The 120,514-nt window shown below is 41.6% G+C and overlaps 3 protein-coding genes across 7 annotated transcripts in view; 1 reads left to right on the top strand and 2 right to left on the bottom strand.

Annotated features, from left to right (window-relative positions):
- Window positions 1–735: 735 nt before the first annotated feature.
- On the bottom strand, window positions 736–6,887 carry Taz (tafazzin, phospholipid-lysophospholipid transacylase). 2 transcript variants are annotated; one of them, XM_076908491.1, is made up of 5 exons: window positions 6,609–6,886; window positions 3,679–3,807; window positions 2,357–2,600; window positions 1,973–2,227; window positions 736–1,517 (listed from the first exon to the last, which is right to left on the bottom strand). In XM_076908491.1, the coding sequence occupies exons 1-5, from the start codon at window positions 6,721–6,723 to the stop codon at window positions 1,478–1,480; spliced, it is 783 nt and encodes a 260-aa protein (XP_076764606.1). In that variant the 5' UTR covers window positions 6,724–6,886; the 3' UTR covers window positions 736–1,477. The 2 variants fall into 2 exon arrangements, with proteins under 2 accessions (XP_076764606.1, XP_076764607.1); XM_076908492.1 differs by lacking the exon at window positions 3,679–3,807 and having other exon boundaries at window positions 6,609–6,887.
- Window positions 6,888–9,083: 2,196 nt separating this feature from the next.
- LOC143431424 (uncharacterized) lies at window positions 9,084–114,521 on the top strand. Of its 4 annotated transcripts, XM_076908133.1 has the most exons (8): window positions 9,084–9,206; window positions 12,791–12,916; window positions 103,502–103,805; window positions 105,987–106,523; window positions 108,362–108,678; window positions 108,873–109,196; window positions 112,332–112,777; window positions 114,162–114,515. In XM_076908133.1, the coding sequence occupies exons 2-8, from the start codon at window positions 12,792–12,794 to the stop codon at window positions 114,410–114,412; spliced, it is 2,304 nt and encodes a 767-aa protein (XP_076764248.1). In that variant the 5' UTR covers window positions 9,084–9,206; window position 12,791; the 3' UTR covers window positions 114,413–114,515. The 4 variants fall into 4 exon arrangements, with proteins under 4 accessions (XP_076764248.1, XP_076764247.1, XP_076764249.1 ...); XM_076908132.1 differs by lacking the exon at window positions 9,084–9,206 and having other exon boundaries at window positions 12,755–12,916; XM_076908134.1 differs by lacking the exons at window positions 9,084–9,206; window positions 12,791–12,916 and adding an exon at window positions 69,984–70,109 and having other exon boundaries at window positions 114,162–114,516.
- Window positions 114,522–118,558: 4,037 nt separating this feature from the next.
- Window positions 118,559–120,514, bottom strand: part of LOC143431639 (uncharacterized) — a 3,804-nt gene continuing 1,848 nt past the window's right edge. Inside the window, exon 1 of the mRNA XM_076908541.1 lies at window positions 118,559–120,514. This exon is cut by the window's right edge and continues 1,848 nt beyond it. Coding sequence (XP_076764656.1) covers window positions 118,559–120,514 — 1,956 coding nt within the window.

The raw sequence follows: 120,514 nt of genomic DNA, 5'->3' as shown, positions 1-120,514 counted from the left end.
ATATATATATATATATATATAATATAATGTATAAGATCTATCTGTGAATAACGTATGAAAATGATGTAATATAATCAGATTTTTCAGATAAAATGCTATCTCTTCGTAGAGTAATATAAATATTTGTTTGTTGATAAATGTCGGAACCTGATCGAAACAAATTCTATATTTATTGAGAAGGTAATATAACATAATAATTTGGGATTCTCGTACGTATTAAGAAATATACCTACCACATTTAACTAACCATTGTTTTACGAAAAATATTAATTTGATTTTTAGTTGTTGCGTAAAAATTGTAACGATAATACGCATATTCCGTCGAACAGTATGTTATACCATGGAAAATAATTTATTGAACGAGACTTATATGATGTAAAACGAAGGTGTCACGTTACAATTTGAGTATTGAATCGTACCGAATATAACAGATTGTAGAAAGGTTTCCTTTTTGAAAGATATTTTACTACTCGCTAATGAAAATTTAATAAATACAAAATATGCATATCTTTGCAAGTATTTTTATCATTTAAAGTGTCTTTAATACTACTAAAGTAAATTCTTACAATATCAAAAATATATGTACGTGTATGCGTGTAAGCTGTCTAATTGTACGATGATTAATCATAAGCATTGGCAACTTCGTGTTGTTATGCTCGATGGTTAAGCGTTTTAAAGTTTATATATATACACATATAAATTGGGTCTGAAACAAATCCAACTTAGTCTCAGCTGTTCTATTCAAATCATTTTTCTATCCTCTTTTTTTTTTTCCTTTTACTATATTCATATATTCAAATTATGTAAAGTCATACAAAAGTTTCGATTGTAATATTTGTAGAGGTGTTCGATTATTCATACAAAGATTGCGTTAGGCTTGTCAGTAATGCAAAATCGCAAATTATAAAGCTCTATGTATGTAAAAAGTAGTCGACGCGTGGAAATAAACGGTGGCACGCAGTACAAGTGGCACAGAGTTTCATTCTTGCTTCTCGCGAGCTTTTGTAATTTGCGGTTATCTTAAAATTTCTTCTATAAACAATCGGTGCGTGTCGTAATATTCGTAACACGTTACAACGACGACATACGAGATATTCTGCGTGTGTTTAGTGGGCATGTATATATACATTGCTATGTACGCGATGGTGTAACCGTCAAACGCATATGGCATTCTTAGCACGATTTGGTTTCGAATTAAAATCCACCCTCAAAAAAGTGTCATGGGCATTGCATTTTAATCATCTTCCTATTTATATAGAAAGAAAAAAAGAAAACAAAAACAAAGGAATTGCCCGATACGTGCGTCAGATTACACAATTGCATTATATTTTACTAATACATTGTTCGTAGCTGAACATTCTTCGTTGAAAACTGAGCACGCGTATCACCTATTGTTACATTAAAATTAATATTTTATTTTTTTTGGTAAATTAAAGCTAATCGGGGCGGCAAGATGGATGCCCCCCGTTCGCGACCATCATGAGTATTTATGAAGCTCTTCCGTAACCGCCTTCAGTCTGGAAAAAGGCATAATTGAAGGCTCGTTAAAATATAGCTCTCTATATCATTTCTTAAGTAGAACTAGATAGAAATATTATTTTCTTTAACGATGCACTTTGTTAGACAATTTTACTATTACCGGGAACAATAATAATCTTGGAAAGATAAGTACATAATTGTTTGCGAATCTTAACATATATCACTCATTTGCTACAACAATTTCCAGAAAGAAAGTGAAAAGTTCTAAATCGTATTAATTATGGTAATTTAGTGGCGGAAATTTTTCAGAACTTAATAAATATAGGGATTTGAGATATCTCGTTGGTACAGCAAACGAATCTATGACCATGTGCGACCTATGTTACGACCTATGCCACATAAATGGAAGATTGATAGCCAATGTTGCCTATTGGTAGTCAGTGCGGTGAATGTATTAAGATTCGTAGAAAAAATATACGTCACCTAGGTTTACCTTAGAAGTTCTTCTTGAATACGATCCGTGATCACTTTCCTCGCCTCCATCTCGCTCGCATTCGATGCACGCAACTCTTGCACTGTTTCGCTAAAATCTATCGGCTCGCCATAGTTCATGGTGACCTTTTTGCAGAACCGTAACAAATACGGCGGCTCGTTCGGGAGAATTTGGTCCATGCCAAGGTGATAGATCGGAATCACTACAGGCGTGACGGGCGATTCCATTATTAATCTACCGACGCCCCACTTTAATCTGTAATAGACGGATAGGAGGGATAATTTGATGAAAAATTGCACTCGCATATCACAAGATAACCAAAAGGTACGAGTTAAGTAAAGATAACAAAAGAAAAATGTAATCGAACATGAAATAAACGTGAACCTTATATTCTCTTTAAACATGTTTACTTTCCCCTCGGGGAAGACGTGAACCCAGTCGCCGGCGGCCAGCTTTTCGATGCTGAAATCCATCGCCTCCTGATAAACGCCAGCGCCTCTGATCACGGGAATGCATTTGCCCAGCATAAAGAAGTACGAATGCCAGGAGTTCGTGAAACAAATATCTTGGGCGGCTAGCGACCATCTTCTCTTACGTCGTCTAAAGAGATGCCTCAGGTCCAGGGTCGCTAAATGAGTTCAGAGATTTTTCTGTCTTAAATTCTTTCATTCGGTCGCTTATTGACCGTCATTCTGAGGAAGAAAAGATTATATATATTTCAGGAAAAGGGGAATGCGCATGTAATGTTTATGCATAGATGAGTGTCTATGTTTTAAATATTAACGGTTAAACCGGAAGAAAGCGGAATAAATTAATTTTAATGGATGTGCATGAATATGGAATTGGAGTTTTTGCATGCATTGTTCGCATCCTGTATCTCATCTGAAAAAAAGGCAATAACGATCAAAGTTGTCGGGTGGTAAGCATTCCATTGTAATTATCATGTCCTTCGCCATAGTAATTTTATAATATATTCAAACGCTAGTGAGTGTTGAGTGACAAAGTAGTAGTTTAAATAAATTCAATAAATTCGATAAAAAATAATACAGAGAAAGAATTCGCGAATCCTGTCATTATCATCAACGAAATGCGATAATTCATCAAAGTATTCACATCTACATTTGCAACTTTTAACAAAAAGAATGTCTTCAAACTTTATCAGCAAATCATCGCCGACTATGATACTGTCGCCGACTTGAACTATATTCCAAGTGGAAATCATTATGTAAAACATATGTCTATTGAGCGTAAATCGATGACAAATGATTTGTACCATTGTGCCATTAGTTCCTAATTTTGCATACCGAATTCTGACGCTTCCGTCTCAACTTCCCTCTAACGTAAACAACCTTTTATTATACGGAATTCCGTTCGCACGTGAATTGATATTCGCTCGTTAAGAATTGCAAATGTAGCTGCTCGAGCGCGTTTAAAAAAATAAATTAAAAAATAAAGCAATTAAATTTAATAAAGGCAATTAAAAGATAAAGAATAATGTTTACGTCGAGCGTCCTCGCAATTTCCTGAACGATGCATTGTGAATTGATACGTGTGTACAAGAAAGAAATGTTTGTTAATAAAGCGAGAAACAATGGAAGCAACAGATCGGATTGATGGAGTAGTGTCATTTGTACAGCGATCGAAGAAACGTCCACAGATCAATCAGTTCGTGGAACCGTTAAAAACCAGATCAAAAGGAAACTTACCCCATATGCCGGGATCGTCGAAGCAACTGTGATGATTCGACACGGTGATGAGCGGGATATTTTTCGGCCGGTTGTCTAACGCTCGATTGATGATATGTTTGTTGTACACCGTCGCTCTGTTCAGCCATTCTTAAGCAACACGAACAGAAAAGAAAAAGATGAACAGTTTTACACTTCTCTCGAGAACAATATTTGTTTTGATATCATTACGATTGATAGGAGGACTGATTGAGCAATGAGACTGCGTGAAGTTGCAGAAAACGATTCTCGTGAAATAATTGATATGATCGTTTCGAAGATTTGATGAATCCGATGAATGAATATTTTTTTTTTATTTTTTTTTTTTTTGGAAGAGGGGATGGCGAATTAATATCCAGTGTTTAAGCGAGACTAAGCCAGACCTCTGTACAAGATTACTCGAGATGGTAAATATTTATTTCAAAGAAGGTATACTGCGTCGATACGGAAGACTTCGATCTCTATTGTGAGAAACGAACATTGAAGATACTGTTTTTCACAATGGTGCTTCTTAAGCTCACCGTTAGCCTTTGATACTAATATCCGTCTATTCTCCTAACCTTCGCTTCAATTATCTGCAACCAATCATTTTTTTTCACGTTTTTCTGCGTTAACAATTTTCGATTCATACTCTAACCTTAAAAACAATTATATCAATTATTTAACAAGAATCGCACCTACAGCATACAGACATTGAACAAAGAATATATATATAATAAAATAACGAATATGTGAATAGTAAAAATATAAAGTATATATAAAATAAAATAAAATTAAGCAAGCAAAGTCGAATGATATGATAAACAAATCAACGATTCCGAATGATATGATAAACAAATCAACAAAGATATTCGACTTCAAAGAATATAGTGAAATAAATAGCTCAATAAAAGAATAACAGTGAAAAAGATAAGGAGGAACTAATGACAATTGTATATACATTACACACGGTAAAGTAAACAAAACGAATAGAAATAGAAGGGCTGTGGAAAAACGAAGTGAATGGAATAGGATGCAGAGGGTAAAGGAAGGCGCGGTCGCGTATATCGCAGTGTTGGGCAAGAATTATATGTGAATAGTAAATATAATCTATTAAATCGATATCATGAATCAGCAATAAATTGATTTCATAACAGAAGTTATTTACTCTTTTGAATAACGAAGAAATTCGCCCTAACGCGACTTTGTCCTTTTTCACTCCCTACTAGTTTATACGATATGTTAATTAATTTATTATAACGAATGAAATATTAAAGGATAGTCGAATGAATTTCTATTCGAATAATGCCCAACACTGATACATACATGCCGCGCTGCGCGTCCAATCAATTGAGTGATGCACTTAATTTCCGAAGTTTATTATATCGTCGCTAAGTTAACACTGCACCGACTCCGTTGTAAATCAGTGGTACTCACTGAAAGGCCACCGAGGGCCAATGACTGATTTCCTGTGCCCTTCGTGGGGCGGTAACGCGAGCACGACCCTTCCTGAAATTAGAAACGCCAAGTCTCGCAAAAACAAAATAATAATCACGCGAGATCTAACTTCCGTTTCTGAGGCTCCACGCAATAATTCAGATTAATCAAGAGAGTTATCAAAAGTTTATAAAATCCACGAGGAACCAGATAGTACATGAATTATGTTAATGTAGTGACAGTTTAACACTTTTCTCACAGTGGATATTAATGGAAAAATAATGTACTGCATTCTTTTAACTAAATTGTATAATGATAGTGGCGGACATGGAAAAATGGCGAGCATATGTATGGGCACTTGAGCGCCATGCTTTTAATGGCGCCATGTGAAAATGAAATGTGCGTGGCCAGTGAAATGCGCAGAATAGAAATAAATGTATTACGTGCTAGGCGTTCTGCATCTGCTCTATTCAGTCCACTATGTTCATTTTTATGTAATAATTATTACATTTCCTAAATTATGTTAAAATATGTACATGCGTACGTGCACACGTATAGGGAGCGCGCCAAATTAAAAGATTGTCTCGCGAGCGTAGGAAAACGTGGTTAGGAGTGCCACAAGTACTAAAAACCAACAAAATTTAATAATCATCGCATCGCCGTGACACACGAAACGCATTCTCATACAAACAGTGGAAATTGAACGTTTCATATAAAAATTAATCGTAAGATGATATCGATGTTCAGTTTTAAACAACAACGTTTTTTGTCCACTAACGTATGACGATATTCATCTAATAACATTTGTACATCTAATTGATGGATCAAAGTAATATTCTCTATCTATTACGTCTTTTAACTAAGACAGTAAAACGATAATAGATTCATTCATAATCGTGAACTTGTTATTGCGCAAGAAAAGAAAAGGGAGAGGGAAATCATTTAATTGCACGTGCTAAGTATTCCGCAATTTGTTAATATACACTTTAAAATGCAATTAGTCTTGAACAATAAACAAATCGTCAATCTCTCTCAATTGTATTCCTATAAGTTAATTACGCAATTGTCAAGATATCATGGTAAATTACACACGAAGGTTATAAGTGATAACGTCGTTACATTACTTGTACGTTTATCACAGCGGTTATTTAAGATCGGTACGGTACATCTTGTTATTACATAAATCAGTAATGTTTTCTACGTCGCGTTACGACGTTTTCCCTGTTTAATTACAAACATCGATCTTACAATATACTTTACAATATACTTCATTATCCTTTCTGTTTTTTTTCTACGAATCACGAGGGTTAACTATAGAAGATACACGACGTATACCATGAGTCGGTATAATGCACTTAAAAATAATCTAATCCCGAATATACACGCAACAATTTTTACACATAGGCTCGAACGATCCTCAACGAACGAATGCATCGTCGCCGACGAATAAACAGTACTGACTTTATTTTAAAAAACCGCATCCTTTGCTCGCTTACCTATGATGATTTTTGAGAGAATCCCCACGGCTACGAAGGTTATACTACTCGCGATGTTCCAAAGTTTGCTCGGATTTCGAAGCTTCGGAAGGATCCATTTGATATCGTATACCATCGCGCTGCCTTCAGCTGCCTAGATCGAAGGAACGAATAACTGTGCGGCACTTTTTCCAGACGATTGGGAAGCGCCTTGCCCGCGAGAAATCGTCTACTCTTTCGTAACTCACGACAACCATCTTTTTGTGCCAACTTCACGCCATATTTCCCGATAACCGTCACGTGGTTAGCCGACCGCTGCCGAGTCGAGCCGGATATCGCCGACTATTCTATCATTTAATTTTAAATTATGCGCGGTTCGGACACTCGTTTACGATTTGACTAATAACGTGTAAACGTACCTTGTTATAGTTTTCAGTGATAACGCGCTATCCGTATATATATTCACGCATACGATTAGCATTTCCAATTACGGGCAGACATCGTTGTTCCGTATATTAAGTGTTAATTATAACCTACACTATGAATTTCAGTTTTAACATAAAACAATATTATTTTCAAATGATATTTAAACGGTATCGAGCAATTATTTCAAGTATAGCGGTACGCGATGTGTTCGTGAAATTTTTCTCGAGTCAAAAATAAAGCGAATGAACGTTAACCTTATAACGACAAGTAGAAGAACTGAAAAGGAAAAATTAAACTGCGAAACGTGGACTGTAAATGTACAATGTAACATTGTGTATACCTAACTGAAGTACGAATTTACGAAGAGCTTTGTTTCGCAGAATTCGAACGATGCGAATACCACAGTCTAACCAAGACACTTCGCCGTTCCGACGGTGCGAAGCAAATTTATGCGCACATTATTCTAAACGGTGGTAATGCGAGCTCGTTAGTAGAACTCGAAAATTGCGGGGGTCGCGTTATAATAATCACAGGCAAGCTCGTGGCCGGTGTAATAGTAAAATGCACGGGAGATCGCAGATAACCATTCCCGGAACGAATGGACGTACAATAAGACACAGATGTCCACGAAGTTGTGCCTCTGGCGGTGACGCTGCACTTGCGATGTCAGCCGAACACCTATCAGAAGCTGCTTCGAGAAAGAACGCCGAATGGTTATGAAGGGGAAGGGTGAAGAGGAGAAGGCGTACACAACGATCGAGTGTACATACATTAGTAGCTTCGGGTTAAGTTCGTGCCCAGAGAAAGAAAGGACGAAGGTACGGGAGCATCGAAGACGGTGAAAAAGAAGGGAAGAGATACAATGACGCGAGGCGAAGTTGTAGGCCGCCGAAGAGGGATGAGAGGAGAATGTCCGGTGGCATGTGGGAAGTGAGAGAGAGGGAGGGGGGGGGGGGGGGGGGGGGGGAGGTCTGACGCGAGCAAGGAAGCAACCAGTCGAAGACGTAAGAAGTGGGGGAAAAGGGCCTCATCTCAAGCCAGTCCGTTTCGAGTCTCTCGGCTGCGTGTTGCCGTGCCATCGTACATACGATATACCCTTTCGGTCTACAACTATAGAGAAGGTACCTCGAAGCATTATACCGAGGCGAATCGTGTACCATTCGAGAATCGACCGCAAAGTGTCCTCCTCGCGACGTACATAACTTCTTCTGTTCACTTGTTCTCAAGAGGAACGGACGTGATTCCTATGAACGGAACACGATCGGAACGGTCGTCATCGAACGGTGAACGCGCGATCCGTGAAAATGCGATCGATCCTATCGCTTGATAAGTTTACTTCGACGAGGTTTTCTTCTTTATCCTCGTCCACCTTCGTAACCTTGAGATGACAGTTCCAACAGCGGCGCATTAACGCTACTGTCGACAACGCGCTTGTCTTGCAGCGAACTTCCCGATCGTTGAACCGCGAAGTCGTGTGACGTCTGTTCGATGTGAGACAGGAGAAACTCGATAGTGATGGAGTAACAGAAGATAAAGAAAAGAAAAGATAAAAGAATGTATCGCAAGAAAATGCCAAGGATATCGGTGGGATCCAGGTAGAAAGAGATAGACAGACAGATAGATAGGTAGATAGATAGAAAGAGAAAAGGGAGCGAGCCGAGCGTTCAGCTTGACTCGAGTGCAGCGTACAGTGATGCCGTGAGGATGCCACCGTCGTTGGTCCTCTCGACACGATATAGGACGGCGCGACGTTACCCCGGTGATCTCCCGGGGCTCCATGACTCTGTGCGACGACGTTTCGCTGTTATTCGCGCGGTGCTGTGCAAGTGCAAGTGCAGGTGCAACTGTGAAGTGGTGCCAGTTCTACGACGGGAGAGTACGCGCGGGATATTACGCGGCGCGAGAAGAGATTCGCGTACGGCGATGCGGCAGCCCAGGAATCCTCGTATCCAGTGAATCGCGAGTAACGCATCCGAAGACAGATAGGTTGGCGTTCGCGTGTTCGCGCGTGTGCGTCGTTTGGTGTTTCGTGCTGAATATCGATATCCTTTCTTCGAGAACGGACAACGAAATATCCGCACGAGGAAAGGTGAATTCTTCCTACGACGAATCCTTGCCAGACGTCGAGCGTCCCGAGTTATTCCGAGCATCGTAGTTCTTAGCATCTCGGCAGCACCGGAGAGAAAGCAACAGGTACGTGTATAGAGTATATACGATCCGTAGAGTATCCGTACTCTCTCGGGTAGTTGCACGTTTATACGCATGCTCTTGATCGAAGATCTCGACGTGCATAAGGCGATCTACAGCGAGCGAGCAAACCGGTGACTCTGTGTGTACCGTGTCTTTCATCGCGGAAGAACTCCAGTTCAACCGAGTGAGGCGAGGTCGTCTTCCCGCATGCTGTATCCCCTGTGCGTACGAGTTATGTTACTCGATAATCTTTCTCTACCTTTGAATAATATCCTGTAAAATAATCGTGCCATTGTTTCCTGCAATAAATCTTACGTTTTCTGCGTGAGTGAGTTTGTTATGAATATAACGATCCGTATATCGTGTATCTATTTTATTCGTTAGCGATACAAGCTGATATTAATTGATTGAACAGCATATATCTGGTAAAGTGAACCAAATACGAAACAAAGTTACTTTGATCGTTCCGCGACTTTCGAGCCTGCACTCGTTAACGGATATTTACGTCCCCGTTCGCCTGCCTATCTCCTCGCATTTCGGAGGTTAATCGAATTCCTCTCGATATCCGTATCGAGTTAACGACAAACAAAGTCGTAAAAACCTTTGAAGAAGCGCCGTGTCGGTTCCGAATGCGACGAATTTCACCGAGATTCCATTTAAGATTGTGGATCCCATTGTCGGTCGCGTCGAAATTTTTCACGCAAAAACTAGGGCTCGTTCAGGGCCGCGATGGACCACCACCTCTTTCTGGAGAATGTTAATTGGTCGTTTCACGAATTATAAACCACCAAAGGGAGAGGATTCAACAACCAGTCGCTATCGCGTCCATTAACATACCTGTGTTCACCCTATAGTTGCACGCTAGCGACGCTTAACGCAAACGTCGCAAAAAGACACCAATTACAGCAACTTCCAGCCACTTCTTGTATACAGACAGTAAGCCAGATCATAGCCCACTTTCCTTATTTCTCGTGGTTCCGTTTAGGCCAGCTGTGTGGGGTAGCAATTACGGCAAGTTAAACTAATTATTGGAAGTTTACTTGGTCCTACTAATTCGTTAATGGAAATTGCTAATGTTCGCGAATACTGCCGACGCCACGAAATGGTTACTCGGAAGGTGGGCAGATACGTAATATCATATATAGGATGTAATCATAATGGTACCAACGAAATAAATCAGTACAAAGTGAATTGGATGTCGAAAGTGGTAAGATTCCGACTCGGAAGATCATCACGACGCGATGGTGTTCGAATATCGCGTAAAAAGATATTTATCTAAGTCTAAACAAGTGCAAATGAGTTTTTCGGAAGTATACACAGCAAAAAAGTTGTAAGATTTGCGAGGGGTATTGCTCCTAACGAAATGATGAAAATATAAATACATAGCCATATAAGAACTTTACCATAAAATCTATAATTTCTTAATTCTATTATGAAAGTTACCGGGCAAAGCTTAAAATATGCGTCAAACTAAATTGCTCGCTGTATGTGCAGTTTTCCCGTATACAGCTTCATTTAAAGTGCAACGCGTAGGTAATCACGCGGTTACGGTGATCAGACACGCACGATCGTGACATTTCCGTTTGCGGCTATGAAACGACTTGCTCTCACCCCTTAGAATATTTCGTCCTGCGAATTGCCTGAACTACTGTCGCTCAAAGCGGAATCTGTACTGTTCTAAAAGATTTTGGATTCCACGATTAAGGTTCGCAGGGCACACATAAAGATGGGAATATTAGTTGACGAAGAAGTATGGATCGTGCACCATTGAATCACTAATTGCGAGTAGCGATTTAGAATATTTACCGTGTGTTACTTAAATGTTATAAATATAGCGTGAAATATAGGTCACCCGTAAAGAAAATGATTCGCGAGATTGTGCGCGACGATACAAAACGGAGTCGTTTGAAGTAAACGAAAATAGGTATGATCTTATAGTTAGTCGTCCATCTAGTTCTTAGTGTATCGCGTTACGCGCAAGGTGGAATTGTATCGGTTAGCAAAGCACTGCTAAAGTACAGTGCACTCGGCTTAATCGTTTTACCGGCCTTCGCGACTTTACAGACTGTGGCACGTGACAGTCGCAAGACCAGGCGCGACCTTGTAGTTCCTGTCACGGTCCTTCATAAAAGTCTCCGCGCGGCTCAGCTTGCCTTATTGCCTTATTGCACGTTGGGGGTCATGTAATGACGCTGTGGTTAAATCTCCCGTTCTTTCTTTTCTCCCCGCCGACGCCAATTTCTGTATGCCTACCGTGCGCAGTTACGATCGACCTTCTACGTTATCCTCGTTCGGACACGATCGAATCTCTCTCAACGAATCGGTCCTTTTTTTATTTCGGAAGTTTCGTTTTCAGCTAATTTCATAATTCTGCTTCTCCTGTTTCCCTGGCAATTTTCAATATCATTTTACTGGCTGCGACCAAACGCTGAAAAGGAAAAAGGTGACGGACAATCGTGCTAAACGTTAGGATAACTTATCGACTTTCGTTTCTGGTGGTCTTGTTGCTTCCCCCTGCACACGCACAGCTGCGTCATTATTTTTGATCGCATCTCGCGGGGCGGAGTGGCGGATATTTATAATACCGATGGCGGAAAGGAAAAATTCGAGCAACATGACGATACCAGCGTTTAAGGATATACGGATAGGTTCGAAAAGGGGAACAGGATGATGAAACTGCCGGCGTCCTTCGCACGGTGCACAAAGATTTTCGTTGTAATAAAATTTCTCGATGTAAGGCGTATAATTACCTGGTGTCGGTTAATCGACGGGGATCGAACCGCGCTGGACGCATCGGTTATACGTTTAATTACCGGCTTCCATTATTAATTCGAGCAGGGTGTGATCGCTTGTGTTCTTCCTATTAGATGGCGCCTTTAATTAATTATTTTCGCGGTAGACCTTGTTACTTGCCGGCAGAAAATGGCGGGTTGGCGAGTCGTGTCGTGTCGTGGTCGGGCTAAAAACTGTACTGGCATAACGCGCGAAAGAGGGTTACGGGAAACAGGTACGACGAGATAAGATGGAGGGGAAACTGTTCTCAAATTTGACCAAGATTGATAACCAACGAGGTAACGAAAATTTCCCTGCGATCGTTTTAAACAGTATCGGTTAAGATAGAATGAAACTGGAGCCGCGCACGCGCATTTACGTGATATATATTTAAATAAATAAATAAATATATATATATACGTATTAATTTCACTGTTCGAACATATTAAACGAATCATTTGTCTGATTTAATAACGTATTGCCGGGTTCGATCACGGCAGAATGTTAATTTACGATTATTATTGTAATTTATGGTAATGGACGATATTAACTTTTTTCGGTGGTCACGGTACTCTGTAAATTAAGGGTCGCGAGAGCGATCCATTTGCATAAAGACGAAGAAAGCGGCAAGTCCTCATCAAGGATTAAATTTTGAGCAATAATGAAGCAGGAACTAGGTCCGATAAAAAGAAATTCATGATCGGCAAGCTCATCATTACACGATAAGAATCAGGACAATGAAAAATACCATAGGAGAGATGAACAATAAGACAAAATTGCGCGCGTACATACAAAACTGTTGACCCGTGTTACAGAATGCTGTCACCCGGTCAAGACGGCCACTCTAACAGTTACTCGCACGGTAATGTCGTCCTTCAAGGTGCACCCTGCAGTCAGTGTCGAGATTTGTGCCCCGCTGGATACGTGCCCCACTTTTGGCGGTGAGTAATCAGAAGCATTTTGCATACATTAACCGCTAGAGATCAGCGTTCCGCGGGAAGAACCGCTTTGCGATGTGCCGATCAGGAACAGACTTTAGTCGTTTCGGTTATTGCGTTCTCAACGAAAGCGCGTCTCGAGCCGTCTCCTTTTCTTTTATCCGCGGAAACGACGTAACGAGACGATCAATTTCCTACGATGTACTTTCAATGAAACTGAAAGCAACGACGCCCCGTTCGTTGTACCGTTTCTCAATGTTTTACCATCCGAGGTTGGGAGAGTTATCATTGCACGGCAACAAACCAAAACGATTATTGAAGAAATTACTGCTCACTGGTGTATACTTTTCTATCACCGGCTGAAGTAGATTGCAGTCGTAAAGGACGCACGCGATGCTTCTTTGATTTCCTCTAATCGGCGATACTTGTCAGAAAGGAAAAGTAGAATGCTACGAATGAGACCGGTGAAACCTGGCGAGCTTTGCCCTGATAAATAGTAGAAAAGGAGGCAGGCTATTTGGAGGAAGAAAATTATCTGAAGATGAAAGAACGAGAAGAGATGACGGAGATGCAAGATCTGCGCCGGTTTGGTCACGATCGAGCGATCGATAAAATGAAGAAACGCGTCGTTCCACCAGGATGACCAACCTTCGCACAGCCAATGTGTGAACTGGTCTGGTGACAATTCCGTTTGTGCTATTGACAACTTGTAATGTCGTTTCATTATAGGATGCCTTCTGATATAACTAAAACCTCTAACTAGGGATATCGCTGATAGAATGCCGTTCGAAGGAATACTTAATTGTCATGTTTGCTTCAATTACTTACAGATACTTAAAATTTTCGTACGCCGTCTTCTCAGAAAAGAGAGACTTTTAAACCCCCTTTGAGACTTGTACCAAAAATGTATACATATAATACTCTCGTTATCTAGATTTTCACATATGCGTCATACATGTATCTCATAAAATTATCGTGATAAAAGGTGCTGGAGGAAACTTAAGGAACTGGAAACGCAACGTGACTTTTCCACTCAAGAAACAGAATCACCAACAGCTCCCATAGCACGCATTTCATCTCAACCATCCGTAATCATTTCGTAGTGGAAAAAGTTTCCCACAATTTCACCCAATTATCTTTCGAAAACCTGCGTCCGTCCTCGTCTTCGTAGAATCGACAACGTAAGACGCATGAAACACGTTCAAATTGGTAGAACGTGTTGTGCAAATAACGTAGGGTCGACTCCCCTTGGGCGAATCAGTGACGGGGTGGCGCTAGTAGTATGTGGTGGTAAGTAGAAGGCGGTCGAGAGGCGGACGTCGGGGAAGCGTGTCCGTGGGCCCGTGGAGTTAGTAAGGGGAGATCGAAAGAGGGCAAAAGGAAGGTTTCTTCTCGGCTTCGGGTCGTAGGGTCGACTCGTCGGTCTCACGCGAGGCCTGCGTGCAACGAGACCGGCGGATGGGCCGTTCCAAGACGAATCGGCTGGCAACCGAGCTGACCGAACGGCGAAAGAACGAGAGAGTGTGTGCACCGCCAGTTCGCCAAACGATCAGACGCCGAGGGAAAGGGATGTATGTTGGTCTGTAATTAACATACCGAGGCCCCCTCGTGTAAAGTTGGTCCGACGGTTCGCAGGTTCACCGAGCACGATGATTCTTCTCTTGGAAACTTTCGTCCGGTCATTCGAATATACTCCAAGTGAATCGTTTCATCTGTAATGATGTTCATTCGAAGCCGTTCGATTTTTCAATACACTGGGATCGAAGTAGATAGTTATTGGGGTTGATTATGGTTAGGTTGCTGGTTGGTAGCGTCATTGAGGTTGGTGCACGCGACAAAAATGATTTCCTACTGAAGCGCGATAATTATTGTGACATCGATCAGACATTTTATTTCGCATCGTTATTGGAACCACCGTTTAACTGTGTTCAAACGCGTACGGTAATTCTGATGTTTATCACTTTAACAGTGATGCCGTCGAAGGTGTCGATTAATGCAGAATCGAGAGGTGTCGATTAATGCAGAATCGAAGAATTGAGAGAAAGTGCCGTCAGTATCTTCGTCCCTGCCAGTTAGAATGAATTCTAGAAGGTTGAAACACGATCGAGGCCGACTGGCTCTGAATAGTCGGGCATCGATCAAAGTCCAGTCGGAGCTGAAGGATTAAAGCTTTTCTCGCGCTCGATTCGTTCGCTGGAAAAGCTGTCAAAGTTACTTCTCCGCGACGTTTTTCATCGTGACACCCATTTCTCTCAACCTGTTCCCTCTCGTCTCGTATCTCGTTCTTATTCCGTGACACACGCTCTACAGACCGGAGATTTGGCAACAGCCTCTCCCCTGTGCCAAAGACGGATACCCTGGGATCCCCTTTTTTCGCGATGCTGCTTAACCGTTTCGCGGATTTTTAAGCTAGAGCCTTCAAGTCGAAGCTCGCGGTTAGTCATTAGCCGTGGATCATTAATCCCCTATCGAATTTATCAGGCAACTCGAGGCGCGCGGTGGTAAATCACGGCGTGGCGTTTTACGATGACCCCGAGCTAACGAGCAACCTCGTTCTGTCAATGGTTGTCTACGGAAAACGCGATCGATGTTTACAGGATGCGTAATCACGAAATCTCGTGTACCAGTCTCTGTACTGGTCAGATTATGTGTGCGTATATGTGTGTTCTAACATGTTGTAAAATTATACAACTATCACATCGCTTACATCTAATCTTTAACCCCTAGCCTGTAGTGGGTATGTAAGTTATACATGTTAAGAGATTACACCGTCATGCCTATATAAATTAAAGAAAAAATGTACTACAACACTACCATACAAGTAACTATACGCTATATATATAATATATAATTATAATTATATAAATATCTATCAAATCGTTTACATCTAATCTTTAATTCCCCAACCTGTAACCTGGGTACGTAAGTTATACACGTTAAGAAATTACACCGTCATACCTACAGAAATCGAAGAAAAAATATAGTACAACACTATTTATAATAACTGTAACTCGCATAGTAGCGGATAGCGTAATATTTTTCTTATGATGGATAAAACTAGCAACGTTATGCATATAACGTGGTTCTAACGTAGCTAAACGTTGGTTAGCATTAGCGATCCGCAACGGCGTCTCGATCATTAAAATCGTACCTACCGCAGGTTAAGTCGCGGCGCGAACAAGTGGTTTCTTATTGGTACTGACGGGGATCTCGGTCTAATCGAGAACCGTGTAGCCAATTTAACAGCCGAGCCGAACTTAACCTTTCAGCAGGAGCGCTAACGCGCTTCCAGCGTACGGAGAGTGTACCGCCGGGCACGTACAATGAAGATCCACGGCCGCGATATCCTGGCTGACTTTCTATTCCCATCTCGGTGTCCAATCGATACGTCCCGTGTATCCACCGGTTTCTACTTTATTAGAGCGTCGATTTAATTAACGTCCGGTTGGCGCGCGCTTGTAAATCATAAATAGACGGCGAGGCTGGGCGTCTCGTTAACTGTCCCCGCGCGCCGTTTATGGTTATTCTCGATGTAGCCGTAAAAAGAAGCGAACGACTTCACTTCGGGGTCAATCGATCCAACAGACTGGTTAAGAAGAGACAGTTCCACTCGTTCAAGTAGATCGAACAATTCCGTTAGACAGACGTTAGGTAGTAGCATTCGAAGCGTTACAGTTCTTACGATCAATTTCTCCAAAACTTAACGCCTGCAACGTAGCATCTGTAAACGCCATCGAAAACGATACTGTTGGGACAGCCGTCTTTGGCGTCACGGAGATCACCGTGTCTTATTGTTCGTCGCGAAAGACACTCGATCGTTCGCCGCCTCCGTTCGCGGCTATGATTAACATCATTCGCGGGCAGCCTCGGGAGGGGTGCTCGTTAGGATCGTTAAGGTTCTTACGTCCAGTACAAGGCAGCGCGTTGTCGCGTTTGACGGAACGTGTAATCAACAACGAGCACGATGGTTGGGTTATGGGTCCCTTCGTCAACGCGTCCCAATAGGTGTACACGGTATAACACGCGTGTACGCACAATACGTGCTATTCGTCGTCGTGGACAGGCGTCGCACTAAAATCCGATGAAATACGATTCATAGCTCGAAAAAGACGAGTAGACAGGAGAGAAGGAAATTACGCGGACCGCACCGCGGAGCTAAGGGTGTTTCGCTGTTCACCAGGTAGCCATTCTTGGTCGTCTCGAAATCGTAGAGCTTGATCATTCGTTTATCTGCCGTTTGGAGTTTTAATTTCGCTTCTCGGCTTATCGGTGCCGGTTCTCGGAACCTTGAAATTATATTCGATGGGACGATGTACCGTGTTGCCTCGGCGATTTATTTAAAAAAAGAGTAGCGACGCTTCTTGGTGGCCGGCGCCAACCGGAAGAGGGGGTGGGACGGTAGGTGGTTGCGATTAAGAGACGGAGAGTAGAACGTTCCGGTTCGTTCGTCAAAATGAAGGCTCTGTATCTCTCGCCCCTTGCTCGTTTGCTCGTTTTTCGTGTCCACCGTGTGCGAGCATCGAGCTAGCAGGGGAAGACGTACTCCGTGGAAGTCGCCCCGGCTTATCTGCGGTGAATCGGCTCGAGCATTTTTATCGGGCCCTTGAACGTTTTACTTCAAGAGATTACAGAGTCTCTTTGGATGTTGCTTTCCATGTTATGTTTATTGGAGAGAAGATTGCGGATGGGAAATAAAAAATTATCGAATATCCCCGTGTCCGCGTGTTTTTTGCTTCTGCTTTGGGGGAAGGATGATGGCGGTGATAGCGTGGTCGAGAGTGGGTTGAGCAAAAAATTCATGAGGCTATCGATTACGAGCGAGGAGCACAGAATTTCCAAAAATTCTTTATTATAACATTGAAATTTAAAGATCGCGTTAGATATACTTTCTTCAGGTATAAGAAAAAAGAAAGAAAGAAAAACAGCTCCAACGGTGAAAATCAATTTCAATTTTGGCCATAAAGACCATCGAACTGGTCTAACCCAAAACAGAATCGAGATAATTGTTCGTAAACGATTGTTGGTAAACGTCGCTGACGATGACAGACGCTTTTATGCGAGCTGGAAAAAGTATGCCCCTAAAAGTCCGACCGTGGGCAGAAAGGGGTTAGGAAGAGAAGAAGAATGTCGCCCCGCGTTGCAGGTTTCGTGCGCGTCCCAGCAAAAACTTGAAGACCTTTGGTTACTCTTGTCCAGGCCCCGTGGGCAACCCGTTCCTCCCGCTCGTCCAGGCCCAGCCTTTCTCTTTTCGGCGCATCTCCGAAAGCAGACCGTGTGGTTTCACTTGTCGTTGCATCGCTCTTCTCGCGGCTTCTTTCTCGGGTTTTATCCGTACGCGACCGCTGTCGCCGCTTCTTTCATCTGCCTTCCCGTTTTTTTCTCTTCCTTAAAGTCAAAAAGCGGTAGATCAAACGAGGTTGTTCGTACAAAACGATCGAATTTTATTCAGACGGTGGTGTTGAATTAAATTTATTCGCGTAATAGATTAGTTGGTAATTGAACTTTATCTAGGCAATAGATTAGGGTCATCGATGAAACTTTCGATCAAGCGTTTCGTCTACTGGGATAATCAGTTTTTCTTATCTTTATTTAATCTCGCAATCAATGCTTTGCAAATTAATGCAGATCAATTGAAGAATTTTATCAATTCAATTCAATTTTATTTTGCTCCATTTACAATGTTTTCCGTCCGATTTAACTCGATTACGATGATTTCGATTTAGTACGTTTCCATTTACAGTTCCCGTTCGATTCGATTTCCTTCTATTCTACCAAGAATAAATTCGGTTCGGGTACGCGCTCCTTCGATATTATTCAGTACGCTCGAATTCAGTTACGTTTTAGCGCACGTTTCCTCGTTAATTACCTCGGTTGCGATGTAAATCGGTATTATTAGAGATAATCAAGAAGAAACGCGATTTTCAACAGAGTTCGAGGCAAAGTTATGCAATTCTCGATGGTACGATGGGTACGGCATTTGCGCGGAATCATTTTTACGGCAAAGAATCCGTCCACTTTTTCTGATTCTTTCGGCCCACGTTTCTGTACTCCCCCCCCCCCCCCCCCCCCCCGCTCTGAGAGGCTGCGTCGTGTCCTGCCTTTTACGGTACACGTTACCCGGCTTCGAAACCCGCTAATTAGCCTTGCTCGCGTTCATCTCTGAACGTTTAATCGGTCCCGCTATATTCAGACTCCTGGCCGCTATTTTGGTGTACTTTAGATGAGGTTACAGTTCGAATTTGTGTCGTTGAAAAGTTCGCAGATAAGGCAAAAAGACCACTTATCGTTGCAACGCGAATATTAAAGGTAAAAACAGACAACGAGCAGGATTCTCGATCAACTGGTTTTTTAAATTTTCAAAAGTGTTGGAAAGGCTTTTCTAAATGACGAATACCGATTTATTTTCTACTATATTCTTTATTTCCACGCACTGGAAGTGACTATCACAAGTACTATCACATTTTATATGTATAAACAGACCTTAGAAATATATATGTGAAAAGAAATGCCATCTCTTCTCACTCGAGGATAAGAGATTAATTTCTGTGTTTGGTTTCCAATGAAAACCAACAAAATGTTTAAAGATTGCAAAAATTCGGCATTTTCTTACGGAGACATTTCATCTTTTGAAGTCCAAACTCGACAATAAAGACGAAGAAAAGATTCGACGCTTTAAATTTCTGAGATCTTTGCACAAAAGTTGTCAACAGTGACAAAGCGTTGAAAAATTCTCAACGAAAAACGATTATACTCTTCGACGCGATAATACTCAGAAGTATTACGTGAGACAGAGCAGGCTTAAAAGACACACTTTACAATGTGCAGGCGGTCCTCGATGTGGCCAATAAAATTCGGTATTATTAAATGTCAGACGCTTGTAAGGATGCCTGTAAACAGGATCGTAAAACCGAGTCTGGTAGCCTCCGTTGTGAAACGATCGCTCGCGTGTACGCGGTATATAATATTATAGTAAATATCCGAGATGAACGAGGTTTCATCATCGTCGCCCATTCAGAACTTTCTCGATCGGCCGACTTTTCGAAGCCGACGAAAAAGGAGGAGAGAGCGGTGGGACACTTGTGCTCGCGAGGTGTGAACGTGGGATCTACCAATGGTGGCGGTGTATACGGAGGGAACGCGTTGAATACGGCGAAGATTAACGGCACGTAACGTTCAACGCCTCCATTCGTCCCTTTTCCCTATGGAATCTTGATAGACACGCCGGTAGAATTAACCCTCCGAGCTGTTGCCTCGTATTCTCAGTCATCAGCCTGAGCGGCTGTTCCGCGTGTATGATTGGATACAGCCACTCAGGAGGACGTATTTGTTTTGCCGGTGTCGCTGGTGTCTGTCGAGGTAATTATACGAGGTGCATGTTTGTCTGCGACCAGCCGATCGATGATTTAACTGAATTTTAAAGCCAATTATCGTAGATTTGGATACGGTTTTCGGTTATGTGTTTGGGTTAGCCCTTTCTGGAGAATTGCAACGTAAGATTGAGTATATAATTCTTATACAAGTTCTGCTTGTATATCTAATAGGATATTGTTATTCTTCGAACTGTACGAATGATAATAATTACCTGAAGTTTCACAATGTTGAGTCTTAAAATCTTTTTCAACAGTCCATCATCATTATCATACAGATACCTAAAAGATAAATAAAACATGGGAAGGAACATCGAACCGTGGATGAAACTAGAACAAGATAGAGAAACGATACAGGTGAAACAGAGGGACGTATGGTTTTTCACGTGTAATCGTTAACGTAACGCCAAGCACGACAGTAACACGATGAAAATCCGGCTGTTGAGAAAAATCGTGCTATCCCCCGTGCTCTGACCAAGTTCGAGCGCGCTTGGAATGCGACAAAACCCGATTTCATGGCCTTTTTTCCGCGCCGTTACACGACCGATAATCGGCGAGAACGATTTCGTTGGAATCGCGGGCTTGTTGCCGGTCGGTCACGTACTGGCAACTCCTATAACCCTTTCTCTTGCCCCCCCTGACACTCTTGATTAGACGGTTTATTGAATACTTCGAGCGGTATTACTTTGGACGTGACCAGCCCTATGGTGTGGAAATTTGTCTATTTTTTTTTTAAATTGCGCACACTAGATGCGAAGAGTGAATTTACAGTTTGAGAAAATGTTGTACGGCTAGATTATACGTTGAATCAATTAAGTTTCTTTTCAAACAAAAAACCCTTCATCCTCCAGATGATCGAAATTTTAAGTAGGAACTTTCTCCCTGAGAAACAACGTTGACTTCAGTTGATTCAGTTCGGTGTAAGACATCGAATGATAAGCCATTCTGCGGCAGCACAAGACTCAATGAGTTTCATAAAGCTATTTTGTTAAATACATCACGTTTATCACGGTATCGTTTGATTTTCCCTTGTCCAATCGCGGAATACCACATTATACAACGTGGTTTAATGAAACGGAAGAGTCTCATCATTTATCAGATTTTACTTCACTGTCCCGTCATTTCTATCCCTGAAATTCTTTTTTCTACCCCAACGCGAAACATTTCTCGCGAGCGTTACCAACGTGACCGCAAAAAAGCGCTACCTCCGGGCCGCTTGACCACGTGATCATCGGGACGACGGTGGAGCCTTCCCAGAATCGTTAATCGCGTTTAATAGGCAGATTTACGGGTTTTTGTCCGACCATGGCGCGCGTTGTTTCGCACTCGACGCGTTGTTTACGCGACCACGTACCTACACGGTCGTTTGTCAACCGTTAAACACTGGTCACCCTCGCTCCTCTCCCATTTTCCACCCTCATAGGCCGCGGGCGATAGCAGGGCGCTCTTGATTAACGAGACACCTCGTATATATCCGATATACAACACCCCTCGTCCCTTCACCCCCCTCTTTGTCCATCGCCAGCGGGGGGTCGCATTGTTGCATTCGTGCTTTACTGCATATTGCACCAGTGCCACGATCGCTATGCTGCCCTCTGATGTATTCCCGTTACCGGTCGCTATATCTTGGAATACACCTGTCCTGTTTATTAAGAACAGTAGGGTGGATGGTACTGTTCCAATGACTGTCGGAGAGGCTAGAGCAATACCCGTTGATAAAGATTCTTTTGTTCGAGGAACTGAATCTTTCGAGGGATGGAAAATTATAAAAATAAACGTGGTATTTCAATTTTGACCTTAATTTATTTTGAAAAAAGTTCAGTGTTCTTATTTGTCTTGATTTGCTCTGATACGAATCACCCTGGCCTTGACCAGATGGCCTAGTATCATTTCCGGCTCGCTTCACTGTGCGTCGATTAATTGCGGTCCATTCTAGTCGCTTCAACGATCTGTTCCAACCGTGTGGGATCCACCTCAACCCTATGCGGTCCGCCTCAACACTCTGCGGTCCGTTCCAATCCTCTGCGATCAACTTCAACCCTCTGGGATCCTCTTTAGTCCGCTTCGATCCGCCTCAACCGACTCGAATTCGTTCCAATCAACTTCAATCCTCCTCCGTCCGCTCCAATCTGCTTTAGCTTTCCGCGATCCACTTCACTCTACTCGACTCTATTTCAGTCCCGCTTCGATCCGCTTCGATCCGCTTCGAACGTGGCGTCGTTCACTTTAGCCCTTTCCGATCTTTCTCTGCCCGTTTCGAACTCTCCTTCAACCAGATTCAAATCTGCTCTGTAATGCAACCTTTGTCGCGATTACACGATCGCAAAAAAATTCACGCTCTCATTGTGAACAGAGCCTTAAAATCTTCCTAACCTTTTGCGAGCTCTGCTAGTGATGCCTCAGGTTTGGAATTAACTCGAATCACCTCGAACGTAAATGCATACTGTCCCTGCGGACTCGTTGTTTTAATGCACCGTTTTAACCGGAAAATTGCCGATCGAATCAACAACGAACGATAAGCACGTTAAGTGCTCGTCCCAGAGAGGATATCGAAATTTCGATATTTTTCACATTTTCAGTCGACTTCGTTTTACATTCGTGTATACGATGGCTCGTATATATTATTCTACGTTGGTTTCGCTAATGTTATTGTCCAGTTTTAATTGGTAAAATACGTTTCGCAGCTAATTAAATTATGCGACCGATTCTGTTTTACGAAGATTAATAGTATTCTTTTCGGTCAGAATGCAAATTTCAAATATTATTGGTTCCCAACTATTTTTGGTTCGATTCGTTTCCTCTCGGTTCTCCACTAATCGATTCATTCCTTTTATTTCCGTTCAATTACACTTCTATTCGTTCTAAATCTGGTGCGTCCTGATCAGCTCACATTCAAATCTACTTAACTTCAACTGACAGTCGAGCAACAAAGCGGATACCCAAATTTGTACAAAACCCATTTATTATCTGCGCCTGAAGTTCTTTGAGCCAACCTATAAGAATGACTCTACGATAAACGCCGACCTCTTGACCTCTTTTGCCAATCTACCCAACATTTTCACTGCGCTCTTCTCACTCTTTCCTCGCGATCATCATCATTTCTGTGCGCTATACGTTATCCAGTACGCTAACCAGGCACGATGATTGCAATAGAGAAACAAGTCTGTGCACGTCCTAACGAAAGGAAGTCGAATTCACACGACGGATACGTGCACACACGCGGCCGAATGAACTCGCGTAAAAGCCTGAAGCGGGGTTATGGTATTGGTAGTGGGGAGAGGAGGTAATAAGGAGAACCCAGTGACGAGAGTCGACTCTTGGCCGCAGAGCAGTTAGAGTCCACGGCTAGAAGCGAGACAGCTAGGGTGGGAATCAAATGGGGCGAACCCTTGATTAGTTTGCTCGTCCACCCTGCTCGGAGCACCCCAGACCACTTCTACGCTTAATCCCGCATTATGAATATTTTCTCTTCGTCCCACAGATGGACATAACCGAGGGACTGTTCGACGAGGAAGAAGCGTAGTGCGTTTTTGACCAGTGGACGCGAAAGCTGAACAATATTCTTATTATATGTTGTGTCTTGGAACGAGTTTCATTACTGTTGCAGTCGATGGCGCTGGTGCGCCTTCTGCGCCCCAGAACCAACAGTTATGTTCGTTTGTACCGTATGCTTGATCGAAGTCGTAACTTGTTGAGGGTTCTGTATTAAAATATGTCGCACTGCTAAGATTTGGAGTGTGGTGAGTTGTCTTTCATCATACGACTGGATTGTTTTATGGACGCTGTAACTGGGAAATCTCGAAACACTTGCAATTGTCGGTGAAAATTCTAGTAAACCTCCTTGCCTCAGAATCTCTCGCCATTACGAATTCTATTCAATTTATAGGTATCATTGTGATTATAATAATTCTTGTTAAAACCATTCTAAACCATTTGTGTCAAAAATTGCTTTCGCTGCTTCAAATGTCCTTAAAGTCGATCAACTTTTACCGGCCTTAAGAGTTACGAACAAATCGAGGCTCTTTCGAGTCTTTCGCGTGTAGTCGGAAGGGTTTCCATTTAAAACCAGAGGAAGCCGCGGGCGTAAAGCGAGTTTGTCCGAGGAACGTGCCGCAGGAACGGGAGAGATCTGAGATCGTCTAAGATCCTCCGTTTCGGATGCCGGTGCGTCGCAAGAAAATCGCGCTGAAGAAAGATAGAGGAGAGAGTTGGTCCGGGTCGTTTTACGACTGAAAACCAACCTAACCCCACCTAGCCCCGGTATTGCTCCCTCTGTTCCTAGTGAGAATGAATCTCTTGCTGGGTAATTAGGCAGATTACTTTCCGGAGTTGTTCGGGTGCCGGTTTCTTACTCGGCTCTCGCCCACGGTGTATATTTCGACCGCTGGGGCGGAGGACAATTAAAGGAAGAAATTCTTTGGTCCACCGAACCTTTCGGTTGGGGTTGCGGAAGGGGAACCGCAGAAGAATAGGCTTCGAGCGTTGGTGTCGCGCGTTCCGCGTGCCCTCCGTGTCGAGTCGAGCGAAGGTGAAATTCACCGCAGGGCTAATCGAGCAAGAGGCGCGTTTCTAGCGGAAGTAATGCCGCACTTAAAGGGTCCTGGTTAGCGGGGGTGGGTATCCAGTTCGAGAAACGGTGTCATGATTACTGAAAATATCACGCGACGGTGGAAAGAGGACACCGTTTACGTCCTCGAAACGGAAGAACGCGACTGTACCCGAAGCGGTTGATAGTTAAGTGGTGGGGATAGCGTCTTATAGCGATGGGTGAGGGTAAGACGGTTGAAAAGAGGTGGAACATAGCGGACCAGTGAAGAACCTCGGGAGAATACGTAGTCGGTTGGGGCCAGGCAAGAATGTACCGTTTTTATTTACGAGCCGAGGAAGATCCAGGTCTCGACCGCGGCGGTCTCCTCCCGTTAATTAAATAATATTTTTCGGGAGAGAAGCCCACGGGAGCAGCGGCGTAAAGCTATGATAAGAGTCCGTGGCGGGGAAGAAACCGTACCGCGTTGAGGGGAAAAAAAAAACATGGCCCAGCTAAGAGCACTTATTGCAGTATTGAGATCGTAATTCAGAGTCGAGGCCCCGTCATAAACGTTCCCCATGGCCGGACTTCTGGCCACTTCGACCTTTCCTTTCCGCTCTTCCTTCCCCAGCCGCCGTTATTATATTTTTTCCTTCCCGTTTGTCCTCTCTCCCTTATTCGCCCCGTGTCTTTCGTCGAATGAAACATTGGTCATCCCTTGGCTTTAGGTGAGCGGAGGCGCAACGTCCCCGGAACGTTGTCGTTAACGGCTTCAGGCTGTGTGGACCGGTCATCTCATTTATGGATGACGCGAAAATTAAGACCGGCCGGTCGCGTTCTGATCAAGTCCCCGGGTGAGTCATAAGTGGGCTGGTTCGTTTAAAGAGAACAGGTTTATCACGATTGGGTAACCTGTGACTTTGGTCTCGTTAGAGGTTGAGGTTTCTACCGCTGACGCTTGTGAATGGACCGGAATTTTACTCCTACCTCTCTTACGTCAACGACATTTAGAACAGAAATTACAAAATCTCCTGAAAAACAGAGGTATATAATTTTTACTTTTCTAATCGGTACGAACTGCGCCGATTTCAAAATTTAAAATTAATCGGTGAGATGGAGGACAATTACGATAGATACTCATTGTTTGAATGAAATAAAAAAATTAGAGAAAGACGTGACCCGTTCTCAGTCTTAAGACACGTTATTTCGAACACTTTAAATCGTAGTCCGCGGAATTCCACAGAGCTTGTGGTCGTCCGGTGACCATTAAGCCTATAAGCATCGTCAGCTGAATCCGATCTGTTCGTTAGGTTATCTCAAGCCTACTTTAGGAGCGCGTGTAAGAACAGCGCCGAGTGCCGGGGGTAATCGAGAGCAGCGCGAGCAGACGGGGTATCTCCGACTGAGAACCAACCTTTATTGCTCGTGACTTTCGATAGCCTCCTCTTTCTTTCTCTTCTCCGGTGCGCTTAAGTTTCGTCCGGCCATAAACTGCAGCTTTCTGCGAGCGAGTAAATTTTATCTATATTGGTAGGCTGCGCGGGCACAGGTAGCCGGAACGGCGGAACGTTATCTTTCGGGTTTACCAGCAACCAAAAAATTACGAACCTCAGTTTTTTTAATGAATCTAAGGTTCGCTTGGTCCTTTTGCTGCAGGTTTCTAAATTGAAATTTTATCTGTCATAAATGATTCGTCGAACATGACTCATTGGATAGATAGCACCTCGTTGGGATTTATTTTGGGAGGACCTGTTTTGACAAGTATGAAACATTGTTCAATTTTCTTTAGATTTATTTGAACATTTGAAATTATACACGTAGACGAAATATTATATCGGAGGAATAGTATCGCTGTTACGCGTTATTTCTTTTTTGTAATATCTTTAAAAACCATTTGTCAATGTATGGCTTAACGATAGGAACAAAAACATGAAATATGTGCAGATTATAATATAACGTTCACGCTGATGTCTTGGATGTTGGGTGTTAAACATCTCACTGCGTCAGTAAGTATACGTGTAATAAATATATCATTACACGTCAACACTTTCAAAGTATTTCAAACGACCCAACGCATACCACTGTCCTACCCCAATCAAAATATCATTATACAAGAAACGTCACTGTTCCAAGCAACACTCTTCCTTTCACACGTACCTACTACTTGCTTACAACACCTCTGTTCATTTGCAATCCTGCGAATACTCTCAAAGAAGTAACTTATCCTAGCGTGATGCAAGACTAAGGTATTTTACATGATTTTATATTTCATTAGAAAATTCAATTTTCGCTAGTATATTCATGACTGTCTCTGTTTCTAATGTTTGTTTTTAAAGTGTAGGAAAATATGCCGGAACAAAATGGATATCCTTTATTTCATTCTGTAAGTCGAACTGTAAAGCCTGGAAATTACGGGCCAGGTAATATTGATTTAGAGTCAAAAGAGGATAATGTGAAAACATTCTTATTCTATTAGGTGCAGCTTATTGCATTCGATCAGCATATAATCCATACTTATGATTACTTGATGACAAATGAACAAAATAAAAAATGGTTATGTTGCAGAAAAGGATACACAATTTTTTAGTTTCGTCTTACGATCCTTACCTCGTTTTGTGTAATTATCACGTATCTACACTTCCGTTTCTATCTTTCATCGAACTTCGTGAGAAATGTAATTAACATTAAATAGCTGTCTTCTAAATATTCTCATGTATTTGAAATTTCCCGCTAAAATCAATAGCCTTAAGTCAACAGCTCAAGAATACATCGCAACGCACCTTGTCTATGTACCAATCACGAATTCGGATGAAGATGGTGTACTAATCTCGCTTATGACTGCTCATACTTCCTTTTTTACCTTTCTCCTCTGATTCTTCTCAACTACGCATTACTTACAGCTGCTATTTTCCCCTCCGTCTCTATTTTACTAGCGAGTTTTTCTTTTTCGAAGAGTTTCGTTGGGACGCGACGCCGCGTTCCTTTTTCTGGCATTTCGCTCGACAAATATCGCGGTCGTTGTCCCGTCGCGAGTCTAGGATACCCGGCGCCCGGCATCCGTCGGCGTCTGGCGTCTCGGCGCCTGCTATCCAGTGAACCCTCTCCTCCCACTGTGCTCGCCCTCTCTCTCTCTCTCTCTCTCTTTCTTCTGGTCCAATCAATGGAATAGACGAATTGGCAGGGATTCTATGCACACAAACGTACGATTCTTCATCCACGTAAATTCGAGGTAGTTGGACTGAATGGTGTAGTCGGTTTTTGTACCATTGAGTACCGTTTAGACGTTTCAGTGGATGGAGAAGTGAATACTTTTTTGTTAGCGTGGAATGGAGTGATTGATATTGCCACGATTTGATAACAGTAGGTTTGTTGATGGAATAAATTATTAGCGATAGATTTCGAACTGCGTGGCTAGGATGAATGGCCTGGTTTTTATGCCGTGTCACGAATGTTTTATTGATTCGGGCGTGGACTTTGGTTGGCTTCCTGCATGATATTTAATCTGTTTACGTTCTGCATTTGGTTTTCGTACTCGTGACTTTGACTTTTTTACACATGACCTCACCTGTTTACATAAAACTTGAGGTCTTCTTCGAGAAAATCAATTTCATTCACCATCCTACTCGTTCCTCGCTCATAACGTATCTGAAGGACATAGAACAAAACCACGCGTTTAACCAGCAAAACGGACACCCATTCACCACCACATCCTACCCTTCACATCAACTCCATTACACGTCTCAAATTCACGAAACCCTCACTCAGTCAGACTCTCAGAACGAAAACATTTAACCCCTTGAATTACCAGCGCGATAACAATGAAAGAGTGCTGTGCTAGTGGCTGAGCGGAGATGCACGCGATGCCAGGCTCTTCTCGTTCCCGTGAGAAAAGTTGCCTCTTATTACGATCGGGAGAAAAATCGCTACGCGACCGTCCGAGCCTCCACGCACGCCCACACTCTTGGTTACCTGTCGAAACAGATCGCTATTTAGATATTCCTCGCCCAGCCTACCCGTGAAGAAAAAAGCGGCGATCATCGACGCCGTGGCGTGCCTCATTCAGCCCCTGTAGTTCGATACGCGTCGCAAAGGGTGAACGGGACGGGACGGGACGGGACGAGATGGCCGATGCGTTTGTCTCCGTGGCCGTGCCGGCCATTCGGAATTTAAGGGCACACCGGCTGGCATCCGTAGGTAAGGGTTCGGCCAGTAAATTAATTACGGCTTAAAACATCGTTAGGATCCGCCGCAGCCGGTCTGGTGGGTTCGGTTATTAGCGCAGTACATCATACTCGTCGCTGTGGATCGACCCTCCCCCCGCTTGGTTACGCTTTGATTTTTCGCTGGTGGTTTCGCCGTCCGCTTTACTCGAATCTGTTGTTTTTACGACGTAACGTAGGCGAGATTGTGTACGTTGGATGGTGGATGCGAGTCGGTTAGGGGCCGTTTAGGGATGGATTGTTGGAATGGGCGGAAAGGAACTCTTAGGTGAGACGAAGCGAGAAAATGGATGGGAAATTTAAGTAACCGAGGGATTCTTGCGTGTACGTGCTACGGATGCTTTTGTAACGGTTCATTTCTTCTGTGTTGTGTCGAAGCTGTATTGAATGAACATTAGAAGTGATAATAATTTGGGAGATGTGTTCAAAGTTATTCGAAATTAGAGATATCGTTCTATAGTATAAATTAACGTGCATACGAGAACGGTGCAATGGATAAATGCATATTATAGTGAAAGTTGTCTCGTTTATTGAATCATGTTCAAGTATTATGAACAGATAAAATATTCCATAATGCAAAGAATGAGCTTTCAGACAAATTAATACAGGTATGAGAGGTTTGGTAGAACAGTTAACACTGTCCGGTTTCGGCAAATATTTCTATGAATTAGACTACAAGATTTACAGTTCTACGTTCCTTTTGTGGAATTACGTGATCCACGGTGAAGTATCTTGAGCGAGCACTACTTTTCCAGGATTTAGCAGGCTTTTTTCCTCCATCGAATGTGCCATTGCCAACTGTGTCTCCTCGTATAACCATGGATTACCTCTCTTTATCTCTTCTTCCCCTCTTCTGAATCCCATCCGTTTCTGCGTGTCGCGCATCCTACGAAATGTGCACACCCCGATGGTATTGTGCAATGGTCATTCCTTCTTGTATTGCATGCTTCCAAAATATGTATTTTTAGAAGTGTACTTTCGAAATTTTTATTATTTTGATCTTCCTCATTCGCGAAGAGTATTAACGTTTCACTGTTTCTGCATTAAAATGTGCTTCGAATTTTAAGGTATGTATATGAAAAAAGGTTTGAAATTAAAATAAAAGTCCCAAAGCTCCTCCTAATGTTTTAACTTTTCTATGATTTCTACATAATATCTTTTAGATATTTATCATGGTATATTGAAGAGCATTAATGTTTCACTGCTTTTATATTAAAAAATTCGAAGAATTTTAAGATGTGTATACCAATAGGATGTTAAAGAAAGGCTTGAAATTAAAATATCGTAATTCAAAGTCCCAAAATTCCTTCTATCGTCTTAATTTTTTTATGATTAGAATTCTATGATTAGATACATAATATCTTTAGTTATTTGTCATAGTATATTGTAGAATAGTGGAAACCACGGAGTATATAGAGAAAAATGGCGGCTCGGCGGTGATTAAGGTCCGCTTGATCGAGGATTAACGCAGGTCGGGCGATTTTTGATAGCCGCGTTCCATTCCCTCCCCGTGCTTGCTACACTATCTGAAATCCCACGAGTTTAAGCCGCCGCGGAATGAAAAAGATGAAACTCGAAACGCTCGGTAAGCTTGTTATAGGTTAGGGTTCCAACGAGTCCTTGTCGCCGTATTGGATCGACGTTTCCCGCGTCACTTGGAATACATCCTGATATTAAATTTAGGTTAGTGACACCATCTCTGGTGTCGCGATGTAACTGATATTTATCTTTTCTAACGGGTTTAGAATTCGAGATGTATGTGTATACGTAAGGAATAAATATATATATACTAATTAATCGTGTAAAATGACTTTTATATACGTAATATTTTAGATTACATATTATAGAAATTGTAGCATTTGTTAATCGATATGATAAAACTCGAGCATTGTCACGGTTACGAGTGGATAGAAAGCAAGAGTCGGCCGATCGATTTTACATTAAGATTCAGGGTCCACGCTTTTTGCTCGTTTCGTGGTTCGCGTTTCGGAATCCTTAATCGGGAAACGATGTCGTGGGTATGTAAAATCGGGACGTACATCGGGGAACAGGTCGTACGAGTAATCGCTGGGCAGAATGCATCGGTGTACCCGTGGTAAACGGGCCGGCTTTCACTTTAAGCTGGATTCACATTAAAACCCGTATGCCGCGTGAGAGCGCCGTATCTCTACGGCGTAGCTCACGTTTTATGGGAAACGCGAATCTCCGACGATTAATATCTAAAGAATCTCGTTTGCCCCCGGGGATTTTCGAGATTCGAAACATCCGATGTAATAAATCAACTAGCGCCGTATCTTACCCGTTATCGGTATTCGATCGTGTTCGAACGATTATTCACACGAGTAATGATATTCGAACAAAAATTTTATCGTTTCGAAACGAAGGATTGTAAGAATTTCAGAAATTTTTGTTGCTGTTGCGCTGTTACACATCGAAATACGAAATTTTGTTACATATTAAAGTATCGCGAATTAATCCTCGTTTTTTTTACGTTTCATTGTTATATATCTCTTTTCTTTTTCTTTCTTCTAACGCGAAGAAGTTGCACGGTGATTCAGTTAATATTTACAACAGCCCAAATATTCGTTGGACGATGCCTAAGAACTTGGTTGCACTCCTGCAGCCGAGAATCACGATAGCGATCGATCAGCGTTTCTCTCGTTCTGCTCCCGGCTACTCACCCTTCTATGCTTCCTCCCGTACGTGAAACCTATCGAATTTCATGTATATATGCCCTCCTAGGAATGTAGGCGGCGTAACATTATACGTCGGTCACGCACGAAGGATTCACGGGATGCTCGGTATTATATTCTGTGAAGGATTTCCACGATCGGTATTAGAAACGAAGTATGCTGGAAACGCGGCAATATACCCAATTGCCTAATTCGAAATTCGAAGACCGAGTGACTCCAGCGATTGCCACCAGATGTCTCTGAACTTCTAATTCTCGTTGGTGCTCGCTCCTGTCCTCTGTGCAACTTCTAAAGTCCTACATCCTAATTGTCTGGGGCAGGAATTGTTCACAGTGGTCTAGCTACGCTAATTGATCTAGAAAAGTGTTAAGATTCAAAGCTTGTGTAAGTTAATTTTCAGGCATCGATAAAAATTTGATGATTTTCTTATTGAACGCAGAGACGCAAAGTCCTCACGTAACGAGTATAAACATTTAGGATGTAAAATTATACATTTGGTTTTGTTACTTTGTTTATATTATGGGTCATCGATTTGTTATCTTGCAATTCTGTTTGCAGTTCTATCAAGTACTGTGCAATTATGTATCCCATTTATTCTCTTGTTCTCGTGCGTCTTTCCCTCTGTTCTCTAATCTCCTTACATATTAACAGAGCTGTATTCGGTGTGGTCTGCCCGTTCCGCAGAATTGCCTCGCGTCAAATGAGAAAACCCCGCACATTGCATTATCCTTCATCATCATTAAGAGTATGATTTTAATTTCGTACAAACGATCATATCAATAAAGCATTGTTATCTTTGTTCGAAATTCAACGAGCTATACTTTCCTTTTCCAAGACACGTTATCATCAAAGATCATATCGCGGTTATGATTTTTAAACAATTTCTCTCGAAAATATATGAGACAACAGACGTTGATATTACATTAACGAAGTAGAAAAATAGTTTTCCAAGGTATCGCGCGAGATGGTAGTCGTAGTAGGTGCAACATAGTGGCGCGAAATTATTGGGTGGCGCTGTAAGCGTTTATAGTGGCGGTCGTAAACCCCTGTGTACAATATTCTAAATAAAATTATCAGCCGATGTTAGGGAGGAAGAGTTCGCGGAACCGGTAGAGGCACGCCATATCAGTAAACAACTTGTATTACAAGTTTTATAATTTTATGAAACCGCTTCTACGTGCACCGCGTCGGCGATCAACCGTGCCCGCGACTATTCTGTAACAGCGAGGAACGCGTGCGATTCTCCTACAGGTAGATGTAGCCGATGTACCTGGACATCGAGTTTAATGTGGAAGTGGATTTTCATAATCTTATCTCAGCGCTACTCCAATCACGTCACTATCGTAATTCGCCACTTAAATTAATAACGCGAATGAGGTTGCCTGAAAATTCAACGAGGTGAAATAAAATGAGCGCTAGCGTGAGTTTGTTTCAACGAGGTACAATTTTTTTTAAACGCGTTCTCTCTTCTCTAAGCCCACTAGCTGATAGCTAGCTACCCCACTCTAAATTCCCACTTGTCACTCACCGTTCTCCCTTCAGAATTCACACCCCTCCGCGCGTAGCACGAGCTCGCATACATTCGCAGATGTTATTCGGTACCACCGGCGTACAGCCGCATTCCTGCGATCCTTATTTCTAAATAACACGGTCACATTTCGCCCTCGAAAAGCTTGTTCTCATAGTATCGTTATATTGCACAGGGTGAGGTTTGAATGGATGTCACGGAACTTATATAAAAGCTTATTCAGCCTTCCAGAAACGAAGAAAATGTTGCAATAAATACATATACACAATAATAATCGCTCCCTCTTTTGAACATATTTCTTTTTTTTTATCGAAACATTTTTTTCATTTGGCTAAATTATGGAAAACTGAAATCGATGTTAGTTTCTGGTTCTATGTGACTTTTAGATTTATTCGAATATCTAAAAATTGTTCGATTAAAATCTCGCTACCAAATTCAAGTTAAAAAATCGGATAAAATCTCTTTACTTCCACCCACCGTATTAAAAGAATACTGGGAAGCAAAGGGGGCCCCTGAAAGTAGTCGAATCACAAAGGACATTCGTTACAATGGCGAAAGTTTACGATCTGCCCCGTTCGTTTGAGATCTTTGAAGGAACGGGCCATGCCCTCCAATCGTCGCTGGTCCTCGAACTCGCGTTTCGATAGTCTACTACGGAACCCTCGCAGCTGCGAGCCCTGTCCCGTACGAGCCTCGTTTTTTACACAAAGTAATTTTTAGGGTGCCGACCGAACTGTGACCATCGGTAGAAGGGGCGCGAAGAGAGACGGGCGTGCCAAAGGAACTTTCCCCGAAGAAAGATCGGTACAGCTCCTCTCGCGTGGCCCACGAGCAGCCCTCGCGGCTACCTTGCCCTCTTCTCGTCCACCCCACGGGAGCGAAACTCGACCGGAATACCCTATTAGGAACGGTGCGCGATTTTTCGAGATAATGATCCTCGAACTTTTCCAATGGGTTCTCTGGTGAAGTATAGCCTTTTAAACCGCCGCGGATTACGGGAAAGTTTCATCGTCAAATATTTGAAGTCGCGGACCCGCGACGCTTTAATAAGCGTAGCGGTGTTTGATCGGCGGACGCTTACTTTTTACGCGAGCCACGGATTTAAGGCGACTCGGTAATGTAGGGTAACGAGATGGTGCGGATTAAGTAACGTGGGAACAGGGGGTGGTGTTGAGAAAATAGTTGGCTAATCGTTTGATCATTTGGAGTGAGACGAAGCGGACGAAGCGGTGTTCAAGGTCTGGAAACTTTTTGGGGTTGGTAGTTTCTGTGAACGATTCTTATTTGGAATTTTAAATAACTTTGCCAAGTTTCTTATCTTTAATACTTTAGTACTTACAATTTTTAAACTTGACTGTTTTAAATTTGACTGTTTTTTCAATACCGTTACTGAATCGAAAAAGGAATGACAAACCGCAGAATGTTTGAAAATCAATAAATAAATTAAGTGATATTGTCGATAGCATTTCTCGTCGCTTGAAGAACGAAAATGTAAATAAAGGATAGCGCGGACGATAATGATGATGAGCACAAATAATCTGCAACACGTGATCGCGGTAACGATAGAAGGAAAACGTTAGAAATGGAAAGTCGTTCATCCAGAAGAAATCCATCAGCCGCAATTATTTTATCGTTGACACATGCATCCTGCTGTATTAATCCTAGCTGCGCGATGGACATGACGTTTCTTGCGATCAGAAAGCGATTCATGACCGTAAAAGAAATACTTAATCCGTCCTGAACGGTTGTTATCATTTCTTCGCTTCTCGCGTCCCTGTTCGCTATACACCGACCGGTTTCCAGCAAGTTTTCTTTCACGCTGGAAAAATCACGCCGATCCACTTCTTGCTGTGCCTTCCAATTAAAATCAATTGGCCCACTGACGTGTCTTCCTATTCGACAATTTTTATTATCAAATCTTATTAGAAACTTTTACAAACTATCCAACTGCTATATTTATACACGATTGAAATTGTCGTAAAAATGTCGAAAGATAGTGTTTAATATTATATATTCTGTGTAACCGTTAACGACTCGTCAACAAACCGTTGACATCGTTGTCCTTAAGCGATCCGCTCGCGTCCAACCGAACTGTTTTTCAGTCGAAGAATAACAAAGGCAAACGCTCGCTTCGCTCACAGTCAGTAAGGGTCGAGTCGCCACGAAACAATCTAGAAACCTGTGAGTTCGTTAGGCTTGCACAACGAAGATCGCGAAAGGAGAGGATAAAGTTAGAGTTTTCCAAGGGACAAAGAAAAATCATTTAGTCGATTTATCCTCGTTTTTCTAATCAGATCGGTTCACCGCAATTAGACCGAGACGAAACGGATGGTAAATACCTTCTTCAAAGTTTTCAAATTGCTAGCAACATTTTTAGTATTCCCTTTAATTAATTACTAAATACTAATTTAAAATGATATACGCTAAACAAGCTTGAAAGAATAAATAAGCGATCGGGTGACGGTTTCATGGATACATATTTTCCGTGTTGCTCGCAGTAGCCATCGATTCTCAGAAATACTACGTCTTGTTTCCATATTCCTTCGGTATACTCCTGGGATCTGGTTTTTGTTCCGTTTCTTCCGTTTCGGTAACTTTCGGGCAAACGGGACTGGAAAGACCTCCGCGTAGCCGAAGGGTTGCTGTCCGATCCGTAGCGGCGAGTTTTCCACCGACCTTCCGGTTTTTCTTCTTTTTCCACGTGCCATGTCGTTTCCGCCCGTGAACACGTCCCGCAAATCTCATGTGAATACCATACATCATTCTGGGTAGAACAATAATTTATATTAGGAGTTCGGTAACTGGTGGTGCAACCAAAAAAAAAAAGTGATTCTACATGTCGAAAATATAGAATTTTTCATCTGAGACTTTGTTTTCGAGAAAATCAACTTTTAATTTTGATCACGTCTCATTAGAACGGATCTCATGGAACACGTAAATTATGAACATGTAATGAAATAGAATATTTGAAACAGAAATTGCTGAAAATGTTGGCTATCGTGTCGAAAACATAATTCTGCTCTTCTGTTTAATTATTTAATTAAATTTCTATCAACGCTTTCTAAGGTATTCGGTTGTTTTAATGTATGCAAGGCTACAATAATCTTTTCTTTCGATTGCTCGCAGCTTGTGATTTTTTCACAATTAATTTAATATGACTCCATAAGTAGAAATTAAGTGGAGTTAAGCTTAGGAGAGCGTGGTGGCCAAGTTATTGTTCCAGCACGGTCAATCCAACTTTGGTAAAGTTAGTTTAAAAAATCTCTCATAGCTAGGAAAATATTTCCATGATATTGGAAGTGTATATCGACATAACTTCAATCGAGATAATGATTTACAGTGAGATTAGCTATGTCGAGACGCGATCAAGTGCATCCGTACCTGGCGAAAATTCAAAGTCGATTTTCTCGAAAACAAAGCCTCAAATGAAAAATTGTTATTCTATATTTTCGACTTATTTTTTCATCTAGAATTCCCCCCCCCCCCCCCCCCAACCCACCCCTTCGATTGTACCACCAATTACCGAACACTCTGTATACCAACAAACATGTTTCTCTTCATTTCATCCTATTTTATTGTATCGTACTCATTACCGTATACACTGTGAGTTGAAGATAAAACGTACACAGTTCCTTTATTAAATACGGCAAGATTATTATTTAATTTTTAGAAAATTCGAATCAATCGTCAATTTTATATGCCCTTAAAAATGGATAACGTGCGATATACTATAATGATAAAATGAAATATAATTAATTGCCATGGATATTAAGTTAAACAAGCTGTAATCTTGTCCTGTTAACATCGTGGAAAAAATCGTTACGTCTCGGAGGCTGCTTTACATTGGCCAGCTCGGGTCCGGTTCGTGTTAGTTTCATTTAATCCGGTTTCGTTTTGTAAAAACCGTCGCACAAAGATGGAGGAGGCCAGATAAAAACTAGTTCCGGAGTTTATAAATATGCAAACGACAAGAAAGCCGTTCGACCGTCTGTTTTATGCCGTCGTAAGGAAGCGGAAAGTCGCTTGGCCCGTTGATAATTATTATTTCATTCAGAATAGTTGGGCCGCGCGCTGGAGAAAGGTGTTCCCTGTTCCTAGTCGCGTCTCGTATGGGTATATCATCGGGGGTAACGCGTCATCGGGAGATCCTTTATCGGCTTCGTCTCGCACGAGGACTATCTCGATCAGATTATTAACGAGTTACAAGTTTACGCATACGTGGAACTCGATCTGCATGTTATCGATACAAAGAAAAAGACGTTAGAAAACAAATGGAATTTTGCTTATAAATTAATTACAACAATATTACTGCCGTTCACGAGAAAAACTTTGCAAGTTTTTCCAACCGTTTTATTATTCGAAACAAAATTTGATTAACTGTTTCGCTATATTAATATTCATAACACTCATTAATCATTATGCAACCCTGATTTTTTTTTATTAGATATAGTATTTTTGACGGTCAAAGGAACAATTTTCATTGTATGGCTGTAATTATTTCTCCACCCTGTATAGCGGTCTGCAGAGCGAAGAGAAAATCTCGTATATCTTTGACTCGCCCGAGGCAGCACTCAGCCTTCGGGATAAGTTCGTTAGGCTGGCCCCGCTATCTTCTGCTCGAAGACACTCCCGGAGGACGGAGGGTCCTCCGGAACGTTCCAGTATTACCCTCACCTTGCCCTACGTGAGCTTCCTGCCCTCTCAGCTGTCTTCTAATTTCCACCGTTACGACGACCGTTCAATTTTCCCAATTTACGAGACCGTTTAACCGTTTTCCCTGAGTCGTTCCTCTTTTTATTTCCACGAAGAATGATGCACAATTAGCGATACCTATAGTGATAAATGATAGGCTTCCTTCAGAGTTTCCTCCATTGATAATTCCTCAAGGTTCTGTGTATTTGTGATTATTATTATTTTAGGCTGGTCCGTACATACATTCGCGTTATTTTATAAATAATATACCGCGTAGAATGTTATCAAATCATGAATATAAATTCAAATATATATAAATTTGAAAAATTCTTCAAACATCTGGGATGGTTTTTTTTTGTAAGTTGAATTTGCATGTAGCACGGAGTTCGCCATTTTGGTAGCGAATAAGAGGTAATAAAATATATCAAGTCACAATGCGAACTTGTTACTGATACTCCTAAGTAATAAGTACATACTATGTAAAAATGACGCTTTTGCAATTCTGCAAAAAGGGGCTCAATTATCTGAGTTAGTTTTCTAATTGGATTCTTTAAAGTGAACAGCAATGATAACGATAATGAATTCACAGGAGTTTCATACCGTGTAAGAAGTTTAAATACGTCAACCTGGACCTGTAAGACTCAATACTAATTGATTCGGAACTTACGAAATATGATACTGATATCTTCGAAGTCGTGAAACTCGATCCTAGTAATACAGGACTCGTGAAACTCGATATCGTGGATACCGGACGTTCAGAACCGATATTGAAGTCATGGAATTCAAGGTAGCCATTTTAGGACAGTGTGTGTTTGTATTAGCAATATTGGTCTTGTAACGTGTGATGTAGACATCGTTGAACTTAACGCGTGTAATTGTGGATTTATGCGAGTCTGGGTAATATTAGCGAGAGCTCCGCGTGAAATGTTCGATTTTCTCAATCTGCGTTACGCGGATAGTGTTCGATAGTGGTCTCAAGTGATTAACTGATACACTTTCACGTAGAATACTGAAGCATTTTTAAAGACAAATTTCGATTCAATACCACGTAACTGCATGATAGACACTTCATTAATCAGTTATCTCGTTCTTGATTTTCGTTTTATCCGACAGAGCAGTTAGAATTGCCCCGTAAAATATCTTTCGCTGATAATCGAACAGCCACTCTATACACATAAAATTACCCGACTACCTGGATCCTCGGTAGCCACCTAACCAGTTCCAGAATAAACCTATCCTCGTCGTCTAATTTCCCACCAATCTCGCCCACTTTATCAATCAGCCAAAATCAATCACCATTAAAGTAATCTACACTTTCCTCCTTTCACCCACCGGATCCAGCAGTTTCCTCGACAGCGAATGAAAAAACGTTAATCAGCGTTACTGGAAAAATTCCAGTCTCGCCTAAATTGACCGCACGTCAAATTGGTATCGCACGGCTGTCCCGGATGATAGGAACGAGCGGTTATTCGCGCGACGACGACGACGACGACGTCGACTACGACGATGATGATGATGATGATGATGATGATGATGATTGATGCGCCGCGCTCGATCCGTTTTCGGATTATTCGCGTTTTAGCAGCGCCGGGCTCTTTCTCTACGGACACGGTTGACCATCGCCGGCGCGCAGGGACGACGGGTAGAGCCGGATCGCAAAAAACACGCTCGCCGCGAAGACCGGACCCTGACGCGGTGAAACTCGCTCCTACAGGATCGCGGAACGGTCTCGAGAAACTCGGTTCCCGGGAAAACTCTCTCTCGCCGGAAAATTGTTTTCCTCGAACCTCGCGGCGACGCGCGACGCGTCCTTTGTTAAGGAGAGACATCTATGCAATCCGCGGATGACTAGGATAGTTGTTCGTTTATCTTTTTTTTTTTTGTTCTTCGTCTATATGCGTCGCGTACCGTGTGCGTTCGATGACTATTAGCAGTTGAGTTAATTGCATTGGTCTATTATATAAGAAATAAAGATAGAAATATTAACATCCTTCTAGGAGTAATTCGTATTGATCGCAGATTCTTTTTAGGATTATTAAGTTATGTTTCTTGGGGATCTTTCTCACGTTTAAATATTTTAAATAATTAGTCGAACGAGAAATGAAGACTGCGGGATTTTTTAATTTTTATTCATCCAGATGAGAGTACTAAGGGGAATTTATTGGTGAAAAGGACTGGTGGAATATTTATTGACTTCTTAAAATGAAATAAATATAAATTATATATCTGGGGTTGTTTACCAATTCAGAGTCTTTCATTTACACTTTATCGGGGTTCATTTATTATTCACGACGAGTAAGGCCGATATGACTTCGGCCAGATCACGTGCGTCATTAAGAATGCAAATAATTCAATGTCGAACTGCGTTTATAGTCGGTCGATTTTCATGTCCCATTATCGGGAATCAGGAATATTGAATCGTTCTTGGATTCGTTCGGGTTTATTGCAACCGAGCGCGTCCGAGGATCCATTAACGATCAGCGGTGTGTAATTTAGATGATTATAAATAATATGTAACGCATTTTATATCTTAATGCGTTTTCCTTTCAAATATAGTCCGTGATATCTTTGTAATTACGTTAATTCGTGTTGCTGTTTATTTTTAAGGAACGTTGCGTAAATAAATACTTTGATTTTTATAAATCTGTGAGACAAGAGGAAATTGCATTTCCTTTGAAAGGTTCGGAGATTACACGCTATATAAAATCGTTTCATCCTGATTACTAGCGAGACATTTGTCATTTGCCATCGTGGTAATAATTCTTTCGTGATCTTGTATCAAGCGGTGTGATATTCTACAGTCTCTAGTGGCGTTAGGTTACAGTTCGCCTGAATCAGGTGAACGATAGCGAAATTACTTAACACAGCGTAGGATCAGTTTTACTTTAAACGCTGGTGTTCCTTCGTGTATTTTAAAGGATTAGTGTAGCAGAATTGTACTTTCTGCAGCCAAGTAGCTGAACAGAAAACCGGTTCTAACTACATTTCATCCTCTATTCATAATCTTGATTAAGTTGTACTTGTGCGAATGTTGAACACTTTTCAGAAACTTTCTTTGCGTAGCCTAGGAGCGAAGAGAATTCATTTCTTTCTGTCAAATTCTCATTTTACCTCAAAGTACTCCTACTATCGGGGAGTAGTCGCGATTATGCACTACGATGTGCACTGGGACTAAGACTAAAGTTCTAGAACAAAGGACCACCTTCCTGTTCGCAAGAACAAATTAACATTTCGATTTTCACAGTTGCTTATATCGTGTTTCATTCGTTAGAGCTTCGAATCAGATCTGACCATCTAAAATCAAAATATTGCATATCTTATCTAGATCGTAGCGGAGGTTGCGACACGCGAATAGAATTAAACTAAACTACGAACCAGTGGTGAGGGAAACGACCGATTTACAAACGCGGCAACTAAGTGGCCGCCCCCCGAACCAAAGGTCACTGTTTAGGTACCGAGTTTACCCTCGAGTGATGCACGCGGGAAATTCCGTTGATCTCTTGACTACGACCGCAGTAGACGATAACATTACATTTTCGCGACCGCTGACGCGAATCACGTAATTTTATATTCTATTCCTGGTTCCTGTAGGCGTGAATTCACGTCCTGCAATTACCTGTTCTGCATTGTGGTAACATCATCAAACTTTTTTATCATTTTTATCTTCGTCTTAACGATATAAATTTCATTATTTTTTCTGGTACTCAGTATTAGAAACGTAAAAAGTTTGCCAGTCGTAAATGTGTTAACATTAGATTTACGGATTGAGTTAATTTGACTCGTTTTTAATTTTATTTCTACATATGAACCGTTTGTTTTTTAGTTAATGACAACAATGAACTTTTTATCCATAAATAATTCCCAAAAAGAATCCTTCAAAATTTTCATAATTTTGCCACTATGAATTTACATAGTTAACGAAATTTCAAATATGATTACTTTAAAGGTGATGTAATTCCACTTTCTACAAAGACAAGGCATTTAGTTAAAAAATTATACTACATAATTTCTCTACTTCGTTTTTCTATGCCTGGCAACACTGTTAATGATATAAAACTTTTCGTCCGTTCACTAGAATTTTAGTATTTTCCCTATTTATTGTAGGGTATAAAACAGAGCGTTTTCAACTCTAAAGAAAGGGTTTGAAACAAAAATTTGAAAATATAATACCTAGCACTTTTATATTGTCATGCCAGGCCCATCACATCCGATAAATTCAATGATACGATGAATCTATAACCTTATATTCCTCTAATACATTGTGACTATTTTCAAAAATTTTCTCATAACGATAAAAATTCAAAAATGGCATATATTAATATAAAGTTGTAATTAAAGTAATAAAATGGCATCACCTGAAGAAATTCCGAAATAAAGCTTCTTTATTTTCTTCTTTTGATATATTTAATAAAAATTTTTTCTTTATCGTTAAGTTAACTTGTCTTTGACGTTTTAAACAGCAATCAAACTCTACAATGTAAATCGTCATTGCTGGAATTTAAAATTGCTATTCTTGCAACCGAAACGATTGAAAAGCATAAAATTCGAAGCGTGAAGTTGTTAGTTGAACTTGAAGTTTATTCGACTAGAAAATTTTAAGATTTCTAGCTTCGATATTTGAAATGAAAACCACCCCTGCATGGACCACTGCAATTCGCCGGTCTTAGCGAACAGTATACCCGTCAACAATAGTCGACACGCGTCTCTGCTATATTTATCCTAATCGTTCTCTTCCTCTAGACTTGGTCCTCGTACTTTCCAACCTACAACGGAGAGCGTTTCTGTCTGTGTTCGGAAACCTCCTGTTTTCGGATCGATCGTTCGAGCCAATCGTCGAGAGGACCACGGACAAGCGCGATTTACGTGCAGTCGGCTTAAATCCCGAGATCCTCCTCTTTCGGATAGCTGCTTACTTACGCGGCAGCCCCAGACTACTATTCGCACGCCCCTCCACTCTTCTCTCTCTGTTCCTCTCGCTATTCTCTTTGTCTTCGAATCTCGGACGGTGACTACCGTGACGAGCGAGACCCCCTGACGGTAAACCCTCTCATCGACGACGAGCTTATCGCCTCGAATCATTCGAGCTTCACGATCAAGACGAGACGCGGGGCTGAACCGGAGGAAAGTCGTTCGTTCGAAAATTCGACAATCTTCTTGGTGAAATCGGATGGAGATTGGGGGGTGCTGCAAAGTTTCGTCTAAAGATTTTTCTGTCTTTTTCATCAACTGAGAGATGTATAGAGGGCTACTGTAGGAAATTTATTAATTAAAGAGAATTACAAGATTTGACAAAAATAGTTCTTTACAACTGAGATATTACTCTAAAGACGGATGATGAACAACTGACTCGTCGTTTGAAAACATTCACGCGAAAAACTCATTTATTCCGCACATTCGCTCTCGCTCGCATTCTAGAATATTTCACACATGTAACATTTGAAATCCTAATTGTTGATTAAGTTTTAATATAAATCATTTTTTCATTATCCTTCACTACTGGCATTGAACTTAAGGATTATACATTGTACGAGTATAAAGAAGAAATTAGAGAAAAAATACTTATCGTATTAAATGTTATCGATAACATCAAGTGGAAATAGAGAGTGCTGCAGTTCAACAGTGCTGATATTTGCCTATATTTTATGTGTGAAAAAATTTCTGGTACAATTAGTTGATATCATTGTTTGTTTCAAGTTAAACCAAATATAATTAGAATCGATTGGAAGGAGAAGAGGATATGAAATTGGCAGTGGTAAGAATTAGTCACTCGAATAATCGTCTGTATATTAAGTCAAGGAATGTAGGTTGACCATTATGCAGACGTAATTATCTCGCTAGGGGTTAAGGGTCTGAATTAGATCTCTATGGTTTCAGTAGAGGTACGAACCATTAGTCAGACTTCTACCAACTGTCAAAATTTTTAAAAAATTGTTAAAAAAAATACATAGGAATCTATATTATATACATTTCCTTTTTATGCCAAATATTAAATTACTCTTAACCATCAATTTCTGTTCCACATTATCAATCTCCACGCAACACGCATGGATATCCTCCATTGCGAACCCTTTATTTCGCTGCCTTCGTCGAAAAACAAAAAAAAATCAAAACCGAGCCGTATCATTAATTTTCCTACAATCACGTACGAATAATCGCCGGCGAATTCTTCGGCCAATAATAGCAGAGGGTACCTCGATTGAAGCTGCACGTAAACCCGTAAATCGAGTGCATCGCGTAAATCGAGGCAACGTGCACGCTTTCTCTCTCGAACTTTACACCCGGTACAGTGTTGGTCCCGCATAAGTGTAGGGCGAGGATAATTTATCGGCAATAATAACGCAGCCGGCAGTCGGTCGCTCGTCAAAACTTTCTTGCCCGATGGCCACGCACATATATATCATTCCCGCGTTCCTTTCACGGCCAACTTTTCCGTTTAATAAGTCTCAGCGATTTTTCACCCTTCCAACAGCCGCGCGCGCCCCCGAAAGACAGAGCGCGGGAGAATTGGGGCGGCTTTGACGATTTTTCGGAGGGTCGGAACGACTTTCGCTGTCAAACTCGCGTTAAACTGCTCCGCGGTGTTTAACGAAGACTTATTTTGAGTTACGATACGTGACGGACGTTTAGCTGGTGAGAGATTAAAAGTGTTGGACTCGATGCACCCTGTTCGTTCGTTTCGCGGTCCACTCGTGCTACGTTTTTAGCTTGGTCGAATACCGTTCCCTTGTTTCGCGTTCTACGCGTCGTATACGAAAGGATACGATGATATTTGATTGAACTAAGAATGAAGAATGAACCAACATTGGACAAACCAACATTGTATCTTCTGTTTTTTAATATGGATAGTTTTTAAATATGTATTTCAAGATTGAGTAACGTCAAGGTGTTCCATGCGTTTCATAGGTATTCAACCCGTGACCAGTTTAATTTTTATGTACAGCCAAAAACAGTGACACTTGTTATTATTCGATATATTCAATATATAACTCGTATAACTATAAGCAAGGATATATATGTGGACGTAGAAGAAAGCAAATTGAACGTGGCTGATTTATATTAAAAGTGCTGGGGTAACTTTTGATAAAACAGTACGCGTAGAGAAACACCTACATACTGTTATTCTTCTGTACTCACACGACCATATTTTATTTATCGAATCTATCCGTAGTAGTAATTAATTTTGTAAAAGGTAACATCGAAAAGTGAATTCTTGGAACCGAAATGTTTCATTCGAAGAGAACAGAAATTCCGTTTAAATGAAAAAAGCCTGGAACAAATGAGTCTACGGAAATCGTTCTCTGTCATCCCAAGCCTGCCGAAAGAAGATAAATAGCTCGCGTTCTTCACCTCCCTCGCACTAAACACGGCTAAAATATATGACACTAGATATTTCAACAATTTTCCAAGTTACAAGCGCGAATTATTAATGCGTCTCGAGGGAGAAATTGAAATCCGTCGATAAATGCAGCACGTTACTAAAAGAATTTTAATGCGCTATTAATCAGCGCGCAGATATTTTTCTTTAACCTGTACCCGCATCGAAGTTAATCGCACGGTTCACTTCAAAAGATAGCTACGTGGTTATCCATGTATATGAGCTTGGTTTACAGATTTATATCGTTGTAGCGATATCGAATTTCGTAGGAAATAAGCAGACATTAAAATTAAACGCAGGTGTTCCACGCTCGATTATTACTTTGCAATTGTTACTTGATAATTCATGGGGGATCGAACCTCGCGGTGAAAAATCGAGGTTGGGAAAAAGCGTATAAATAGTCATGGAGTGCTTCGGTAAGGAAGTTGAACAATGAGGAAAGTGTAAGACTATTGTTCGAGCTTAATTGCGTGATTAGAGAAACGGGGTTACGGTCTTGAATCGAACAAGACAGTGGTCCTTTGTTTAATTGTTCAACCGATTTACTTATCCGAATGTGGAACTTGTTCCAACGTAATTCAGTGGGACAGTAGATTTTAGAATCACCCATCAGAAATTTTATGTTTGTACAAATTTCATTAAACTTTGATCTTGGAGGACGATACGTATATATTTTATAAAAATTTCAAAATTTGATCTTCTATTCCTGTATTATGAATAAAGTAAAAGCTGAAACATGCAAGGTGGCTGAAATAAACGTAGTCGCATACTTAATCAAGTTCTACATTTTAAGCTACCTCTTATACTGTACATGATGATATTGTTAAAGAATGACAAAATTTAATAAATTCAAAAATAAAGTATATAATAAAATGAAAAAACTATCTGCAGCCACACGAGTTAAGTCGACTCAACCTTCAGATACGCATATAACGTAAATTTTTTCAAAAATGGTGCAGCTAAGGGACAAAAAATATATTAATTTTTAATTATTAGGCATTTAACTTCAAATTGATACCAACTCCACTATTTTTTAAATTATGTCTAATGAATTCCAATGAACAAAAAAAGTTAAAATATCCTTCTTTTGGAAACGATGTTTTTTACTAAATTAAAACCAAAAATTTGACTTAAACATTGAAAATTTATTTAATTTATTAAATTTCAATACTTGGTGTTGCCCCCTCCCCTCAGGCATTTCTTGATTGGAATTCAGATCACATAATTTAAAAAAATAGTGGACCAATTTTTATGACCTTGGTATCAATTTAAAGTTAAATACCTAACACTTAAAAACTAATATGTTTTTCGTCCATTGACTGCACCATTTTTGAACAAATTTACCTTATGTGCGTATCTGGAGGTCCACTCGATTTACGTGATCGTGAGTATATATATTATACTCCAATAGCCAGGTAAAACGGAAAAACAACAAGTGAAATAGCCGAACAAAAAAAGGGGTGAAACTAAACTAGGAACAGTGATTACCATCTATCAGAAGAACCGCGTAGAAATTAGAATCAGCAGACAGAAGACACGAAAGGGAAAGCAGAAAGAGCGAAACCGTTTCGGTGGTGCGGGAGTGAGGGTTGGCGGAAAAATACGGGAAGAAAGAGAGCGAGCTAAATTAAAGGGCGTCGCGTACAAAGGCGGATGTGCTTCGAGAGCAGAACAGCCGGCGTGTAGTGTAGGTGAGAGCTACATAGGTGGTCGTGGGGGGTGTCTACGTTTGCCTCTTCGTGTCGGATCAAAGCGCGTGGCTGCGCCGCTGTTGTTGGCTGACGGGAATAGAGATGGAAAACGAAGATTCGCGGTGAATTTCAATGCGTTCCGCGATTCGTGCCTGGAAAACCATTTTCCGGGACGTGGCCGAGCGAGAAGGAGAGCCGTAAAAGTAATAGACGGGAAGGGGATGGGTGTTGGGGGGTTGGCGAGGCGGCCTGCTGCAGGACAAGTTCGAAAAAGGGGGAATCGTGGATCAGGAAAATTCCGGGACAGGGACAGAATCGAAGAAACGAGCGTAACGATCGATCCACAGGGTTACGCTCCTGCCAGGACCAAGGATAATAGCGACACGTCATGACTTGGAAGCCAGGTGCGCGTAGAAAATACGGCAGCGCTCGTGCATGCTGATAAGAGAATTGAGACTATTGCAAATACTGTGAGGATACGCCGGCGGAATCTTTGCTTGTTGTTTCCCTGCGATGATTTTAGCTGTCGGGAATTTCGCGCACGAATATGCTCAACTTCTTTTCAGAGAAAACGTCGTATAAACGAGAATAGGTGTGCGAAGAAGTTAAATAATGAGTTGACAATAGACACGTGCATTACATAAGTAAGATTCGCGGTGGTTTTGACTTAATCAGGCATTGTTGTAAAAGTAATGATCAAAGGGTTTTTACTTTTGTTCGTTAATTGGCCCTATGCCAGGTGTACCCTGATTTCACCTGCATATATAACAGTTACCGCATTGGATTCCCTTTCGATTTCCGCGACATTCATCTGCGAAAGATCGTTAGAAATCGATCACGTGAACATGCTTCTTGAGAGTATCGCGTGACGCGAAACGATACGGTTAAACCGCAGGACGCGTTCTTCGAGAACCGAACGAGGCTAGAAAACTGGTAACCCCGTACAATTGCGGATGCACGCTGGAACGTGGATAATCAGGACGCATGCGTACGCGAAAATTGCAATCGGTGTCTAGAACGGTTCGCGTACTACGTTGTAGGAACACGTAGAGAGAGTGGTATAGGTTTAGCGAGAGAAGCGAAGACCGAATCAGAAGCAGAACCTCCTCCCCCCCCCCCCCCCCCCGTTTACCATAAGAATGGTCCCCATTATCCCGTAGATCCGCGCCGGGAGATATTCCAAGTCGAGAATGGCCGAAGCCGGCTAAGGGGCTGGTGACAGATGCTCTGTATGCAAATTCCCGAGCACCCGTGAAAACCCCATAACACGCCATCCTCCCGCTGATTCTCCTCTCAGCCCTCCCCCATCCTCCCTTCCACCTGCTCCCTTCTCTTTACTACTCCTTCAACATTGCCGTTCCCGAAGCCAAGACATTCACCGTGATAAAGACTTTTCTCTTTCCCCGTCTCTCTCTCTCTCGTTTCATCGTCCTCGGTCCGTTTCTCCCCCGGCTCGACGGGTGTACGGTGGTATTCTCTCTCCCTTGGACTCATCGTCCTTGCCCGACGGTAACGCAGTTAACTTGCACCGTCTCGTTCTTACCGTTACGAACCGGCTCTTTGTCGTAGTGGGTGCTCGGGAACAAAGGGAAAAGGAGAGACGTATCGTGAAGACGGGAAAGGCGTTAATTGAAAGGAGCCCAGCCACCAGCTCCAATAAGATTTCGTTCTTCCAGAACGGGGAGAACGTCCAGCGCCAATTTCCTCGATCCTCGCGTCGGGAAAGATGGCTTCTTAAGCTCTCCTCTGCGTCTGCCGCCGCCGCCGCCCCCCCCCCCCCCGGGTACAGTTTAGTGAAAAATTTATACGTACGTGAAATCCTTTCGGTCATTAGAACGAATTTTGGACGAGTTTTTATTTAACCCCTTGGCTGCTCTGGGCGCATATACGCGCTCAGAAATTTTACTTCTCTAATACGAAAAGCGCATATAAGCGCTTTAAATATTTTATCTATAATTATTCCGATAGATCTCATTTTAGTCAAGTTAATGCTAATTTCGCTGCTATACGTTTCATTAATTAAATGTTATTTACTGGTTCCAAAGTAATCAACAAATAAATTTTCCGTTTTTTTTTTTCGTTTTCCGCCGTAGTCGAAGGGTTAACCCTATTATGGCTGTGGAAGCATATTTTTCTTTACTTCGAATCGCATGGGTCGTGTCAGGTTTGGCAAGTGTGCTTTATTACAAGACAATGGGTCGAGCTACTGGTTACGCCCTCTCTATCGATCACGATCGTACACCCTGTAATTATCTTTTCAGACGCGCGAAGAAATCAATTAAATAATCGTATTAATAGCGTTGTTCGAGATCGAATTCCCCTAGTCATTTCTCGACCGACTTTTCTCCCCACTACTCGACGATCATTACTAAATTCGTGACTGGCAGTTTAAACGTGGGCGACAGCGGCACCGGCATATCTTGAAATTAATTTAATTAGCGGTCGGCTTATTGTTAGACCTGAACTTCAGTCAAACGCTCGTTAATCGCACCTGTCGTTCCCATCAACCAGCGCTGTGGCTCCTGGGCATAACTCTATGACTGCTTATCGCGCAGCCTATCCCAGACGGTTCCTAGTCCCGCAAGAAACCACGAGGGGATCGTGGATTTCAGTTTTATCGGCCTTAAATCTAGTATCTCGTTCAATTCCAACGTTACGTTCGCACGCGTACAACCCTGTGACGTCGGAAAGTATCTTTCAAATACATCTTCGCTCGTTAGAAAAGTAGCGGTGCCCCTTCCTAGGTGAACCATTATAACAGATGGCGCTCGGATACCGTTATGTAATCGGTACTAGGACCGAACGAGCAGGATGGAGAGCAGGTTGCTCGTCTGCTTCTCCAGACGAAAAGATCACCGTGCGAAGAATGGCGTGGCCCCTGTTCCCCGGTTATCGAGATTCAGGACACTTTCCACTTCATAACGGCTCACGTAATCGTACCACTTCGCCACGCGTTGGAAGTACCCGTTCGAGTAGATGCAAAATGCCTCGAAAATCAAGCGCACAAAGGAGAAAAGGAGTCGCGGAGAATTAGATTGGCGGCTGCTGGATGGTGAGAAGGACGTCCAAGGAATGGGAACGGGAATGGCAAGAGAGAGAGAGAGAGAGAGAGAGAGAGAGAGAGAGAGAGAGAGAGAAAGTACGCCTACGCTACGCTACGACAAGAGTGACAGAGAAGCAAAGTGACAAGGCACCGGACCCGTCGGATGAAATTTCATCGCGGGAATTCAATTAAAAGTAATATACGGAAGGGTCGAATTCCACGAAAAAAAGTAGTTGCCCGCTGATGGATAGATAAGTAAATACATCGGCAGATGAACGGATTTATTATCCGCTACCGCTTCTAACGCCTTCATTTAACCCCTAGGTGAGCTATCTTCGTTTTTGCAGAAAAAGAATAATTACAGGTTAAGTTTAGTTTACGATCTTTAACATTTACTCTGTATACAAATTGCTGGCCATGATTGAAGACCATCGATTAGCCAATTGAACGTAAAACAATGGCATAAAATCATCATAACTAAAATTGAACAGCGGTGACCGTTTAGGAAGCTCGTTAAGCTATCATAGCGCCACCTGGTCTCTCGACTTCTTAAGTTCACAGGCTTCTTTCGACGGTGCAATTATTCTCCGCGAGTTTCCTGGGATCAGGTTAAAGGATCGCGAAACGGATCTATAAAAAGGGGTTGGGTCCGAGTTGGGAATGAAAATATCCCTGTTATTCGACGGGAGGGGAAAGAATAGAAAGAAAGAACCGACGCCCGCCGTCAGCAGAAAATTGGAGGACGGGCTGAAAAAAGTTTTCATGGCTCCTTATTGTTTCGCGAACAATTAGAAGGCTGGAACGATCGGGGCGCGTTTTCTTCGGGAAAAAGACCGCCAACGGAGGGGAGAGGGTCGCTGTGAACTTGCTCGACGTGTACAGGCGCAAAATTCGTTCGAAATGGTTTGAATTCTTGTCTCGGAAGACGGACGATCGACGCGATTTCGGAATACTGATGCGTCACTTCGAAAGCCGAAGGGGATCGGTTGTTCCTCCGGTGGGGTGGAAAAGCGAGTGCGGTTCGAACGACATCGAATAACCCACGTAAGAAATATCGCTGAGATAATAGTATGCGTGAGAAGCAAGCGTGTGTAATACATTTTTATGATCCATTATGGCCAGGATTGTCTGCTTATGATGTTCCTACTACGTTAAGCATAGATTGTTCGTATCTTTCGAAAATCGAAACGGCAGAAACTATTGAGCGATTCTATGGGTAATACCGTTTTATAAATAATGGTTTCAGTAAAAATAATAATATTTTCACTGTTACTTGCTATCGATTTGCACTAAAAAAAAATATAAATTCATCGTTACAATTTCTTCGAGAAATTAGGTAAGGTTGCAAGTCTGAGCCTGTAAAGTTTATAAATTAATAGATCGGAACAATCTCCCATAATAATTGATAAAACGTTGTAATATTAGTTTATTATCTCAGCATAATGCTCGGTCCAAAAAAATGATGAACATTTTTTCGTTCAGCAATAAATTGTGTCCCGGATTTTAATGGCGAGAGTAGTAGCGATTGTTCATTCGCGATGCGGTGGATGTGTTAGTATCGCATAGCTGATGCACATTCCTGTCGGCCACAGGCACGCGCGGATTCCTCAGTTACAGCATCTGTTTGTCATTAACTTTTATTGCACGAACCATGCAATGTGACTATTTAGCGCTGTTCGCTTTATTGGAGCGGAGTCGCATTCCGTAGACACAGAGAAATGTCCGACCAGTTCCTCGTCTAACCTTTTTTCTTTCCCCGGGACCAAAAAGCTGACACAGACAGAATCGGTTCAAGTAAAACTGTCAAACGTCGCGAAAATCCAACGTGTGCATTTCAATTCGCATAAAGTGCATTTGCAATGTTATTGTTCGTACAAAGAGATACAAGTTTATCAAGACCTTCTGTAACAATTTCTTCTTTTATCTGTAAATCACAATTTTACTTTATTATCGATAATGTGAAGCAGCTAAACATGATTCAATTCTTCAGCTACTTCATATTTATATTATTTTCGCCGTGTTACATTACACGATAGAAATAGTTAAATTTTCTGCATAAATAAATGCAACACTTCAATGTAATGGCTCTTTTTCACTTGAGAATTACACAACAGCACAAGAACCACACCACCTACGGTCCCTTAGCAATAAATGTCAGCTCTGTCATCCTCAATCATCACCCGAAAATTGCATCTACGCTGTTCTTTTCGTAGGTAGGTATAAAAGGAAAAATTGCTACGGGTGACGTACGTACGATAGATTCCCCACACTTTCCAAATCGATTCGATAACGCATTCATGGCGTTATTCCAGCAACGCGGAGTTAGGGGGATCATCGTTTATTTAAATTTCCTCTATGACACTCGATTCTGTTTGTGCGGCGTCCACACCGGGATTCTCCGTTAAAATACGAGAACAGATAGCTGGAAAGAGCGAGAGGGGGCGAACGGGTCGGAACTGTGCCAGAAAAATAAAAAATAACGAGCGGACTGGATAAACGGCGGGAAATGAAACGTCCTCCTTTTTTCCTCCTATTTAACGTCCAGTCGCGGAAATGCGCCCTTGAAACTTCAACCTCTCTCGTCCACCCGGTTTATCACAGCAGCGAACATTGGTCGGGCGCCAAGATATTTGCCAACCACCCCAGATTATTCCCAGGTAAACGGTTCTCTCGCGAGCTACGTCCTCTTTGATGTAAGTCATGTTCAAGGCTGGCGAAATTGGAACGCTCGAAGAATTATTAATCGGGGGTGAAACGAAGAGTAAATAGAATTTTTGCTTCGGTTAAACGGCAAGATTGGAAAAACACATTGTATTTGATTGTCCAGTAATACAGTAGCAATTGGATGGCCAATAAACCTAAAATATGGTATATCAAATATGTACATCGATGTTATTGGATTATGAAGTCACGTGCCACCAGTAGGTCGTTTTCCCTCGACAATAGTCGCGTTTTGGCGCAGAAACGTGACTACACATCATCTTTCAGTATCCCAATTCCCATTCCAAGAATTCTCTACGTATTAACCCTGTTTCCTTAAAAGTAACGTTTCACAAAAATTGTGTACTCTATCGTACATGCTTCGTTTTCGTTGGAAATCAAATACGAAAATTAATCTCTTATCCTCCAGTGAGAATTCAATTCTCTAGAGAGAGTGCAAGGTAAATTATAGAATATAAATCGGTATTAGTTATATCGAAAACAAATTCTCTGTGAAAGAATCGTTGAATTATCGCAGCCGAATTTGAATCGAATCGAAGGTACAACGAGAAGGCAAACAATTCTCCCTCGAATCCAATCAGAATGCTTCCGAAAACACGCCCACGACGTCTTCGCCGCTCTGTTTACCGTCAACTTGGCAATAGCTGTTAGTTTCGGGAGTAGCTTCGACGGTAATCGATGCCACCGCGGGGGTGACTTCCCGGGGCCAGGATTTACGGGGCAGGGATCCATTAGAATCCGGCGAGTCGCGGGTAAGCAACGAAATAACGGAAGGTTGCAGGGTGGAAAGCGACGAGCTGCAACCCCTCGCGGCATACGGCGCGCGTTTTCCATCGGGCAAATAGAATTTGCGGTCACCAGCGCTGTTACAACCCCGCGGAACCTCTCCAAATGCTATGCCTCTCTCTTTCGTAGAAATTCCGCCTCCTCTGCTCAAGAAATCCTCGCCACTTGCCGAGGGAATTCTGCTTCTCTTGCGATATTCTGTTCCGTCGTACATGTTTTCCTCCTTTATGGAGATTTTATGATGCTCGTAAAAATTGTTGCTTTAGTTAATTCTCTGCTCCTCTCTTGGTCCTCTCACCATTTATTCCGCATTTTCCAAATATTTTTTTCTAAATATTCTAAATTTTTAATAAGCTGCGATTCGACTTCGCTAAAATTGAATCTACACATATTACCAATTCTTAATCACTCTTGAAGGTATTCAACGAATTAAGTAAACGTATTAGTAAAAACATTTCACTATAATAATAACATTCAATCCTCACCCCTTTCAGTCGCAACCTAATTACTGACGTGCCTTTACTCGTAGGAAAATCTTAGGAATGTCATTCCCCCCGCGAAAATCCATCGCTGTAACGGCTGTGGCTTCGAGAAATCTCGTTTCCGTCTCGAAAATCCAGCTCGCGTCCCCTGGTTCCGGTGGTGGTCCCGAAATTCTGCATCTGCCGCTGAGATTACGCGTATACATATGTACGCGACGATATACGTGTACATATGTCCGATGCGCAGAGATGATCGCTGCGCTCGGACGGAAGAAAGAGGGCGGTAGCAGGTGGCTCGCCCTCCGTTTTACGAGCGGTCGCCAAAGGGCAGTATACCGGATGTCGTTTACATGCGAATCGCTCATCGGGGAGAAACTCCGGCACGGATAAACTCTAGATTTGCGCTGGCCCGCAATTTATGCTAACTTACCGATTCGACGTCGTTCCGAGAAGAGCGGCTCGTTGAACGTCGATGACGAGAAACGAATCGAGCCACTCCACTCCACTGTGGCCTCCGATTGGATTTTCTCTGCCCCGTTGCACTCGTTTCGTTTGCTTTCCATTTAGATAAAGGCTACATTATTTCTCTTTATTCTATCACGGAGTTGGTATAGATTTTTCTCTTAATAGAAAATGAGCCAGCGTACAAGTAGTTATTTCCATTCGATTGGGTCCTTGAGAAAATGGTAAGGAAAGTAGAATCGATCTGTGATTCTTGAAAGCTTTAAAATTTGAATTTAAATTACTCGATAATATTAATTCAAATGTAAGTTGAACAATCGAAAACGAACGCTTCGTTTCGAATCTGCTCAATCGTTGAACTTTTCGATTAACCTCGAGCATACCACGAGAACATCCCCACGACAAAAGTGACGATTGTCCCACTGGAATTCCGAGAACATTCATCATCGATCATACGACGAGAGACTCTCCATACAAGACGGATCGTCGGTCGTAACGTCGATTCGATCTCGTTACCAGCGGGCATCCCCAATCCCCGAAGAATTTTTTCATGGGACGTTTGAATTTCAAAGTCTTCTCCGTAGTTAGGAACCCGTGGTGGTGTCGCGACGTTTCTCCAGAAAACAGGGGGACGATACGTCAGACGCGAGCTCATCAACGGGACGAGTATCCATCGTGAATACTAATGCATCGCGATTGCGAGGGGGTGGCTTCTGTTTCGTGGTAGAATCGTCCGACCTCCGTAATCCCGTGTCCGCTCACCATGAGCCTGCAAATCCACCGAGCTCTACGATAATTCTTTCTACTTTCTTCGATATCGCGTTTGTTTTCCTCGCACGACCACCCATCATCGTATTCCAGTGCCCAAAGCTACGCATTCTTACGATCATCCTCTGAAGTTCGAAGACGCGAGTAACGATGGCTTACCCAGGGGAAGTTTCCTTTGAGAAGTTTCAGCGATCGCCACCAGGCGATTACTGAAGATATGAAATGAAATAAAAGGTGAGCTAATAATTTTTTACATGAAATTTTATTAGAGTAGAATAGACAGACTTTTTGTCTCTCTAGTGCACAGCTTTTATAATTAATCATCGATAGAAAAACAAACAAAATTGAAACCAGAGCAAGAAACATATTCGTGCGACGAGAGAAAGTGCCGAAAAGCAACTGAAGTGGTGTACGCGAAGATCGGAAAACAACAGCGTAATCGCGCGGCTACGGCCACGTGCTCGAGCCGAGCGTCGCCGAATAGAACCGAACGTGGCCGAGCTTCGGATTCGTGTTCGAACCTGCTGTCGGAATGCTTTACTCTCAGTCGTAGGCGCGTGTCAGGTACCGCTGTGTCTCGGGTGTGGGTGTTTCGAAGTTTCCCTTCGTTTTGACATTTCTCTGTCGTGTCGTGTGGCATTTCACTTAAAGGATCACAAACGCGGTGTAACTCGTAACGAGCCTGAAAATTTATCGGTTCACTTAACCTAAATTGCTTTAGTTGTCATTAAGTTGTCGAACTATGGACAGATGGTCTTCACGTCACTTGTAAATATTTCTCGCGAACTTTTCGATCTGTGGAACAGTGAATAAGTGGTTAAATAGTATTATACAAAACCGATGACGAGCGTGTTAATCGAGTAATGAACTGTAAATTCGAATGAAGTAACCGTCAGAGAGAAATGAAGAACCGTTCGAGACAATTCCGGTGGCAACGATACGTCGGATAAAAGGTACGCGGAAATATAATTGTCATTCTGTTTGCGATATAGTGCAGTGTAAGCAATGAAAATGTTCTATATAAAGTATGTATATCAGAAATCGTGTTAACTTTAACGTTTAGTTAACTTTGTAACTTTGTGTTTGCAACGTTTAGTTAACTTTGTAACTTTGCGTTTGCAACGTTTGTGTTAACTGTCACGTTTAGTTTCTTATTACTATTTAACGCTCACCGGCACAAATGTGGACGTTATGCTTTCTATATACTTTTTCTATTTCTATCAATGCAAAATGAACAGATCATAATAAAATAGAAAGTTAAGGTATTTTTTTTCTTGATATAAAAAATTGTCCCTAAACATTTAGATTAAGATCGAGAAAGAGATAAATTCTGATATAAAAAATAAGAGCAAGAATATCGAAAAAATCTGTTCGTACAAGGCACCGTTCTCTAAACAATGGCATTTGTAAAATTCAATAATTATAGTCGACTATGTAACTAGTTAGCGAACGAATATAATACGGGTGATAGAATCGTCAGGATTTTAATCTAGCTACGTTATGAATATGCTTACTGTTTCATGCATCATATGTAATGTTTAAGATGAAATTATTGAAAACAATCAACTCGTTAATAAATTATTCGATTGTGCATATTATATTGCTGAAGAAATAGCGATATATAGCCTAACGTAATTATGTGAATAATGTTTAGTGTTGAGAAGTGTATGTGAATATTGTTTTGCATTGAAAAATACAAAAATCTACATTTTCATAATACATGTTCGCATAATAGTATTTATTACGTTGACTGCCGCAATAACAGGAAGTCAGACGACTCAATTCCGGTTATTAGTTATTAACCGGTTAACTGTACTTGACGAGTATGCTCGTTATGGAAAATGTGCACTTTTATGTTATAACGAGTATATTCGTCATAAGTAAAAAATAGCGACAATTTGCAATTTAAATTGCAATTTTAATGAAAACTAAAATATAATCGTAAACTTCAAGGTGTTTGAAATATTTTTAGACCAAACAACAAATAAAAGTTTATGAAAAGAACCGTATCCACTACAAATTATTTTTCACAAATATATCGTTGTCTTTTATTAGTTATCACTGAAGAAATTACGGATTCATATATTGTTTTAGACTATGCAAATAAGTGGTTGTAATTTCATTACAACCTAATTCCATATTAAATATACTCTGTGTTTGACGGGTATACTCGGCATCGCTAAATTTCTGCGACGTAAGTTAGATACGCATTTTCCAAAGAGGTTGAAACAGTTAACTGGTTGAACAATAAGATCTTAGAAAGAGAGATTATTTTCATAACCTAAACAGTGACTGCGTTAAAAAAGAAGTCGAACAAAATATTGATGGAATCGATTGTCATTTATATTTTATTTATCTTATGTAATGTATTAATTTTAAATCAATTATTTAAGTTATCTTCTCATTGCTATTAAATGTAAGAAATACCGACTAAAATACAGCGATATTTGGTTTAAAACTAAATCAGTACACACTGTATGCGATCACGTATTGTCTGCAGAAACTCGTCTCCACGTATCGTCGCGAGATCCTCTTTGATTCCGCTGGAGGGCACGCGTTGGTTATTTAACTTGGCCGCTGGAAGGAACACGGAAAGAAAATTGAAACTGGACTGGGGCAGAGAGGTCGACAGTCTTTGAAGACGCGCCAATTAGCGGGCCAGTCTCTGATCGTGAATCTGTTCGCGCGAAATGCTTGAACCAAGGGAAGTTAGCGGCGCGGCCCTTTTCAACGCATCCCGCGTTGCATTTTTTAATTAGCTCGCGATGAGAGACGAGGGAGACTGAACCGTTCTGGGTTCTGGTGTATTCGTGTTTGTCGTTAGGTTCCTGGTGTGTTTGTCGGTTGCCGGAAAACACGCCGGTGACTCGCATTGCCCGGTCTTTCGAGATTTTTAAGTGAAAGAAGATGCTTGTTCGTACGGGGAGGGTTAAAAGGCGAGGGATAAAAGGACAGACATCTCCTAAGTAACTTTGTATCATACCTTTTTGCGTTTACGAGCACATAGCGTAAATGTGTAGTTATTAATTTACTATATTACAATACTCGACTTTATATTATATCGAATTTAATATATTTGATTTAAAGTGTCGCGTTCACTGTCACCTTCAAATTGGTTTTTAAATCAGGGGTAATATTAATCCATAGTCGAAGCAATTTAAATCGATCGCTACAAAACAATTAACGATACATAAAGTGGCCCCCGAATCTCAGTTGCTGGTCTTAATCCCCTAGGAGCTGCCTCGGGAGACTCGAGAGATGTTCCAACCAGGTTGAACCGTGTCCGTCGAAGACAAATTCCGGGCGAGCTTTTCGAAAAGAGGGACCCCTTATCGGAGACCCGATCTCGACGAACCTCATCCAGGTTGCCGCGAGCATGCAATACGAATCTCGTTGGATCTCTTGCGTTAGCCTCTTTATCTCTCCCGGCGTTTACCCGAGAGGGATTACTTTCCCATTAGGATCTTGTCTTTCGAGGACAAATAGTCGAAACTCGAGAGCCGACGCTACCGTCCGAGCCGCCACGGTGATTTTTCCCCGAGGTAGAGAGATCCCCTTATCAGGGACCCGACAGAAGCCCGTCTTCCTTCTCTTCGATTTTTATTTTTACCGGCCAAGCGTTACTTTTAATGACTGAGAATGGCCCCCATTCCTCTTTCTCGAAAAATAAAATAGAGGATAAAGACAATCCCTCTATTTTATCTTTATTCTTTCACATAGTTTTCAAATTTTTGTGTTTAGAAAAGCAAGTGTGTACACTTACCTGTTGTTTATGTATGAACAGTGAAGCTGGCAATTTTAAAAAGGTAGCGGTTTATGAAAGTAATAATACATATGTAAAAATAATATGTACATACACATTTTGAGACATAAGAGGAAAATAATTTTATTCGACTTTAAATAGAAATAAAAGTATGAGCTGTACTGTTTAATGTTTATTCACTATTGGAAGTGTCAAAAAATACCAATAATAATAGTATTAATAATAGTAACTCTTTGCATTCGGTTGTCCTCTCTGAGGGAACATAGGCATTGATTAGCGATTACAGAGGTTAAACTTGATAGCTTTTTTAGAACTTTGGAATTAGAAATGCACATTAGCTATATTTTAGCAATAGTTTCTATTGTTAATGCCTGAAAAGGAGTCGAGTGCAAACTGTTAGTAATATGTTAAACTGAATCATATCATTAGCAATATGCGATAACCGTTACAATTTACAGAAATGTTTGAATTTGCATAAATTGATTCGATAATGTATTAATCCCATATAACGCGATTTCCTATTACACAGAACGTATCTCCCGCGTTCTACAAGAGTCTACTATAAAGGTTTGAAATCAATTGATAAGTTTAATGGCGAATATACCGATAGAATTAATTTTATTTAAAATTAAATAACAGAATACGCTGCGATTCTTCACTTATCCAGAGAAGTGTCGTTCCCCGCATCATCTTCTTCATCAGCTAGTATTTTTCATCCAGTCGGCTGCGACAATTGCCACTTTTTCGTTTCATACTACTGCCCCCGAAGTGAAATTGCAAGCCCACCACCCTCTCTCTGCTCGTCATCTCATTTCGTTTCCCACTCTGCCCCAACGGCTACAACGTCGTCGGAAATAATAGTCATCTCATCAGTCGGAAATGAATGCTTTAGATTACCACGATAAGCTGGTAAGCGTGAACCGTGCCTTTAGACGTATTGCCAACCTCCCAGCGGCAGGGCCCTCTGTGCGGTTGACGACTCCGTAACCTAGAGATTCGTCAACGTCAGACCCCATTAGCAACGGCCCTTCGTCTACCGTCGACCCGCTAATTCCCTCTTACGACAAATACAGCTTAACCCATGGAATATATTCTATGACGTTGTAATTAATAACACGTGAAAGAAGCGACAACGCCACGGGATACTGCCACTGAATGTAAACAATGAGGGTCAAACATTGCTAAATTTTTCTGATTTTCAGAAATATATTACCAAATAAAGTCAAGAAAGTTTAGTCACAATTTTCTAGATTTTCAAACGTTCTTGACACCAGATTTGATACTTGCGTTTTAATCGAAAGCCAGATTCTAGTAGAACAACTAAAAAATATATAATATTATCAAATAGTTATTTCGCTAAGATCTAGCTTTCGATTAAAATAGGTATCGGACCTAGTGAAAAAAATTTTTGAAACTTTGTAAAATTACGTATATATAACCAATAGTGTCACCGTGTAAGTTATAAATGTGTGCCCGTGTAAGCCTACTGGGAAAACATTTTGCATACCAAACGCGTGAATGCATATTCACATTTACGCTGTCAAAACACGTTGCTGCGTGTCATGGAACGTACGAAACCAGATACAGATCTCTCTGTAACAGCGACGTAATAGCACTTGCCGAATCCCAGTATTTTGCGGCAGCTGTAATCTTGTTCGACGTCGAAACGCCAGCAACAATGTAGCGACAAATTATCAACGCGTAACCGTCGCGTATGCACGTATACGGTCAAGTGTTTTCGGTTAATGCTCATAGGGTGGAAGAACGGCAAGCAGCGTCCGTTGGTTGTCGCACGGACACCAGATAAAGGCTAATTTAACGCCGCAACGGTGTTAGAGCCGTATCGTACAACGGCGCGAACGTTAAACACGCATCGTAAGTCCGTTTTCACGCGAAATCGTAAAGCCTCGGCTGGAGGCACCGTCGGTGTTGCATTTTCGACCGTTTTTCACGACCGCTTTACAATGTATCACGGAGATAAGGGGGACCTTCGCGATTAAGCCTGAATTCTGAGGTATCGCGCTTCGACGATTCCCGCGCCGCTCGGAGATTTACGCGGCACGCCGGATAGTCGGCATTCTTATCGCGTTAAGTAAATCGTTTTGTAGTTGCCTTTCGATTTACGGTTACTTCGCTCACCTCCGCGTATCATTGATAGGCGTCAACGAATCGAAATACGTGGAATTGTCGGAGAATCTTAGTCAGATTTGATTACACCAATTATAATTCTTTTTTCTTTTTTGTTACAATTTCAAGCTAAACGATCGATGGGATATTGACAGCTTTTATATTAGGATCGTAATCGATGGAATTTATTTTAATGAATTACGCGAAATTCGCCGCGTATTTAAGACCAATTTTATTAGTCATAAATTTAGCAAGACATTACCGTGCGCAGATATTGGTTGTAGAATTCAGAACGTCGATAAGGAAGGAATGTTCGCGGCGTAGTAATTTCATATCCGCGAGTATTCACCGTGATGAGGTTTATAGTTCGTTATGACACCCGTTGATTTACGATAAACGTAAACCGTTTCTTCCTTGCTCTATCCTTTTAATCGCCACTTTTAACGCTAGGTCGCATCTTAGAACTTCCTCGATGGACGTAAACGTTAAGCAAGTTGTAGCAGTTAAAAAGTTGTTTGCTCCTGAATCCTGCCAAAACTAAACAAATCCCCTTTAATCTTGCTTTTAATTAAAACTTCTCGCGCGAATCGCACTGCTAATATTTCATATCCCAAAGTTGTCACCGAACACCGATCCGTATTGTCAGAGAAGCCGCGTAAATCTTACAGATTTATATTTCCCTCGTACTTCGACAAACGGACATCAAACAGCGTTTACGCGAAACGAATGGACGAAGTTTCCACAAGTTCATGCAGGAGAGGGAGGACGATGGCCGTGAGGGAAAGAAAAGTCGAATTAAGAACGGACTCGTTATTGGAACGGGAAAGGTAGCGGGGACACGTCTGGTGCTCGGGAGAGACCAGATTAGACGTAACTCAGCGGAGACGGGAAGGAAAAGAAATATATGGCGTCAAATATTTAACTTAGAGGGCGGTGTCCTCGAAATAGGCTGGGAGGATAGAATCGTAAAGAAGAATTGCGTGGAGCAGGGATTCGTTCACGATGTTCGTTAGCGATCGGCAAATAGAAGAGATCCTATTACTAATGACCAAGTGGTTAAACAAAATTTCTGTTCTCATGTGCCGACTGTAATAATGACTCGTGTCGTTTCGAGTCTTTAATATTGTTTGCAGAGGATTAGAAGCGTATGGCGTGTCTGATTTGTTGACCAGCTTGGATATGGGGTGATCGTTAGAAATTTTTCATGTTGTTCGACGATACGTTCGACTGTCAGAGGAGCCTGATTAATTGTATTTACTGAATTTAAGGAACTTCGTTCTACGTTGTTCTTAAGTGTACTTCACTTCGTTTTTTTCTCATAAAAGACAATTTGTCATTTAAATTGATCGTCATGCAAAAATTTTTACTGAGACTGTTGACTAAAACCAAAAGTAAACTCACCTGTGTCCACAAAATGAAAGCGAACAATTAAACTTTATTCAAATAAAACAAGATTTAACAATCCAAGAAATACGTTTAAAGTCGCCAGACTAGTTTGAAAAGAGCTACAGCTTCGTCTTAAGAAGTCCCTCCTTCCGTCATAACTTCCATCACAAGTGAACGTCTAAAAAGAACCAACGGTTCTTTCGACACGATGGCGTTGAAAATATGCAGTCGTCGTGGTACCAAATGCGTATTCCAAAGCTGTTAGAATATGATTCTAATAAAGCTCCGAGTTTCTCGTTTCTTTTAAATCAAATTTGTAACAACATTTCTAACTATATCGCTTAATGAACCTTATGATCTAATTCTATTTCATCCGTTGACTGTACATGGTATATTGGATGGTACCAGAAGAACAGATTGAAAGTAAAAATAACTGAATTTATATTGTAAATAGCGTAAATAATATAGTGAAATAAGAAAGGGTTTTTATATCATTTCCTGCAGTAGGGCTGCGACTGGCCAAGGGGGAGAGAACTACCGCGAGATCACACGGTTCGACTTTCTATTTTGGTCGTCTCGCTGTGCTGCCATTCGTTTCGACTGTTGGATATTTTTAAAAGGTTCTAAACCAGCAAGCAACCCCCTTCGTAGCTTGAAATCTCCTTGTGTGGTATATGACGCGATCCCGTAATATTTTCGAGCTACCGTCGTCACTCCTGCGAACTCGCCTTTAATTCTAATAATGCACCGTTCGCGATACGACGTCCATAGCGGGTGGAGGGTCGCGGACCAGTCGAGGCAGGGTGAGGAATTATGATTTTATATGGATTAGTTTTGTTTCTCAGCAAATAAATATGTCTTGATCTATCAGTGTAGCGATTCTTGGAATAAGACTATGGAGTTTAGGTTCTGTTCTGCGGATCTATTGACTTCTGTTGATTCCCTGTTGAGTTATATAAATTTTTTTGTTTTTGTAGGTTTGTTTTAATTAAGTTGAAGCGAATAATGTAATATAATGAAATTCAATTGATTGCGAATATCGTAGTAACTGAGATGTCCAGATAATTTACTCGATATTATTAACTTAAAGGGGAAAATGGTGGGTGATATAGCAATAATATGCAGTCTACGTTTTACTCTACATATATATCATACAGACTTGTAGATTATATTTAAAAGAAAGTAACACTTTTTAACATTGTCTTTTAATGAAATACTCGAAAGGAAAAATGGCCCTAGATAATAGATCCATCACACTTGTACCAAACTGTCTTTTCTCTCCTGTGGCAGGAAAATGTGTTTACTAGGCATAAAGAAAAACGAGCATCCGGAGGCTGTGATTCCCCGTCGGATTCCGTTGTCACCAGTCCAGGTTTCTCTTGATTTCTCGATTTTTCCTCCACGACACACCCGCGCACCAGAGTAAATATTTGATGCGATTTTTCTTCCTCCTAACCCACCCTCATGACGCGTTCATCCGCGGCCATCAGATTCGCACCCTCGTTACTTCCCTCCTTCTTTCTCTACTATCTTACCTCCTTTCTTCTTTCTTCTCCCCCTTCGAGTTACCGCGTTTTCAATGATAATCCTCCACTACTGTCCCGGATTTGTTAAACTTTCACAACCGATGCCTTGTTATCGTCGTCCCTGTTTTCCACCGAGAAATAATCTTTCCCCCTTTTCTGTTTCGCTTTCTTTTACGTGGTACGCAGGCACGTGTGATTGTTTCATTGTTTCGTTCGACGATTCATTCACACCCGTATTTTCACATTTTCCCACATGTCTTACTTTATGCTTGATTTATTATCGTTACTCATTAACTGATTTTTTTTCATTCGTTCATACTGTCTTTATTCTCACACTCAGTCATTTGTAGATTCACACTCGTCCCTTGATTTATATACTCAGTTTAGCACTGATTTATTAATCCATTCACCCATCCATTCGGTTACTTACTTGTTCGTTCATTCAGTCATGCGTTAATTCCACTTTATACTCATTATCATCTACGTATCCATGATGCATTTCCTTATTTCTACTTTACCATTGATTCACTTGCTTATAAATCCATCTGCACGCATTCGATTCGTTCACCCATTCCTCCTATTCTCTTATTCCTTCAAGTGCTCGCTAACTCACTCAGTCAATCTCCTCCCGTTCTCCTCCCTTTTCACGTTTTTTTTTCTGCGCGAGGACTCGATGTTCCCGAATGGGAAGAGGGCGAGCTTCGCATCTGTGCCTGGTGCAGACGGTGAAAATACGACATCTTAACCGTTTCGAGGGTTGCAAAAGCGCGCGAGGAGAGGACATCGTGCGTTGCGTACGCGTGTGGTACATGTATAATTGCGTTGGGAAGCGAGTTCTCCTCTGCGTTTATCTATCCTCTCGACTACTTTACAACTGCGTGATAAGAACAACGATGCTCGCGCACAACGCGCAACTAACACCTTTTTTCCTTTGCCGAGGAAAAAGCTTTAAAATTCTCATACAATTATTCCGGTGGTGGAAATGCACAGAGGCCACTTGATCATTTAGTCAAGGATTTTTCCTTCGCTCAATCGCGGAAACTGTGTTGATTTATGACTCAAAAGCATTCGACGTAAAACTGTTTATGTATAATTAAAGTGCCACGACTGTGTAGAGTGATTTGTGTGGAATGACAGTATTTGAATTGATATCCTGCTCGTTCTCAATGGTAGAAGTAGTTTCATTAGATAGCAACAGATTTTCAAAAGATATGCCGCACGATGGAGGAATGCGTAAGTTATGGACGTTGGAATGTGGCTCCTTGATGCAAACCAATTAGGGAATGTTATTCTCTTGTTGTAATTGATCATGAATGCGGTTAAATGTATAAAACAAAACGTTAATTACTAATTTATATTAATTCAATTCCCAATTTAATTATTTCATTACTAAATAGGTACCATATGTGTGAGTAGAACAATTTTTAGATTTAAAATCGTTTTTTCTCTTCTTATAATAGAATAATTTTTTAAAAACCATTAATTACAAAAAATAACTCAATTTAAATGTTCTAACAAACCACTTGCAATAACTCACCTATAAACAACGTCCAACAATTCCTTCTTCTCTTTCTTCAACTAAATAGATTTCAATTCTCTAACAACAACTTTTCTCTCCTTAACACATTGTTAACTAGTCAGTTAATTCGTTTTCACTTTCTTCTTATAATAAGACTTTGGAGTTTCAATGGACATACATTATCTATTTCAGTTTATAAAACCCACAGCAATATAGAATATCGCAAAAGATTTGTTTCCACTCTATTACAAAGAAGATACTCCTTTTTGATATTTAGGTTTTTATCAGTTTTAGTAACTAAAAAATGTTAACCATGAAGGAACGTGGCGATGCTTTATCTGACCGTCCGAGTAACTTAGAAATAAATCGCAGTGATTCGGAAAGCGATAGTTTATCGGGAGACGGTTATGAATCTGATAGTGAAAGTGATTTTGAAAAAGAGTCGATTGAAAATGATATTATGCCAACGATTTATCATACAAAGAGAAAGACTATTAAAAGTTACATAAAAAATATGTTCACTTCAGTTCATTATATATAAAGAAAGTTCATCGGAAGTTTTTTTATGAATTGTTTTATTTCTACATTCAACTAAAAAAATAATATCCGGTGACCTAAAATAGCTTCTGCGTAAACTACCCAGGTAAAAACGGAGAACGTCGCGTTAGAATTTCCCTCCTACCCTCGACATTGCCTGTTCATTCTTCATCGACGCGAAATCACAGCCCGTAACCTTCATCCGCGACGCCGAACCCGCCAGCCTCGCCAGAGACGGGAGAGACAATCTCCGCGCGAAATCGAACCGCGAGCCCATCGTTCGCCGTTCTTCTCTCCCGAGTGTCGTTCTCGTCCCGAGGACGCACCGCGAATTTCGATTCCCGTTTTGCATACGCCGATCCCCGCGCGCGCACATGGCCTCCTCTCCTCGAGGAGAAAATTTGATGTAGCCAAACCCCTTACGAGGGGACCCCCCCTCTCCTCTCGTTTCCGTACGGTGCGACGCGTCTCGCATCTGGTGCACGGTTTTGATAAAAACGCGACCGTACGTACGCCACTTCGGGGGGTGTAAATCACGCGGATCGCATAAAAGCGATCGTAGAACCGACACGAGCGGCTTGCTCGTTTTTTTTCAGATTGTCTTCTCGTGATTCATGGCAGTTTTAGGTTGTAATATGTACTAGATGATTTAGTGCGCTTCAATGGGTATTGGTTGTAAGCTGGGTGAGCTATGGATGGTATTTGGTGCTCCGTGAGTTGTTTAAGATTCTGCTTCGTTAGATAAACGAATACTTACGTACTTGGGTCTTGCGCTTTTATTTGGGTAGAGTATTGGATATGGGTGATAGAAATAAATTTAAAGTCCAATATTCTATTTAACTAATTTATTACTAGGCTTTAGAGACCATCTTTACACTTCGAGAACTATATGAATTGCGAAAACACCCCAGAGAAAATCTGGGGTCCTCCTGACTAAGAAAAAATTGCGACGCAAAGTCTGCAAGTGTTTTTCTTTCAAGCCCTTCGATTTAAACTGATTAGGGACTTCTCGAACGGATGACATTCTTTTTGTGTTTATAATATACAGAATTCTATTTCTTAACGCAAGATCCATTTTTGTTTCTACGTTGACATGTTGAAATAATCCAACATAGAGGTGTAACAATTTGGATAAGGAACGATGCAGGTGGGAAATTCGGTTGATTAAGCACGCCTTTAGATGAATCAGTAATAATAAGAATAATAACAATAATAATAACAACGATAATTTTTTCAAAAGCGTTTGATTCCACAAAAATTGATCTACCATAAAACAACCCTCCTCGCGTTGATATCAAAATACAGGCGATCGTATCAAGGAGAACAAACGAGTGTTTTGGTGGCAGTAGACAGATAACGTTTACATATATCTAGCGGGGCAAAAACCGTGACGTTAAATCCACTACCTGCTTTCACTCGGACTAAAAACTTTCATTGTCTCCTTCACGCACAAGTGTTTTAATAATCACGCTTTAAGAATCACTAAAAGTCCTTAAAACGAAAAAAATATTTTTAACTATAATCTCGACTTTCGTATTATATACTGGAATATAATACATCATACAATGACTTCGATCATAAGCAGTAGTTGTTAGTTACAGCGTAACAATAACCATACAGCAATAAAACTATCAAATGTTTTAATCGAAGAAGGTTAATTAACAGAACCAACCAAGCCTATTGTCATTCTACATTTGTCAAACATATGGTGACAGTACGCTTACCCTAAGCAGCATCAATGCCCGAAGAGCTGTTACCTTTACCTTTCTTTAGAATCAATTTCCTATGGTGTTTTACAACCATATAGAGACTACTTCTCATTTTTAGTAAATTAAGATTACTAATTTACATGTGCACGTACAATATCCATATTTTCCATGAACATTCACTGGCCGTTAAGTCATCCAGTGAAGCAGAGCATACTAGAAAGATCCCTATCAACTAAAAAAACTCTTGTTCTCACCGTAACGATAGTCGATCAATTAATCAAACGCCAAGTGGTACACGCAGAAAACCAGCAACCATCGCAACGATTGAACTTTTTACTGTTTCGTTAACCAATCGAATTCAGTTGCATCGAAACGCAATTAGTGGCGCGAAAAATCGATGAACGTGTCCGATGGACGCTTAGAAGGCGATAGCGTTTTATTAGGGTGATCCAAAAGAAATGTCGGCTTTTAACCTTCACTATTAAACGTCCACAACTTTTTGTCTAATAAATTTTATCAACTAAAATAAGAACCATTAGAATCAGTAGAATGTCCCCAACGAGATACAAGTTTATTTATGCTGATAGCGTAAAATTCCGGGGTTGGCGACAAAAACGTTCAAAGCGTTTTTTGACATCGTCTTAGTTTTTCAAACATTTCTCGTGCGAGAAGTTGTCGAGATGCTTGAAAAAGTGGTAGTCAATGGGCGAGAGATCGAGTGAATATGGTGGATGGTCCAGAGTTTCGTAACTCAACTCGTACAGCTTTTGTCGCGTCGTCATTGAAACGTATGGTCGAGCGTTGTCATTGTTCTTAATTGCTTTTTGTCTTGCATTGCTAAAATGATCAAAATCTAGCTATAATTAAAATCGATCGTATAATATTTGTAATGAAAATAAAGAGCAGATTCTAAGCTTTAAAATGACATATATATATAATAAAATTTATAGAAATTTCAAAGATAAAGTTCAACCATATAAGAACCGACATTCCTTTTGTATCAACCCAATATCTTCTCTGGTGTCGGTCGACCTGCAGAAGCCTCAAAGCTCCGCGTCGTTTAACCTGGTCGCGGTCCGATTCGTGTGACGGCGGCTTCGTTGGGCTTCTTATTAGTCATAGGCCGCGATGGGTCGTCGGGGGGAACCCCTCTTGGACAACGTATCGAATGTACGATGTTGCACGTCGTGCGAGGGGGTCCTCTGCGCGAAGGGGCGCGCCCCTATACCCAGGCACCCCGATATATGATGTCCCTTGGCTAGTGTTTCGCACGACGTTCACCCGTTCGCCCGAAACCTCGTGCTCGCGCTAACGAAATAACGCGAATCATCGTGTTGTTCGTCGTTTTCCTGCCAGTGCTTGTAGTTTTCGTGTTCGAACAAAGATATCGGGGCTGTTTCGGGGAACGAATACGAGGCAGACGACTGTAGTCCAAAAGTGGAGTTGGAACTGCCATCTGGTGGGCCTCTGGAATGGAAATGCGGGAACGATTATGTGTTTATGGGGGTTCGATTAACTAATGGCGAGGAATGTGTTCCGTTTTTTTTGCATGTTTCTTCGGCAAGGGTTGATGGATACCTCTTGGAGAGCGTTAAACGATGTCGTCATTATCGTATTTTAGATAAGGAATATCTGACGAACAAGTATTTCGAATTGCACAGTGTTTTAATTTGATTTGATTCGATATCGTCGCAAATGTACATATAAATGTATTAAAAACTGTTGAAATACCAAACCTTTTCTTATATGAATTATAGGGGATATTTTATGTCTAACAAGTATTTATTATCCTTTCAATTAGTCTGAAATTCTTCGCATAAAAAGATATTTTTATACTATCCCTTAGTTTTTCCTTTTTAAGTGATTATTTTAAAAGTATCCGAAATTACTAAAGATTGCGCGAAGCTGAACATTTTGCAAGAAAATGTAATCTGCAATTGTTATCTGATCGAAGAACAAAATCGTTAAGAGACGCCAAGGACACGTAGAAAGATGGCAAACAACACGGCTGGGCTCGATATTGGGATTTATGTGTTGAGGGGTGGTTGTGAACGATAATTCGCCGCATGGCGGCGATCATGGAGGCGGTAACGCTTAGAGTGTTCCCTTTTATCGTATTATATAGACTGGACTTGGATTCCCGTAAACGTTCGGAGTGTTTTCGACGGGGAAAAAATGAGGCGTCTGTCGCACACGAAATTTTACACTGCCGAACGCGTCAGATGGCAGATGATCAATGTGCAACACTATCGAATAGGATTTGCGAACATCAGGTAATTTTTCATCCGCATGCGGGATAGACTCGTTTCGAAGAAATAAATGATGATACTGTTTGATACGATCCACTCCCTTTAGATTTTGATTCACGTGTCTTGAAAGGGAATTGAATGCATGTGTAACCACGTATGTTCGTAGCAAACCTAGAGTTATGTATTTTATGTATTCTTTTAGTATAATTATTATAATATTAATCTGTGCACTTGTGTGAAGCTGTTAGGATTAATATATTTTTTTGTTTTTTTTAAGTTCGGATAACTGGCTAATTTGTTTAGGTTTACACTGTGAAGTTGTAGTTAAAACATTACATAGATATTGAAGTATTTCTCTAATATTTTTGAAGATTTTCTACGAGTAATCGCAGCTACGTAGTTTCTCCGAAGATTCGTTAAATATGCTCGCTGTAAGCGCTTTGGCCACCCTTAAGAATTCACCCTCCTATTCGCATAGAGGTTGTCGCACTTGGACGCCATTAGCACTTGTTAGACACACAGACATCCTTGCGCGTTCTAAAAAAAATCATTACATTTCCACTTCCAATATATATTTACCTCGAATCAACTTAAATCGATAATTAAATAAAATTCGATCAATGTTTTGACCAGCTTAAGCTGATCAACGCTTGTAGTCTTCAACAGCCACAAAGGTCCCCAATAAGAAACTTTGTCTGCAAAATCAACGACACAGCATGGAGATTGTAAATGACGGTCAGGACCCGGTGAAACGAGCATATTAATATAATCCTATAATTCCGCGCGAATGTTTTGCTTGTTCTTGCATCTCGGTCAGCCGTTCCGGCGTCAGTATCAATTACTTTACCCTTCTCAACCTGGTTAACCCTCCGCTGGGTCTGCCGAGCGGCCTTTCGACCGTTTCGTGTCAACATCTTCGCCCATACCCGTGCGTATCCCCACGAAATGCTTAAGGTCCGCCGGAGCTTCCTCCTCCCGGAAGGGAGAGTCGAGAAAGTTAAGGAATTGAATTTGAAACAAGCCGAAGTAAATTAAAGGTGCATATTATTCATGAACGGCTAGAGTTTGCCGGTAAGGAGTTTAGTTAAAGATTTTAGGTTTAATTCGAAGATTAGTTGCGTTTACAATGGGGACACTGCTCTGTTTAAACTTCGAGAGGAGAAGTAATTTTGAGAAGCTTAAAAGAGTAATTGTACGTTGCAAGCATTAAAAGATAAGCTAGAATTATCTACCTTAGATGTATCCTATGCATATTCTGAAAATTGTAAATGGAAGAATTGCGCTGAACTATAACCACAACTATCATCTCTTCCCTTAATTCATAACTATATCTTCACCCTATTTCGAAACCCCGTCCTTTACCCTTTTGTTACCTCCACGAAGGTAATCAATTGTCGCTCTCAAACTCAACAAAGGCCTACGAACGCAAAAAAGGAAACCCTCTTCGTAACCATTCGGATTTCACGGGGAAATAATCCGAGCCATTCAAGAACCTTTCATCCTAACGTTCATTCTTACTGCAAATAACAATAACACGCGTTATTACGTCTAGTCTTGGTGTCTTTTTCACCGTCAGCCATCAGCTGCCAGCAGATGAACGGCGCATAAAGGGACGCTCGAAAGTTAATCCGTAAGTTCGACTTGGACTGCGTTTTAACGACGCAACGGCAGCACAATCCTCCTCCTTCCCCTCTTGGTGTCTTAATTCGCGACGAATAGGTTAGGTGGCGCGCGCACGCCGGATTTCCTAAATCAGGATTAACGGAGAGACAGAGCGTGGCCGTAATCCTTCGCACGGCAAACTAATGCCTCGTTCACGCGCATTGGACGTGTTTTGGGCCCCTCCGGATGACGATATAATGCGTTTTAGTCGAGTCTTACGAGCGCGTTTAGTCATCCTCTCGCAGTTACGCTTAATATTAATTTCGTCTTGGGCTGACAGTTTACGGGCGGGCCAGTAAAAGCGAAGGGAATACGGAAACGAGGATCTCTCCCATTGTTGGACTGTATTCCGTGTCGTCTGATTCGATGGGAGTGTTACGTTGATCTGTTGCAATGGGTAGATTTAGGTTGGGTTGGATTTACGCATAAGTGGATTGATATCTAATGACGATCGGCCTCACTTTCTCGCGAAGGGAAATCAGATTTAATTTAGTGATTTGAGATTCGCTAAATGTTTCTGGGTCAACACACTATGGCAGGGATGGGTGTTAATACCTTTTATGCTGGACGATTCTTAATGTTAGCAACGCACTTGACAATCCGTGCTTTTTTTTCATTTAATGAATATTTTGTTTCGCATAACTTTTTGTAAGTAACAAAGAGGAAAGTTTGACTGTTTGGTTGTTTCAGCGTTTCGAAAAATATCATATCGTTAAAATAATGTTAGAGTAAATAAAATTGCAACATAAAAAACTGAATAATAGAATATTCCTAAACATTATTACTTGTATTTATTATTATTATTATTATTATTATTACAACGCTTTAATAAAATTAATAATTATCTTTTGCTACGTGTTAATTTAAAAATTTCATATTGTTTTAAATTTAATCCACACTTTTGAAATATTAAATACTACCTATTTGCCAAATTTTATTGAAATCCTATTATTAGTTATGAAGATATATTTCTCATTTTTTAAAGAGTTCACATTCTTCATATTCCACTCTCGCTATTACCCGTCCATAGTGTCCTAACACAAATTATGTCTATCATTGAAAATCCACTTGGATAAAGTATTTGTTCCAATTTAACAAACTAAATTTTAAAAATAATTACTCGAATTTTAAAAAACAAAAGAGGAAAGTTCCATTCTACACCGCCTAGGAGAAAAAAAAGACAGCTAAAGAGACGAGTACACAACGAAAGAATCGATTTTGTTCTCACCGCGCAATCCCATTCTTTTTCTCATCCTTTTCACTCGCTGTTACCATTCCACGTGCACAAAGAGAACTAAAAAGACGATGTCAAAGATGCTGCGTCCCGTATAAGACGAACAGTTTTCCTCGGTGGCGTGGAAGTTTCGCTCTTCAGACAACAGGCTGAATACCAAGTATCCCACCAATGAAACGAAGGGACGATCGTGAGCACTGCTTCCGCGGGGACGTCTGCTCGAGAAAAATGATCGGACCAGACGATTCTAGTCTGAGACACGCCGTGTTCCGGCAATAAAACGATCCTTCGGGGACGAGTTGGGTCTAGTTACTTTTCGGGGCCTGCGGCGGTATTCGATGTTTTTATGGCCGGACGATGGAATTTTGATGGGAAAGTTTCGATCGTTTAGGAGGAAATCATTTCAGGAAATCTGTATGGAATCCCACATTTTTATTCGTTTACTCACAAAACATAGTAGAGGCGATCGCTGCATAACACATTATTTCTATGACATGGTTACGGAATTAGCATCATTTCTCTGTATAATCCACGCAAAATGAATCGCTTATAACAGTGGTGGCGAACCTATGACCCACAGGTCAGACACTGACCCGCGAAGGCTTTTTAAATGACCCACGCGTTGATTTTATCGGAGAAAATGGACAATGAAAGATATGAAGAAATTAAAATATAAATATCTAATGTTGAATTTACAAAGAAAAATTTTTCCAAGTGGACAAGAAGTTGGTTAATATGGTGTCACCTGGTGCGATAATTAATACTGTTGTACCATTGATATCAATCTTATCATGTCGACTTTTATCCCTTGCTCTTTCATTTTTAGAAGTAAAAGTTGTAAAGTGAGAAGAGAATGTAAACCTTTTTAGGGGAATTTAAAAGTGAAAACCAAAGAAAAGCGTCAATTGTCAAATTTTTCTGTTAACAAATTTTCACTGTTTCTAAATTATTATTATACCCTTTTTACCCCCCTTCCAAGAATTGCCACTGACGTAATGACCCACGTGCTAGTATTAAAAAAAATAATGAACAAAATTTGACCCACTTTCTAAAAAAATTCGCCATCCCTGGCCTAGATTTAATATACTTCTTGGTATATTTTTGGTAATTGTGAAAGTAAAATAGTACAGTTTATTAGAGAGGTTTTTTCCTCAAAGAATTATTTGGTGGATTAATTAGTGATTATTAATTTTATAATTTAACCCTTCGTGTTTGGCGACTTTTTCAATCGGGCGAAGTAGCAAGTCGAGATAATTTTGCGCATATACGACAAGTATCATACAAGTAACATTAAATCATTTAATATTCAAATTAGTTTACAAATATTGATATGGATATTTTGTGTCATAGGCAAAAGAAGAGAAAACGTTCGTTTTGATCTTTTTTCTTTATGACTGTAAATGCTGTCAACGTCTAGCGACGTGCACCGATTGTTTTTCAACTAAACCAAAAATTTGAATTTAATACTGAAAATTTATTTAATTTATTATATTTCAACACTTGCTGTTATCTAAAAAATACGCATTTTTGAGCACCGTTAATTGCGAGTCGCCGGAGCGGCGGGGGGAGGGGGGGGGGCAACACCAAGTATTGAAATGTAATAAATTAAATATATTTTCAATGTTAAATTCAAATTTTTGCTTTTAATGTAATGAAAACATCGTTTCCAACAAGAAAAAAAGAATATTTTAGCATTTTCTGTTCATTGGAATTGAAGTCACATAATTTAAAAAGTAGTAGACCAATTTTTATGATATTGGTATCAATTTAAAGCTACATGTCTAATAATTAAAAACCAATATTTTTTGTCCATTGACTGCACCATTTATGAAAAAATTTACCTTATGTGCGTATTTGAAAGTTCAGTCGATTTACTTGCTCGTGAGTGTATAATAATCAATCGAATGTATGTTAAAGCGATAAATTTGTAAAATTAAGTTCAGTCTTTTAAGTAGACACTCATTTCGGAGGCTCCTGTATACGCTGCAACGTTGAATAGCGCCTCACGATATATCCTACGTCTCTACTCGGGGCTTAATACCGGCAACCCATTGTGCCAGCCGACAGTGATGCACATCGGGTTGCCGTGTTGTAGGCGCAGATTGCACCGCGGGTGGCTGGCTTTCGAAGCTTTCGAAAACAATGATCCGCTTTCTGCTTGTCCAATGTATTTGTCTACCGTGGAAGATACAGATTGCGATCAACGTTGGATACAGAAATTGAAGCTTGCCTCTAGGACGATAGTCGCGTCAAACGTCCGTTTCAAGACGAGAGAAAACTTGAGTTTTAACGAAGGGCAGGGGCAAGATCGGACGGAGTTTAATTACAAACGTGGCTTGATCGAAGATTCGAATTTCTAAACTCTTCATATTATCATAATCGAGGTAGTTCGTTAGAACTAATGAAACGGATTGTTTATTGTATATATTACTTTGCAAGTTTCTTAATTCTCGTAACATTAGAAAACTTTAAAAAGATTCCATCGTACGCTAAAGAAAAATAATGAATTAACAAATATGCGGACATAATTTACAACCCTTCATCAGTTTAACACTTTTTACTCTTTCCAATGTTCATGTTTCCCATTGGTCGAAACGCTGGGCAACTTTCTCTGTCGCCACGGTAGCAGATCAAACAACAACCTGAAACCGCTGGGATGAAGTTCCGGGTAAACAATCCTAAAATACAGTTGGATCGAGACCACGGTAAAATCGTTAATCCCGAAAGGTCGGTCGTAACTTAATTTTACGTCCTGAATAAGCTCTCTCTCTCTCTCTCTTTCTTCCACCTGCTCTTTACGACCATCCTGCTATCGTTCCTCGTAGCTTGTTGACGTCCAGGATGGCGTCTATTGTCGGGCCAGTGTCTCGTTCGCGTCGAAATTTTCCCTCAACAACATTTCCATCCTTACCTATCTCCAACATGTACTACTGTAAATAAAAATACCGTAGTAATTTACTTATTCATATTAACACATTCGCGACCAGCAGAAGTTAATTTTTTACATTTCTGATATTGAGTACTAACGAAAATAATGAAATTTTTAAGGTGATTACCATGAACTTATATAGTTAAGGCGAAGATAAGAATGATAAAATTTTGAATTCACGTCAGTGGTCGCAAATGTGTTAAGAATAACGACACTTACGAGCAATTAAATGGGCTCAACCATCTAGGTACGCACATAAATTGAATTTTTTCAGAAATGTTGCAGCCAATGGACATAAAAAACATATTAGCATTTAGCTTTAAAATGATACCAAAATCATAAAAATTCGTTCATTATTTTTTAAATTACGTGACTTAAATTCTAATGAACAAGAAAAAACTAAAATATCCTTTTTTTGGAATATAAAATATCTTTTTTTTGTTTTCATTGAATTTAACATTGAAAATTTATTTAATTTATTAAATTTAAATACTTGGCGTTGCCCCTCTAGCTTAAGCATATTTCACCTTTTTTTGTTCATTGGAATTCAAGTGACATAATTTAAAAAACAGCGGTCCAATTTTTACGATGTTGGTATCAATTTAAAGCTGAATACTTAATAATTAAAAACTAATATGTTCTTTGTCCATTGGCTGCGACAGTTTTTGAAAAAAATTTACTTCACGGGCGTACCTTGGAGGGTTAAGTTGATTTAGTTGCTCGTAAGTGTAGATGAAGTGGAATGTATAAAAAATTAGCAAATAACAATAACCTTTTAAGTAAGTAAACTTTAAAAAGTTAGTAAAACCTGCAAATACTTGGACGACAAATATTGTTGAAACTCGTAAGTTAAATAATTAATATTGTTAAACTGATTGTCAATGCCGTTTATAGCCCGCGAGTTAGAAGCAAACTTCTTGCGAGTACGTACCGGGTGTAGAACCGAGAAAAGGTGAATTCTGCCGCGGATTCACGTCACGATCAAAGACGGTGGGACGGTCTAATACCATGGACGGAAGGTCTGCTTGGTATGCGAGCCGCGAGGCCGTTCGGTATAGAAAGGGTCGTGATTGAATCTACGGGACCGGCCACGGTCCAAAGAAACACCCTGCCGGCATTTATATCCCGTGGGATACGCCCCCTTCCATCCCCTCTACCAGCTACGCTTCTACTCGTCCCGTGCGCCACGACAGGCATAGTTTTATTATACCAAGCGCGTTGACCATAACGCGAGAGAACTAACCCCTGGACGAACCCTCCTAGCATTTTCTCTCGTTTCTGACAGGGAGAGGACGTCTTTGCGGAAAGAACTTTTCGGGGTCTTTTCTATTTGGGTAATGATTGGACGCGAAGATGTGCCGCCCTTTTCTTGGTCGCTTCTTGGTGGGAGTTGACTGAAGAGGATATTGTTTGTTGTTTGATTTTGTGATTGGACTGTGGGATGTTAGGGTGGATAGATCATTCGTGTTAATGTCTATTAGAATCGTATGAATTCCTTTAGTTATTATTATTTTCAATTACTGTTTTTAACGAGAGTAAGTTCTATGGACATAATTCTCTAGAAAATCCTAAGCTCCTACTATACGAACTTGGATTATTCTTAACTTATATAGTCTCTAAGATTGTTCTTTCGACTATCGAATTTTACCCTCTGCACTCGAATGTACCCTCTAAAGGGACATCAGAATTGATTAGAGATTGCAGTGGTTAAATTTAAACCACCGTCACCTTTTTTCAGAAATACACGTTTCCCTGAACTTTTCTATTGAAATGAAAATTATCTATCGCTGGGAGACGTTGGCAGTAGCAATTATTGCTTCCAAAGTATTTTCAAGCAGTTCCAAACTAACATAACCAAAATTTCCATTTCACCAGAAATCTTCAGAGAAACTAAAAGAATAATAGAAACTATCAGCAACAGAAAATTTCCATTTCAACAGAAAACTTCAAAAATATAAAGAATATCGTATAACAGAGTGCATGAACCGATCAAATGTATCGTCCTTCTCTGAGACCTTACCTAAGCATTCGGCAATGCCAGAGATAGAGGGTATCCTGGAAGCTAATATGAACAACCTAAAAAGCCATTATTGTGTTAGATTTCGGGTTGTACAGCGTAGAAAGAATCAAATACAACACTTTATAATTCCAGAGAAATGTTTATTCGCAAGGTATGTGGTTTAGTTAGGTGAAGAAGTGATGAATCCGGAATCCTAAATTTGAAAAGTTTATTTTTGTTTTTCGAGTTTGATATTTAAGGAATTTGTAAGGAAGCTTGAAAAGGTATAGTTTCAAAGGTTGAAGGCGGTAGCCAAGAGTCAAGAAGGAGATATAGGTTAGAGGTGATGCAAGGATTGAGTAATATTTAGGGTACATCACTGTTTGAGATGAATCCATATTTACAAAAGACAGTAATTATGGCTATGAAATAATGTGTTGGCATTCAACAATTGTACTAATCTTTGGGTTGAATACAAGACAAATAAAGCACTTTATTTTTACCGATTTCTTACAAAAAACTACCAGAATAGTTTCTATTGCTAACGTCCGGGAAGGCATCAAGTGCAAAGGGTTAATTTTTTACTGTATTAATAAAATCCTTTCAAATATCGTTCATATCGCTTAGTTAAATGATTACTGGGATATTATTAATGAATACTGCTTTGTTCAGTGACGAAAGCGTTGGCGGTTGATACATATTCGAATAACAAAGAGCGATGAGAATGGTGATTTCGAAGGTGGTACCAATTCTATGGATCAGGGATTCGCGTTTTACCCGGAAAATTGTATAATTGCAGGGATTGGTGACCGAATTGTGCCTCTAACTTTCGACAAATAAATTTCAACGCTATTATTCGAAACTCAACAGTACCGCTTGTCCCTCTTTCTAAATCGTCTTTCATACGAGCCTAACCCCTTTCCATTCCTCGCGTTGCACGCCATCTTGCATGATACACGGCTCCGCAGCGTCACCCCGGTTGGACTATCTCCGCATTTTGAAATACGCTTCGCTCGCGATTCTTCTGGCCTCTTTCTCGGCCCGCGCCAGCATCGTATTCAATATGGGATCCCATAAGTCGAGCGATAATGCAATATGCCGACGTCAGGTCCCGGGGTTACCGGTCTGCGAACGATATGGAAGGAAGTTCACGCGAGGAACTCTCTATTAAATCCGGATTTACTGTCACCTCTACTCTGTTCTCCCCGTTTCCGTCTCACGGATCCCCTCTCCGTTCGTTTTCCATCGACGGATTTTGAATAACGACTGCGACCAAGAAATGATGGAAGGGATCCGGTGGATCAGTTGGGAGATCGCTGCTTTTCACGTGGAGAACGTACGATTGGTGTTTCGGGTTAAACGATGCAAAACTTAGATTCACTTCGAAAGCGATCAGAACGCTCGTTTCTCGCGACATTTTCTAAACGCATCCGAGTTGTCAATTTATGCAATGTTATTGGATATGGGTGATAGAAATAAATTTAAAGTCGGGTATTTTATTTAACCAAATACCTTTATTACTAGGCTTTAGAGACCGTCTTTACGCTTCGAGGGTTATACGAATTGTAAGAGCACTCCACGGAAAATCTGCGATCCTCCCGATTAAGAAAAAATGACGACGCAAAGTCTGTACGTGTTCTTCTTTCAGGTCCTTCAGTCTAAATTGCAAGTGTTTTTCTTTCAAGCCCTTCGGTTTAAACTGATTATGGACCTCTCGAACCGATAAATTTCTTCTCCTATTTATATACAGGTTTCTATTTCTTAACACAAGATTCATATTTGTTTCTACGTTGACATGTTGAAGTAATTCAACAAAATGGATTGCCATTGTTATATGTCTTAACATAAAATAACGGTGGATCGGAGAAAGTTTTCTCAAGTGCTACCACGTCGAAATATTTTTCCATTGTCCCAGATATACGCGTGCACTCTCATTTCGAATTCGTAGCATTAATCGAGGGAAGATCAGAGATCGGTAAACGGGCCGGCGGCATCGAGAGCAAGCATCATGGATGATTTACGATTCGCCTCGGTTGCGCCTCTTTTCTCATCGTAAATCGAACCTGACCGCCGTCTTTATGGGTTCACAGGTTCCATCTGCACGCCACGCTATAAAACTAGCTACGCCTTTTTCTTTCTCTCCCTCCCCTACTTCGCGATCGATCGAGTCGTCGAACCGCTCGCGTTCTACACGTATATATAGCGTACGCAGGCTCGTATTTTAGGCATCCACTCGTAAGCAGCTGTTTTTCGATGACCGAAAAAAGGGGCCTGCAATGAGAAGGATACAAGGCTGGTATTTTCGTGCGACATGGGTGAATTTTACGCGTCACGAGAACGTTCTACCAGAAAAGGTTACTTAATCGCGAGTAGACTCGACGACAGACCATAAACCCTGGGTATCCATTGATTACGATGCGGTTTGTTTCCTGGGATACTCTAATGAATGCGACATACATTTTCTTATATCCGTTTCATTAAAATTGCGTCTAGAACGATGAAATATTAAAACTGTTTAAATCTCCATTTATATTTAAATCTCTAATGTCGCGCTATCGAAACGCGATGCACACTCTTCAATGCATAATTTATACGAACCGTTAATTCTTGTAGAGCATAATACCCCACTCATCATCACGCTGCTTAAAGTGTATAACGTTTCGACCCTTCCCTTCTTAACTACAGGTGCTAACTGTTTTATTACGAGCGCCTTCCCAGAGCACGCTGAACATTAACTTAGACATAATTGAAGAGCTCGTTCCTCTTTTCCTTGAGAATTTCGTTACGTAGCCCCTCTTATCAAAGGTATCTCTCTCGTTCCTCGGTATTTCAACCCAGCCCATAGACTCTTGAAGCAATTTCATACAGTTCCCCGTTCGTAAGGCTCCTGTAAAAAGATTCTTTTAAAAATCATCTTCGTTATTCCGTTCCCGTCTCCCTAAACATTTCAAAGTCCCTTAGCCGCATAAAACGGCCAATAGACCGTAGATTATATCCTCCCACGTTCTCCTAAAACCATGAAATCACCCCCGCAATTGGTCGCAACCTCTAATTTTGCCGCAGGTTTTTCGAAATATCCCTTCCACGTAAAACTTCCCTCCTTCCATCTTGTTTCCCGTCCCCCACTTCCCCATTTCGACGATGATCCACGCGTCGCACGACGCGTTTCCCCCACTCAGACGCGCTGCTAATTCGTCGTGTACGAGGCTTATCTACGGTCCAGTCTCACCTTCGGGTCCGCGATAACGCTTCAGCTTAAATTCAGTCGCCGGAGGCAGGCCACCGGCTGATTTAAGGGCCCAGACATCTCCGCGCGTCCCATCCGTGTGCACGCTTGTACGGACTCGCTGCTGGAGGGGGTGAGGAGCCCTAACCGAGGCGTATGCCAACGGTAGATAGTCGACCGTGATAAGCTAAATGCTCGACGTCCCCCCCTATTATAGCTTAGGTAGGCCCTAGAGCCGCCCGGAGCGTAAATCGAACTGTAACGCCACCGGTGAAACGGGTCGTGGCGAACAACGGGGTTTTAGGTAGCTTTAGCCTTCACGTTCGCGGAATTCTACTCGGATAAACGACCAGTACCGACTGTGGCGATCCTTCTTTAACCGTGCCTTCCGTCGCCGTGGGACAGCGGACTGACTGACCACGCGACGACGCGGGTTGCCATCATACAGGCGCTTCTGCTGAGATTATTTGTAAGAAGGATAGATCATTTCACTTTCGGACGTTAGGATTTCGGAATACACTTTTTAGATTAGATAGACTTATTTTTCTGATGATATTATGCATTCTTTTCTTTATGTGTTTCTTCTATCGTTTAAATTCTCACGTTTACTTTGAAACAAGAATTCGTTTTGCTCGTTAATAATTAATGAATGGTTTATTAATGTACGTAAAGTATGTGAATATAGTTAAAGGTAGATTGAAATAGAATCCTAAACTGTTGTATATCTATAAGGAATAGAATATTTTAGGAAAACTCGTTTTGTTAGTAATTAATGAGTGGTTTACTAAAATGTATAGAGTACGAAAATATATTTAAAGGTACATTGAAGTAAAATTCTAAACTGCTGTATATCTATAAAGAAAAGAAGGAAAATTCATTTTGTTAATAAATAATGAGTGGTTTATTAAAATACACAAAGTACGAAAATATATTTAAAGGTAGATTAATGTAGATTGCTAAACCGCGTATATCTATTCTGGTATCTATTGTTGTTCTGTTCCGCGGTGGTGTTGGAGAAAAAAAAATTTCACAGAGTGTAGAGCCTCCCACAGGCAGGATACGCGGGGGACAAGTTGTGGCGTTATCTGAAATTTAGGGTGCAGCTTCTGCGGAAATTGAGCCAAGGCCGTGCCGGAAATTCCCTGCGCCCCCGTGGGAAAGGACAACGCGCCATAAATTGAAGAGGTTGCGTTTGAATCGAACCGTGCCCTTTCGACGCGAGAATTGAGTTAAGCACACCCCTTCGCGTGGAAATTCGGTGCGTGTGTACGCGTGCCTCTATAGGAAGCTGTAAATTTATGCACTTATGCCTACGCCACGTTCTAACGCGCGCCAACATTTCGCTTGAATTTAGTATCTAAAGAAGTAATTTAACAATACTTTATTTAACTTTCTTGTTATTTATTATTCAAAGCTATTAACATCAACTAAAATTGAATGTGACAAAAGTCTTGCATATTAACCCATTTGCATCATAAGCGCATATATGTGCGCATTTTGCCAGACAACTATCACCAGAGCGCATTTTACTTAGGCACTTATCACTAAACCGTTCATTATTACTATGAAGATTTATCGATGAACATTTTCCAACCCTTATAGAAACGATTTTATTCGAAGAAAGCTGGCGAACATTGTGTAGTTTGTTTATCAGAAAAAAAAGAAAAGATACATTTTATCAATGTGATAAGTGCCATGTGACACTATGCATTGACCATCTCAAGTTTTATCATGTTGTGCAAAATAATTAGATTCCATTTCTTTTATTATTATTAATCTACAATGACATAAAAATTCTTTAAAATTCTTTACTTGTGCAATATTACTTTTATTTTTCATGTTTTGAACCATTCCCATTTAAATATAATGAAAAAAAATTTTTCTGATAAAAACGAATTTTCCACCTTTCCGTGTGATGCAAATGAGTTAAAGTGGAATTAAAATCATATGGGTAGAACGAAAGAGTCGCTGGGGTACCCGAAAAGTATACCCCTTTGAGAATGCAACCCACTTGGCTGCCGGACTTGATGCGTAGTATTATTCGCAGGAGATCGAGAAGAGTGTATTATCCACGTATTGTGGTATTTAGATGTGTAATAGAATTATACTCTTTATTTGATGAATACGAGTTCCAAATAAATTCAATATTCTTATAATTACGCAATAACTACCAACAAAGTTTTTAATTATAAAATACACGTTAATAATCCTGTATATAAGTATTTCATTATAACACCACGGGAAAGTCGACTTTTAAATTGGAGTGTGCGACTTCGAGAAGCTTTACTTTCATCTTATTCAGCAAAGTTCTCTTCATCGTCTACTCATACCGTATGCATAAGTAACGGCGTGGCTAAAGCTGGTCTTCGCTTTTATGAATAAAGTTACGCCAGTTATGCATAACTTTTCGTGGTAGCTTTCCACAAAGTCTTCTCGATTTAGTCGTATACATTCCACCTCGCGTTTCAGAATAAAACGCTTCATAAGTTATTGAAATGAAGTTATCATCGGATTTCTGAGATCCAAGCGAACAATGTTATCGATCGATTCACGGCTCGCACTTGCGCGTGTTTATCGATCGAAATATCGAGTTCTCTCGTTCAAGCTTCCCCAATCTCACCGCTGTATGTCGTAAACCGCGTAACAAAATCTAATTCTCTTATGGAATCGATTATTCTATTCGCGTGATACCAAATTCTACAATATCTCGTTTACGACTTGGTTATTTTTGCGTCGAATAATGTAACGGACAAACAGTTTAATTTTTAAGCTTTCCGCGTTTCGAACTGCTTCGATAAAAAGTAAAAAAGCCTCTGTAATGCTCAGAACCCTTCAAGGTGAAACAGAGGAGAGACGAGAAAGCGTTAACGCGGCGTGACTTGTCCAAACTCTTAATTAATTTCAGGAAGTGTACTACACCAAGAACTCGACAATATTTGCGAGCACGAAAGCGCGGACTCAGCGGGAAAGAAGCGCATTCTGCTCGCACATGCACTCTCTTGAGGGTTGTACACAAGTGCATCTCAAGTATCCAGTCAACAGTCAACAGCCGAGAGTCTTCCTTAAACACTCTGTTCACGTTTCGACGAGTCTCATTCAGTCTCATCCCTTCCGTTTCACAGCCCTTTTATTCCTCTCTCTTCTAACTTCTTATCTTCATCTCTCTCCTTAGTACAGTTTCAGTTTATCCTTTCGTCCATTTCCTTAAATTTTCTCATCTTACCTTTCACAACCATCCACTCTCCTTTCTTTATTTTACTTGATATATATTTCTGTTCATTTTTTACAATTTCTCTTTCTTTTAATTTTTGTTGCTTTTGAGTCCTTCGTTTCTTTCACTTCTCTCATCTTTATTTCCACAACCATCCACTCTCCTTCCTTTATTTTACTCGACACATATTTCTGTTCATTTTTCACAGTTTCTCTCTATCTTTTAATTTTCGTGGTTTTTAAGTTCTTACATTTCCCACGATTTCGCGCATAGCATCCACCACCATTCTGCTCGTTTCTCTCAACCACCATCGGAGTGGTCCTGCCCAACGAACACCATTTATATCGACACGGAATCGAGGGTGCGAACTCGCTCTATGACACTCCTTTGTATGCAAACAAGGTGCTTGTTTCTAAATTGGGTTGCAAGTCGAGCCATCGTTAATTAATATATCTGGTGGTACGAGCGAATTAAGCCCGCTAAGCGAGACGGCCTCCCGCCCTGACTTCCGTACACCGGCAGAACCTGTACACGCACCGCTCGAGGGAATTCCCCCATTGGTGCGTTCGTTAAACGACCACCCTGGGAGCCGTACCAATCGTAAACGGACGGACCTACGCTTCAACGCCGCGTTTTGGAATACCAGCTTTTCATGATCCGCGCGTGACCGGCTTACGAAGCCTTCGTTCTAACTGTTAGTAATGAATTTTTATTATAGCTTATCGTCGTTTCGACCGTTGCTTGCAGCCCACCAGAACGATACGATTTCCATAGGTGTTGATCGAGACAGGGACATTCCGTTCAAACACGGAACCTCGAGTCGAGCGTCGTTTTGATTGGCAATTCAATTAAACAGATTATAAACAGGATTCGTGCGTGGAACGCGATACCTAGACTAAACGATATTTATAGCTTTCAGTGAGCGTAATGTATGGCCACTGAAAGCGTGGCTTCTCTCGCTAACTTGATAAATCTTCCGCGTGCCTTTATAGAACAGCTGTAATTACACCTGTTTAGAGCGAATGAGAATTAAACACCGCTGCACGTGCACGCTCCTCCGACGCGTCTGAAATTGATACACGTGCTTGAACCCCGTCTAACCTTCCTGTTTCGCCGCTTCTCTGATCAACGTACCCGGCGTATTTTCACGTTCGATTCCAGTCAGAGGTTTAGACGAGGGAACGGCGCCACGTTCAATTACTTGGCCGAAAAATGTCACGCGTCGCGTACGCGTAAATTTGTGACGCGCGCTACCGTCGAGGGGGGAGAGGTTGAAAAATGTAATTTCTGCGTAACGAAAAATACACGTGTGGTCTCGTAAAGGCGCCCAGTCCGGTCGGTTGAGGAATCTCGTTGAGCGGAGAGATGGACGACGGGAGAGGACGGGTAGCAGAGCGTGGCCGTGTTTTGAAATTCCATTACCGAACGAGATGAGGTCAGTGCACGAGGCGATTCATTAAGAGCTGTATTCTCTCCGTGCGGCGCTACCCACGTCCACATCCGAATGGGTAACGTTCACCGCAGGGCTGTATTTTTTCCTTGAACGGGAAAAGAATTTGAATTTTTCAAACGAATCTCACGCGGTGTCCCCCGCCGCTGGATATCGTGGATGAATAGAAAAGGGGAACGGACCGATTAAAAGGGGACGCGATGACTACGAAACGGACGGGAAGAGAATGAGATATGCCCGCTCGACTGTTCTTATCTAGCCCCGATGTATAATAACGACGACGGTATTCAAGATTCTACGCCCCGAGCACTGGTGGGCGTAACTATAAGAGTGGATTTGATTTTTAATCGAGCCAGATTGTGAAATATGTAATTTTCGTTTCGTTTCGATGCAAAGTGGCCGATTCATGCGAGTAGGTAGATTAAATCGGTTCCACCGATGCAACCGGTAGCCGTATTGGTTTTTGTGGTGGATCATTCCGTTTAATTTTATAACGCTGGATTCTGTGCTTTATTACGTGAGACGTACATCTCTTATTTTCTTTTTTTTTTTTTTTTTTAGTATTTTATTACTGCCTATATATATATATTTTTTTTTCTTTACATTTCATTTATTAATCTCAATTTAAATAACTTCAAAGTCATTAAAAAGTATCAGCCTGCCCAGTGAAATGCGAGGACATTCATTTTCTCCCGGACAGACCCATTTCCAAGAGAATCGTTCATTAATTAATACCAGCGATTATTTAAAGTGGCGATTTATTAAGCCCAGCTTGAAACCGTTGGTTGACTTCCATTACCTGAAACGAAATACAAAGTCGCTGCGAGAGATTTCCGTAACTCGTATACCGTCTTCTTCTTCGTCCGAGAGTAGCTGCATTTAACTAAAACAGCAGGCTACAGATTTATCTATAAGCTATTCATTAATTCAGTTAGATTCCAACGTTCTAACGTTCGTCCCTATCCTGCTTAATATTTAAACAATGGTGCGGACCTTTCTCTGGTAGGATTTTTTAATCGTGACAACGCCAGCCCAGCTTTTATCCAAAGAAAAGAAAGACGGAAAACCGAAGAGGACAAGCGTAGACGCGTTGAAATATGAACATTTTCGATTTCTTCCCGCGCCCCCGGGGGAGAGAAGCCTTTCAGCCGCAGATGCTACCAGAGTTCGCGGCGGCAACCAGTTTCTGCGAGTCATAAATACCTGGCGCGATCTTCAGGGAAGGGTTTCTGCGACCCTAAATCAAGGTCAGCAGCGACGCGCGTACTCTTCACTTTCACCTCCTTTACCCACCTCTATCTCTCTAGTCACAGTCTGCGCGCGAAACCGGGGAGTATGATTTAGTACTTTTGACGGGATTAATAATTTCCAAGCGGCGGGCAGCAGGGAGGTAGCAGATGTCTCGACACTTTCGCACCCCATTCCCGTGTCTTCCGCGCAGTCTTCGTCTTAGCCCGCTGACGTCCCCGAGCGTCGCTCCCGTCGTCTCTCTTTTACCCGTCGAATGGAACAAGGCGAATCTGTCACAGTCGCTATGACGAATTTCAAGCTCCTCACGGCTCCGCCCTTCCGTGCCAGCGCCTCTCTTTCTCGTGGTTTTTCATCCGCCTCGTTTCTTTACGGTGCACCTGAAAATTTCGGCCCCCAGGTAGCTTTCGAGCGGAATGCGTGTATCGTGTAAGGATACACGTGTTTTAAGGTTGGGTTAAAATTGGATCTTTTTTCGTGGGATTGGTTTGAAGAATGGGACGTGTTTTTTTACGACGATGAAACAATTCGATTATTTCTCGTGTGTAATGTGAGTGTGAATCTCGTGTGTAGTAATAAAATCGACTAGATACAGAGGTGTTTGGTATTGTATTCAGTTTTCATTCTTCGAGTTTAAATGTTAAAATGGCTTTCGTACGAATTTTTTCAAAAGACCAGTTTCGACGCAATCTACAGAGAGCACCAGGTATTTCCAGGTACCTAATAATTACGGAGATGAAGAACGGGGAGGTAAAAAAGCAGCTTCTTTTGTCGGCTTATGATTCACTCGCATCTTTTTCTTTACCTGTTCATTTCGAGGAAATCATCGTCCAGGTAGGGCGGCTGGTTAACATTATCGGTAGCACCGCTCCAAACTTGGACCCGACGAATACCATTGACAATAACGGCTTACACCGATCTGGGCAGTAGGCGTGGGTAACAATACCGGTGACAAGCGTGTTACGTTGCTGCGAACAGGATTTAACGCTGTCAGCCCATCTGTTTCGGTCCTTTTCTCCTTTTATTCTCGGCAACGGATTCGTGCTTGTCCAATTTAGATAGATTTACATCTATTTACATCTGTTGGACGCGTTATCGGTGTTGTTTACAATACCTCGAAGTAGTACATTTTATAATAAAAGAGATGAACATCTTCTTTTTGTATGAAACGTATTGAAGAAGTAATTTATGTTAAAAATCGAATTTTATTCAAATTTAACATTAAAGATTCCCTCGTGGACAAAACATTCATAATTGGTGTTTTTTTTCTGCAATCATACCGAATTTGAAATTTTTTAAACGAAAGAAATTGAACTGTTCGATGTACGCAAGACCACACGAAGAACCAAGGGATACAATTATTAGAATAACTGTAATTCTTTACACACGATCGAGAATCATTTATTAATTTTTCGGTCCGAGAGATAATTTCTGAAGTTGATCATGCCGATCGGCCTCGGTCTCTGTAATTTCAACTATACACACACGCAATCACCGTCCGTGCATCGAATCGACTGGCTTTTTCATTTTTCGTATTTTTCAATGAAAGAGAGAAAAAAGGACGAATGAAATGAGTATATTCCTTCAAGGACAGGTGTAAACACGTCTGGATGTTATCGCTACGATCCAATTCGTTCGACTTACTGTTTGCGAGGTAAGGAACTACAAGGATAACGTTCCTGTGACGAAAAAATGGTAAAATCGAACATCGCGAACAACGTAAGCTATTTTCGTGCGAGGAGAGCGATATCTAAACGAGAAAGTAACGAAGATGCGTAATGTGTCGATATCATGGCGCTCCTTCTCTGGTTTCCGTACCAGCCTCAAAAAAAAGAAAAAAAAAGAAACAATTCCCCGAAGTCACGCCGGTTGATTGCCCGTAATTCCAACGTAGCGACCGTAATCGTGTTCCCGAATAAAGACCTTTCTAAGAAGAAAGTCCCAAGGACAGTCGTGAGCGCGATCCGAAGATTATTGCCAGGATGAATCCGCGTGCGCGAAACACATCGAGCCACAAATCTTAAGAGTTTACTCGAGGAAATGACGTACAATAAATAAGGGCAGAGTATTACACGAGAGTTTGGGAAGGAACAACTATATAGAGATTAATGCCGATTTGCTAACCAAAAATATGGTTGCACATGTATTTAACCCTGTTCCATTTAAGTAAAAATTTCCATATAATAATTGTAGAATTTTTACAATAAAAATCGCAAATCTTTCGAGGATCGACCATCTTCGAAATTCCAGTGACCATTGAGAGAGCTGAAAAATCCCTCGCGGTAGATCTGAACGCGTAGAATTCGAATACGCTTTGAGCCCATCGCTATCTCGAGCGAACGCGGTAATAGAGGGCAGGTAGGCGGGTCGGTGCGCACGAAAAGTAGGGCCCCGCGGCTCCGGGGGAACGTTTTTCTCTAAATTACACAGCTCCGCACGGCTCGCTCGTTCTCCGGTAAGCCTTTCCCGCGAGCGACCGCGCCACACTCGTGTCTTCTCGTCCGGCCACTACCTGAATTTCCGATTTCTCCACCAGCGCAAGGCTCACGGCCGCAATTTCTCGAACGCGTCAAAAGACAGCCGGGCGATCGAATAGTCGTTGTTATTGTCGTTTATCGAACCCATCGTAGCGCGCGACCCGCGACTCGGTCCACTCGATTCACCAGTGAAACTACACGATTCAAGCAGCTTACGAATCATTACTCGTAATGGTAACTTATGATCGCTTCCAAAGCAATTTAGGTTAGATACTCGTTCAATAATTAGTTTTGTTATCTCGGTGATATTTAGATAGCAATATCGACTTTTCGATGATCAAATGTTCTTTAGCATGATGTTTACCAAACTTTTTAAGTTCGAATGTTCTTTAGGAACGCTAAAATAAATTTGAGATTTAGTTATAATAAATGATAGCACAGGTATATTGGATAAATAGAATAAAAATTTGTTTTAATTTTTAATAACAAAGCAGACAGTTTTTCGTTATTCTTTACGTCGCTTTCAGAATTGTTCGTGCGAATGCACAGTGATCGTTCGCGGAACACAAATGTTCGGAAACCGTGCCTGAACATATACATGTAGGTAATATAAGATCTCGCTGTACGTACGCCCCCGTACTATTCAATCATGCGAGACTATCGAATCGTTAGTAGTTGTCGGTGGAAGAAGTAACAGTATTTCGAAAAATAAAAGTCTCAACAGTTTAGTAAACAGGTATTCGTTGGAAAATAATTGGCCGTAGGTGAACAGTAGAGCGTACGTTTTCAGTGTGCTCGTGCATAAGTTTTCGCGAGATGCCCAGATATTTATTGGACGAGATAGGTAAACCGGATTGCGAGCAGGCCAGAACCATTTTCCAAGAATGAAAATAAAGAAATAATCGAGACGAGGTTCACCGAGCGCGAATTTCCAGCGTCCTACTGCCACCACGGGAACCTTGCCCCACCGTTCGCGTGCAATCCCGCCCGCCTCTTTCTCTGCACCTTCGCCACAGTCGAACAGAAGCACCGCGGTATCCATCGATCTTTCTCGATCTAAATTCAGATGATTTAACCGCACCGTTCATATTTAACGCTTCCTGGAAAGTCTTCGAGCAGCAATTAACTGTAATTCGACGATACAGAGGAATTCAATCCGCCCGTCGATTTCACTGAGTTATGGAAAGCAATTTGCGAACAATTTATTCTTGCAATTTTAATGAAGTTATGTAGTTTTAAATGCCTTGTACGCAACGGTACAAATACTATAACTACGATATAGAATGATAGAAATTTGATTTTTCATTAGATCTTCCATTGGTAAGAGGTAACTGTAAGTGGCGTAAAAGATTGTTTATTAACGATGTAACGAGTTAAGCATAGATGCTGCTTTCTTTAACAACCCATCTAACAGTACCAAATTCCCTACTGAATGTTATGGAACATTACTCGCATAACTAATCGCGAAAGAACTCGACGCAATCCTTCCATCTGAAACTTCTCCGGCGAGACATCGTCTTTCCTAGCGTAAAGGATAGGTTCAAAGTTCAACCGTAAAACCAGAATCGTGAGCCAGGAACAATTTGAACGTTCCAGACTAATAGCCGAGGCCTCGCGATTTCATTAACTCTTCGTCTAACTCTACTCTTCTTCTCCTTCTTGCGTAACTTTGTACACAGCGCTGTAATTTCGCGGAAATAATCGAGCTTCTTTTAGTAACGTCTCGATTGCCCCGTCCCGTTTCGTATACACACGTATAAGGAAGAAGAAGCGGGTACGAGGAGAGACGTAAGCGCGATCGGAAGAAAGACGAAACGTTCCACTGGCGGAGGCAACGAAACCGACAGACAAGAGTGATGGGGCCAGTCGGTCCTGCGCCGCACGAATGAACTCACGTAGCGAGTTCGAGTGCGCCCTGTCCAACCCATCAACAGATGGATTCCAACCTACAATCTGCATAATTCCACAGGCTGGATTTCCTTATACCCCCCCTGGCCGGCACTCTCGCGCCCGTTGGAACCCGGCTTCCATTAACGACTCCTTTTTTTCATTCCCGTGGATGGCGGCCAAGGGGACCTTGAGGCTCGCGCAGCGCGCTCCGTTCAACCGCGAAACGTATTGTTCACCGCGCCTGCCCGCATCGGCTCCCATATCCCATGCTCGCTCCGGCTTAATTCTCGGTTTGAGGTTAGATTGCTCTACGGTTTTCCTCCATTGTGGTAACTCGAATCAGTTCTTATCGAACGCAACAATTTTGGTCGTTCTTGCGTTCGTTCTTTAGTACCGTTCGGTTCGCATGGATTATTTTTAATGACAAATATACGACGAAGCAACAGTGTTACATCGATAATGGCTGTTTTGAAGGAAACGTTAAGGTATATAAATGTTGTACGATGCGTTATAAGTGAAAGTGTGCTTCTAAAAGAGTATCCAGACTGGTTCACGAGGGCCGTAGCCTCATTGAAATTCTGATGCGCTGACAAAACGAATGTTAGATTTAAAGATGATAGACGGTATCGCCTGTGAAAATCTAGATTATGAAAGACGTTCGAGGTACAATCTCATTGAATTAACAGGGTTAAATATTCATGTGGTTATTTCTGAGGTAATTAATGAATTAACAATATTAATATTAATATCCGAATGTTTTACGGTACCGCGAATTTACGCGAAAAGTGAATATATTGGTTATTATATCCGATGGAGAAAATTGAAAAGCGTGTTTCGTTTGCGTATGATGGCTCGATAACAGGACGGTAATAAATTCTCGAACGTTCGATATCCGCGTGAATTTATTGCATATACATATTTAATACGAAGTTTCATGGCAATTACGTCGGAGAATAGGAGTGGTGTGAGGTAATTATGGTGATCATGATAGATATCCGCGGCATCCTTCCTCGTATGGGGTCTTCGGATAACTGAAACGCCACGTTAAGTGGTCGCTATCGTGCATAAAATGTTTGCAACGTCGCGTTACAGTTCGAAGGGAATATTTTTTTTTTTTTTTATGGAAGGAACCTGCAAATGCAGACTAATCGCTGCATTTTTTATATTTGTAAAAAAATTACCGTATAATTTCTTCCATCGATATGTAACTAAAGTTTTTTCACACCCATATCGATTTTTATTAAACAGTTATCGCGTCTCTCGCATTTTATTTCTATCTAAAAAAAGTTAAACAAATAAAAAATGTTCAACGGTAGTTGAATAGAATCAAACTCATTTTATGTACAGTTCATAACACGTGCCATAAACTAAGCATTTTAAAAGATATACTGGTTAATGAAGTGTTAGCTGCCAACTCACTATTTCATAAGCCACAGTTATCAATCATCGCTATCTTTTGTAAATACCGATTCATCTGAAACTTCAAACCTACGTCTCATCCTTGACCCTTGGCAGCTCCTTCCAACTTGTGAAACTATCTCTTCCGAAGCTCCTTACACATTTCTTAAATACCAAGGCTGAAAAATTAGACCAGCTTTAAAAACCACATACCTCCCGAATAAATTTAATTACTTCGACACTGTGTTCAACCCGGAATCCAACGAAACGATAAAAGACTCGTTTAATAGAGAGAACGCTTGTACATAGTTAGAGTTGTAGTCTTTATCGTTATTCCATGTTCTTTCAGTTAAGAAATCGGTGCGCCCTGTTTGCGCCCTGAACAGCCAAGAATTGTCCGTTGTGTTGACGCAATGGAAGGGCAGCAGGATTTACAAATATTGAAACAGGCCAAGTTTGAGCGGCTACTATTGACGAAGCAGTCGAGCGTCGAGTTGGTGGTATTCCTTTTGAGAAACTGTTCCGCGCACGACTCTGCCGCGGGAAGTCGTAACGAGCGATAGAATGCACGTGGGAAACGGGGGAGGGCAGCCTGTATAATATAAGCGCTGGCAACGTTTTATTTTTAAGCATTTGCTTCTGTGACTTAGATATTTCATAGAAACATATAGCTAACATCAGAAATTTAGTAAATATTTAAAGTCCTTCCAATTCATAACTTTCTGATTGATACGAGATATTAAAATCGCGTAATTAAAATATGGAAGTTCAACCCAACTAACTTTAATAAGTGCTTTTGCAATGTTTCGTGTTATTCATTACCTTATAAACACGGAATAATTCACGGATCTGTATCAGCCAATGTAGTAAGTAGCCAATAACAATCGTAGCACAATGTACAACAGGTTAGAAACACGAGCTCTCGCATGCTGTAGAACGGTAACTGCGAAACGGTTAACGAGCAGAAAAATCATAATTTCGAGGGAGATTAATCCCCGACTGTTTTATACCGTCAATTTGCTCGGGCTCGATATACGATGTTAAAAACCGGACGTTCGAACAGAAAATGATCTCGAAATAGCGTAAGAACCATCTTCCACGGACTTCTCTTTTTCGTAAACAGAGACGAACGGTTTGATGATCGCGCGTTTCCGGCATGCGAGAGCGTTTCGACCCATTATCGCAGCCTTTTCTAGGGCAAGAACTAGCCGCGAAGGAAAATTTCTCGCCACCTCACTGACAAGAAAGGATTTTCAATGCGGAAATCTTTAAAAAGTCTATGTAAAATAAAAGCGCCTGTAATTTCCTATCGACCACGTCCGGATAAACAACCATGCCATTGTTATGCTGGCCATTATTATTTATCGCTACTTGAGCCATAAAACACCATCGAAATTTCAAAATCACGAAATCACATTCACGTGACGAAGTACGCATCGATTTCGTCACAGCTAGTTCGATCAATTAATTACGATTAGTCGATCTTAATTACCAGCACCCTTACCCTATTCATCGCGCGGCCGTAATTCACAGCTGCTCGACGATTACGTTTCAAATCACGCGCCATTTAATTGCCAACCTATCGGCGTGACCAATCGCAACGCGAGCCATCAGCCATCAGCCATCAGCGCAGCGAGTGACAAGATCGCAGAAACACCCTGGAACGGATACGCGACGGCGGATAGAGGTCCCCGCGCTGGGAAACCAGTTCTACGGGACCGAAAGATTCCGCGCGTATCGTAAACTGACGGTGGCTGTGCTATATATAAACACGGGAAACGGAGGAAAATACAGCCGGTCGGTTCGCAGCGCGGTCAGCCGACGCACCTGCGGACGTACCGACGTGTGCACCAGCTGTTTCGCGTGATCAACAGGTGTCACGGTGAAAGATCGACGGACTGTTGAAACTGGCACGTAAAAACGGGTCATCTACGTTGGAAAGCACTTGAAGTACCGGAAGAATTTTGAAGTGGATGCTTATGCGAAAATGGTAACGACGAAGGCTGTGGTTGAAAAAGAATTGATGGAATTATTGTCATTTTTGCATCGTAAAGGAAATGAACTTCTAGTTTTAATGTTTAGTTGGTCAGAGTCTTATTTTAATTTGCGGACTGTTCGCTAGCTTTCTGATTTTTTGGGTCAAAACATGTTTCTATTTGATTCCTAGCATAAACGTTGGAACCTTTTTTTTTGCGCCGCGCCAGGAATCGGGTAGCAAACACGCACCAGTTAGGTAAACGGACGCCTATAATTGGTGTCTGGTTGTTATTCGTTTTTGTACCGTACGTTCGCTACAATTGCGTTATCGGAATTGAACAAACGTTGTACACAAGTACGATAGCTGACTAGGGGAGAATCTCGAACGTAACAGAAATTAGAGTTGAGTGCGAAGAGAAATGATTGCCGAGGCGTCAGTTGAAACTGTGATTTATAAACTAGTCAACCTCTGACGATTAATATGCAGTGCGTCGAAATTAATGATCGCGAGCCCCGATATCTGCTACGATACCTGTAAAATTGAAAGTGAATATCTATGGTGAATATCTAATTAAAATTTCATTCAAGCAAGCCAAAATCAGCTTTAAAAGAATTCCGTGTCTTCTAAACTTAATAAGAAGATTGGTCCTCAGATAGTACAAAACATCTACCTGGAGACTAGAACCATAGATGAAATCAGCGGCAAACGCGCATTAGCCCGATTAGAATAACCAAAAGGAGAAAAAGCTTGGAGGATCGCGATTGCTCTCCTCTCAGGGCCTGACACGCGCGCATTCGCAGCTCGTTAACACAGAAACCAACCGCGGCTACCGTATGAAGCGAGTCGAGTACGACGGTGGCACTCTGATCAGCGGCGTCGGTGATGGAGGACCTCAAGCGAGAGCAGAATCGAGCACGGGTTGAAAAGTTCGAGTCTATCTCTGTTACACGCGAAAGAACCACATCTGCATAACAGTTAACGTTAATTCCAGTGCACCGTGTCCCTTCTACCGCTTACTACGAGCGCTAGCATGCGCGCATGCGTCTTTTCAACCGGGTGCATCACGGACAATTATGAACCACCTGTTTTACCAGCCTCTAATGGGCGACGATGGCCTCTCTGCTCGCAAAAACCGAGTTCTCCTATTACGCTGCCAAAGTGTCCGCCATTTTGTCTGACTAGAATTACGGACAATGAATTTTTTTAGAGAGCTGAGGGCGCGGTGAATGGACGGGAAATTGTATCGAGCAATTTTAGATTTGTTGACTTAACGATGCTAAACAATTGTCGAAGGATTTTGAAGTCATTCTGGTTTAGATTCTACTTGTGGAATGTAAAAAAAACTTTTACATCTCTGCTCTCGAAGTACGAATGTTAAGGTGTTCCAGATTTACTTATACCTTTAAAATAGGAACATTATTTAAACCAGTTTTCACGATGACAGTGATTCTGTACTTCTCAGTTGGAGATCGGATCGCATTCCTCGGTAAATGAAACAGCGTGCAGAAATACCTTTAAAAGAGTACCCGACTATGGTCTTGCTCGCACTTTTTGACGCTTTCACTCAGCAGGAAAAGCTAATCCACCTTACAAAAAATTGATCGAGGAAACTTAGAAATACACAGAGAAGGAATGTCTGATATAATCCAGGGAAGGCAAACCGGAACTTCGGTTGAAACCATAATGGCGATGAGGCAATACATTTTATCGACTCTCTTGAAATGTAAAATAAAATACTGTTGAATATCATCGACTGCATTCTATTCGACGATCGAGCAAAATAACTCTTTGAGGTATGGTGGGATTAAAAATGCTCCACCTTTTCGATGCATAGTAGAGTAATGCATGGTGGGACATTTTTAGACCCATCCTATAGCAACAAATTCAATTGAATTATTATTAGTTTATGTTTTTATATTATCTAATTCGTTTATTAAGAAAAATATACGAATTTTCTTTAGTTTGAAACGCAATCAAATTTCTGTGAAACTCATGGGTCTGCTTTATTTTCTACTCTCTAATCTCTTAAATCCCGTGCCTGAAAGAGATAAGCAACGAAACGTCACCTCTTTTATAATAGATTCGAACCGTTGATTCGCGAGTTCCTCGAGGGATCAAAAGCTTCTCAGGGAACAAGAATAAAACCTGTGACGCAGCGGTTACCATTATTCTCGATGAAGTCATTTCTACAGGAGACTCCCGGGGGCAAGCCAAAAGGAGAGGTTGCAACGTTGTACGATTGCCCTCTGAATTAAATTAAGCAGCCAATTTCGATGAAGCATCCTCCACCCTTTTAATCGGCTGGTCGACGAACCGGAATCGAGTTAGTATTTGCGCAGCAATTTCCAAGCGAGCAATCAGGTTTACCTACCTCTATCGATATTTCTGAATCTTCGGTTCGACAGAGATTATTTCAACCAGTACACAGTCTTGCAACTTGCTTTGTGCTGGCAATAATCACAGTATATCACGATCAACCGCTACAGTCTGCACAGAAGACGAGAAACAAAATAAGATTCGCACGCTATGGCTGCGTTTTCTTTGGTCCAGTGAAGTTATAATGCCTTGGGCGATGCTAGACTTCGCATTCTTATATCAGACATGTGTAGCGACCATCTCTTTGTACGCGAGAAAGATTAAAATTCCTTGAAAGTTGAAGAACTGGAAACGGAGTGTCTATCGAGGAACGAAATCAGGCTTTGAGGACTTACCAATGAACATTAGGATCATGGTATTAATGAAAACTAAGTGAGAGGAGTGAAAAATATATTTGCAATTAAACAATTTATTCAACCCTTTAACGGTTACTTTTTTTCTAAAGAAATGAATTCTTTCTCCATTTAATATCCTTGTAAAATAATGCAAGTCGCGCGCTAAACGTACGCTAGAAATAAACGGGAACCTGCTGCGTCTTAATGGAGCCAAGAATGATTCATGACTGCTCTCTGGTGTTGTTATCGATACTCTAGGAATTCTTAAAAAAAAACAAAAAAAAAGTATTCCATACGGGTGTCTTGTTAAAAAACATCGAACAGAAGGAATAGGTAAGGGTCTTCGCTAATCTCTGGTTCGCAATCGGGCGAGACGAAAGATGGTGGAATGTCGAAGAGTACGGTAACGATGATTAAGCGATTTAAGTCTCATTGGCGGCGGAGAGTCTCTATCATTAGAGACGACACAGAGATCGATTCCGGAAAAGGACTCGTTCCACATGGATTACGTAAGAGTTTCCTGGTCACTGGCCCCAGTGAAGCGTTTAGAAATGTATCTGGATTTCGTGCGGATCCTCGAACGTATTTCGCCTCGAGACGATCGCATCCTTCGAATCGATTAATTAACTTTTAATTAGGGAACGCAATTTTGGTTAATTATCTACGGTACGTAAGGTATCGATATGCGATATTGGGATGAACGTTCTTTAGGAAAATGAAATTCCGTTGGATCCGTTTACTGTTTGGTAACTTTGTTAATTAGTTGTTAATTAAGGACTGCGTTTCTTTAAGCGTCTCGCTTTGGTATTGAAAGTATGCGTTTCCACATCGTCCTACTGGCATTAACTCCAGACTTTTTTTTGTGGCAACTCTGCTCGACGCTAATTGAATATAATTGATAATTAGGATTCCAATTTGGTATTCGCGGTACTAGTACGGTTAGTATGGCTCCTGTTAATTACAATACTTCTCTGTGCTTATTCAAATGCAGTCAAAGATCCAACAAAAAACATCCTTCTATATACGAATCGGAATATTCAACTATTAATAAACCATTCCGTAATTAATGATCGGTTAATAACCAATTAACATCGACATTCCCGACCGAGCCAATTGGTTAACGACCAGACAAGAACCATTACCGAGTTCCGCGAGCAACACGCGCTCGCGTCAACTGGATGTACGCCAGAAAAACGGCAACGTCGTTACGATGAACATTTGCAACCACTTGCGACGAGCCCGCGGGATATGCCCAACGATGGGATTGCGTTACCTTCGACAGCTCGGCTTAAGTGATGCCCTGAATATTCGACGCGGTATAAAATTTCGTTATCCTTTGTTCAAAAATTAGTTGCAAACTAAGCAGCCCCACGCGAGAAACTGAACGCTTAGAAAAGGCGCGGTCACTGGTATCTCCTTAAGTTAACGGTGAAAATCCATTACGAAACACAGAAAAGTGGCGACACGGCTCTAAAAAGCTGAAAACGCGCGAATTTAAACGTTGACGTAGCGAAGCGATTGCAAGCGTCCAGTTTCGAAAAAAGCTTGCTCCCCTTGGAAATTCGACTTTTCTATTCTCGCAGAGCGATCGATCGAGGACGAGCGCATCGCGGCAAAAGGTGGCCCGAGGGTGCGGCACGCACGCACAGACTCGACGTAACGACTCTGGACTGACACGACTGTAGCGAAGGCTTGCGCGCGCACGCTCGCTCGTACGGGGCCCCACGGCGAGGCGTCGGGCCCCTGACACGCCACACATATTAGAAACGAATATAAATATATCGGGAAGCTCAGCGGGACCCCTTTGCCGCAGTGGTGGGAACAGGCGAGCGCGTATTGGCGGCGTGGAAGTTATACGCAGCGGCGTAGCAGGCCGAGTTCGAGAACGAGCCCCCGTTTCCCCACCCCTCGGCCGGCTTTCCAACCGTGTAGCCCTTGCCCCGCGCTTCTCCGGCTGCCGAGCGGTCCCAGAGCACTCTCAGTGTCCGCTCGGCCTCAGCACGCCCGAGTAGGAACGACGGGACGCCGCTTCTAGAACCTTTTTAACGCGTCCGTGGACCGGCCGCGATCCTACCTCCGATCGGTCGATCGTATGACCACCCGTCCTTCTTCCCACTTATCCCCATAACATTTCAGTGAATTATCGTGTGCTCTCTCCAATAAAGATTAGGTTCGATTGTCCACGCCTGTGACGACTGGTATCACAATGAATATCGTGTCTGACAGTTGATCGCCATCGATCGTCTGTTTCTCAGTGGTAACCACACGATAGAAGTGACGACGATACCGTGCGCGCGGTTCGAAAGTGTCATGGGTGATTTTGCCGAGCGATGATTGACAGGATGAAAGTGTTCGTCGGTTCGTTCCACCAGACCGGTCCCGGAATCGAGTGACACGTCGCGTGTCAAGGCTTCTCGACGTGAATCGAATCTGATCCGGTCGACTGGAAGATCGCAACGAGCGGCGAACGGATATCGACGCGTATAGTAGAGTAAGGAGGCGGCAGCGAGGGCTGCGCGAGGTTCACCCGACGACGGGGGATAAATCGATCCGTATCACGATCGATCGGATGATCCGCGTGAAACGCAATCGTCCACCCGGTTCCCTTTGTACGTTGGCCCACGGTGCCGCGTATTAAAACGTTAATCTCCGACTGTACTACCGGTTATACGTACAGATTGCCTCTCCCTCTCTGTCTCTCTGCCCTCTCTCCTGGCTTTGGCTTCGTCGCTTGCTGCCTCTCTGTCTGTCCTTCACCGCTACGCGTCTTTGTCCCTCGTCCACCTCTGCCGCGGCCGCTACCTTTCTTCTCTCCTTCCATCCTCGCGGCGATCGCTTTCTCTGGCTGTCCCTGTCCCACCGGCTCGTCCTTGTCGCCGCTCGGAGAGTCGTCCCCGGTGCTCCAGCAGCGCGTGCCAACCGAGCGAGCCGAAAAAAACATGGTACGCCATCGGTTCGATGCTGATAATGCCACGCTGTCTTCATCCTGCGTGAAATCGCCAAGGGAGAGGATCGACGCCGGTCTTCGAAGAGCGTGGACGTGGGTGCGCGTCATTTGACGTTTAACGGAGGTTTCGGATGGTGCCAGGCGTGCACGCGCGGAGTCGGTGGACTTTGAACGCCCTCGCCAACGAAGAATGAGCGTCCCGTCTGTTTACTCGGGCCACTCCGTCGGGAATCGCTTCTTACGCGTCAATCGATTCGTTAAATTCGATAATGCGACACAAACGTTACGAAGATGAGTCCGTCCGTCGATCTCGACAAAAGGTTCCAGTCTCGGATTATGGAAGAACGCGTACAGTGCTCTAACAGCTCTCAAAAGCCACCGAACGAACATACCCCGAGAACAATAGCGAATCCAATGACACGCTTACCTAGTCGAATGTCCGTTTCTTAGAGGACCATGTCGAGCCTAGCGAGGAGACGGAAGACCTCGGTCCTAGGGTCGAAAAGATGGTGGCAGGGTGGATGCTGGGCCACCAGGAGCCACCAGGAAGCTTATCTTCGCAAACTCTATGCGCGGAAGAACGATCACGTCAACAAGATCGATGACGAGTCCGTGAATCGCCGGGATTTGCCCTCCAATTGGACGACTGGCACTCTCTACGAGTTACCTTCCACCGATGAACACTATTTGGACGCGTTTCTGAGGAATCGGGAGGACGCGAACGAGGAAGACGACGCGGTTGACGTGGTGGTCGGGTGCCCAGCTTTGGCCACGGCGAGGGCCAGTCCCACGGAGAAGTGCGTCGAGTATCTGAACGGTGCCCGTGACGTCGCGGCGTTCGAGAACGAGCGCAGGATCGCAGGGGAGCCGATGCTTGCCGATTGCGGCTCCCTGCATTCGGGTTACGATGTCGCCACCTCGCCAGAGTGAGTTGATCCCGTTTACGCTGATCGATCTCTGTCCCAGGGAAAGTTTTTCGGCCACTGGCCTACTTGTTGGATACGGGTGTCACGGAGATCCTGTTTTTTTCGACAGGTGCTCATCGGGGGGAGAGGTTGGGATTCTGCGTCACGTTCTGGTTGACGTTCTGCGTGTGTCGTTGGTGATTCTAGTGTTTCGATTAACCGGATTCTACTTCTTTCGCACGTAATCACGGAGTGAATTTAAGGGAGGACGTTCCTAGGAATCTAAGGATAGTTCTGTGTAGTGGGAATCGAAGAGTATTTGTTACATCGAGATTTATGGAAATTTTATCCGTGTTTGGTTGATCGTGCCGCTTGATTTATATAAAAGATAGATGTAAACAGATGGTACATGCGTACCAAGCCTATGCGTGCAGTTGATTATTCGGTTTAGAAATTGCAGAATGAACGTGGACTTAAAGTCAGTTAAAGCTCAGTGGTGGTAAAAAGTCCAAAGTTAGATTAAAGTTAAGAACGGTCAATTTCGCGGTTTTCAATTTCACGTCACCACCAAGAAATATAATAGCGTGCAACGCAGCTGCACATTAACGGATCGAGTCCAGTAAAATGTACTCGAAGGAGAATTAAAAGTAGACCTTGTCGTACGTTGAAAAAGTGCCACGGGAAAGTAGTGAAATTAGTATGTTCCACATTTCATTACCCAGCCAGCAAGCTACCATTTTCCTTGCACATAATCGAACCAACCGTACGCAGAACTAAATTCGCACTTGCTCGTTGGAAATTGAATTTTTCCGTTCCCCTGCATCGAGCACTGCCGCCGTTACCACCGTCGAATCGGTTTTCAAATTACGATAAACTGGCCCGCTCTCAGATCTTACAGGCTGAAAACTGTAGGGGGTTACAATCGGAACAGATGCTTCACCGCCTGGTTACCGTGTAATCAGGCCTACCACTCGCTTCCAATTCATCGTTTCTCATGCAAATAGGCTTTCTTGTCGCGCCGTGGGTCTCGGCCCGTAAACCTTAATGATAAACCGCCATCTAAATTGTAACATGCTCGCTCTTTATCTTGAAAACGAAGCTATGCAATTTCTCCGCGATATCTTTTTCTTTTTTTGTGGATAATATCGCGACAAAATTATAAAATCTTTATACTTGGACATTGTCAATTTCGTACGGTATACCGTAATTGCAGCATATTGGATTTAAGGTGTTTCTTGTTATCTGCAGTTGTTAATTTTATTTCATCGCATTCCTCTTTTACAAAAGGAACTACATCGTGTTTTTTATCGCGTCTTTTACTTTCATTTTTCTCGGCTGAAATAATATAGACAGTTTCCGGGTGTGTTATTTTGTTCTCGCGTTTTCTTTCTTAATCAAAATTGAGGGGCTCGCGGCGAAAGGCAAGTTCTTCCGTTCTTCGAATTCGAGAATCGTGATGCGAAGCGAATTTATCATTTCCTGTGGGAAAAGAATTTCTTCTCGGAAACGCTGTTACACCTTCTTTTTTTATACGTACCCTCTCGTGCACCATCGTGAATTCTTTATCGCCTTACTACCTAGTAAAAGAATAATTAATACTTTTCTTAAGAGTGAAATAAATTTTACTTAATTTATTTCAAAAATTTATTACATCCGAGATTAATACCTTTTTTTAAGTATCGTTTACATGTCGGGGGAATTTATAATTATGACTTTTATGGACTGTATCGTCCCGATTTTCGAACTCGAGGATTTTACGTAACCGTAGAAATGAAGAATCGATGAAGTTGAATTTATGATCTGCCATAGAATTTCCTCAGCTTTCACAATCCAAATCCCTTCCATTCTCATTTATAGTCTCTCATTGTAAATTTGAAAATTGAATTAATTTTCTTGTCTTATACAAATAAACTTTATGCAAATTTTAACATTAACAATTTAAGTAAATATATGTGGTTAACGAATTTAGAATAAAAATGCGGTTTCACAATCGCGTTCACCATAAAACGGAATGAAAGCAGAAAGGATCGAGACTTTACAATTGAAATTGATGAAGGAAGGCCCATTTTCCGCGTAACAGAAAAGAGGCGATTGGCCTCGTTATTTCCGTACCGAGTTACTCTAACCCAGAGCTCTCGATTCTGATTTCAGGAAGGTGTGCAGAAGCTGCAGGTGTCCCAGGGAGGAGCATCAGCGGACCTCGACGGAGGCGGGCGGTCCCTCGGGACTCGGCCTCGGTCCTGGTCCGCCGATGGCCATGGCCATGGCTTTCCAGAGCGGGGCCGCCGGTTCTTCTCATCAGGAGCCTTTCAAGAGTCCCGTGCAACCGGCTCCGCCGGGCCTCGCCCTTCAGGAGGCTCTGATGCATCATCAGAGGCACTCGCAAAGCGACGATGACAGCGGATGCGCGCTCGAGGAGTACACGTGGGTGCCGCCCGGTCTCAGGCCGGATCAAGTAAGAGGATCGCATCTTTGATCCATCCATTCCATCGTATCGATAACAGCTGTAATTCGAGACCGATTAGTCGTATCGAGCGTTGCGCGTTTACAACAATTCCTTCTCTTTTTATTCCTATGGGATTTCGAAACTTTTGTTACGTCACGCTAGTATCATTTCGATTGTCTTTGTTATTCGACACCGAAATGTAACCGTTATTCAGTTGTACGAGGTGTTTGGGTCTCTTATAGTAAATTTGGGGATACGTTCCACAACTTTAAAAAATCGTGTGAGATGAAAAAACTGTAAATATTTTCCTCAAAAAGTTGGGAAGAAAACTAATAATAAAATCCATATTACGTATTTATAAAATAATAACAATTCACTTTTATTAGAAAAAAAGATTAAAATTAATGTACAGTAACAATTCAGTCCATAAGTACAAGATATAAAAATTTCAATTGAAATTAGGAATAATAATCAATTTCGTAACTATTCATCGGTATTTGATAATAAGCGTGCACGTTTATTGCGGACTGAAGCAAAAATAGTATCATCCATCAGATATGTCCAGCACAACTGTCGGGTTTGATTCAAATAAAGAATACAAAAAGAATTACAAAAATATTGAATAACGAAATGCTGTGTTCAAGTTGAAGTAGAACGAGATGACGAAAACAGTGATAATAAAATTCGAGTATTTCCCGCAGTAGACCAACTCACCAACACATGTGTAAGCGTAAACCGACAGACTTCTGATCACTGTTTTCCATGAATTGTGTTTTTTTGCGGTATACATAAATTTCTGTAAGACGGTGTTACTTCAAAATCGGATAAAAAAGGACTGCGTAAAAAAAGAGTTGGGTGCATTTTTCATTCAAATCCAGAACACGAGTCCAAGATTATCGAACGGCCAGAACTTTATTCATATTAATCGGACGAATGCAAAAATCGTCAGACTTGAGCGTTACAAAAGTTTCGAGAGTTCCAAGACTGGCGTAGACAGGCCCTGCTACGCTATGCGGCATGCGCACGGCGTCTTTGGTTTTGCATAAAAGTTGGCTTTCCCCCGGGAAGATTTATCGAGACAGTTACGAAGAGGATACTCGAAACGGCTAGAATTTTTAGCGTTTTTAGCTTCAACAATATATTTCAAATATTATCAAAATTTTGAAAACTTAAATCGTATTAGTTGCGCATTAAGATTAAAGTTAAATTTATAAGAATAAGTTCTCCAACAATTTAAAAAATTAGTTCAATCTCTGTATTACACACCGTGCTATCCTTGTTTTTCTAGTTTCTGTTTTTCTTTTCGTTTTGCAATTTTATATTTTTACGCGATAGAGAAATACGAGGGAACGGTGCGTACGCGTGTATACAAATCGGAACATAACGATCGAAAGGTGATTCCGATTGAACGTGTTGATCCCGTAAGCGAAATAAAACACTCAGGTCCCGTTCTCAGTGTTTTGTCCAGGGGAGAAGTCCGTCATGTGTCTCGCGCGTGTAACTGTAAGCATTTCATTTCTGAATAATTCATGATTGATGAATATCGAGCATCGTGATCACCGGCTAAGTAAAGCTTAGAGCCCTCGGCCGTTACCAAACATATTTTACGTATAATTTTAGAGTATTATTTATTTCCAGTCGTTATTGAGAATAACCATCACGATATTATGGTGTATGTACGTGTATTGTTTCTTTTGCCGTCTTTTTGCGCGTGACGAACGCTATGGCCGGTTTCTAAAGCAACCGCAAGTGTTTATCAGATTCACCGTCAGAATAATCGGTTGAACGCTCGATATCCCGTCGGATAAGACGACGGGTGCATCGGGCCCAATTCAATCGAATAACGTTCCCGAAAGTAGTTCTCAAAAGACGCCGATCGGATAATCCATCCCCTCCTTCGATCACGTCATCGGCAGGAAAGTGAACCTGGTCGATGTAGCGGTGCACCAATCCATCGATCAATCGATCAGGTGGATCCCTCGTCGTTCCCCGTAACAAGAGAGGAACTATCATCGAGTCCGTAGTAGAACTTCTCTTTGACAACAGATTTCGTCGAGGTCCCTTTGGCGTAAAATTCAGAAAAAGATGAGTTAACCTGCCCTTTGAAAAGTCCTCGAGTGAATTTCCACGAGGGTATAGCTACTCAGCGAATGGGTTTTAATTAGCATACTGTTGCACGGTGTGTCGCAGGTACACCTGTACTTCAGCGCGCTACCGGAAGACAAGATCCCGTACGCGGGCAGCGCCGGCGAGCGGGAGCGAGTTAAGCAGCTGCTGCAACAGCTCCCGCCGCACGACAACGAGGCACGGTACTGCAGCGGGCTGACCGAGGAAGAGAAGCGGGAGCTGAGGGTGTTCGCGGCGCAGCGGAAACGCGAGGCGCTCGGACGGGGACACGCGAGCCAGCTGGAGAGGCCTCACGGCGCCGGATGCCGCGAGTGTACCAGGCCGATCGCGGCTGGCGAGATGGCGGTCGCCGCGAGCCGCGCCGGCCCGTCCGCCCTCTGGCATCCGGCCTGCTTCGTCTGCTGCGTTTGCAGGCAGCTCCTCGTCGACCTGATATACTTTTGGCGGGACGGCAGGATCTACTGCGGCAGGCATCACGCGGAAACGCTCAAGCCTAGGTGTTGCGCCTGCGACGAGATCATACTCGCCGACGAGTGCACCGAAGCGGAGGGGAGGGCGTGGCATATGAGGCACTTCGCGTGCCTTGAATGCGACCGACAGGTAAACAGAGATCCGAGAGAGAATATGTTTGAGATTCGGAAAAATTCGGAAATTCGAGTTGGTGAATTTGTTTAATATTTAATAGCAGTGTATAGTGCGCGTATGCGTTAGTATCAACGTAGACGCAGTCAACCATTTGTTATTGGAAACGATGCTAATCGATTAGATGGAACCACTTCCTACTGGACGCGCGTTATCCTTTGGTTTTTTTCCGATTTCACTTGTCATCTTATCGATGTGCTTCGACGAGAAGCATATGGGAATATATTAAGACTCGTTGAAGATTTTTCGATGTTCAAGGTCGCTCGTCTGATTTTCTCTCGATTCGAAGCGTGAAAGTCATTGAAAACAATGTTACAGCCTGTCCATGAATACCAAGCAAGCTATTTACAAGGGTCATGAATTATGTATTGTATTTGTAAGCCTAAAAATGGACACCTGCGCTTCATCATCAGCGTTCGAACACCGTTGAGCATGTGCTCGAGGTGGTCAATTTATTTCTATTCTCATTCCTTTAATTAGCATTACGCTAAATTTCATTAGAACTACAATTTCAGCGGTTAAATTATAGAAAGCAGACAGACGTACAAAAAAGTGGTCGAAATAGATTTACAATCCTGGAATAAGGCTAACCTTGCATTAATAAAATATAAGCATATCTCAATCGAAGTTTCAATTTATCGTTGATCTACATATTCTCTCGCGTACTTCAACGACTAAGCCTACTTAATTCCTCCCCATCGAATCGAATCAGTCTTAATAACCTTGGTATACACCAAGACCCTATCGCGGAGAACGCATTAATTGCAATAACTCTCGCATTTTTCTACCAACAACCAACAAAAAATAAACCCAAACGCTATCTCGACGGATAATTCCAGGAAAAAGGACCAGTAGAGATATTTATAGTCGCGTCGAGCGACACGGAGGGCAGCAGCGTCGTTCGTTGACGCTTCTTGCTGCGTGACAATTATTTACGCCCGACGAGCACGTCCGTCGAGAGTCATTTAGCCTCGAGCGCCCGCGCCGGGACGATTTAGCTGTCAGCCTCGGACTCGTCCCTTTTATATCCCCCTGACGGCTGTCCAGGGCATACAACATCGATAATTCATTGAATCTAGGTGTCGATAAATGTCACGGACAGTCGGCTGCGCGCTGGACAAAGCTTCTTATCGGCCGAGTCTGCTCGATAATGAACGATGGAATCTGGATTACTGTTGAACGCGTGTCGTCCTTTCCGTCCATTCGGGATCAGCGATAATCCGAGACAAAGTGTACGTTTGTAACAATGTGTTGGACATAGAGTGGATTAATGGATCGGGCGTAATCCGCGTAATGATAAAAGGGCACTTTGCAGGACAACGCGAACGATGAATGGGATTACTTATCGTTAGGATGACGTTGAATTGATCATGATTCGAAAAATAAATTTCTGATTCTGTTCGGAATCTCTTTAGTTCCTTAGGAGATATTTCTATACTTTGAAGTTATTTTGTATGAACGATGTTAGATACACGAGTTATTCTCTATTATACGTTCTACAAGTATTTCGTAACAATATGAACAACGTTTACTAGAATTGTTACTTTATTTCATTTAAGAATTTTATTTCGACGATACTTACGACCACACCACCTCCCCTCGATGACATCCTCAAATAATCACCTCTTTCACATTTCTAATAATTTCTATTCCAGTAGAGTAATCAGTTCTGTCAGTTTCATCTTATTAAAATTGTTATGACCTATTATAGTATTTTATAAAAACACTTTCAAGCTCTGTGCCGTGACTTGACGATCTTTTACGCAGCTTCCCCTGAATTCGCATCCTGATTTCAGCTCGGCGGTCAGAGGTACGTGATGAGGGAGGGCAGACCTTACTGCCTTCGATGTTTCGACGCTTCGTTCGCCGAGTACTGCGACAGCTGCGGCGAGCCGATCGGCGTCGATCAGGGGCAAATGTCGCACGAAGGTCAACACTGGCACGCGACCGAGGCATGCTTCTGCTGCGCCACTTGCCGCACATCCCTCCTTGGACGTCCGTTCCTGCCACGGAGAGGTGCCATTTACTGCAGCATAGCCTGCAGCAAGGGTGAACCACCGACGACGCCCAGCGACTCTTCCGCTGGACCGCCTCCACCGCCTTCCTTCCTCAGGTACCCTTACTTCTCACTCTTGTCTAACCAGACAGGACGGTTGCCTTCATAAAGTGGGGCCGAAACGAAATACGTTTTCGAAAAACTGATGCCTTCAGTTACCAATAAATTGAAGAGTAAAATAACTTTTCGTCGAAAATTTTAGCATCCGTTGATACTCTTGAGCAAGAAAATATTAATCGCTCGATTTGCAGAACTGGTCGGAGACCACCGCCGCCCAGTGAAGGTTCCTCGAGTCCTCCGCCACCACCGCCGCCTCCACCACCGCCTGGTTCCAGACACACCCTGGGCTCGCCGCGTAATTCGCCTCGGATGAATAGAAAACATCATCAAACGTCTGCTTCTTTGGCTACGACACCTACGCAGAGCACATTGAGTCCCGAGTTTCCGACCGAAGGATTTCCTTCGAGCGGTTCCAGACCAAGTGGCCTTGACCGAGTGTTGCTGGAGAGGAATCTCGAGAGATTGCTTCAGGAACGCAGTACCCACCCCGAGGAAGGCCGCAATGAGCTGGGAAGGTAAACTCCAAATGTTTTCCTGAGATCCGATCGAGAAACGTTTTGCATTACTTTGAGAAATATTATTAGTAGGAGAGATTGCATAATTTCCACGTCCACGCTGGGCTACATATTTAAGTACTTTATTGAACTATGGTCGCTTAAGTCTCATCGCTGCTCGCTTGCAAATGAACTCGTTCGCTTCGAAGATTAACTTTATTCTCCATATATTCCTCGTATGCTTAATTCCTCAAATACTCGCGGTCAGGTTCACGCTACCATTATCATTCTTAGTCACATGATCCTGTCTTGCTGCTAGAGGTTGCAAATCACTCCGTTAAGTGTTTGTAAAACGACCACTAGGCATTGTATACAATGCCCGTAACACGTTTCAATCAGTCTATAAAATATTCGGTAATTATACAGAATGCTTAGAGGGTGGTCAATGAAAATTAAAAAATTTGTTTTTATAGAGACGATATATTCCTTGATCAAAATCAACATATAGTCATTATAATAACCTATCTTAAGTTATTTCTGCGCAAGATTTATCAACGCAATAAACTCAAAAGTCCTATAGATTTGGTTTTACATATATTCTATTTTATATATAAAAAGTCCACTGAGGTTTCCTTTTAGCTTGGGAGACATATATTTTCCTTTAACTAGCAGCTAAATTTGTTGCAAACTTCAAACTTTGTTTCAAACATTTTATTTCATGACCTGTTCGTAATTTACGTATCTCATCGAGACAGCGATTTGTTTTTCTATATTTTCGACTTATTTTTTCATCTAGAATCATCCCCCAAACCGCAATGTTCTTTCAACCTTTCGTTCATCTATACGCTTCCGCTCTTCTTTCATAACATCCACTTCTCTTTAGCTTCAATCTTCTCAGATGACAGCATGTTACATGCATGCACGCATACATAAGAAAGGTAGGAGAGAAAAGTATTACTCTAACAGCAGAAAAAATTTAAATTCAATAATGAAAAGATTAAGTATAGCGTCAGACGTGCAAGATATAAAGGAATTATTTTAGACTATATCCGTTGGCTTTATTGAGGATACCAGGTTTAGGTCATAATAGGCAGAATGCAAGCGATAATAAATAAAGTTAGAAGAGTGTCAACTATGGATTCGATGCACTACCTAACGAACTGTAAGCATTGTATAAAATGACCGGGTGATTTGTGACATACCTGTCCCTTATATACATTATTTAAAAAATTACACCTATGAAGTAACTCTAACAGAGTAACGACTCTGTTTCTTTTCAAACAACCTATCATCCTAAATTTCCGTGCATATCGCACAGCATAAAACCATTCATACTATTATATTACGGATGGCTGTTAGGTGTGTTGTTACGTGTGTTAAGAAGTTTTCAAATTCACTTAAAGCTAGGTTTACCAAGGGGTCATTTTGACTTCAGAAAATTATTGCCGTATTTTATGAGAATATTTTAATTAATTTTTACTTACATTTATAAGACATATAATCGCAAATCTAATCTCTGATCTAATAAAAATTAACCAAAAGTTTTCTCAAACGGATCAAAATGGCCCCTTGGTAAACCTAATGTTAAACGTTATGAGATACAATTTTAATTTATCGCGTTCATTCTATGTTACATAAATCATTGAGATATATCTTAAGAAACTTAACAAGATGGCGGACTGCTTCTAGACAGGCAATAATCTGTTCAAGTTATTAGAACGTTTTTATTAATACATTCGCGACCGCTGATATGAATTCACGCAATCATAGTCCTGCAATTTCTGTTCTGCAATGTGGTAACATCATCAAACTTTATCATTTTTATTTTCGCCTTCAGAATTTAATTATTTTCGCCAGCGTTCAATATTAGAAATGTAAAAAGCTGGTCGCGAATGTATTAATTCGCTTTTTTGTCTGCTCAAGTTGTACAATTGATTTTAAATTAATTTCCCGATGAGCTTGAGGCTTGAACAATGCAACATTAATTCGCTTTCTTGTTTGTATGTTCGTTAGGGTTCCATCGGAACTATGGATTCAACAAACTATGGAACCCTATTACTAAGCATGCGTTATCTGTCCCTCCATCTCTCTGTCTTAAGCGTCTATTAAAAGTCTATCTAACTCCTTTAAAAGGCTGCATCTTTCGAACCGCAACGTTCAATCCGAACTAGGAGTTCTCGATTAGGAACCTGCGTTAGTAATCTCGATTATAAGTCTGGATAGAAATAATAAAGAAATAATGATAAAATTTTTGCTAACACGTGGAAAAAGTGATGAAGTGATTTTCGAGGTATCACATCGGACACTAAAAGACAAATGTATCCCTGAAAATTTGTGATTGTAAATTTTTAATAGCTATGAAAATACTTGTAATATTTGAAAGGAAAAAACGCGCATGCAATAGATAATTATTAACTAACAATTTTCTTGCATGCGCTTGTTTTGTTTTAAATCTGACAAGTATTTTTATAACTATCACAAATTCACAATCACAAATTTTCAGAACTGTATGGGAGTAGGAGAGATTATTTTTTTGTACTTTTTTTTATTTAAATAATTATCTTTATTGAGCAAGGAAATAGCCTGAATTTAAATTCTATTGATTTATAGAGTCGCGAGACATCTCCTGTTCCTTAACACGCTATGGATAGGTAATAGCGCGAGCTGAATTCATCGTCTGTTTAACGGGAGTTAGTGAAATATGAAAAACATGCACATGTATGAATTAAGTTTATAAACCAATGAAATTTATTACTTCATTTAATGTATCGCATGGAGCAAAAAGTAGTTATCAATTTTTAAAAGTTTTGAGAGTTCACCTAGTAGTAAGAGCAAAACGCAAATATCTTTAGGAAAATTTCATTATCCAATTTTTTATATAGTAATTTTGTTTACTCTAATATTTTTGGAAACAGTCGAACTTCCCTTTTTATTACTACAAAGAGTTACGCAAAATGAAATACTCGTTAAACAAGAAAAAAAAGCATTGATAAGTACTAATTAAATACCTCGAAAACCACTTTGTCACTGATTAAAACAATCATTAAAACTGATTAAAGCAAAGCGCCCCGTATAAAAGCTATTAATATCCAACCCGCTCATAGTACGTTCACATTCTTAGAACTATTATGATCGTGACGAATCTTTTGCTTACAGGTTAATGCAAGCGAGGGATCGCGAACCTTTAAGGTGCGTTCAGAATTGTGCACCTTCCCACGCGTCGAGCATGCCGGAGCTTCCACCGCCGCCGCCACGACCTCCGTCAGGGGCCTCGGCGTCGGCGTCGGCATCGGCGTCGACGTCCACATCGACCGGGGTCGTCGCTGCTCTGTCTGGAACCGCGCTAGAGGCAGCGACGTCGCCGACCACCCTTGCCACCAGCCAAACGGATCCTCCGACGCCGACGTCACGACGCGTACGGTTCCAGGGTGACCTGGACTTGAACGATCACGCCGCGACGTCGTCTCGCATCCACCTACCGCCCAGTAACGACAGGAACTCGTCCTCCTCGCCCTCACCCCCACCAGCGTCGATGCTCAGGACAAATGTGTCTCGGTCGAGAAGCCTACAGCCGGAGGAAGTCGCTGGCACGTCCGCCTGGGGTGCGCATACTTTCCTACTTTGCATATGATATGCGCGACCCAATTGTGGAAACGCGTTCCTTTCTGAGAACCCCTGTTCCCCTGAATTTCAGAGCTGTGATATAGGAAATAGATGTGAACGATTGAAGATAGTTGTAGTATTATAGTAGGGGATTCCGGAGGGGTTCGGTTAGGTATATTGTAGTGTCAACCATTAAACGGTGAACGAGCGACAATTCACGTACAGTACATATCTCGTTTTTCGTGTATAAATTGTAACGTATCGTCTAATCGTAATCCGTAATGGTCCGTAACTGTAATATGAAGCAGATGAAGAGAATGCCTCTTTTACGCTCTCAAACTGTTATCTGCTAACTGTTGACCGTAAAACTCTTTTTCCTTCCCGAAGCCATATCCTTGTACAGCTGTGGGGGGGGTTTCGGGTTGAACAGAGTCGAAGGAATCAAGTACAACATGTTTTAAATTCCGCAGAAAGGTTTTGTTCACAAGATACGTTGGTTAGTAGTGTAACATAAAGTTCTGAATTTTGAATGGTGCATATTCTGGTTTTCTGAATCTGGTATTTAAGGAATTTGAAAGAAGTGTTGGTATGTCAACTCACTATCCTTTTGAAATATCAATTCATCTCAAACTGTCGTATACCCTAAATATTTTACTCATCCCTTATACCACTTCGAACCTATGTCTCATCGTTGACCTTTAGCAACAGCCTCCAACCTATGAAACTATCCCTTCCCAAACTCGTTACAAAACTCCTTAAATACCAGGTCTGAAAAGCCAGAACAGCTTTCATATTCATCACTCAAAATTCAATACTTCACGTTAGACCACACACCACATACCTTGTAAATAAAACCTTTCTTCGACTCTGCTCAACCCGGAACCCACCAGGAGCTTAGAAAGAAATAGTTTCAAAGAATGGAGACATAGTTTAGAAGTGACACAAAGGATGAGTAATATTTAAAATAAGATAATGATGATAACTATGACTCGTAAAATAGTGAGTTGGCATCCAACATAAGCAAACGTAAACACCAGATTTTTCCTAAACGTGCAGGAATTACTACAAAATCGTCCACGCGTCCTTCATCAAAGGAACCTTCATTTCGTTAGATCTATTTAATGTCCGTCATTACTATTATAACTATTGTATTTCATGCATTTGCTAAATTTTCTGCATCTGATATACGTATTTGCGATATAACCTTTATACTGCCTACTGTAGTTAGATCTGTAGGTGTACTTTATATGCTGTACCATCATATGTTATATCTGTTATATTTATTAGACGTCGCTCAACTATTTCGAGACTGCTCCCTAATAACTACGCCTACAATTATATCTTTCGTACTCGTTACTATACCCGGTTAATTACGCGTTACAGGTGTGGCTGGCAGTTCGAAATCTAGAATCGACGGCGACGAAGATGACGTCCAATCCTGTTGTTCCACCTGCAGCTCGTCGAGTAGCTCCGACGAGGCTGCTGCATACGCCCTCCCGCCAAGAAGAGCGTATGGTGGTGTTAGGATCTCTTACGTGCCCAACGATGCCATGGCGTGCGCCAGAAAACGCACGCCAACATCTACCATGCCGAATCAAACGCACAGGGACACGGACAAGTGCGTTGTATCTTGATATCTCCCTCGAAACCCTGTGATTATATCTACATGGATGTTGATTCGCTTCCTAACAAGTGGAATGCTCGCGGTCGGGGGTTAAAGTAGCCGAAGAAAGGGATCGAAGAGAGGTGTTGTTTCCGGGCGAACCTTGGAAAAGATGGGCGAACGCGAGACAAAACACTAAGAGTTCCTACAACCGACGTACGAGTAAACTGGATTCGGATCATCTTTTCGCGGTTCGATTTCCGTGCGAACCTCCACACCCCAGAGAGAATTCACTAATTCGTGTACATAGTGAACGTACTTCCGTGCCGATCGGCGACGATCGCGCTTCTTCTATTTTTCTTACCCCGTTGGATGTATTTGATAATAACAACGATAATAATAACGTTATATTTTATTACCATTGCCATTCCCGCTGCGTGAGCGACAAAACACAGAGACGGCTGGGTATTCGTGCCCGAAGAATCCAAGCTGAGACGAGTCCAATCCCGTCCTGATAAACACTTTCAGACGACAGTCTGAAATTTGATTATCGCTAAGACGGACATTGCTCCACACGCGGTAGACAGTATTTTATCGTGATGCGTCCTTGCATCGCGTTACGCTGTAAGTACAAATGACGTGCGTTCGGACCGAGATGTAGACAATCTGCGAAGTATTCGAGAAATAAATTCAGATAATGTCGATCGAAACAATAAGTGTCATTTATTTCTTATCCAAAGAGTCATTTACCGTTAAGCGAATTATAATATATTTAACACATTTCTTAGCTTCTCCAAATGTCGATACATGAAAGCTATGACAAAAAGAAATCATCGAAACGCATAGAAAAGTGAAGATATTCTCTTACTAAGTTTGAAACGAAGTCAAACAAGTTCTCTCGCCACGATGCTTTTCCTTGGCTTTATCTTGTTTCATCAGACTCAGTTCCTATAGTCAGTGACCAATTGGAACAAAAAAAACCTGCTTTGCATCTCAACTTGTCAAAGTAAAATTCACGTTGAGCGTGCGAACATTTAGGAAGCTTGTAAAATCTCGGTTCAATCTGATTATTCTTATATCTGACAATAAAAGTCGTGCAAAAATTCAATAGGACGGTTCAAATTAACACCAAGATTGAAGCCAAGGTTTGGCAAAAATAGACAAAGATACGCGAGGCTTGTTCTATCGGACAGAAGAAGAATGAAAATGCACGGTCCACTAGCGAAAGGAACGAAAGTGATTTCTCTCCATCAAGCCAGACAATCGTTATGCCACTGTCTTGGCTACCTGTTACGATCGTAAATCCCCTCTTTCTTTTCTCCAGCTTTCTCTTGTTTTACGCGAAAGAGAAAGAGAGAGAGAGAGAGAGAGAGAGAGAGAGAGAGAGAGAGAGAGAGAGATTCGTGTCCCGCATATCGACTAATTGAATGTTTCCGACAGATGCATAGCCGACTGAAATTATACAATTATGTCACGATAACCCGAAAGAACAACAGGTACGTGGAATTGCGCAAGTCCTTGGGAGATCTCCTGACCTGTTGGGAATTCGTAGAGAATTGCGTGGTGAGCTGTTAAGTGAGCGTTTAAGAATGTTGCGCGGAACTGCCTCGACTGACTTCAAGCAGTATTGTCTGAACAACTGTAACGTTGTTTTTTCTTTCAGTGGTATTTCGAAGTATTCAAAGGTAACAAAGAGATGTTGTAATAAATTTTTCAAATTTTTCAGAAGTGTCGAGAACATTTGACATTTATATTAAGTTTGTTTCTAAGGACTAAGATTAAAAATGCAGATCTATACAATTTTTAAGCAGTATCCATTTCTTTTGTTTAATGCACCCCTAGATATACGTTTTGTGTCATTATACACACACCTCTCGTCGCACAATGCGTGGTTGAAACAGCGTTACCGAATAATTAAGCAAATCGATGTACGAACGTTTTTGCGCAAGCATTTCTCTCGTTTCAATATTTTGTCACTTACTAATATTAAGAACAGACCTGCACAGACTTGCTTGACTATTATTTTTCAGTAAAAGGAGTGAACCATTTAATTTATTTATGATAATTATTGGTTGCATTTTCCAAACCGTAAGTCCTACAAGAAAATGACAAAGAATATTGATACAGGGCAATAAATTTGCTATTATAATAGTCCCTATATTACCCTGAAACTCGAAAACAGATGGAGTAATAAAAGTTTAAAGTTATCTCAGGAGGCAAATTTCATAGAAACTTCTTTATTCACTAAGCTTTCTGATGATATAATTAATTTTTATACCGCAGTACGGGAGCAAATAAATTCTGCGCAAAATGGTGAAAAGTGCAGGTGAACTGTATATGGGTTCATAGCACTCAAATATTAAAAAAAAAATGTTTTTTAATGCTCGTGACGCCATCTCTGTGAAAATTGCTCAATTGGTTGTACTGCATTATCCATAGCAAAGTAAAGTACCGTATGGGATCCTTGATAAGATAATTTCTTCTTAATTAAATTTTACGTTGCTTGATTTTATATAACAATTTTTATTATCAAATAACAACTCTTCAACAATTTGAATAAACTTAAAGAGAAACTTGGAAATGAAAAAATCTAGATTTAATAAAGAAAGATTCTGATGTGTTATCTTGAATGGCGAAGAAAAAAGTGAAGAATTAAATTAAATTAATTTTAAAACAATTTCCTCTTGAAAATGTACCTTCCGGGGAGCGGAAATAGATAGCAATAAATGTGTTTGCTGGGAAGCAGAAATTGATAACGCCACAACCAAGAGATTGGTGGTGCCATCTCTGGGAAAAGTGCTCAAGAACTACTATAGCGCGGAAACTACTGGCGAGCTATTATCTTTGCGGAAAGTAATGAAACTAATGCCCGACTAGTTTCGGCACTTCTCCGAGAGATGCGTTAGTAGTTCTTCAGTAGTTTACTTCGCTGTCGATAATTATGTACAACCAGTTGGGAGCACTTTTCACATAGATGCAGCACCACGAGTATCAACAAAAATTTTTTTAAATGCTTTAGTACTATGAACGCACCTACAGTATCCACCATTTTACACAGAATTTCTTTGCTTCCGTGTTACGGCATAAAAACTGATTATATCATCAGAAAGCTTAGTGAATAAAGAAGTTTCTGTGAAATTTGCTTCCTGAGATAACTTTAAACTTTTATCACTCCATCTGTTTCCGAGTTTCAGGATAAAGTAGGGACTATTATAATAGCAAATTTATTGCTCTGCATCAATGTTTTTTTTGTCATTTTCTTATAGGACTTACGGTTTGGAAGATGCAATCAATAATCTGATTGAAACTGCTGTTTCTCTGAGGAAAACGAAAATCCCAATTTTCTCTGTCATTTTTGCATGCCCGACCTAGGTTTATATAAACTTTCCTCTTATTTTTAAGGTGTAGTGCCAGCTGTAAAAACTTCTCACTACATTGTTCTACTAGAAGTGTACCGTCAAACTTGTGTTTCTGGGTACTCGATAGCCGCCAATTAAGAACAACTATCTGTTTCAATTTTTGTAACGTATATTTAACTTCTAAATTACAACTATGTACAAGTATCTCGTGGTAAAATTGATGTGTGTGCTGATGCGTCGTGGAATGAATGATTTTGTAGAACTCCCTGAGGGCGAAGATCTGTCTGGTTATATAGAGTCGTCGAGGGTGGTTGGACTGGTGGAAATGGAAGTTGTGGATCAGTGATTGGTGAGGTCCTTGGTGTGAGGGTGTGTCGAGGTAAAGGAAAAGTAAAGAGTGGGAAAAGGCGGAAAAATGCTAAAAAACATGCGGGTAGGTATAGAAACAAGAGGTAAAGGTAAGTGCAGGTCTGTCGAATCTGTTGGAGCTGTCCATGTGGTCACAGTCTGTTTGGGTGATTTCGAGGGTTGTGGAAGGTGAGGAGATTTACGACACGGTGCATGCTATTGAGATAAGTTAGGGCCAGGAATTGCAAAATGTGTGTAAAGTCACGTACCATCTGAATTTGGCACCCAGATGGCGAAGGAAAACTAAAGACCCTTCTCAAAAATAGCAGCCATTCCGACCGTGGCATAAATCTCGTAATGAATTATGGGATGAGTTTTGAAGTATATGGTTTTCGGGAACCGAACATGCCGGCCCCCGTTGAACTATTGGTTCAACTAGAAGTATGAATGTGAGTATGGAGATGAATGAATCAATCAAGAGGTAGCGGTGCTAAACTTCTGGCGTTGCGCACGATGGTTGTCGTAGAGGTCTTCACTGTGACGGTTCTAACGATGCCATCACGTCCGGGGTGGATCTGGATGATTCTTCCCAGCCTCCATTGTAGTGGTGGTAAGTTGTCTTCTCGAATAACCACGAGCATGCCGTTTTGTAGCTTCTGGTCGTCACGGGTCCATTTGGTTCTTGTGTGAAGTCCGTTTAAGTATTCCTTATGCCACCTCACCCAGAAATCTCGTCGTACCTTTTGGATGAGCTGCCACCTTGATAATCGGTTGGCTGGGGTGTTGCTGAAGTTGGTATCAGGTAGATCAGTAAGGGGTTGACCGATTAGGAAGTGACCTGGAGTCAATGCGGATAGGTCATTTGGATCGCTTGATAGTGGTGTCAAGGGTCGTGAGTTCAATACGGCCTCTATCTGCACCACGAATGTGGAAAATTCTTCGAGGGTGAACAATGTCTCTCCTACTACCCTTCTCAGATGGTGTTTCATTGATTTGACGGCCGCCTCCCACAGACCTCCGAAATTTGGTGACCGAGGTGGGATGAATGACCACGCGATGCCCTCTTGTGCTGTCATTGCGTTGACCTTGGCTTGGTGAACGTCTGATTGTAATAGCTCGAACAACTCCTTCAACTGGTTGTTTGCGCCGATGAAGTTTGTGCCGTTGTCACTGTAGATTTGGCTACACTTTCCTCGTCGGGCGATGAATCGTCGGAGCGCGGCTATGAATGTGTCAGTAGTCATGTCGGTGACTACTTCTAAGTGGACCGCCTTGACTGCCAGGCAAACGAAAACCGCTACGTACACCTTTACGCTGTTCCGGTTGCGATATTTCTTCTCCTTGATGAAGAACGGTCCACAGTAGTCCACTCCCACGACGTTGAATGGGCGAGTTTCTGTCACTCGGGCAGCGGGCAGATCTCCCATGCGGATGTTGGAATGCGGAGGGCAGAGGCGGTAACATCGGACGCATCGACGAACGATTTTTCGTACCTGATTTCGGCCGTCTAGCGGCCAGTATCTCTGGCGGATGTTGTGTAGCGTGGACAGAATGCCTGAATGGAGGTTGCGGATGTGTGCCTGTTCAATTATCAATGATGTGATGTGGTGTGATTGTGGAAGAATTATCGGATGTTTGCGATCGTAAGTGAGGTTTGAATTTTTGAGGCGCCCTCCGACGCGTATCAGACCATCTGGATCCAGAAAAGGACTGAGAGCATTTAGTTTGCTTTCCGGTCTCACCCTTCCTTCCTTTAAGTCTTGCATTTCTGATGGGAAACATTCGGCCTGGACCAAATAGAGAATGCGATTGTGTGCGGCCGCCAATTCTTCAGGCAACAGGTCGGATGAGTGGTTGTGTGTTCGTCGAAATCTCAGGCAATAGGCTATAACCCTGGTCAATTTTGCGAAGCAGGAATAGCGGTCCCAGATTTCGTTGGATTGTAATTTGGTGGTCAGACATACTTGCCTTTTGACTTCTGGAAGAGTTTCAGGTTCACTGAGTGGTGAGTTCGGCCACTGATTCTCATCCAGGGTCAACCAAGTAGGCCCGGAATACCATGACGTAAGATGCGTAAAGTCCTCGGGGGACACTCCTCTGGATAATAGATCCGCTGGGTTGTGCTCCGATGGGATATGTCGCCACTCCGCGGTGTTTGTTTTGTCCTGTATCTCTGAGACCCGATTGGCTACGAAGATTTTCAAAAGGGATGGTTGGGTATGTATCCAGTGTAGCGTGATGGTCGAGTCGCTCCAAAAAATTGTTCTCGTCGGTTTGATGTTGGTTGCTTGTTGGACGGAGTGATATAGCCTTGCTAGCGTCAGAGCGGCGCATAGCTCTAATCGAGGTAAAGAAATTACCTTGAGCGGTGCAACTCGTGTGCGACTACACAGCAAGGTACACTGCACTTGGCCTCTCTTGAACGT

This window comes from Xylocopa sonorina, chromosome 18 (assembly GCF_050948175.1).
Source record: "Xylocopa sonorina isolate GNS202 chromosome 18, iyXylSono1_principal, whole genome shotgun sequence".
In the NCBI taxonomy this organism is placed as follows: Eukaryota; Metazoa; Arthropoda; class Insecta; order Hymenoptera; family Apidae; genus Xylocopa; species Xylocopa sonorina.
Note: the sequence above shows the minus strand (reverse complement) of the source record. Positions and strands in the feature narration are given on the sequence as shown.

Bases quoted from the DNA above. Each gene is read 5' to 3' on its own strand.
- Taz (XM_076908491.1), bottom strand. From the start codon at position 6,723: ATGGTATACGATATCAAATGGATCCTTCCGAAGCTTCGAAATCCGAGC. The intron at 3,808-6,608 runs GTAAGCGAGCAA...GTGTTGCTTAAG, and splicing joins TCTCTCAAAAATCATCATAG to AATGGCTGAACAGAGCGACG. The intron at 2,601-3,678 runs GTAAGTTTCCTT...GAACTCATTTAG, and splicing joins CGACGATCCCGGCATATGGG to CGACCCTGGACCTGAGGCAT.
- LOC143431424 (XM_076908131.1), top strand. From the start codon at position 100,902: ATGTCGAGCCTAGCGAGGAGACGGAAGACCTCGGTCCTAGGGTCGAAA. The intron at 101,372-103,501 runs GTGAGTTGATCC...TTCTGATTTCAG, and splicing joins GATGTCGCCACCTCGCCAGA to GAAGGTGTGCAGAAGCTGCA. The intron at 103,806-105,986 runs GTAAGAGGATCG...GGTGTGTCGCAG, and splicing joins CCGGTCTCAGGCCGGATCAA to GTACACCTGTACTTCAGCGC.